The following is a 144,179-nucleotide window of genomic DNA, read 5'->3' as shown; positions in this document are numbered from 1 at the left end:
CTGGTTTGGTTGTATTTACTGATAACACATACACGCTGCTGTGATAAAGCAAGGCGAAGAGGATGAAAACCTTCATTGTAGCGAACACGTTCTTTACGTCTCAGTGCCAGGTTTCTTCACAGTTAAAATCACGTCTCTGTCTCAGCCGCAACAAAGTTACAGCTCAGCACAATTCATGCGATCAGAATATTTATTGGCCTTGAGCACCGGCGTAACTAGTCGATTACTTTTTAGAACAGACATCGAAATGGTTTGTATATTACAACAATGCTCAATTTTACCTTTCAGCTGTTTCCTTGTAGTCACTGATAAGTATCCTCACATAATGTTAGTACAGAATGTTGTGAATTATCTAATTAATACGTATATATATAGGTAATGTATTTGAAAAACATCAAATCACCGATGGTCATCTGCATAATAAATATATATGAGTTATTGTGTCAGTGACCTCTGACAAGACTTCACCCATAGTTTCATATGCCAAGTTGAAATGGGTCAATCAAGTAACTACAACTTAAACTAGCACATTGTTCGTCTCTCACTGTGAAGGTCGGACTTCGAACCCTGTATCTCACTAGAAAGGTTTTATAATGTGTTTTAAGCCTTTAACTATAACACTTGTAACAATTCAAATTATCATCCTTGTACCGAGCGCAAACATTTATTAGAAAGAACAAAAAGTATAACTAACTTATCTCAAGCCATGGATTAAAACCACAACCATTCTTTCGCTACTTATGTGAATAATATTATGGAATTGCACCTAATTTATTATTTGATATAAAACAGTGGACCAACTGCTTACTACTTATATTCAGATTTATTTTGTTCTTCACTAAAGGTAACATGTGATGTAGAGGTCTAATGTACCCTCGATTACTTTATTACTACTTATATTCAGATGTATTTTGTTCTTCACTAAAGGTAACATGTGATGTAGAGGTCTAATGTACCCTCGATTACTTTATTACTACTTATATTCAGATGTATTTTGTTCTTCACTAAAGGTAACATGTGATGTAGAGGTCTAATGTACCCTCGATTACTTTATTACTACTTATATTCAGATGTATTTTGTTCTTCACTAAAGGTAATATGTGATGTAGAGGTCTAATGTACCCTCGATTACTTTATTACTACTTATATTCAGATGTATTTTGTTCTTCACTAAAGGTAACATGTGATGTAGAGGTCTAATGTACCCTCGATTACTTTATTACTACTTATATTCAGATGTATTTTGTTCTTCACTAAAGGTAACATGTGATGTAGAGGTCTAATGTACCCTCGATTACTTTATTACTACTTATATTCAGATGTATTTTGTTCTTCACTAAAGGTAACATGTGATGTAGAGGTCTAATGTACCCTCGATTACTTTATTACTACTTATATTCAGATTTATTTTGTTCTTCACTAAAGGTAACATGTGATGTAGAGGTCTAATGTACCCTCGATTACTTTATTACTACTTATATTCAGATGTATTTTGTTCTTCACTAAAGGTAACATGTGATGTAGAGGTCTAATGTACCCTCGATTACTTTATTACTACTTATATTCAGATGTATTTTGTTCTTCACTAAAGGTAACATGTGATGTAGAGGTCTAATGTACCCTCGATTACTTTATTACTACTTATATTCAGATGTATTTTGTTCTTCACTAAAGGTAACATGTGATGTAGAGGTCTAATGTACCCTCGATTACTTTATTACTACTTATATTCAGATGTATTTTGTTCTTCACTAAAGGTAACATGTGATGTAGAGGTCTAATGTACCCTCGATTACTTTTAAACCTATTTTAAGCTTATCAACAGAACTTCGGTCAGTGAACCGAAGGATTACTATAAAGCTTTTAGGCTTCAAAAAATTCATTAAGTCTGACTTCACAGATCATATTTTCAATTTTATCTTTGGTCAAAAGAACTCTTTTAATATGACCATTACACAGTTGACTTCACAGATCATGCTTTCAACGGTGGACTTAACAGATAACATGATGTGGTTTTGCTATAAGAAAACACACAAACATATTTAGTGAAAAGAAATCTGTAATATAAACATTACACAGTTGACTAATGATCAGTCGTTTATTTAACTAATACTTTTCTTTGTTGTCTTATAAAACAATGACTAAACGAATGAAGATAAACATTTAAAGCAACTCAGAACAAGTTTCTCAAATTTTAGAACATCCTAACAGTAAATAGAACATTTTACTCTAGAATATCACAACTATTTAGACACATAACAGTTTTAGAACATCCTAACAGTAAATAGAACATTTTACTCTAGAATATCACAACTATTTAGACACATAACAATTTTAGAACATCCTAACAGTAAATAGAACATTTTACTCTAGAATATCACAACTATTTAGACACATAACAGTTTTAGAACATCCTAACAGTAAATAGAACATTTTACTCTAAAATATCACAACTATTTAGACACATAACAGTTTTAGAACATCCTAACAGTAAATAGAACATTTTACTCTAGAATATCAGAATTATTTAGACACATAACAGTTTTAGAACATCCTAACAGTAAATAGAACATTTTACTCTAGAATATCAGAACTATTTAGACACATAACAGTTTTAGAACATCCTAACAGTAAATAGAACATTTTACTCTAGAATATCACAACTATTTAGACACATAACAGTTTTAGAACATCCTAACAGTAAATAGAACATTTTACTCTAAAATATCACAACTATTTAGACACATAACAGTTTTAGAACATCCTAACAGTAAATAGAACATTTTACTCTAGAATATCAGAACTATTTAGACACATAACAATTTTAGAACATCCTAACAGTAAATAGAACATTTTACTCTAGAATATCACAACTATTTAGACACATAACAGTTTTAGAACATCCTAACAGTAAATAGAACATTTTACTCTAAAATATCACAACTATTTAGACACATAACAGTTTTAGAACATCCTAACAGTAAATAGAACATTTTACTCTAGAATATCAGAACTATTTAGACACATAACAGTTTTAGAACATCCTAACAGTAAATAAAACATTTTACTCTAGAATATCACAACTATTTAGACACATAACAGTTTTAGAACATCCTAACAGTAAATAGAACATTTTACTCTAGAATATCACAACTATTTAGACACATAACAATTTTAGAACATCCTAAAAGTAAATAGAACATTTTACTCTAGAATATCACAACTATTTAGACACATAACAGTTTTAGAACATCCTAACAGTAAATAGAACATTTTACTCTAAAATATCACAACTATTTAGACACATAACAGTTTTAGAACATCCTAACAGTAAATAGAACATTTTACTCTAGAATATCAGAACTATTTAGACACATAACAGTTTTAGAACATCCTAACAGTAAATAGAACATTTTACTCTAGAATATCACAACTATTTAGACACATAACAGTTTTAGAACATCCTAACAGTAAATAGAACATTTTACTCTAGAATATCACAACTATTTAGACACATAACAATTTTAGAACATCCTAACAGTAAATAGAACATTTTACTCTAGAATATCACAACTATTTAGACACATAACAGTTTTAGAACATCCTAACAGTAAATAGAACATTTTACTCTAAAATATCACAACTATTTAGACACATAACAGTTTTAGAACATCCTAACAGTAAATAGAACATTTTACTCTAGAATATCAGAACTATTTAGACACATAACAGTTTTAGAACATCCTAACAGTAAATAAAACATTTTACTCTAGAATATCACAACTATTTAGACACATAACAGTTTTAGAACATCCTAACAGTAAATAGAACATTTTACTCTAGAATATCACAACTATTTAGACACATAACAATTTTAGAACACCCTAACAGTAAATAGAACATTTTACTCTAGAATATCACAACTATTTAGACACATAACAGTTTTAGAACATCCTAACAGTAAATAGAACATTTTACTGTAAAATATCACAACTATTTAGACACATAACAGTTTTAGAACATCCTAACAGTAAATAGAACATTTTACTCTAGAATATCACAACTATTTAGACACATAACAGTTTTAGAACATCCTAACAGTAAATAGAACATTTTACTCTAGAATATCAGAACTATTTAGACACATAACAGTTTTAGAACATCCTAACAATAAATAGAACATTTTACTCTAGAATATCAGAACTATTTAGACACATAACAGTTTTAGAACATCCTAACAGTAAATAGAACATTTTACTCTAGAATATCAGAACTATTTAGACACATAACAGTTTTAGAACATCCTAACAGTAAATAGAACATTTTACTCTAGAATATCACAACTATTTAGACACATAACAGTTTTAGAACATCCTAACAGTAAATAGAACATTTTACTCTAGAATATCACAACTATTTAGACACATAACAATTTTAGAACATCCTAACAGTAAATAGAACATTTTACTCTAGAATATCACAACTATTTAGACACATAACAGTTTTAGAACATCCTAACAGTAAATAGAACATTTTACTCTAAAATATCACAACTATTTAGACACATAACAGTTTTAGAACATCCTAACAGTAAATAGAACATTTTACTCTAGAATATCAGAACTATTTAGACACATAACAGTTTTAGAACATCCTAACAGTAAATAAAACATTTTACTCTAGAATATCACAACTATTTAGACACATAACAGTTTTAGAACATCCTAACAGTAAATAGAACATTTTACTCTAGAATATCACAACTATTTAGACACATAACAATTTTAGAACACCCTAACAGTAAATAGAACATTTTACTCTAGAATATCACAACTATTTAGACACATAACAGTTTTAGAACATCCTAACAGTAAATAGAACATTTTACTGTAAAATATCACAACTATTTAGACACATAACAGTTTTAGAACATCCTAACAGTAAATAGAACATTTTACTCTAGAATATCACAACTATTTAGACACATAACAGTTTTAGAACATCCTAACAGTAAATAGAACATTTTACTCTAGAATATCAGAACTATTTAGACACATAACAGTTTTAGAACATCCTAACAATAAATAGAACATTTTACTCTAGAATATCAGAACTATTTAGACACATAACAGTTTTAGAACATCCTAACAGTAAATAGAACATTTTACTCTAGAATATCACAACTATTTAGACACATAACAGTTGAACATTTTAAAGCGAAATTTCCTCTAAAACAAAAACAAATTCACATCATGGCACACACATTTAGAACCAACAAAAACAGCTTCTTTGATAGTCATAAAATTTCCTAGGGTTAAGACACCGAGGTCATAAAATTATAAATTTGTTTGTTTTTTTTTTTGCATTTCGCGCAAAGCTACACAAGGGCTATCTTCGCTAGCCGACCCTAATTCAGTAGTGTAAAACTAGAGGCAGCTAGTCATCATCACCCACCGTCAACTCTTGGGTTCCTCTTTTACCAACAAACGATGGGATTGATTGTAACATTATAACGTCCCCACAACTAAAGAGGCGAGCCCATTTGATGTGGATTCGAACACACGACCCTCACATTACGGGTCGAAGGCCTTAACCACCTGGCCATGCCGGACGAAATTATAAGGATATACACATTCAAATTATACAATGAAATACCTTTTATTATGAAACATGTTATAAAACAAGTAAAAGGTATCTTTGAGACAGTCAGCATTTCAGGTGTTTGCCATCATTGAAAGAAAGTAACAATCTCCGACTTAGCAACTTTCCTGTTTATAAAGAACCTTGTTTAAAAGATCCTAGAAACCGGTTCTGCGTGTGATTACCATGAATAAATCAACAGTGGTTTTAAATATACGAGTGAGGTGGAGTTACAGTGAGTGTCTGTGATAATGTTACGTATCGTGATTCATTTCAGACGAATCTCTGTTACGTAATACGTCACGTACTACGATTTCAAACTGATACACAGAATTTTCTTTCATAACACAAATACATTTTAATATATTAACAAAAATATAATTTATAATAACAGTTATTACAAATAGATATTGGCCCGGCATGGTGAGGTGGTTAAGGTACTCGACTCGTAATCCGAGGGTCGCGGGTTTGAATCCCCGTCACACCACACAAGATCGCTCTTTCAACCATGAGGGTGTTACCCACTATTCGTTGGTAAAAGAGTACACCAAGAGTTGGCGGTGGGTGGTGATGACTAGCTGCCTTCCCTCTTGTTTTACACTGCTAAATTAGGAACTGCTAACGTAGATAGCCCTCGTGTAGCTTTGCTCGAAATTCAAACCAAATCAAATAGTTATTAAAATATTTGTTTATATGCAAGAATTCTTTAAACTTACAAACCATATTGAGTCTTCTATCTGGTCTAGAACTGAATATATTGTCGAAGGTTCAGGTCCATGACGAGCAAATTAATTATGAGTTGACATTGTTACATAAGCTAGCTATATTGGTTGGCCTCACGTCACTTATAAACTGACTTTTTACAGACGAAGATATTTAATTTCCTTGTAGAAATACTAATGTATGAAGTTAATTCACTTAAGTTTAGCGGCTTGTAATGTTCAAAATCTATAAACGTTTCTAGTCAAATATCTTTAGTTTTCCAATTAATAAATGTTTGTCACAATTTTAATTTTCGAGACTTATAGTATATTGACTGTAGCTGACCAAAAATATTCTATTCTGTCTCTCGACCCTTTATATACTTAAAGAGAGACTCTCGAATGTTCAACAATGTTCGAAGAAACGCTAGTATTGTCGTAAAACAAATATTGTAGATTCTTACTCTCGAGAATCTTCTACAAATTTTGAGAACAGCCGGGATTTGTACAATACACATCCAACAGGTCACGTGCATCAAATTGAAACAAAAGTAGGTATTAAAAGAAACGTGTGAATCTGTTATCCTCAGAGAAATAAAACTGTATGACACCAATTTTTATCTAAAATGTTATATTTGAATAAACACTGCGAACAGCACATTAAATATAATACATTGTCAAAGAATTACACAACTTCAATAATCATAACAATATATAACACAATCAATACAAATAACCTTATTATAAAAGAATTACATAACAAGTGAAAGTTCTTAAACACATGTTATATTTTTGGCTTAACACAATTAATAATCACTCAAAATAGGTGATCTTTGAAAGCTGGTTTGAAATAGGTTTTAAAGAAGTGACAGGAATATTTTATTGGGTTTTCCAGCCAACTGATATGTGGGACAAATTTTAAAATTTGAGATACATCTTGCTTAATTTCTGGCCAAAATATTGTCTCATCATTTTGTCTTGTGTCTTCATGACTCCTAAATGACCTCCAGTGGGAAGTTCTTGGGCCACTTTCAATATTTCAGGGTAATATGGAACAACAATTTGACAAACAACAGCTCCTCCTCTGAAGCTGGTACACTTGGTGGTCTCCGTTTTCTCATGGTCAAGCCAGTTTTCGAAAAGCAATCACTTGGAATTTTCTCCAATTTGTCCTTTGGGAGTACATAGTTATAAAGTGATGAGATCTGCTTTGGGAGTACATAGTTATAAAGTGATGAGATCTGCGGAACCTTTTCTCGATCATTGATCAGTTTACTTTTATCAAACTGAACTTGACCTGGTGCATTAGATCTCTCACTTTCATTATTGTCATTTACAAGTGAATTGTCAGTAGAACAGTTATTCACAACCTGGTGAATTAGATCTCTCACTTTCATTATTGTCACTTACAAGTGAATTGTCAGTCGAACAGTTATTCACAACCTGGTGAATTAGATCTCTAACTTTCATTATTGTCACTTACAAGTGAATTGTCAGAAGGACAGTTATTCACAACCTGGTGAATTGGATTTCTCACTTTCATTATTGTCACTTACAAAGTGAATTGTCAGTCGAACAGTTATTCACAACCTGGTGAATTAGATCTCTCACTTTCATTATTGTCACTTACAAGTGAATTGTCAGAAGGACAGTTATTCACAACCTGGTGAATTGGTTCTCACTTTCATTATTGTCACTTACAAGTGAATTGTCAGTCGAACAGTTATTCACAACCTGGTGAACTAGATCTCTAACTTTCATTATTGTCACTTACAAGTGAATTGTCAGAAGGACAGTTATTTACAACCTGGTGAATTAGATCTCTAACTTTCATTATTGTCACTTACAAGTGAATTGTCAGAAGGACAGTTATTCACAACCTGGTGAATTGGATTTCTCACTTTCATTATTGTCACTTACAAGTGAATTGTCAGTCGAACAGTTATTCACAACCTGGTGAATTAGATCTCTAACTTTCATTATTGTCACTTACAAGTGAATTGTCAGAAGGACAGTTATTCACAACCTGGTGAATTGGATTTCTCACTTTCATTATTGTCACTTACAAGTGAATTGTCAGTCGAACAGTTATTTACAACCTGGTGAATTAAATCTCTCACTTTCATTATTGTCACTTACAAGTGAATTGTCAGTCGAACAGTTATTCACAACCTGGTGAATTAGATCTCTAACTTTCATTATTGTCACTTACAAGTGAATTGTCAGTAGGACAGTTATTCACAACCTGGTGAATTAGATCTCTAACTTTCATTATTGTCACTTACAAGTGAATTGTCAGTAGGACAGTTATTCACAACCTGGTGAATTAGATCTCTCACTTTCATTATTGTCACTTACAAGTGAATTGTCAGTAGGACAGTTCTTCACAACCTGGTGAATTAGATTTCTCACTTTCATTATTGTCACTTACAAGTGAATTGTCAGTTGAACAGTTATTCACAACCTGGTGAATTAGATCTCTAACTTTCATTATTGTCACTTACAAGTGAATTGTCAGTAGGACAGTTATTTACAACCTGGTGAATTAGATCTCTCACTTTCATTATTGTCATTTACAAGTGAATTGTCAGTAGGACAGTTATTCACAAAATCCCCGTGAGATCCAAAACCTGTCCGAGACAAATCAACAATGTCGCTCTCTGAACTCGAGTCTATTGTTTCTTTTTACCTTAATTTCTTAACCTGAGTTCGAATCACGCACAGGAAAGAAACATGTCTGGATTCTCCTCCAGTACCAATTTATATGCTTTGAGAATAGCTGCTTTAACCTTATCATAACCCATATAATCGTTTGGAGAGAGCACCATAAGTTTCTTATACTTTACCGGTTAAAACACTCTAATGCAATAATTACCATTTTTTGGTGGGCTATTTTATGGTTTAGGCAACTTTCCAAAGATGTTGTAAATATTTAGTAACTTCATTTTCATTGAATGGTTGTACTTTAATATATCGACTGAGTTCAAAGTTGTCATTTTGCCTTGATCGATCAGAGTTAAGTCTAATTTCTTTCAGTCTAGTTTTTTCTTCTATATGGGCTTACTCTTTCTACGATTCGATGCGGACTCGTCCAAGCTCGATTTGCTTGAATTTTAATTAGATTTCTAACTTATCTTTATCACTGAGCTCTGATTGGCTAGTGAAGATATTAGAGTACTCTCCTAATCGGATTTCTAACTTATCTTTATCACTGGACTCTAATTGACCAGTGGAGACATTAAAGCACTCCCCTAATACTTTCTCAGGTGACAAATCATAATCGATTTGTATTTCGGGAATACATTTTAGTTCATTTCTCTCATTGATTTTTTAATTCTATTTCTAAAATTTGACAGTTTCTCGCAATTCACTCTATATTTTGTACGCCAACTACTGTTGATTCTTGCTCTCAAGAATTTTCCATGACCACCAGCCATGACCGGAGAAAGTAGCGGGCTGGTAGCACTGTTGATGAAGCATTGAGGAAAGCAGAACAGACAGTTGGTGAAGTTTCACTGTATTATTCACCAGCAGAACCTTTGCAGTAAAGAACTTGGTTTTCAGGCACTGATGGCATTAGTGACAAAAACCATTAATTTCATCAAATCACGAGGACTCAAGCACCGTCAGTTTCGAAGTCTTCTTGAAGAAATTGATTCAGGCTATGTTGACCTTGTGTATCACTGTGAAGTACGCCGACTGAGTCGAGGGAAGATGCTCAGAAAATTCTGGGAGTTGATTGATGAGGTGGTAGAATTCCTCAGAAGCAAGAACAAAGACACAGAAGTGATTTCCATAACTGATCCAGCATGGCAAGCTGATTTGACCTTTCTGGTCGACATGATACAACACTTGAATTATCTGTATTCGAAGTTGTAAGGCAAAAATCAGCCTGTCTGTCAGCTTGAAAATCACGTATCAGCTTTCAGGACAAAGTTGCAGTTGTTCCGGCAGCAAGCAGCATCAGGTAACTTCGTGCACTTTCCCACTTTTCAGTCACAGCTGTAGAAGAATCAGGACATTGACACACAAGTTTATGTTGGGAAGCTAGATACCTCGATTCAATCCTTCAACTCACGGTTTCATGACTTTGACCAATGCAGATTGTTGATGAAACATTTTGCTGATCCACTAAGTGTGTCAGTGGATGACTTGTCAGCAGAATATCAACTCAAACTTCCTGATCTCCAGGCATCTGATGAACTGCGTGTTGTGTTATTTATCGAGAAAACAGTTTGCTTGACTTCTACAAAACGTTGCTTGATACATTTGCTAATCTGAAAGATAACGCACTTGTCCACACCAGCATGTTTGGAAGCACGTACTGCTGCGAAGAGGCTTTCTCGCATATGAAATTAAAAAAAAACAAAAAACACTCGCAATCAGCTGACTGGTGATCATCTGGAAGCAGTCTTGCATCTTTCAACGTCAAACATCAAGCCAGAGATTTCTAAGCTCGTAGATGACATGCAGCACCATCCATCGCACTGACTTTGTGACAGTTGACGTACCATAACATTTCTTAGAATAATGTGCAAACTCTTTGATGTAATCGTTATATGTGTGTTCTTAAATGTGATGTCCATCTTGTGTGAAACAACTGTGGGACGATTTTAATCTTCACTTTTTTGTGGCCTCCAACAGTTACGAGAAGTCTGTTTTTGGCCCCTGACTCAAAACGTTTGTGCACCATTGGTTCAGACTAAACAATCATACTTAACTTGATTACCAAAGTGCTTCACATATTAGAAGCCAAGTTTTTCACAAAACAAAAAAATAAGTGGGTTAATAGTATGATAATTGTTTATAACAAACACAAGCTCTGGGATCCGTTTTAGTGAAACTGTTTAAATCAAAACACAATCCCTAGGATCCGTCCATGTGAAACTGTTTATACCAAATACAAGCACTAGGTTCTGTTTATGTGAAACTGTTTATACCTTATACCAAACATAAGGTCTGGGATCTGTTTATGTGAAAACTTTTAGCTATCCAATGAAATACATTTTTTCATCAACTATTTATACATAAAATTACTTGTAGGCTTATTAGTTCCTTGGTTACATAAAAGTCACATACACATAAAAAATACAATACCTTCAGTACTACAATTAACTCCATTGTTTATTTCTCCAGTTTCTTACATAAAACATGAGTTATTTCACCCGAGTTGTTTTAGTTAGTTCTTTAAACCAATATTTGGATCCCACCCCTGTATAAATAAATCGGGTACTTGAATTTTAACACATTGGTGGTGAGATATTAATATTTATTCGCTGTTTTTGCAGCCCACCCGTGGCTCAGCGGTATGTCTGCGGACTTACAACGCTGAAAACCAGGTTTTGTTACCCGTGGTGGGCAGAGCACAGAGAGTCCATTGTGTAACTTTGTGCTTAGTTCAAAACAACAACAATTACTCTGTTTTTGCAACTAATAAGTCCAAGATGTACTTCCTTTTCCTTAGTGTTTGTTTTTATTTCGCGCAAAACTATACAAGGGATATCTGCGCTAACCGTCCCTAATTTAGCAGTGTAAAACTGGATGGAAGGCAGCTAATCATCATCACCCACCGTTATCTCTTGGGCTACTCTTTCACTAAAGAGTAGTGGAACTAACAGTTACGTATTAACGTTCCCATGGCTGAAAGTATGCTTGGTATCTCGAGGATTACAACCTCATATGACGAGTCCCTAACACCTGATCATGCCTGTTCCATCACGTAGTGAGCAAATACATTTATACCGAAATACATTGAACTGCTATTTTGGGCCACTTAAATAGTTTTGGAAACATTGTGTATATGTCTGAAACAAGAGAAACAGCTTGTAATAATTATGATATATAGACACTTTCTGAAATCTCTAAATATTAAACATTTAGAAAGGCTTAGCAAAATTCGGGAACTCTGAAACTAAATCATTCAAATAAGCTTATTACAATCCTTGTAAAACCCAAATGGTCAGTATATAGGCGTTAAGGTCCACCAGTAAATAAGTTTTCGGATATATAACTCTAAAACCTAGAGTTCGATTTCCCATAATTATTTTAACGCGCACATAGTCTGTTCTCTAGCTTCGCGCTAAAAAAACACTTGTAGGAAGCAATAAAAAATATAAATAAAGCTGCAATGACAAGTGTGTACTTGCTGGTGGAACAAAGGTTGTTTGATGAGGGTTGTATTGTTGTATATTCTTATTACGTTGTTATCAATGTCCTCATCTCGTGCATTCAATGACATCATTGTTTTGGTTCTGTAATTTAAATTTACAGTATTGTGAACAAAAGTTATTAAATTTTAAACGTGTTACAGACTAGAGCAATAGGTTTTTATATTCATTGGTCAAATAAGTTTAGTTATTCTAACTTTAATGTTTTTAATTACACTGACCTGTTTCTAGCCTGTCTAGGATTGGAATCTGTTGCCAGGTGTCTCTTTACTTACAGGAAAGCAAATCCATAAATAGTTCTTCACGGAATAATCGCGTTTAAGGTTACATAAAGAAAATGGTTTCAGGTAAAACGTAAATTACGTGGCATGTATTAACCCACTCAGAGGAATCATATAATTACGTGAATATAAAGAGACGATAGATAACCTAAGGTCTTCAAGTTAACTATGAAACACCTCCTTATATGTTAGGCTTACTCTTTAACGTTAGAGTGGTAACAAAGACAATAAAACGACTAGCTAAATGTACAGCATTTGTATAACATTATAACTTTATAACATTATAATCTTACTTGTCAGGTATCATTTTTAATTAGTACCCTCTTCTCATGCCATCTATAGGTAATAATTGGAAGTAAATGTCGTTTATTTTATTTTTAAAAACTTGGATACTTAAATATAATGTAGAAAAAAAACAACATATTTCAAAGCGTGCTTTATTCCCAAAATACGTTGTACATGTTTTAGTACTTGTAATGTGCGGCTTGTGGATCGAATAGTCCAAGGTTGGAAACATAATGTCGTTGAACAAGCCCAGTACTCTGAAGATAGTACATGCTGCAGAGTGATTGTCTCTCTCTTCAGTCAGTAGCCCCAGATCAAGAACAGCTGTATGTGAAATCTGGGAGTCTTTTATCCGGTAATTTTGGTAAAATAACTTTTCCTTGAAATAATGACACACAAAATCTTTAAAGACTCGAGTGACAGCTGCACCAACTTTTGTTTCATGAAAACATATTTTATACCGAAGAATTTTGTCAGTACAAAACACAATAATCACAGTTTGACAAAGAAATATTTTCTTATTTTAATCTCTCATTGATTTTTGAATGCACATGTTTTCACAACATCATAAAATTGTATTAATTGTTTGTCGTATTTATACTCCTTAGTACAGAGAACTTTCCACGTGGTACATCTTGTACTTGCAGGGTGAAACTTTATATGCAGCGTTACCTACCGACCAAATATAGAATAAATATAAGAGCCATCTAAAACAAAAATTAGTGTCTGTGCAGGAAAAGCAAGTGCTTTCTCTGTTTAATTTGCCCCCTAGTGACACAGTAGTATTTCTGCGGACTTATACTACTAGAAACCGAGTTTCGATACCTGTGGTGGGTAGAGCACTGATAGCTATTTATGTAGCTGTGTGTTTTATCACAAAACATGCCCGGCATGACCATGTGGTTTAAGGCGTTCGACTCGTAATCCCAGGGTCGCAGGTTCGAATTCCGGTCGCTCCAAACATGCTCGCCCCTTTTAGCCGTGGGGGCGTTATAATGTGACGGTCAATCCCACTATTTGTTGGTAAAAGAGTAACCCAAGAGTTGGCGGTGGGTGGTGATTACTAGTTGCCTTCCCTCTAATCTTACACTGCTAAATTAGAGATGGCTAGCGCGGATAGCCCTCGAGTAACTTTCTGCGAAATTCAATAACAAAAAATTAATCACAAAACAACTACTGTTTAACTTGAAAAATAGAACTCAAAATCATTTACTACACACAAAAAATTAATTTATACTTCGTACTAAAAGTTGTACCTCAATGCTCTTTACTCGATTATCTTTTGTCTGGATAATATTTCTTTAAATAATTTATCCATGTGCTCAGTTCCCCATGTCAGAAGTAACTTTGTACATTTGCAACGATAAAACACGAAGCTCGATTTTCCCGCGACAAACAGAGCGCGTATGTAACCCATTCTGTAGCCTTGCGCTAAAAAACACACAATTACAAAAATTATAGATAACCGAATATGTTCTTTTTCCCATGAACAAAATGTTGTAGATAGTCCTCCATCTTGAGAACTGGAACTTCCTCTGATCTCTCATTAAAAATACACTAGGTTGTCACATACGTCATGGACTGCTTACAATGGATAAATACAGCTCTCCTCTGGCCTTTTTCTGTGGTATCTTTATTCGATCAAGCGACAAAAATCGTGTTTATTCACTAGGTTCTAACCCACTACTTGCCCAGTATTCAGATTATATACTCTTCTTGGTATCAGACTATATACCCTTCTCGGTACCAGACTATATACCCCTCCTGGTGTATCAAACTATATACCCTTCCTGGTGTATCAAACTATATATCCATCCTGGTATCAGACTATATACCCTTTCTGCTACCAGACTTTATACCCATCCTGGTACCAGACTATATACCCATCCTGGTACCAGATTATATACCTATCCTGATGGTAGACTATATACCCTTCCTGGTACCAGATTATATACCCATCCTGATGGTAGACTATATACCCTTCCTGGTACCAGACTTTATACCCATCCTGGTACCAGATTATATACCCATCCTGATGGTAGACTATATACCCTTCCTGGTACCAGATTATATACCCATCCTGATGGTAGACTATATACCCTTCCTGGTACCAGACTATATACCCTTCCTGGTACCAGACTTTATACCATTCCTGGTACCAGACTATATACCCATCCTGGTACCAGACTTTATACCATTCCTGGTACCAAATTATATACCCATCCTGATGGTAGACTTTATACCATTCCTGGTACCAGACTATATACCCTTCCTGGTACCAGACTTTATACCATTCCTGGTACCAGACTATATACCCATCCTGGTACCAGACTTTATACCCTTCCTGGTACCAGATTATATACCCTTCCTGATGGTAGACTATATACCCATCCTGGTACCAGATTATATACCCATCTTGATGGTAGACTATATACCCTTTCTGGTACCAGACTTTATACCATTCCTGGTACCAGACTAGATACCCATACTGGTACCAGACTTTATACCCTTCCTGGTACCAGATTATATACCCTTCCTGATGGTAGACTATATACCCATCCTGATGGTAGACTATATACCCTTCCTGGTACCAGACTTTATACCATTCCTGGTACCAGATTATATACCCATCCTGATGGTAGACTATATATCCTTCCTGGTACCAGACCATATACCCTTCCTGGTACCAGACTTTATACCATTCCTGGTACCAGACTATATACCCATCCTGGTACCAGACTTTATACCCTTCCTGGTACCAGATTATATACCCTTCCTGATGGTAGACTATATACCCTTCCTGGTACCAGACTTTATACCATTCCTGGTACCAGATTATATACCCATCCTGATGGTAGACTATATACCCTTCCTGGTACCAGACTATATACCATTCCTGGTACCAGAATGAACTCCTCCCCCGTTCATTCTCCATAGCGCCTCAGCGGTAAGTTTGAACACAAAACCGGCTTTCAATATTTGTGATAGGCACGACATGAATACCCTGTTGCTTAGGTTTGTACTTAACAACAGGAAAATAAACAAACTATTCCAGTGTCAATTTTTAAATGTTACCCCACTTCCTCTAGTTTTGAGAATTTCATCCTGAATCCAACTGTTTCACTTGGAAATCCCTACAAACCTCCTGTGTTAAAAATGTGAGTAATCAGTATCAGTTGTAAATAATTCTTACTTTTGGTACGTTATATTTTAAACCTGAAATGTACCTTTCATTAAACAACCAGGCCAGAGCCCTACAATGTTAGACCATGTTTAGCTCAAAACTTCTCACAAAAGTAATGCTCAATAACTACTCTTAACCGAATAACGGAATTGACTGTTACTTTTATAATACTACAAATTAAAAATAAAATTCAATGTCTGTTCAGAGGAGGTACATTGAAACTATACTTAGAAGCTTCCACTCCTTAGCCCGATACGTAGACCACTAGACCAATTAATCTTGATGCTTTAATTGAAGGGGTAATTCTAAACCAAATTCTTTTATAGTTGACTCCAAATACGTCGTTAAAAATATTAAATAACAGTTTTAAAAAACGCAACAAATTCCTTCCGTGTTTTTTTTTTTTTTTTTTTGTAATGGCGACGGAGGGTTTGCTGTACTCAAACATTATTCACATTTTAAAGTTACAGAAACCATTAATATCTTGTTATAATTACTGAAGTATGGTACCGAAGCGACCACCAAGTAGTTCTGCAGATAACGAGAGCCAAAAAGTGACTTGAAAAGTAATACTTAAATATAGAGCTCGAAACGCTTGAAGGAAGCGTGACCTGCTGTTGATGTTATATGAAACTTCAGGTTTCCTGCAACAACTCTAAGGAGAAGGTCGCTCATGTCAATACGCCATTAATTTCAAGTAAATTAAGCCACGAGTAAAACAGCGTCTTGGGCGTGGGGGATGGAGAGAATAATTTTCGACTAAATTCTGATAAAGAAAACAACCTAAAACTATGTGTGAGGAATAACGTAATCACAAAGGTGAGAACACAACAGTGAAACTCTTTTCCATCTTCCCCTCAGTGGCACATCGGACTTACAACGCTAGAAAGCTGGTTTTAATACCTCTAAAGAGCAGAGCACTTACAGCTCATTACGTAATTTTTTGCTTAACTTCAAACAAACAAATAAGTCGAGGCAGCTCTAACAGGCCACCAGGGGTTTTATACAGAGAAAAGAGAAAGAAAGACAACCAAAATAATTCAGTGTTTTAGGAAGAAGGAAAAGAAAATTGGTGAATCAGTTACGTATTATTTATTATTATTATTATTATTATTATTATTATTATTATTATTATTATTATTATTATTATTATTATTATTATTTACGTATTATTTATATCACGTATCAGTGTTATTATCATGTTTTAATTCATACTATACGATGTCTTTTGTCATATGGCCTGGCATGGCCAAGCGCGTAAGGCGTGCGACTCGTAATCCGAGGGTCGCGGGTTCGCGCCCGCGTCGCGCTAAACATGCTCGCTCTCCCAGCCGTGGGGGTGTATAATGTGACGGTCAATCCCACTATTCGTTGGTAAAAGAGTAGCCCAAGAGTTGGCGGTGGGTGGTGATGACTAGCTGCCTTCCCTCTAGTCTTACACTGCTAAATTAGGGACGGCTAGCACAGATAGCCCTCGAGTAGCTTTGTGCGAAATTCCCAAACAAACAAACAAACTTTTGTCATACATGGGGCGTTCATTTATAGTGAACACAATTCCACACTACAGCTAATCTCTTGGAATTATCTATCAGAAAATTTACGTGATTCTATGCGTAAATGCACGAACCGCCCTCTAGTCGAATAGCTAAATTTCAAATAAAGTAATAATATTTTATAATGCAAAATAGTAAAATATATTAAAGAGACATACTCAGAAAACATTTATTTTACTGTTCCTGATTATATGAAGATAACAATATAATGAAAAAAATATTTATTTAGTCTACCACAAACAGACCAAATATATTTATTTCGTCTGCCACAAATAGACCAAATTTCTCACAATATTCCGATTGGACGTTAATAATACAATAAACAGTAACGCATATTAAAATACAACTGTCTTTAAAACATAGTTCGTAATGTGTCGATACAGATTACCTATCGGGAAATTTTTAAATAGCTATGAACTTTAAAGCATAAAACAAAATAACGAAATGCAAAACTAATTGAAACTTAATTCAACTGTCGACACCAAACAACGTATGATGTCAAACATAAATATCAAATAACTTGTAAAGCAACCTAACAGAATTTGTTTCAGTGAAAAATTAACATAGCGTATCTCAAGCTATTTTTAAACTTCGCTAGATAGCACTACAACTATTTTTGAGTTTAGTGTTATCCGAGCTAGAATATTAACTTGAACTCTTTTTAGCCACCGCTAGATAGCACTACAACCATTTTGGAGTTTACTGTAATTCTAGTTACGAGAGTAACTTATGCTACTTTTAATCTCCGTTAGATAGCACTAGAACTGTTTTCGAGATTACTGTATTTCTAATGATGAGTTTTACAGACCGGTCTAATTAAGAGGTTATAAGATAATAATTCTCGGTGACACATATGTACTTGTTACATACTAATGATAGTTGTTACCAAGTCATATTTGCCAGGCAACAAGAAATTAGCTAAGCGTAATAATGGCAGCTTCTAATAAGCGAAATTTGCTATCCATGTAGTTTCAGTCATTAATTATAAATCGTGATACAACCACGAGTTCCCCCTCCCCACGTGATAAAAGCAGAGCCTTTTAAAACTTGGCTCACAAACTTCGACTTATGTTTATTCTGGCCGTGTTCTTTTTATTTTGAATAATGTAATATTACTTTCGGATTTTATAAAACTAACACTCCTTGAACTTAAAAATTAAAGCCGAATTCCAAATTCGAAGTGTTCATATGTTACACAAAGGCGATGGTGCTACTATTTGCTCAAGTTCGTGATTACTTTGTCTTTGTAAAAAATGTAGTCTTTTAAAATAAGAAAGTATCCATGTCTGACCCCAGAAGCCATTAAATATGTTTTCTTTAATCATTCTGAGGAATTAAGCTAAACCTAAACTACGTAGGCACTAATTTTTATTATAAAAGTTATCGATTGATTTGGAGTTATGTACAAAGCGACACAAGCGACTATCTGTGTTCCTCCCACCGCGGTTACCGAAACCGGTTTCTAGCGTTATAAGTCTACAGATATGTCGCTGTGCCACTGGAAGACTATTATACGAGAGGATAAAATCAGTAAAGTGGGAAGTTAACTAATACTAAATCCAACTCAACAAAAAGTAAACCACATGTGTATTATTACAAACTTGAATATAACATTGTTGAGTTCTGTAATGTTCCCTGTATAAAGTATCACAATTTTTATATTTTGGTTCTCTATAATTTTATATAAACTTTCCTCGAATGTCTATATTCCAAACTGTACATATTAATGGTACACAGTATTTCCGTAGGAAGAATATCCACCTATAAATGAAATAGTTTTTAACCCTAACTCTTATCATCAACATATATCAAGTCACGTTAATCAGCTGATTAACGACAGTTCTTAAAGATTGACTGAAATAGAAACCCTTATAACCAGAGCGCTTCGAAAGATGGACCTTTATTCTTCAGATTGTCCCTGATGTAAAAAGGTCCACCTTTCGAAAGCGTTCAGGTTATAAGGGTTTTAGTTTATCAAGACTTTCTGGACCTACGTGGTTTTAGCACATCTTAAAGAATGACTTTTATTACAAACATTACAAGAACCTTTTCGGTACTGCACGTGTGAGTGTCATACATTTCGAAAATTTGTTTCCCATCTCTCGGACACACTAATTATACAATATTTCAAAATATAAATATTTCCTAGACACAACCTCGTAAAACTTTTTGTGTGTTTTTAGCCTCATAACTAAACGGACTTGTTTCTGACACATGTCTTACCTCAGGGATTTTTAGACATAACAAATCTTAAGCTATTGATATAGTTTGAAAGTTAAACTTAAGTTGTTTCTCTCACACAAAGCCGAGGTGCCTTCGATTTTGTTTGTTTGTTTTGGAATTTCACACAAAGCTACTCGAGGACTATCTGCGCTAGCCGTCCCTAATTTAGCAGTGTAAGACTAGAGGGAAGGCAGCTAGTCATCACCACCCACCGCCAACTCTTGGGCTACTCTTTTACCAACGAATAGTGGGATTGACCGTCACATTATAACGCCCCCACGGCTGGGAGGGCGAGCATGTTTGGCGCGACAGGGATGCGAACCCGCGACCCTCAGATTACGAGTCGCACGCCTTAACACGCTTGGCCATGTCGGGCCCAGGTGCCTTCGAACTTGATAATCACGATCTACTGTTGTAAAATCTCCTGTTACCTCTGTTTGGCTGTTCCTACAATTTGTTCAAAGGTTTCTTCACGAACCTTTTGTTTTAGTTGTTTCTATCCAGTTCATCTGAATCCCTTTCTTCCGAACTTATTGTGGCTAATAATAATTTATTCCATGTGTTTCAGTAACATTACATCTAACGTTAACTCGCCATTACTCAGAACGAAGCTCCTTTAGAAACGGTAACAAGCAACCTATTACCATTAACCATCTTAACCCTAGCTCTAATGTTGCTGCTATTAATCGTTTCACATGTTCTGGATCAAAGACATCTTTAGCTTCGATTTTTCTTCTTCCATATTGGTACTTCCTGCAAATAAACCGGTTATAACAATGTGCTTTCTGGTAATAAACCAGTTACAACAACGTGCTTCCTGGTAATAAACCGGTTACAACAACGTGCTTCCTGGTAATAAACCAGTTACAACAACGTGCTTCCTGGTAATAAACCGGTTACAACAACGTACTTCCTGGTAATAAACGGGTTACAACAACGCACTTTCTGGTAATGAACCGGTTACAACAACGTACTTCCTGGTAATAAACAGGTTACAACAACGTGCTTCCTGGTAATAAACCAGTTACAACAACGTGCTTCCTGGTAATAAACCGGTTACAACAACGTGCTTCCTGGTAATAAACCGGTTACAACAACGTACTTCCTGGTAATAAACGGGTTACAACAACGCACTTTCTGGTAATGAACCGGTTACAACAACATGCTTCCTGGTAATAAACCGGTTACAACAACGTGCTTCCTGGTAATAAACCAGTTACAACAACGTGCTTCCTGGTAATAAACCGGTTACAACAACGTACTTCCTGGTAATAAACGGGTTACAACAACGCACTTTCTGGTAATGAACCGGTTACAACAACGTACTTCCTGGTAATAAACAGGTTACAACAACGTGCTTCCTGGTAATAAACCAGTTACAACAACGTGCTTCCTGGTAATAAACCGGTTACAACAACGTGCTTCCTGGTAATAAACCGGTTACAACAACGTACTTCCTGGTAATAAACGGGTTACAACAACGCACTTTCTGGTAATGAACCGGTTACAACAACGTACTTCCTGGTAATAAACAGGTTACAACACCATTTTAAAACCACGCTTTTTACTTCTTTCGTGCTCAATTCTCTTGTGCTGGTTTCGTTTCGAGCACAGACGACTTTTTACATAACAAAGGAATCCTGGTGAGGCTCGTGTTAATATAGAAGACGGCTTGTAATGCGCTAGAGATAAGAAAACTGTTATATAAAATAGGTACCGATTAATAATCAACTTATTCCTATTAACAAATAAATATTCAAACATATTAATATCCACCGATATTTTATCGAATGTTTAAAACTTTTGGGTTGATATTTATTTCCTTTATAAGGTTTAGTTTTCCGGTGCCAACCAGTTCCCAGTTAGATTTTTCGTAGTTTAATATATTAACCCTACTAATTATTTTTCATATTTACATATCTTGATGACAAAACTGTTAATTGATGCACGTCCCTTAACCCCAATGCAAGTTAACTTAAAACACGTATAAATTACTTTTATCAGCTATTGTTTGTTACAAGTACACCAGCGTTAAGCTGTACAACATTGTTCTGTTAGCATCAAAAGAAGTGAAACTTGTGGCTATTTATACGAGAGTTAAGTACTGGTCGTAGCACTCTGGCTGTGAGAGTGGGTTTCATAGGAATATAGTAGAATTTCTAAGATAGGATCCATTGATTACACTGGTCAGCACAATGAAGAATCTGTGTTTAACCTTGGTGGAAACTTTATTTTATAACTTATAAAAGATAAGTTCTTACGTAGGTTTCGACATAAAGTTATAAAGTAAGTTTGAATCACATTTTTCTCTTGGGTTTAATATTCTTCATATGTGAGCTTACAACGTTCAAATTCGGAGTACGATTCCAGCGGTAAAAAGAGTTCCGGAGATTCATTATGATATAAAACAAGGATAAAATTATCACAACTTGATTCAATAAAGTTGGTGGTTTTCACAGATCAACCGTATAAATAAATACATTAATAAGATTATCTCACTTGATGATAAAAGAAAGACAATGTTTACCTATTCATGAAAGAATACCGAGTGAATTATTGTTATTAAAAACGGTTGATTATGACGTACATCTCGGTTTCCTTTTTTTACCATATGTTTCATCTACAGGCAGTCAGACACTTTTATAATTATTTCACCCCACCCCTAATCCAACACTAAATCCTAAATATATGATAATTTCATAATATTTCTTCAGAGTTTCCTTAATCTTTATATTACATACGTCCTCGGCTCACCAGAAAGCCTTGAACTTTCAACGTTAAACATTGGTTTCAATACTCGCTCGTGGGTAGTTAACAACAACAACAACAAAACAACACCATTACGCACTCTGGTGAGATTTTTCCGTTTTCCTTTGATTTTTTTCACTCATTACTGGTGGACAATTTTTTTTACTCTTAATTTTTTTTATACTAATCGTGGATGATACACTTTCGTGTCTCCCTTTGATCATTCTCTTGAGGTGGATTCCTATACGTGGTGAGGGGACCTCCCAGGATGGATTCTATATTTTCAGTTTACTTTCTCTAGGATCTGAACATCCACATAAGTGTTTGTCCTGTCTGGTGACCCGTGAGCAGGAGAGGATGCTGGTAGTTAAGGGTTGTCATTGATTGGTCAATTTGTGTCAACAGCACTTTAGCCTTCAAGTCCTGTAGACAGATGGCCTTGAGGTGGCTACCCCAGGGTCAAGTACCAGTGCTGAATATTCTCAAGGGGTGTTGTTTCTGATAGTAGTATTTAGTTAGGTATAGTGCCCATGAAACCCTAGCATGTCTACTATGCTCTGCTTTAGTACTGTAGTGCATCTCTTTGTAGAACTTCAAGGTGTGTGAGGTCAGTGGCCACTAAAGTTTTTCTATTTTTGAAGGATCCTTCAGTAAGTAATCAAAAACAAAAAAAACATTTATAGGAAAACAGTTACGTTTGGACAACATTTAACAGCAGCTGTACCTTGTATTTTTGGACAACATTTAACAGCAGCTGTACCTCGTATTTTGGACAACATTTAACAGCAGCTGTACCTCGTATTTTCATTTTGCATTTTTATCGACAAACTTTTATGACAAATTTCTCTCTTTGTAATTCATAAGCGATTAAAAATCTTGCTGGCTCTCCAGAGTCAGAGAAGACTACATTTTGAAAACATTTTGGTTCAAACATTTCACCAAAACATAGTAGAATCCTCCTGGATTCCAAGACCATTAAGGATATACCTATTGTGATTACTCCCCATGCTACTTTGAATTCCTCCTGAAGAATGATTGCTGAAGGATTTACGAAACATCCTGAATCATAGATCCTCACTAGTTTCTAAAGCCAAGAAGCTTGTGTTTTGTTACATGTCTACGCTTTTAAAGAAGGCATTATGCTGCCAACCAATTTACATTTACCTCGACACTTCCGCCTGCCAACATCAAGGTAGATTATGTAAACTGCAAGGTACAGCCTTGTATTCCTTACTGTCTCAACTGTTTCCAGTGTCAGTGGTTCAGATACTCAAAGACACCTACTCGTAGTTCTGTGATGTGTGTTCGTTGCGGTGGCAAAGGTCATGGAGCCAACGAATGTCAAGTGAATCCTTACTGCACCAGTTGTGATGGTTTCAAACCATCTTACTTTCCATCTTGCTCAAAGTGGGAGGATGGAAAGAAGATACAAAGTACTGAAAACAACATTTCTTATCCTGAAGTTGTTTCATCGCTGTTCTCCATTACACTGACACAGGAAGAACGCAGACAAATCTTTCCGAGAAACATTTCTTCTTGTGACTGCTCGGGTCAATTTTCTTTGGCCCCAAGATGTACAACCATTATTCTAACACGTTTTTAGTCACTATAGTCTCCTTCTTATGATAGATATCTGACCAATGAGCCAGTGAAAATTCTATGAAGATTGAAATAACTCTTTCTAAAAACGAAAGAGTCGTGATTACAAATAGAAAGGTTTTTCATTTAATCCTCCATCACCAAAATTTTGGCCACTTTAATACGGAGTAACTGTCGAGGTTTTCATTATAATTTGGGTAACATTAAGGTCTTGATCAAATTCTATCATTTCACTTGTCTCTTCTTACAGAAAACATTCCTCAAACTGCTGATACTGTCACCTTTAGGCAATCTTTCTTTATGACAGGTTGTGAACTGGACGAGCTCGTGAAAATGTGATTGACCAGTATGTATCCTCCTTTTCTGCAATCTCAATAAGCCCTTGGAGGCTGTAACTGCCCATATATCCGTGGATCATATCATTACTACTTTCTACTCGTCTCCAGGAAAGAGCTACTATCATTCAAACCTTGATGCTCTTATAGGACAGCAGTCTCTCTTTTTCATCTTGGAAGACTTAAGTGGACACAGTCCACTTTAGAGTGGTGCTGATATTGATGACAGGAGTCACCCTGTGGAGCGTATGTTTTCAGATCACAATCTTTCTTTCTTCAACACCAGTTCTTTTACTTATTGTCATGTACCTAGTCAATCTTTTACGGCTATTGATTTATCTGTTTGTTCCCTTCATGTTTTCCATCTCATTTTGTTTTTAAAGGGTTGACAATGATCCACAAGACAGTAATAATTTTTATTATTTTGTGGGAGGTTTGCCGAGATTGATGCCAACTGTCCTGAGTGCCATGGTGGAAAATAAAGAAGGATGACTGTCTCGTCTTCACTATTTTCTCAGAACTATACCTTATTGTCGTTAGTCTTCCATTTATTAACGACTGTGTAGAGGAAGTAACTGACTGTATAGTTCATGGAGGCAGTAAACAATTGTATAGTCCATCAATGTGGCAACTGATTGTAAAGTTCATTTAGACAGTAACTGATTGTATAGTCCATCAATGTGGTAACTGACTGTATAGTTCATGGAGGCAGTAAACAATTGTAAAGTCCATCAATGTGGCAACTGATTGTAAAGTTCATTTAGACAGTAACTGATTGTAAAGTTCATTTAGACAGTAACTGATTGTATAGTCCATCAATGGGGTAACTGATTGTATAGTCCATCAATGGGGTAACTGATTGTATAGTCCATCAATGGGGTAACTGATTGTATAATTCATTGAGATGGTAACAAAGTTTTTAAAGGACTAAATATATACATTAGAAAATAAATATTAATGTTGAATGTTAAATACATATATATATAACGTTATTATACTGCAGATTGTTTGAATTTAACTCATTCTGGATGGGACAGTTTGTTCATAGTCACTTCTAGATTCGAATGTTTTGGTTTTCAATAAACACTTAAAAATATCAACATGGTTAACTCTGCTTTCATCTTCGTCTCTCCTTTCCGAGTTACGACTTTTCACCTAAAAAAACCAAAGAAACATATAGTAACAAAACCTACATTATTACCAAGTAGTTCCACTGAATATTAACCGGAAACATTTACTTAATTGTCTGTTTTCTGCTTTTGTCAAACACAAAATTATAAATAAAGTCGAAATGGATTTTAGCCTTATAACTCAGCAGTTCATTAATTCCTTGTTTGGAGCTTAATAATAGAAAGTAGAATATTTCAATATCTTATTCTTTACGTTTTAATATTAGGGAATCGATTTAAAACATTCAGGATCCGGCATGACCAGGTGGCGCTAATTTAAGAATCCCAGGCTCAAATACCCGTCCCACTAAACATTCTCGTATTTTCAGGCGTAGAGGCGGTATATGTGACGGTCAATCCCACTATTCGTCAAGAAAAGAGTGTCGGTGGGTGGTGATGATTAGATGCTTTCCCTGTAGTTTCACACTTACAAATTAGAGACGGCTATCGCAAACAGCCCTCGTATAGCTATGTGCAAAATTAAAAACAAACCAACAAACTATGACTGAAATTCACATTTTCGTGACGAAAATACATAATGAAACATTTAACCTTTACATTGTTAATGTCAGCGTACACCATAGTGACAGCTATACTAGTAATACATTGTACTGAACAGTTAACTCATTACATTGTTAATGTTAGTGTACACCATATTGACAGCTATACTAGTAATACATTGTACTGAAAAGTTAACCTTTTACATTGTTAATGTTAGTGTACACCATAGTAACAGCTGTACTAGTAATACATTGTACTGAAAAGTTAACCTTTTACATTGTTAATGTTAGTGTACACCATAGTAACAGCTATACTAGTAATACATTGTACTGAAAAGTTAACCTTTTACATTGTTAATGTTAGTGTACACCATAGTAACAGCTATACTAGTAATACATTGTACTGAAAAGTTAACCCTTTACATTGTTAATGTCACCGTACACCATAGTAACAGCTGTACTAGTAATATATTGTACTGAACAGTTAACCCATTACATTGTTAATGTCACCGTACACCATAGTAACAGCTGTACTAGTAATACATTGTACTGAACAGTTAACCCTTTACATTGTTAATGTCACCGTACACCATAGTAACAGCTGTACTAGTAATACATTGTACTGAACAGTTAACCCATTACATTGTTAATGTCACCGTACACCATAGTAACAGCTGTACTAGTAATACATTGTACTGAACAATTAACCCTTTACATTGTTAATGTCAGCGTACACCATAGTAACAGCTATACTAGTAATACATTGTACTGAACAGTTAACCCTTTACATTGTTAATGTCACCGTACACCATAGTAACAGCTGTACTAGTAATACATTGTACTGAACAGTTAACCCATTACATTGTTAATGTCAGCGTACACCATAGTAACAGCTGTACTAGTAATACATTGTACTGAACAATTAACCCTTTACATTGTTAATGTCAGCGTACACCATAGTAACAGCTATACTAGTAATACATTGTACTGAACAGTTAACCCTTTACATTGTTAATGTCACCGTACACCATAGTAACAGCTGTACTAGTAATACATGGTACAAACACACCAACTCTATTTATCTTGAAAATAAGTCAGTACTGATGGCCTTCCCTTCTCGTCGAAATGAATGTCTCATTGTGGTTACACAACGGATATTAACACATTATTTTACTAGAACTATAAACAGAACATATGTAACGGTTGTGAGAACTTTTTAATCTATTACACTTCTCGTGTACTATACATTTACATTGTGTACAGACTTATACAGTCGTGATTAAAAAACCAAAAGAGAAAAAATAGTTCTGAATAATCACGCTAGGATACGGTCGTTTAGCGAATTAACAAACAAAACACGTGAACTGGTCGTTTATCTACACCAGATAATGTTCTTTTTTTTTTAATGTTTATTTCTAATAAACTTTCCATAATTTTTACGAATTCATTACCGATCATTTGTAAGAGAAAGACGTGTGTAGCGTTCCCTGTTATCGTAAAGTCCAATTTATGGTGAATAACTTTAACAGCCAATTGACGAGATGAATTATACCACGTGCATAAAAGTCTAAGGGTTATGTTAAAGTAAATATACAACGACACTTTCTTGTTTGCGAAACAAATTGGAATGTTCTTCCAGCAGATGGCTCTGTTAACTAGTGTGCGTTCCAACTATAAACACTCCCTACGGAGAGAGAACTCAGAAATCCTGGCAGGTTTCGTTTCTTAAGGGAGTGATTAATGAGGGTAGGTATCAGCTTTGATCTAATACAGGGATATAGTATTAAAAAATCTTCTCACTTAATTATCTCATAACGTTACATCAGCATCGGGTCAAGACCTCGCTGGTTATCGTTTCTTTCCGTTTTATTAAGGGTGAAGAAATCACCAGGAGAGAAAACGAAAATAACATGATGGGATGGTTATGAAACTATGAGAAAAGAGTGCGGTCACCAATTTCTTCATTATATCCTTGGGCCAAGTGTGACCTTGTATTAGCATGCTCGGCCTTTGAATCCTGTGGTTCCTGGTTTGCAGCCCGTTGGCTTGTTTCGTGTGGAAGTTATAAACTAACAAATTTTGTATTATATCCTATTATATACACAATAATCAGATGTCTGTTTGCCACACTATGTATACTCTGAACAGTTAATCATAGCGAAACGTTGTACATCAGAATGTTTTTTTTTTCAAAAGTACACTACAGGTAAAGTATTCGTTTTTTTTATTCCTAAAATTTCATACCGGAATCAACAATGATCCATCGGTCTTCATACGTACTGAACGATCAATATGATGAAAACTTATTATGAGTACAAGATGTTTCTTTTTATGGACTTGTTTTGTCGATTGATAGAAAGAACTATTTTGAAGATAAAAGAATAAACGGTAAAACGTAGAGAGAGAGGAACGTGTTTAAATATATATATTTATTGGTGTTCAGTCTATGTATATTTATATTTCATGTTGCTGTTTGGTACACGTATGATTTTATTGTACTGTGTTGAATAAATCAGTTTAACTTCAGCTGAAAATCTCCACTTTTATACTAATAGAAATAACAACTGCCAAAAAGTGCTTATTTCGATACCGAGTTTTTCTTGCGCTCAGTTCAATAATAAGGAACGGCGGTGTCCAGCAAAACTATCACCGAGGCTACTTAGCGAAGCTGAGCGCTCTATTGCACTAGATGCACCCATTGCATAAAAAGGAAAAAACAACAAAATGTTTGCCAGCAATGTATTACAGTCTGTCTCGTCTACTTAAAACAAACGAAATTCAACTTTCCTTACTGAAGTAACACATGGAAAGACAAAAGACGGTTGTAAAGGGCCCACTAGACAATCATATTGGATACATATTCTGCTCCAAGGGATTATATTTACTACACATTTTATATCTACTCATCACTATTTTCAGGAAAATTAATGCTGAATTGTTTCAATAAGCATCTGCTAATTTATTATATTTTAAATTCTGTGTTGCTAGGTAACGTTATCATTTTTATAAATCTGGGACAGTGGGAAGAGAAAGGTACATTTACTGGGTTTATAGCAGCTTGTATCGAGTTTATCCATGGTAAAATGTGGACGAATCAGGCTTCGTGACAATTAGTAACAGTCAGAGAGTACTTTGGTACTACGGACTGTCTTTCTGGTGAATTAGTACGATAAAAAAGCACGCGAGGTACAGTTGATTATTTGATATTCTGTTTTATGCTACCTGAATAAGATATTTTGATAGGCTTATTTTATACTTACACAAGTCAACATTACGATTAAATAACAATGACAACAACAGTAACAAAACTATACACCAGTTACAGCTACGAACGTATGGGAATATCAAACATAACTGGTAACAAAATATTCACCAGACTCAATGATTCACACATATGGTCAAAACACCAGCCAACCAGTCTGAATTATGAATTTCAAATTGATATCATCCAGATCTTCAAATAATGAACTTTTAGTTAAATAAAGTTTATGAACTCTTAACTTTAAATAACAACATAACCTCATTACAATTAAGTCTGTTCCAAAAACTTCTATAATATCATTATATATGTTCTATTCTCTGTTTATCTGATTTTCTCTCAATTTATTTCACATTTTCATTTTGTATTTTAATTACTGTTATAGAATGTATAATATTTCTGTACCTAATATTTTACCATGTATAATATAACTTACTGCAGATGGAGTAGGTATGTTCCGAAACGTTCTAGGATTAAATGTTTGTTACTGAACATGTTTGTCGTCCTATTAGTCGTCTATAAATAGTTGGTAGAATTTCCACATTGTCGAACTTTTAACTGAAACAAAACAGTGGCGAAATACATAAAGAAAAACAGTTTTTAAAACCAACTCGTTTTTGTTTTGTTTCTTTTGTTCTTTGGTCTTAATAAAATACGAGTCAGAAATAAGTCAGTGGGAAATCAGTAAAGTCTGAGTTGGCTGAACAAACTAGCTGGTATGGGTATTAACATTTACTACTGACGTAATCCGAGGATTGCGAGTTCGAATCCTCGTCACACCAAACATACTCTCCCTTTGAACCGTGGAGGCGTTAAAATGTGAAGGTCGATCCCACTATTCGTTGGTTAAAAAGTAGCCAAACGGTTGGCGGTAGGCGGTGATAACTAGCTGCCTTCCCGCTAGTCTTACACTACTAAATTAGGGACGGCTCGCGCAGATAGCCCTCGTGTTGATTTGCGCAAAATTCAAAACGAACCAAATTTACTTATAACGCAGAGAACTATGTTGCTTCGTAAGTAAGTGTTAGTATTCATACCGGCCGTCCTCAGATACATTTTTACTTCAATACATGATTTTTTACATTTTGTTTTATCGCAGATATATATATATTCGTTATATATATATAACGCTGGTACAGTTTACTCAGGAATTAAATTCCAAATGACGAGAAACCAACTTAAAATAAAAATATATCTCAGAATGATTGGTATGGGTATTAACACTTTTACCAATGAATCAGAGAACAACGTTTCGACCTTCTTAGGTCATCTTCAGGTTAACAGGGTATTAAATGATGTTAGTCTTTGACTAACCTTCTTGGGTGAGATACAAATGACTATTTACTTTGAACGTAAGTATCAACGTATTTCTCCTCCTGTAATCACTTCATACAAAGTTCAGTCTTGTAATTTACGTCACAGTGATATACAGAAAGTTAATGAAATAGACTACAACACCTATTTGATAAACCTGGGGTTGCAATGTTATAGAAATAACGTACTTGACGGAGCCGTATTTAGTACTATAAAAATAAACTTGTGAAAGTGAGGGAAGTAGTGTTATGTGCATAACAATATTTATTTCTTCAACAAAATACGTGGGTCCTCGCAGCAGCGTAAACACGTATATGTGTTAAAACTAACGGATATATCACCACGTTTATTTTAACTTGCTCACTCAGGAGTATTGTTCCATCACGAATCAGATGTTTGTCTGGATAACTCAAATTTACAATTGATTTTCTGTATACAGTAGATTTCTGTTAATCAGTTCACTTTATATATATATAACTATATTATACAATTGATTTTCTGTATACAGTAGATTTCTGTTAATCAGTTCACTTTATATATATATAACTATATTATACAATTGATTTTCTGTATACAGTAGATTTCTTTTAATCAGTTCAATTTATATATATATATATATAACTCAAATTTACAATTGATTTTCTGTATACAGTAGATTTCTGTTAATCAGTTCACTTTATATATATATATATAACTCAAATTTACAATTGATTTTCTGTATACAGTAGATTTCTTTTAATCAGTTCACATTATATATATATATATAACTCAAATTTACAATTGATTTTCTGTATACAGTAGATTTCTTTTAATCAGTTCACATTATATATATATATATAACTCAAATTTACAATTGATTTTCTGTATACGGTAGATTTCTGTTAATCAGTTCACTTTATATATATATATATATAACTCAAATTTACAATTGATTTTCTGTATACAGTAGATTTCTGTTAATCAGTTCACATTATATATATATATATAACTCAAATTTACAATTGATTTTCTGTATACAGTAGATTTTTGTTAAACAGTTCACTTTATATATATATATATATATAACTCAAATTTACAATTGATTTTCTGTATACAGTAGATTTCTGTTAATCAGTTCACTTTATATATATATAACTATATTATACAATTGATTTTCTGTATACAGTAGATTTCTGTTAATCAGTTCACTTTATATATATATATATAACTCAAATTTACAATTGATTTTCTGTATACAGTAGATTTCTTTTAATCAGTTCACATTATATATATATATATAACTCAAATTTACAATTGATTTTCTGTATACAGTAGATTTCTTTTAATCAGTTCACATTATATATATATATATAACTCAAATTTACAATTGATTTTCTGTATACAGTAGATTTCTGTTAATCAGTTCACTTTATATATATATAACTATATTATACAATTGATTTTCTGTATACAGTAGATTTCTTTTAATCAGTTCAATTTATATATATATATATATAACTCAAATTTACAATTGATTTTCTGTATACAGTAGATTTCTGTTAATCAGTTCACTTTATATATATATATATATAACTCAAATTTACAATTGATTTTCTGTATACAGTAGATTTCTGTTAATCAGTTCACATTATATATATATATAACTCAAATTTACAATTGATTTTCTGTATACAGTAGATTTTTGTTAATCAGTTCACTTTATATATATATACATCTATTTTTCATAACCCAAAACAAAACTAAATACACTGCACTGTTGAAAACGTTCCCAGCGTACAAGCTACCTTGTTTTTGGTTATAACAATTGGTCATATGTTTGGATTTGCTGTTTCTCTACGAGTGAGTGAGTTTTCATTTAGCCAAGTCACCTGGCGCTATCTGCTGAGTCCACCGAGGAGAATCCAACCCCCTGATTATAGGTTTGGAAATCCGTATACTTACTTGTGTACTAGTGAGGGACGTGTTTGTTAACAATGCCTTTCCTTTTAATTTTGTTTTAATTTAATTTACTTAACTATATCAGTATTATTTTTCTCAAAAAAATATATGCCTGTAATTATAGACACCAGGTAGCGCTAACTGGTAAAAGAACTGAGCTAAAATGTTCTGATATGAAAGTGTAAATGATACTTCATAAAATGCTTCAAAAATAAAACATCTTCTCATAAATACAATTTAATTTAAAACATTTAAGATTTTTTAAAACATAATTTATTCATGAAATCTCAGCACTATTTTTTGAGTTTTATAATATTGATTGAACAATTACTCAGAATTAAAGACACAATATTTCTTTATTATTTATTTTACATCTTTATTATTTATTATAATTATTATTATTACACTTTCGTGAAGAGAAAGTCTCAATGTACGTTTGCGGAAGTACAAAGCTAAAATCTAAGGTTCGATTCCATTTATTACACAGAGACTAGATAGCCCATTGTGGAACCTCGTACTAAAACAATGTAAATATTAACTTTCTTATACTTGTCGTTACGACTCGCGTTTTGAAGTCAAAACGAAACGGAGAAGAAGAGTTGTGAAGAATACAGAATATAACTGTGAGAATGAAAAATCCGTTTCGAATAACTTTACAATTTTGCCAGTTACCATCTTAAGAAACGCAGACCGCGATCAGTGGGAGCTTAGTTATTACTACACATTCCATTTTGTCTGAATTTTTTATTCTTTAGAAACCATTTCATACAAACATTTAGCAGCTCGTGTTTCCCTGACCTTTCTTAATGACATGTTTCATTTAAACGTTATAGATTTATGACCCTATTCAAGTGTGGTATTTAGTGGTCTTCTATCCAGTTTTACACGTATATGTATATGTTGGAAAAAAAATGAATTGTTTGGTCATATATCTTTAAAAATCCAGAAGATGAAAGAACGCATACCTTTTGAGTTATTTAAATATTTATCATATATGTGTTTAAAATTAAAGAGAATAAGTGTGTGTGATTAAACAGAAATTGAATTAATCATGTTTACCCCTCGTGAAGTCAAACATGGCCAATAGATGAATTCCTTACGAATGACGTTGCTGGAGTTACGTCATCTCGTTCACATCATTTGGTCAATGGGTTAGTATGTACGTTAGGGTTAACTAGAAAGCTGGAAAACCTCAAATTGTCACTTTAGAACCTAAAGGGTATCAAAACGTGTGTATAAGTAAAATTAATATTTGTTACTACTTTTGTCACTGAATAATTTCATAGGTTGGTTTGTTGTAAAATCTGAAATTAAAAGCTCAACCTCTCACTTAATCATGTATTGTGGATAGTTAGTGTCTTAGTCCCGTCACAACGAACATGTGCTTGTCTTTCAACCGTGGAACATTATATTGTGATGGTCAATCCCACTATTCGTTCATAAAAGAGTAGCTCAAGAGTTGGCGGTAACACTGCTAGAAACTTGTAGAACACAAGTACACAGAGCTATTAAAAGCAAATTAAAGTTCCAAACCGGTACCATATAACACTGACAATCTGACATCAGCCATGTCCAGACCAAAAAACACCAGAAATCTGACATCAGCCATGTCCAGACCATATAACACCAGAAATCTGACATCAACCATGTCCAGACCAAAAAACACCAGACATCTGACATCAGCCATGTCCAGACCATATAACACCAGAAATCTGACATCAACCATGTCCAGACCAAAAAACACCAGACATCTGACATCAACCATGTCCAGACCAAAAAACACCAGACATCTGACATTAACCATGTCCAGACCATATAACACCAGAAATCTGACATCAACCATGTCCAGACCATATAACAATGAATAAAAATGATAGTTAATTGAAGTGTTTTGTCTTAGAAAGGTTATTTTTTTGCAAAAATGTTACAAAGAAATTATGGACCAGAATAATAAGTATATTGAAAAGGAATTGAGAAAAAATCTTGAAAAGAGAAATTTCTTGAACTTTTTAAAATGTTCTCAATTTTCAAAATGAATAAATACGACATATCGTGTGTGATTTGTGACCAGGTGTACTTTGAATCTGTAGGTGCGATATAAAAGTGACAGTTATTTGGGAGATAATAGCAGCCAATGAATTAACGTCGTGTGCTGTTCATTAACTGCCTTTCCTCTTGTATATCATTTCGGAAAGATCTACCATTGGCTCAGCGGTAAATCTGTAAATTTATAGTGCTAAAAACTGGGTTTCGAACTAATGGTAAGCAGAGCACAGACAGCCCTTGTTTATCTTTTCGCCAAAATTCTAAAAAGGATCGCTTATTTAGGTTAAGCACACAGCTACACAATGGGATATCTATGTTCTGCCCACAATGGGTATCGAAACCCAGTTTCTACAGTTGTGAGTCCGCAGACATATCGCTATGCCACTCGGACGCTCCAAAAAGAGAAATTTACGTGCTTGAACATATAACCTATCTTATCGTTAATGTTTTCAACACTAAGTTTCTTTGTTTTTAAATTTCGCGCAAAGTAATACGAGGTTTATCCATGCCAGCCGTTCCTAATTTAGCAGTGTGAGGCTAGAGAAAAGACAGCTACTCATCACCACCCACCGCCAACATTTAGGCTACTCTTTTACCAACGAATAATGTCACTGAACATTGTATAATAATACTTCCACGACTGAAAGGACGAGCATGTTTAGTGTGACGAGAATCCAATACTAAACTCTTATAAAACTTAGCTTCAAACGCTATTTGTATTTTCAGTGAAACTTTACTGTAGTGTGTAGAACAGAAGTCTGTGTGTGTTTTGTTATAACAAAGCCACATCGGGCTGTCTGCTGAGCTCACCGAGGGGATCAAACCGCTGATTTTAGCGTTGTAGATCCATAGACTTACCGCTGTACCAGCGGAGGCCAAACAGAGAAGTTGAACTTTTTGTGTCTTTCGTAACTATAATAAAGTAATTTAAGTAACACTTTTCTTTTAATAAGTCACCCTCTGGGACTGCGGTCAGTCTTCGGATTTACAACGCTACAGTTAGAGTTTCGATAAAGGGACATTTTCTTTGCGATACACCTTTGAAACAGGTCGTTAGGTCGGGCGTGGCTTAGTGGTTAACGTCTCGAATTACTCAGACGAAGATCTATCGAAATTTCTGTTCCATTATTTGAGGCCGTGGATGTGTTTTAAAAGTAACAAGTCCCGTTATTCGACTAATGTGTCTCATTATTCGGTGGTGGTCGCCTTTGTCTAATTGCTTTATTTAGTCTATCAATGTAGAATTAGTGACGGTTTTACAGAAATGCCCTCCTTTGTAACTGTATGTAAAACAAAGATAGCAATCACACTGCCTTATCAGTACCAAACAGTGTGTCTCAAAGAAAATCATTTTTACCGGGGCCATTGGTGTATAATTCATTTTTTCTCTCATTTTACTTTTCTTGTGTTGTTTCTTTCAGCTTAATTACATCTGGAACAAAGAGAAATTAGGGGTAAGTAATGTTAGGAGTTGGTAAAATTTTACGTCACCATACGGAGACAATCTAATTAGCTCTAATATGTCGTGCACTCAAGCTTCGCGGAAACACGTAATTTAGCTAAAAATTACGTCATTTTGTGATTGATCACCCAGAGACGTTTATCTAATGAAGTTCCTTTAACCACAATTGTTGAACGCATAAGGGAAGTTTCTAATGTAAGCACCAGATGGCTCTAATTTTCTTACTACGAGTAAGAGCAGGAGAAAGCCAATAATTATAATTTTCGGCGAACATGTAAGTTTTAGTTTTGTTTTGCAGCATGTAAGTTTTAGTTTTGTTTTGTAACTGACATATGAAAAGTTAAATGTTGTGGTTTGTATAAAAGTGTTCTTTTCACTTTTAGAAGACACAGGTTTTAATGTATCCAACTCTTCCTAGAGGGAGAGAAAACTGAACATTAACGTGTTATATATTAAACTCTTAACCACAGCTGCCAAGTTCTATGATGATTTCTCTGTATAGACAGAACAGTAGGAATAGTTTTGTCATCTAGCGTCAACCAAATCAAAACAGATCCAGGAAGATTTCTGGATTCCCGTCGTCTTTATATTAACAAGCCGCAAGTATAGATTCGTAGAACTGATAAAGTAAGTACACAAACTAGTCAGACTCGCTGAGCGACTTGGCGACGATTATGTTTCTAAATCATTAACTATCCTAAACTATGTGCGTGTTGAATATCGTAAAGATTGGTCGTTTCTGGTTGCATAGATTCCAAAGTATAAATATATGTTTTCCTTTTTAATTAACCGATTTCCTGTGGTCATTTTCACGCGCCCTTTACCTAAAACGAGTCACCTCAATGGAGCCCTCGAGATGGCAAACTGGGTTAAGTTTCATCTCCAGAAGTAATCATTCTAAACATACCGTAACATAAACATGGGCAAAAAATGTGCTCTGTCTGAAGCAGCAGCACTGTTAACAGTGTTTAATATAGTATAGTATAATTATAAATACATGGAAACTAAAGTTCATATTATCTTACACAACAGCACTGTTAAAAGTGTTTAATATAGTATAGTATAATTATAAATAAATGGAAACTAAAGTTCATATTATCTTACACAACAGCACTGTTTCAAGTTTTGAACAACATCGAGTTTTATTTTTATTTCTGTTTGTACATATTTATCTAGAGCGTGAGAAATCCGTAAAAGTAAGATAACAGAACTGATGTTGTGTAGTACAAATATGTATCAAAACAGTTCTAAATAGATTTTACTTCCTAGCTGAATGATTTCATGGAAAAATGAAAAAGTAATGTGTTTTTATTTTGTGGCCAGTAATTTTTATTTTGCTGAACCTGTGTTAAGACGTATGCCATTTTTTTCATTATGTGTTAAGACATATGTTACCTTCTTTAAAGATTGTTGCGACGCATGCAACTTTTTCATTATGTGCTGAGACGTATGTAACTTTATTCAATGATTGTTAAGACATATCTAACTTTCTTTAGTTATTGTTACACCCATCTCAACACATGTAACTTTCTTCAGTTATTGTTACACCCATCTCAACATATCTAACTTTCTTTAGTTATTGTTACACCCATCTCAACACATGTAACTTTCTTTAGTTATTGTTACACCCATCTCAACACATGTAACTTTCTTTAGTTATTGTTACACCCATCTCAACACATGTAACTTTCTTCAGTTATTGTTACATCCATCTCAACACATCTAACTTTCTTCAGTTATTGTTACACCCATCTCAACACATGTAACTTTCTTTAGTTATTGTTACACCCATCTCAACACATGTAACTTTCTTCAGTTATTGTTACATCCATCTCAACACATCTAACTTTCTTCAGTTATTGTTACACCCATCTCAACACATGTAACTTTCTTTAGTTATTGTTACACCCATCTCAACACATGTAACTTTCTTTAGTTATTGTTACACCCATCTCAACACATGTAACTTTCTTCAGTTATTGCTACACCCATCTCAACACATGTAACTTTCTTTAGTTATTGTTACACCCATCTCAACACATGTAACTTTCTTTAGTTATTGTTACACCCATCTCAACACATGTAACTTTCTTTAGTTATTGTTACACCCATCTCAACACATGTAACTTTCTTTAGTTATTGTTACACCCATCTCAACACACGTAACTTTCTTTAATGATACTTGCTTGACTCACTTCTAGAACAAGAACATCATCTTCCTGAATCGTCAGTTCCTCTGAATGGTCTTAAAGTTAATTCAAATAAAATAATAATAAACAAATAATGTTGCTGTATTAATCCTTACCATAATTCTTGAAATAAAATCACCAATAAATGCAATATAATTAATTAATATATTTCACACCATAACAGTCACTATTCATGAAGTTAGCAGTACAAATAGCCCCGGGGCCAGGCATGGCCAAGCGTGTTAACGCGTGCGACTTGTAATCCGAGGGTCGCGGGTTCGCATCCCTGTCGCGCCAAACATGCTCGCCCTTTCAGCCGTGGGGGCGTTATAATGTAACGGTCAATCCAATTATTCGTTGGTAAAAGAGTAGCCCAAGTGTTGGCGGTGGGTGGTGATGACTAGCTGCCTTCCCTCTAGTCTTACATTGCTAAATTAGGGACAGCTAGCGCAGATAGCCCTAGAGTAGCTTTGCACGAAATTGAAAAACAAACAAACAAATAGCTCCTTGACAACTGTTATGGATATCATAACCTACCTGACATTATGAGTCCTGGATTCGTCGGCTCTGAGTATGACGTATACAGTGTAAATGACGTATTGTTACGTTCGTACGTCTGAGAATTGTATTGTATAGTCCTAGATAAGTATTGACGGTTTACTGGTGGTTTTCTTCAGTCAATTCGATGTAATAGAATCAACTAAAACACATTTTATTTCTGTAGGCAGTAATACCCTACTGAAACTATTGGAAACTTAGTTGTTAGCAGCGTATGGTTATGTTATAGAAATCAATGTTGTTCGCAACCTGTGGATTTGAACGTTCGAAACAATTTACTCTTGCACTGGGAGAGGTAAAATTGAATTAAGTATTCCATTGAATTTACTGTTTCCAAATGTTCAGTTACTTTGAACTAGCTAGGTATTCACATTTAGTAATCGAGATATTACACGTGTAGGTTTGCCACCACAATAAGAGAGGACAGGATAGGGTTTAGTTAATGTTCTTGTGATGATTAGTATGACAAACCAAAAAATGTAAATGTGTAATTATAGATTGAAAGTAACTTTTATTACCGTCTAGGATTATAAATTTTAAATAAATTGTGAATAAAAGTGGGTGAAACAAGAAGAAACAGAGATAATTAGCTGAAATGGTTGATTATAATTACACTTTTAAAAGAAAACAAAACAGAACAATTTAAGTTTAGCATGAAAAACAAAACAAGGACAACTTTCTGGTCCACATAGTTCGTTTGATCTTAAGGAAAAATTTCGTTTTACTCTTGTTCTCATAAGTATGTTTATTTATAATCAGACACGAAAATTAAACAGTTTTCAATATAAATGATCTAAGAACTTGTTTTAAGGATTCCTACAATCAGACTAACAACATTAAGATACATTAGGTATGAGTGTGGTCCAGTCGCTAACTTACTCAGAGGGTTTGAAGTTTGTGTCCCTTTGTTGGTAAAACGTACAACACACGCTCGAGAAGTGTGTGCCATGTAAGAATGCCAATCAAATTACACTTCTTTATCTGACAAGAGAAGCCTAAAATAGTAGAATTTGACCGTTATGTATTTGAATAAAATCTTAACGAAAGAAGCCAATAAACGTTACAATATACAAAGTTAAACTTCCATAAGTTTTATTATTTGTTACAATAAACGTTACAATATACAAAGTAAAACTTCCATAAGTTTTATTATTTGTTACAAAAAACGTTACAATATACAAAGTAATACTTCCATAAGTTTTATTATTTGTTATATTTTAGTTTTGTATTCTTCTCACTGACAGTTTCACAATCCGTTGCTGTTACGTTGAGCTGTCTTTAGTTTGTACAGGTCGGTTATTTGTGTTGTTGTTGACATATGGAATATAATACCTCATAACACAAGTGATTCTGCCTTAAAGTAAGACTGCCTAGTAACGTCAGTCATATAGATAAGATAGTATGGCTCATGCTATATATATATATTAAAAAGTACCAATAAAAATTCGAAACGTTTCTGAATTTAAAGTATTGTTACCAAGTTGAGTGGTTTCAATTCCAAACTTAGAAGAACAAACCTGTTAGGTCTTTAAACAGCTTGCTTAACCCGAAAAGTACTTATCCAAATATAATCACAACCACTAGATTTTCATTTTGATTTTATGTTGTAAAAACCAAATAATGTTCACAGACCCAATAACATGTGTCATCTACTGGAAGCATGCTACTCTCATAAGGTCCACTATTCTCTGTCATCTACTGGAAGCAGGTTAACTGTCATAAGCTCCATTATTCTCAGTCATTTACTGGAAGCAGGTTAACTGTCATAAGCTCCATTATTCTCTGTCATCTATTGGAAGCAGGTTAACTGTCATAAGCTCCACTATTCTGTGTCATCTAGTGGAAGCAGGTTAACTGTCATAAGCTCCATTATTCTCTGTCATCACTGGAAGCAGGTTAATTGTCATAAGCTCCATTATTCTCTGTCATCCACTGGAAGCAGGTTAATTGTCATAAGCTCCATTATTGTCTGTCATGTACTGGAAGCAGGTTAACTGTCATAAGCTTCATTATTCTCTGTCATTTGCATGAATCAGATTGACTGTCATAAGTCCCAATATTCTCTGTTTTCCATCATTATAAGATAGTTACTATTTGATTTTATCCATCCACATTTGTATTGGTCCATCTCTTCTTATTACTCCATTCCTTTTACCAACATTCTCTGTCATCCATTTATTTTAATCCAAATTTGTCGCACTCTGATTTCTTGATGAATAACAACACTGTTTTCTTATTTTTCATCGTTTCTAACACTTGTTTATTGTCTTATGTTCTGTCAATGATATTGTCAGTATGTCTAACACTTGTTCGTTGTCTTATGTTCTGTCCACGATATTGTCAGTATGTCTAACACTTGTTCATTGTCTTATGTTCTGTCCACGACGATAATGTTCAAGTGTACATAAAGTTACAATATACATGACGATAATGTTCAAGTGTACATAAAGTTACAATATACATGACGATAATGTTAAACTGTACATAAAGTTACAATATACATGACGATAATGTTAAACTGTACATAAAGTTACAATATACATGACGATAATGTTAAACTGTACATAAAGTTACAATATACATGACGATAATGTTAAACTGTACGTAAAGTTACAATATACATGACGATAATGTTAAACTGTACGTAAAGTTACAATATACATGACGATAATGTTAAACTGTACATAAAGTTACAATATACATGACGATAATGTTCAAGTGTACATAAAGTTACAATATACATGACGATAATGTTAAACTGTACATAAAGTTACAATATACATGACGATAATGTTAAACTGTACATAAAGTTACAATATACATGACGATAATGTTAAACTGTACATAAAGTTACAATATACGTGACGATAATGTTAAACTGTACATAAAGTTACAATATACGTGACGATAATGTTAAAGTGTACATAAAGTTACAATATACGTGACGATAATGTTAAAGTGTACATAAAGTTACAATATACGTGACGATAATGTTAAAGTGTACATAAAGTTACAATATACGTGACGATAATGTTAAAGTGTACATAAAGTTACAATATACGTGACGATAATGTTAAAGTGTACATAAAGTTACAATATACGTGACGATAATGTTAAAGTGTACATAAAGTTACAATATACATGACGATAATGTTAAAGTGTACATAAAGTTACAATATACGTGACGATAATGTTAAAGTGTACATAAAGTTACAATATACATGACGATAATGTTAAAGTGTACATAAAGTTACAATATACGTGACGATAATGTTAAAGTGTACATAAAGTTACAATATACGTGACGATAATGTTAAAGTGTACATAAAGTTACAATATACGTGACGATAATGTTAAAGTGTACATAAAGTTACAATATACGTGACGATAATGTTAAAGTGTACATAAAGTTACAATATACGTGACGATAATGTTAAAGTGTACATAAAGTTACAATAGACATGACGATAATGTTCAAGTGTACATAAAGTTACAATAGACATATGACGCATACAATAATTGCAATGAGCGAAAAAACACAGGTTAGGAGGAAACAACAACAACCAATATTAACAGTAGAGTATATTGATACAACGTTCAAACAGTAGAGTATATTGACACAACCAATATTAACAGTAGAGTATATTGATACAACCTTCATTCTTGTTTGACGAGTGGATAAAAACATATATTGATGAACATTATAAAAATTAAGTGATATATACATATATATGTATGTATTTTTGTATATAAATGTGTATATATGTATGTTTGTATATGTGTAAGTATGTATATATGTATTTGCATTACCTAACTTCATCCTGTCATATGACTACTTTGAGACAGAATAATTAAATATAGGAAGAGTTTCTGTTCTTCTCTACAGTTTCTGTTCTTCCCTACAGTTTCTGTTTTTCCTTACAGTTTCTGTTCTTCCCTATAGTTTCTGTTCTTCCCTACAGTTTCTGTTTTTCCTTACAGTTTCTGTTCTTCCCTACAGTTTCTGTTCTTCCCTACAGTTTCTGTTCTTTCCTACAGAGCCTGTTCTTCCCTACAGTTTCTGTTTTTCCTTACAGTTTCTATTTTACCCTACATTTTCTGTTCTTCCCTACAGTTTCTGTCCTTCCCTGCAGTTTCTGTTTTTCCCTACAGTTTCTGTCCTTCCTTATAGAATTATTTATAAAAAGCTTATTCCTTTCTTTGGAACAACCTAAGTCGTCATATTGTTTGTATTAACGTTTGTTATTGTTAAATCAGTTTAACAAACATTCTTGAGAAATAAAATATTTAGATTGGTTTTCGGTTCGGTGACACATCAACTAGTTATTTTTATTTCTTGTTTTTCAAAACGTCTGAGCTATTTATCAACTTTGCTGCACAACCGGTTATCTGTGCTGGGTTCATTGCAGGATCGAACCTACAATTTTAGCATTATAAACTCCCAAGTTCAAAACTGAGTAGAGGTTAAAAAGGTAAGCTTTAGGATTGCCATATAACCATGTCAACCTATAAAATATGGTTCCATTTCTGGTTATGTTTATGAGTATACGAGTTACGATGTAACCATCTAGTAAAGAAAAGCCCGTTTCTAACACACGCCACAAATCAGTGTTTATATGACAGTCCTATTGAATTTTTCTGCTGATACTTTTAACGAGAAACTGAGGGTAATACTTTGGAAACTGGTTGCTCTCAAGCTATGGGTCGGAGTTTAACTGCCTATAAAGGAGTGAGGGAGAAGAAAAAAACGAAATCAACACTGACCTCAGAAGCGGAAAACGCATAACTTTGACCATAATGTTTCTTTCTAGTCACGTGCTAAAATGTGACATTCTCTTTTGTATGCTCTAAGAAAAAATATTAATGTGTTTACAGTAAATGCATTTAGCATTATTTTAAATGTCTCGGATAATGTTCAATGAAATCACGAGGCAAACTACAAAGCATTTATCTGACATAATGATAGCGAAAGTTAATAATCAATCAACCAAAACCTTATAATTTAAATGTTTATTCAACGGTCATTAGAATCTATAGAGTAAGTAACAAATATTATATATTTTAAAATACATATCAACTTAAACACAATATTGTTTCCATAAGATACACGTTGAATATGAGGTTTGTTCTTACAGTTTCATAGCATAAGTTTTAAAAAGAACAAAGGAGCTAGAATTCTGAGTTTCAACGGATCGTCCTGTGTTCAGTGTATCTATTGATGTAATATCATTTCACTAGTTCAGTGTATCTATTGATGTGATATCATTTCACTAGTTCAGTGTATCTAATGATGTAATATCATTTCACTAGTTCAGTGTATCTATTGATGTAATATCATTTCACTAGTTCAGTGTATCTATTGATGTGATATCATTTCACTAGTTCAGTGTATCTAATGATGTAATATCATTTCACTAGTTCAGTGTATCTATTGATGTAATATCATTTCACTAGTTCAGTGTATCTATTGATGTAATATCATTTCACTAGTTCAGTGTATCTGTTGATGTAATATCATTTCACTAGTTCAGTGTATCTATTGATGTAATATCATTTCACTAGTTCAGTGTATCTATTGATGTAATATCATTTCACTAGTTCAGTGTATCTAATGATGTAATATCATTTCACTAGTTCAGTGTATCTATTGATGTAATATCATTTCACTAGTTCAGTGTATCTATTGATGTAATATCATTTCACTAGTTCAGTGTATCTGTTGATGTAATATCATTTCACCAGTTCAGTGTATCTATTGATGTCATATCATTTCACTAGTTCAGTGTATCTATTGATGTGATATCATTTCATTAGTTCAGTGTATCTATTGATTTAATATCATTTCATTAGTTCAGTGTATCTATTGATGTAATATCATTTCACTAGTTCACTGTATCTATTGATGTAATATCATTTCACTTGTTCAGTGTATCTATTGATGTAATATCATTTCACCAGTTCAGTGTATCTATTGATTTAAAACACGTGTCTACATGTGATAGTTCTGGTATTGACGTTCTGTGTACTTTCTCTTTACCGTACTACACGGGAAGTGACGTGTTGAATAGTGAGTTTTGGTTCTAACTTGTTTGTTTGTTTGCTCTTAATTTCGCGCATAGCTACACGAGGGCTATGTGCGCTAGCCGTTTCTAATTTAGTGGAGAGAAGGCAGATATTCATCACCACCCACCGCCAACTCTTGCGATATTTTTTTCTCCTTTACCAACGAACAGTTGGATTGACCGTAACTTATAACTTCCCCGTGGCTGATACAATACCAGAGGTAAGAATTAACATATCAATATATATAACTATCACACCGCAACTGATATACAATGCCAGAGGTAAGAATTAACATATATCAATATATATATCAGTTAACCACAACTGATATACAATGCCAGAGGTAAGAATTAACACATATCAATATAAGTAACTGTTAAACCACAACTAATATACAATACGAGACGTAAGAATTAACATATATCATTATATATTACTATTAAACCACAACTAAGATTAATTTATCTTACTTTTCTCTGTTAACATTGTGCGTCTGTGTTATTATGACTGATGCCATTCCATCCCTACTATGATGTTTTTATGTTATTATGTATGACTGATATCAATTCCATCCCTATTATGATGTTTTTATGTTATTATGTATGGCTGATGTCAATTCCATCCCTACTATGATGTTTTTGTGTTATTATGTATGACTGATGTCAATTCCATCCCTATTATAATATATTTGTGTTATTATGTATATAGTGATGTCAATTCCATCCCTACTGTGATGTTTTTGTTATTATGTATGACTGACGTCAATTCCATACCTACTATGATGTTTTTTGTGTTTTTATGTATGACTGATGTCAATTCCGTCCCTACTATGATGTTTTTGTGTTATTATGTATGACTGATGTCAATTCCATCCCTACTATGATGTATTTGTGTTATTATGTATGACTGATGTCAATTCCATCCCTACTGTGATGTTTTTGTGTTATTATGTATGACTGATGTCAATTCCATACCTACTATGATGTTTTTGTTATTATGTATGACTGATGTCAATTCCATCCCTATTATGATGTATTTGTGTTAATTTGTATATACTGATGTCAATTCCATCCCTACTATGATGTTTTTGTGTTATTATGTATGACTGATATCAATTCCATCCCTACTATGATGTCTTTGTGTTATTATGTATGACTGATATCAATTTCATCCCTACTATGATGTCTTTGTGTTAATATGTATGACTGATATCAATTCCATCCCTACTACGATGTTTCTTGTGTTATTATGTATGATTGATGTCAATTCCATCCCTACTATGATATTTTTGTGTTATTATGTATGACTGATATCAATTCGATCCCTACTATGATGTCTCTTTGTTATTATGTATGACTGATGTCAATTCCATCCCTACTATGATGTCTTTGTGTTATTATGTATGACTGATATCAATTCCATCCCTACTATGATGTCTCTTTGTTATTATGTATGACTGATGTCAATTCCATCCCTACTATGATGTCTTTGTGTTATTATGTATGACTGATATCAATTTCATCCCTACTATGATGTCTTTTGTGTTAATATGTATGACTGATATCAATTCCATCCCTACTACGATGTTTCTTGTGTTATTATGTATGATTGATGTCAATTCCATCCCTACTATGATGTTTTTGTGTTATTATGTATGACTGATATCAATTCGATCCCTACTATGATGTCTTTGTGTTATTATGTATGACTGATATCAATTCCATCCCTACTATGATGTCTTTTTGTTATTATGTATGACTGATGTCAATTCCATCCCTACTATGATGTTTTTGTGTTATTATGTATGACTGATGTCAATTCCATCCCTACTATGATGTTTTTGTGTTATTATGTATGACTGATGTCAATTCCATCCCTACTATGATGTTTCTTGTGTTATTATGTATGACTGATGTCAATTCCATCCCTACTGTGGTGTTTCTTGTGTTATTATGTATATACTGATATCAGTTCCATCCCTACTGTAATGTTTTTGAAGGTTTGATGTCATGTCTATTTTCACTTCAGTTCCATCCCTACTGTAATGTTTTTGAAGGTTTGATGTCATGTCTATTTTCACTTCAGTTCCATCCCTACTGTAATGTTTTTGAAGGTTTGATGTCATGTCTATTTTCACTTCAGTTCCATCCCTACTGTAATGTTTTTTGAAGGTTTGATGTCATGTCTATTTTCACTTCAGTTCCATCCCTACTGTAATGTTTTTGAAGGTTTGATGTCATGTCTATTTTCACTTCAGTTCCATCCCTACTGTAATGTTTTGAAGGTTTGATGTCATGTCTATTTTCACTTCCTTATTGGAAGAGGTTTTCTTTACTTGTGCACGCTTTATTTTCATTTATTCTGCGGGTAAAACAAAACAAGTACGGAAGCCATTTTTCTAGGAAATACGTAGCTCATATTGCATGAATGTTTATTGCGAACCGAAGGTCGAAAACATTCCTATTTCGTAAAGCTTTCAAGACAGCACGTGATGTTTACGTGGGGTTCGAGTGTTTCAAGGAGTATAAGGGTGAAGACCGGAATTTGATTGGTTAGCAAAATATGAAAATGTTTCATAAGTGTACCTTGATGTTGTTGTTTTTATATAAAACCAAGGTTAATAAATAATCGAAGCATCAGTCTTCTTTACTTGGTGGTTAGGAACCTTGTCTCAGAATCTGTGAGTTACGGGTTCGAACCTCTGTCCAACCAAATATGCTCGCCCTTTAAGCCATGGTGGCGTTATAATGTAACAGTCAATCCCACTATTCACTTATAAAAGAATAACTCAAGAGTTGGCGGAGGGTGGTGATGACTAATTACCAGCCCTCTAATTTTTCACTGCTAAATTAGGACGGCTAGCGCAGATAATCTTCATGTAGCTTTGTGCGAAATTTAAAAAAAATAAATATTATTTTTCTTGTATTTTTCAATTCAATAACTTCCGAAAAACTATACTAAAGCAAAAGATAGCTTTGAAATGTTGTACGCTAAGAAAGAAAAATGAGTGATTAAGCGAGTGAAGGAGAGGTGAGTTTTCCGTCGTTTAAAGAAGAAACAAAATTATCACTTTGACAGATGAAACTTGTTATGGTTGTTTGTTTATGTCGAGTACATTTCCTTAATACCTGAGGCGACAGGGCAGTGATGTACACGTGGAGACAACGTGCGAGTGACTGGCTCATAAAGACAACGGTATGATCAAGACACGAATAAACACCTCCTGTGTAACACCCACAAGGAATGGAAACCTATAACAGAGCACCCAAGCATTTCGTTAACACGGCTGCAGCACGTGAGAAAACAAAATAATGCCAGCTTTCTGTTACGCCAGACTATTTACTCTTCACGTAAGTAACCACTTTGTAACCAAAACATTTACTGGACACAGACTTGTTTTAGTAACGTTAAGTGTTTGTACCCGGTTTTACATCTGTAGAATAGCGTAATGTACTGAATATAACCACATTACTCTCTTGTGGCTTTTGTTTTATTTGTAGGAAGACCAAATATGTCAAATATAAATTCAGAAACATTGGAATTAATTTAATTACTAAAGATGTTCCTTTAAACAAGAGGGAGTGCTCAATGGCCCTGACTTAATTAAATCTCAAATCGATCAAGAGATGGAGCTATAGGTTAATAGTTTGTAGTTGAAAAAAAAATCAAAACCACTATAAAACTCGCTATGCCACAGCTAAATATATTTGATGCAGAGAAGAATTGTGTAGGTTGTATGTTTCAGTAACTCTTATAGGTTGGTGAATAATTCTGTGTTGATTACAGGTATACACAAGTACAATTTAATTACAATGTCGTTCACTTCAGTACCAGCGACAGAAAATCTTGTCACATTTATAAGACATTTTTTAAATCTAGAAATGCAGCAGCGTCCTCTAATATTTACCAATAAAACTATAAACATTTCTACAGAATTACGTCGTAAGTTAATTTATATTTTCCTTATCACAGAAACAATGCCAGTATGACACCAGAGACAAGTATTCTTACGTTTAACCAATGAACCAACAGAGTTACCGATGCTGCCTGCATTATTACTAAAATATCAGAGTACCTTTGAATGTCTGCTACCAAAGGCCTGTTGTTGTTATCACTGCGTTAACAACCAACCTTCATTTCATTGTTGTCACAGTTATTTTGGCAACTGTTAGCACAGCCTCAGTGTGAGCTGTTATTGTTATCACTGCGTTAACAACCAACCTTCATTTCATTGTTGTCACAGTTATTTTGGCAACTGTTAGCACAGCCTCAGTGTGAGCTGTTGTTGTTATCACTGCGTTAACAACCAACCTTCATTTCATTGTTGTCACAGTTATTTTGGCAACTGTTAGCACAGCCTCAGTGTGAGCTGTTATTGTTATCACTGCGTTAACAACCAACCTTCATTTCATTGTTGTCACAGTTATTTTGGCAACTGTTAGCACAGCCTCAGTGTGAACTGTTATTGTTATCACTGCGTTAACAACCAACCTTCATTTCATTGTTGTCACAGTTATTTTGGCAACTGTTAGCACAGCCTCAGTGTGAGCTGTTGTTGTTATCACTGCGTTAACAACCAACCTTCATTTCATTGTTGTCACAGTTATTTTGGCAACTGTTAGCACAGCCTCAGTGTGAGCTGTTATTGTTATCACTGCGTTAACAACCAACCTTCATTTCATTGTTGTCACAGTTATTTTGGCAACTGTTAGCACAGCCTCAGTGTGAGCGCTTCAGACAACAACTTTCCTAGCCTTGTCAACCCCGAATATCTTCACATTGTTCCAACTGAGTTAACACGGTTATCTTAATTATAAATTTTCCTTAGTCTTTTTGTATATCAATTCATTTGAGCTTACTCTCCACATTTTTACATGACATTTCGACAATATCAACATTGAAATCAAACCTTATGTCCTTACTTTCTTGTTTCTGTCTCTACATCATTGTGACATTGTTAGACAGCCTATAACTACCACACCGACTAATTCTGGTCACACTCTTAAAGTTTCATAAGAATGTATATACATATACCTTGGATTAAACAAATGAAGCAACAGAAAGGTGTTTCACACTCTCCCTGATATATCTCATGCCCGTGTGTTATGTTTTGTATACCGCATTTTGATCGTGCAATCAGAGTAAGAAACAAACAAAAGATATTAATATCCTACCTATGCAACTTGTAATGCCGGTATTTGTAATTAAAGAACTTAAAAAATAAAAAAACTAAATTCAGAAGTTTGATATCCAAAGTATAAAATTTTCAAAACACAAAATAAAATTTCGAAACATTTCCTGTTAAAAGCTTCACAGACTTACGCTGTCAGACACATTGCCCAGTTGAATGAAGTATGAAAATGGACGTAAGTTAGCAGGCCAACTAAAACAGAAAAACAACAAAATGATAATTAAAAGAGCCGGCAGGAGCCAATGGGTCTCGTCAGTGGTCGAGCCCATGATTTCTGCTGCACCTGCCTGAAGTCACGTGCTTATTCAGTGAATGAGATAGAGTGCGTGCAGACAACCACGTGCTTCTCGTGAGAATTTGAGGTCAGTCACTACTTCGCGTCACGTTCGGTAGGGTGACAGTGTGTGATAACCGCTTCTACTTGGCTTTACAACAGTTAGTGAACGGTATGAACTCAGTCTGTCATAAACATTTCACTTACTTCTAAGTATGTTACTTTAGTGCATTTAATTTACGAGAAGACGAGAATTGTGTTCCTTTAATAATCCCAATGTACAGACAGATTAACCGAGGTAAGCTGTATATTTTAATGTAAAGTACTGTATACCATCTGGAGGATTCGTTAATGTCTTCATAAAGCAGACAGGATTAAGACCATTGACAAGAATGAATTATTATACCACATTACGTATTAATTCGTACTGAGCTGTCCTGAGATACAATTTTAATTTGTACTGAATATCTTTTTGCTATACAATGTCGTGTTTTGATAAAATATTTTTATTTTACTTTTTGTATAAAGAGATTGAAGTAAAACAGCACCATGATCTTCACAAAATGGTTGTAGTGTCCAAGAAAGATCCCAAAGTTCGATCACTTACCAAACGTGGCTGGCTCGCGCTTCTGATAAAGAAGAGACCGCTCCTATAAAGCGCTAGAGGTTTTAGGCACATTGATAGATGGTTTGAATTTTGTGATCCTGTTTACTTGAGAAACGTCGTACAGTGTTTTAAACTATTTGATAAAGCCGTCAACTAACCCCTGTTACATTTCATTTCAGAAAGTGTATTTTCAATTCCCGTAAGAAACTGTGATAGTAAACTTTATAATACAGTAAAATCTTGTATTCACAGATTACAATAGCCACTAAAATGGCTCTGACAAACGTTCCTCTTGATCAAACCTTTAGATTTCAACATTTTGATATTAGTTCAACCGATGTTTGTTTGTTTTTTCTTGGCGCCAAACTACACAATGGGCTATCTGCACTCTGTTAACTAATGAAACCCGATTTTAAATTTGTGAACCGATAAATACAAATATGACAATTTTACTTTGTTTTATCACGTGCTTTATTTACGTTAATATAAACGTCAATGATTTCTTGAAATAGGTTTCATCTTCTAAACCATATCTTACTAACAACTACAATCCCTAGTGATTTTGAATTCAAAACCATATTTTACTAACAACTACAATCTCCAGTGATTTTGAATTCAAAACCATATTTTACTAACAACTACAATCCCTAGTGATTTTGAATTCAAAACCATATTTTACTAACAACTACAATCTCCAGTGATTTTGAATTCAAAACCATATTTTACTAACAACTACAATCCCTAGTGATTTTGAATTCAAAACCATATTTTACTAACAACCACAATCCTAGTAATTTTGAATTCAAAACCATATTTTACTAACAACTACAATCCCTAGTGATTTTGAATTCAAAACCATATTTTACTAACAACTACAATCCCTAGTGATTTTGAATTCAAAACCATATTTTACTAACAACTACAATCCCTAGTGTAAATTTTTTGTTCATTTATGTTTTGCCCTACTTTACAAATATCATAAGAATGGCAAACTGTAATGTTTTTCTCAGTTATCAAAAGCCATACCTAGCATTAAAATACAACTTTCAGCTAACATCTATTTTGTGTTTTGTCTACAAGAACATATTACTTAAGGGCAAAAAAAACAACAAACTTCCTCGCACAACACGATTACATCTATCAATCTTGACTATTCACCCATCCTACTACCATTCATTTATTATAACATCTATTGGTTACCATTCAGTTATCTTTTAACGTATTTCTCTCCTTCTCTACCCTTTCATCCAGCTAAATACCTAATTATCAGTGTTTTGGAACATCAGTTAGCAGTGTCATGCCTAATTATCAGTGTCTTGGAACATCAGTTAGCAGTGTCATGCTAGAGAACTTTTTATATTTTAATAAACAAGCTTTACTATTATCAGTGTTTTGGAACATCAGTTAGCAGTGTCATGCCTAATTATCAGTGTTTTGGAACATCAGTTAGCAGTGTCATGCTAGAGAACTTTTTATATTTTAATAAACAAGCTTTACTATTATCAGTGTCTTGAAACATCAGTTAGCAGTGTGATGCCTAATTATCAGTGTTTTGGAACATCAGTTAGCAGTGTCATGCTAGAGGACTTTTTATATTTTAATAAATAAGCTTTACTGTGGACTTGTTTCTTGATAAATGGGACACCTGATATGAGTGAGTTTTCTACACTAGTTCTGGAGGACCTTCTTAGAAAAGTTAAAATGAGGGTCTATCAACCCAGTTTCTAGTACTTTGCCCTTCAATCAGTCCCAAATAACATATTACATTGTTAAAAAAACAGCAAAATTATAGTACTTTGTCCTTCAATCATTGTTAAAGCTTCAAATAACTTATTTTAATTTGAAACAAAACACAACAGAAACAAAGTAACGAGTGGCACACGCACACACACGTTCTCGTTCCAATACCTTATATAGTAACTCTGTTCCATGTCTGTGGTTATTTCAAGTACCCGTTATATTATGGGTTGGGCGTGGTGCAACTCTTTGGTTAAATAATAATATCCTCGTTACCACAAACATTCACTCGACATATTGGAAACGTTGGTACAGTAAGAGTGACTGTTAAATCAGTCATAAACCAGTAGTCCAAAAGTCCATGGTAGTTGATGCCTTCCTTCTAATTTATGAAACACTGTGAGCAGATAGCTTAGCCCGAATACTCTAAACAAACAATGAACATTTATGACCAAAAAATGTTCACGTCATAATTAGAAGCACTTGTAAGTGTTTGTCATCAGTTTCATCAATAGAAACTTGCTGACATCATTATAAATAAGAAGAAAAAACACGTCATTCATAAGCAAAACGGGTCGTAAAAACACACCAGGATATCTTCATGACATTAATAGTAAACCGGTCATTATAACACACCAGGATAACTTCATGACATTAATAGTAAACCGGTCATTATAGCCCACCAGGATAACTTCGTGACATTAATAGTAAACCGGTCATTATAGCCCACCAGGATATCTTCATGACATAAATAGTGAACCGGTCATTATAACACACCAGGATATCTTCATGACATTAATAGTAAACCGGTCATTATAGCCCACCAGGATATCTTCATGACATAAATAGTGAACCGGTCATTATAACACACCAGGATATCTTCATGACATTAATAGTGAACCGGTCATTATAACACACCAGGATATCTTCATGACATTAATAGTAAACCGGTCATTATAGCCCACCAGGATATCTTCATGACATAAATAGTAAACCGGTCATTATAGCCCACCAGGATATCTTCATGACATTAATAGTAAACCGGTCATTATAGCCCACCAGGATATCTTCATGACATAAATAGTAACCGGTCATTATAGCCCACCAGGATATCTTCATGACATAAATAGTAACCGGTCATTATAGCCCACCAGGATATCTTCATGACATTAGTAGTGAATATGGAATACATTTATCTTTTTATAGTGTAAACACAAGTGATGCGTCACCACAGTGTAGGACCATAATTCTCATAGTCTAAACACATTGTGTTGAGTCTCGTATTCACTCAAGACTTCTGTTAGTTTATAATGGAACGTGTATGGCACTCGCGTCTTATTCTTGTATGTAAATATCTTAAAGATCAGATGACATTGTCTTAGACTCAGCTGTTTCTACAAGAGTTCAAAAACATTCATCATAGGTTTCTTAATTATTCGTGAATCATTGGAATTTAGGCTGATATTTTTCATAAATTCTTTATTGTATATTAAACACGTATTAAACTGTTTTGAAAAACGGTCCACTAAAACAACTGTCTCAGAAAACGTATATATATTTTGTACTGTAAACTGGATAGTATTCAATTTAGGCTTAACTGAACCGTCAACTAGGGTTATCAAGGTAAATAGTTACACCATTATAAATATTTATTTATTTGCAAAATTACCAAAGTAAACAGTTACCCCATTGTTAATATATATATGTATATATTTCTATATTTGCATCATAACCAAAAACATTAGTTAAAATGGTTTAAAAGACCAAAACTCACTCCTCCATCGAAGAATTTCCTTGAGTTAATTATTAAAGAAACTGGTTCACTATAGTTGGTGTTATTTTCGCTCATGTGGCGCTGTGGTGTAGATATTTTTTCCTCGTATCCTTAGCTAGGATTTAAGTTTCATAACTTGTTTTCTGTTCCAAGGATTGTTTCTTTGATTAACCCTTAACGTTCATTGTTCTGTTCCCACTCTCACCTTTAGCTGTTGCTTATATCGAACAAACTATTCAGCTAAATATTTTTTACCAAGTAATTCATCTCAAGAGATCATATGTTTAAATTTGTTTCTCTTTGAGGGTTCTTGAAGAAAGACACTATAGATACGACAAGGACAATGTGTTTATCCAGAAGTTTCTTGCTAGTATCATATAAAACATGTCGTTTAGAGTCATATAGTAAGATAGCTTTAATCCGAGTAGTAGTCATTAAAAGAGGTTTATATATAGATACATTTTAGTCTTTTCAACCCACACCCAATCGAAAAATTACGGGTAGAAACATTAATTAGTTTAGTACTTAAATCACGAGGTGTTTACTCAATTTAAAACCATATGTTAATAAACATCAGTTAGTTTATTCTACTAATTTAATGTAAAACCGTACTGTGTCACATATAGCATACGTGGCTGAAGAACAATAAATACAAACTTCGTCTTACTAAAGAGTTACTTAACCCTTAAAGTATAGATGTTGCATAACATTTCCCAGAATTTGTTGGAGTTCTGATGAAATGTGATACGCAGACACACAAATAAATAAGCCGGAAAGTTTAAAAAAAAACCTAGAATATGTTGTGAACACTTTGTTGTTAATGGTGGCTGTTTGTTTGTTGTTAAGCACAAAACTATTCTTTAGATTATCCTTGTTGAGCAAACCACGAGTATCGAAACCTGACTTATTATTATTAAACTTTTAAATTTTTTGGAGGAAAAACAACCAAGCTTTGTAATATTTTGGTCACTGCAAACTTATAATCCATAAATAATTTTTCAAATGTTTTCTCTATGATTGTCATCTTGAGAAAGTATGCTGTCTTTGTTTGATTTGGTTTGTTTTACATTTCGTGCAAAGCTACACGAGGGTTATCTGCGCTAGTCGTCCCTAATTTAGCAATGTAAGAATAAAGGGAAGGTATCTAGTCATCACCACCAACCGCCAACTCTTGGGTTACTCATTTACCAACGAATAGTGGTATTGACTGTCACATTATAACGCTCCGACGGCTGAAGGGGCGAGCATGTTTGGTGTGACGGGGATTCGAACCCGCGGCCATCAGATTAGGAGTCGAGTGCTTTACCCTCCTGGCCATGCCGGACCACTTTCTTTGTTAGAAAGATATTTTTTTCCAACTAACTATATATTAAATAGGTTTGGTGCTATTTTAGACATATTAAATTAAAATACATATAACATCTTGAAACATATAACAGTTCTAATTAAAACTAAAAATGTTACACAATACTTACATGATTTAATGAAAGTAAATAGGTGGCAGTGTATTTAACATTGCATTTAAAAACAAGTTAGCTGCTACATTACATTATAGGGTTGGTCCTAAAACTGCATCAGTCTCGGTTCTTTTGTCACAATATGGATTGTATAAGAAAACAGTGATATTAAGACGTACAGTAGTAAATTAAAAGAACAATGTGATTTCGCTTAATACAATGCAAGCGAATTATTGTAATGGTGGTTTGTTCTAATGAATAATCCAACACACTTATCGATTTGTTAATTTTTCTTTTCTTTTTGCCAGTTATAAAATAATAGAATTAGTCGTTGTGTGGAAACGAAAGTAATGCATAATAGTGAACCAGTTGACATTGTTTGTTTGTTTGGAATTTCGCGCACAACTACAAAAGAGTTATCTGCGTTAGCTGTCCATAATTTAGCTGTGTAAGACTAGAGGGATGGCAGCTAATCATTATCATACACCGCCAACTCTTAGGCTACTATTTTTCCCAAGTGAGATTGACTGAAACACGGCTGAAAGGGCGAGCATGTTTCGTGTGACAGGGATTCCAACTCGCGACCCTCAGGTTGCAGATCCACCAGTTTACATACTCATCAAATCAATCTTAACCATAGATACTGAGTTCTATTTCTCGACATCATTGTTTTAATCCTTAAACAGCAGAAATGTTGTAGATAGCAGCATCAACTGATGATGGCCGCCATTTAAGGGTTAAAATGCATTTGTTTTATTTTATTAATTTATGTATGGTTTACAATACAGAGAGTAGGACTAATCAGAAGATAGAGGAAGAAGTTACTTAAAGGTCCAAGTTTTCAAAGTTCCTGGGCTACTTACTTTCATTGAAAAATAATTATTACACTGTGTCTGTCCGGCCAAGATGCTTTAAAAAAAGTATACTCCGGATGTCTGTCTCAACCTCCCCTCTCTAACATAATTGAAGCGATGTTGTTTTAATAGCTTCCTCGTATTTTTAAGTTAGGAATTTTGCAACATTTTAAAAGCATTGAATTTGGTATAAAATTGTTTACTGAGTAAAATGTAAATGCAAAAGAAACAAAGGCTGTGCAGGGAGTGAGGTCCATGAACGTAAGTTGCCAACTGGCTCTTTGTTGACAAACTGTTGGCCATTGATGACTCGCCGATGGTATAGCTGTATGTCTGCTGACTTACACCGTTACATGCCCGGTTTCGATAACCGAAGTGGGCAGAGCACAGTTAGCCCATTGTGTGGCTTTGTGATTAATTCCAAATAATCAATTATTCAATTGTCATCAATGTTTGTGTTCTTCATGTACATAGCATATTTGTAATATCTTACTCCCCATTAACGCTGAGGGCTTTAAAGCTGAAAGTCTGGCTTAAATACTCGAGGTGGGCTCAGTACAAGTAGCTCAGTGTGAAGCTCTAAAACCAAAGAAAATTCTTTCTTAGCGCCAAGCTATCACATCAGACGAGTGCTAAGGTTATCCGTTAATCTGTTTCTTCGCTAATGTTATACTGTTTAGTTTTTATCCTGTTTATATGTTTATATAGTATTCTTCTAATTGATGATGTTTATATGTTTATATATTATTCTAAGTGATGATGTTTATATGTTTATATAGTATTCTAAGTGATGATGTTTATATGTTTATATAGTATTCTAATTGATGATGTTCTAATATTCGAAACGTTTGACTTTAAATTAATAACACTATGTAACACAAATTTTGTTCCTAGATAGTATGTGTTATTTCTTAATTGCTTATGTTGTAAAAGTAAAGAAAATGGCCATTATTCCCTTCAAACTTTGCTTTTGTGACCTGGATAATGAAATTTAGAAATTAATCTATTTTCTATGTAAAAACGGGCAAATTTGTACATTTTCATTTACATAAGGTCTGAATAAAACAACATATGAATTGAGATATACATGTATTTATACTAAAGTTGAACAAAAATGTTTAGAAGTGAGTAGTTTTTCGAGATTTGCGACTGCAACGTAAATCACTTTCACGTATCAGACCCCAAATATAGTCTCCTATCATGTTTTCGTTATACGCTCCGAGATCACAAAAACAAAGTTTGAAGAGAAAAATAGGTCTTTTCCATTTACTTTAGGCATAAACAATTGGGAAATAACACTTTCTGTCCAGGAACAAGAAAAAGTAAAAATTGTGTTACATGGTGTAATTACACATTTTACACAACTTTTAACATGTGTGAAATAAACTAATAAGACACTCACATCAGAATAATTGGCTAGGTAGTTAGGGGTACTCGATTTGTAATCTGAAGATCGCGGGTTCGAATCCCCGTCACACCAAATAGGCTTATCCTTTTAGTTATGGGGCTTTATAACGTGACGGTCAATCCCGCTATTCCTTGGTAAAAGAGTAGTCCAAGAGTTGGTTGTAGATATGATAACTAGTTGCTTTCCCTCTAGTCTTGCACTGTTAAATTAGAGACGGCTAGAGCAAATAGCCCTCGTGTAGGTTTGCTGGAAATGGGAAAACAAACAAAAAATCATAATAATGATTATATATATATAACCGTTTAATTACACGTATGAAATAGAAAAGACTAGGACAGAGAACTTGCAGATTTACTCTAACATTTTTGTGCTAGAAGGTTTTATCCTTTTAATTAATGAGTAACATATGGTACACAAATGATATATATATGTGTATGTATGTATAGAAAGCTTGGCTCACTGTGCACGTAGTGCTTAGCACTACATACACAGTTTTCGACAGGGTTTTAATGTCCTGGAACATAATCAGTTAAGTGATAAGCCTGTTTAACTTATCGACTGTGTTATGAAGCAGTAGCTGACATTCAAAGTTAAGTGATATGCCTGTTGAACATACCCACTGTGTTATGAAGCAGTAGCTGACATTCAAAGTTAGTGATATGCCTGTTGAACTTACCCACTGTGTTATGAAGCAGTAGCTGACATTCAAAGTTAAGTGATATGCCTGTTGAACTTATCGACAGTGTTATGAAGCAGTAGCTGACATTCAAAGTTAAGTGATATGCCTGTTGAACTTATCGACTGTGTAATAAAGCAGTAGCTGACATTCAAAGTTAAGTGATATGCCTGTTGAACTTATCGACAGTGTTATGAAGCAGTAGCTGACATTCAAAGTTAAGTGATATGCCTGTTGAACTTATCGACTGTGTAATAAAGCAGTAGCTGACATTCAAAGTTAAGTGATATGCCTGTTGAACTTATCGACAGTGTTATGAAGCAGTAGCTGACATTCAAAGTTAAGTGATATGCCTGTTGAACTTATCGACTGTGTAATGAAGCAGTAGCTGACATTCAAAGTTAAGTGATATGCCTGTTGAACTTATCGACTGTGTTATGAAGCAGTAGCTGACATCCAAAGTTAAGTGATAAGCCTGTTGAACATACCCACTGTGTTATGAAGCAGTAGCTGACATTCAAAGTTAAGTTATATGCCTCTTGAACTTATCGACTGTGTTATGAAGCAGTAGCTGACATTCAAAGTTAAGTGATATGCCTGTTGAACTTATCGACTGTGTTATGAAGCAGTAGCTGACATTTAAAGTTAAGTGATATGCCTGTTGAACTTATCGACTGTGTAATGAAGCAGTAGCTGACATTCAAAGTTAAGTGATATGCCTGTTGAACTTATCGACTGTGTTATGAAGCAGTAGCTGACATTTAAAGTTAAGTGATATGCCTGTTGAACTTATCGACTGTGTAATGAAGCAGTAGCTGACATTCAAAGTTAAGTGATATGCCTGTTGAACTTATCGACTGTGTTATGAAGCAAAGCTGACATTTAAAGTTAAGTGATATGCCTGTTGAACATACCCACTGTGTTATGAAGCAGTAGCTGACATTCAAAGTTAAGTGATATGCCTGTTGAACTTATCGACTGTGTTATGAAGCAGTAGCTGACATTAAAAGTTAAGTGATATTCCTGTTGAACTTATCGACTGTGTTATGAAGCAGTAGCTGACATTTAAAGTTAAGTGATATGCCTGTTGAACTTATCGACTGTGTAATGAAGCAGTAGCTGACATTCAAAGTTAAGTGATATGCCTGTTGAACTTATCGACTGTGTTATGAAGCAGTAGCTGACATTTAAAGTTAAGTGATATGCCTGTTGAACTTATCGACTGTGTAATGAAGCAGTAGCTGACATTCAAAGTTAAGTGATATGCCTGTTGAACTTATCGACTGTGTTATGAAGCAATAGCTGACATTTAAAGTTAAGTGATATGCCTGTTGAACTTATCGACTGTGTTATGAAGCAATAGCTGACATTCAAAGTTAAGTTATATGCCTCTTGAACTTATCGACTGTGTTATGAAGCAGTAGCTGACATTCAAAGTTAAGTGATATGCCTGTTGAACTTATCGACTGTGTTATGAAGCAGTAGCTGACATTCAAAGTTAAGTGATATGCCTGTTGAACTTATCGACTGTGTAATGAAGCAGTAGCTGACATTCAAAGTTAAGTGATATGCCTGTTGAACTTATCGACTGTGTAATGAAGCAGTAGCTGACATTCAAAGTTAAGTGATGTGCCTGTTGAACTTATCGACTGTGTTATGAAGCAGTAGCTGACATTCAAAGTTAAGTGATGTGCCTGTTGAACTTATCGACTGTGTAATGAAGCAGTAGCTGACATTCAAAGTTAAGTGATATGCCTGTTGAACTTATCGACTGTGTTATGAAGCAGTAGCTGACATTCAAAGAGAAATTATCTTTTGAAACATCTCAAGATTCTGCATTCCACTCGAGAAGTTAAGACAAACATAAGATATTAAATTTTACATACAGTTTTAAATTAAAATAAAGAGTTCGACAACAGGTGCTACTCTACGCTTGGTGCACTGGCGTAACAGCTGTGTCGGGAGCGTTAACCCTCTCAACTGTTCAGTATTCTTTGTCTAAATGTGGAACGTCAAACTTTTTTATGGGGGTGTTTACTTCATTCAAATATATGAGCTTCCAGAAAACTAGGTTCGACTGAACAGTGTTTAGGATATATGTGTTAAAAATAATAATCCTTTAATGCTATAATCTGTTGTGCAAAAGCATTTTGTAAGTTTGATTTAAATAGAATAAAAAGAGCTTCTGTCTAATATTTTGGTAAAATTGTTTTTATAAATGAGAACTAAGTATTGAAAAGACATAAAACTTTCTTATGTGTTGTAACAAAATATAAAGTTTACCCAAACTGCATAGTCTAGTTGTTAGGATATTCGACTAGCAATCTGAGGGTCGCGGGTTTGAATCTCCTTTCAGTACATGCCTTTTCATCCGTATGGGCGCTATTATGTAATAGGCAATCCCGCTATTCGTTGGTATATAGTAGTCCAAGAGTTGGCGGTGAGTGATATTGACTAGCTGACTTTCCTCTCGTCTTACACTACTAAATTAGATACTTCTAGCAGAGATAGCTCTCGTGTAGCTTTGCGCGAAATTTGGAAACTAACCAACCAACCAAAGCAGCATCAATGTGTCACGTGATTTAGATAAATTATCTCTCTTACACCAGTAATAATTCTTAGCTTAAAACAATACAAAAAACGTGTAATTTCAAATTGGTTTTCTTTCATGAAGACTGTAGGCTATTTTAATGTAGGTTTAATTAGCTCGTGGTATTGGTATATCTACCTTGGTATCACCGACTTTTTGCTTGAAGTATCTCTGATGATAATATTTGAGTATATTTCTAATATTTTGATTTTGTTTGATGCAACATTCGATTTACTTCAAAACCAAAACAAAACTTTTTTTTTTTATATTACGCAGAAATAAATTAATGGAATTAGCTTCAATATTGATGGTATATTTGTTTCAAGTTTATTTGTGGCCGACATATTAAACAACCTATAATAAAAAACAAAACACATGGACCCACTAGTCATTTGATGTACACATAACTCAGAAAAATCAAATGTGTTCATAAGCCCAGTTGAATCTATATAAACATCCACTGATAGTTCTAGGGTGAAACAACTCGTGAAAAGTTTTTTAAAAGTCCAATGTACAGTGTTGTGTCATTGTCTGAAAGAGTTTTGTTACTTTGATATTTTCCTTAATAACAAAAATATAATTTGTGCTATTAATCCATACCAGTTTGTAAATAAAAGGCATTAAAATTACTTTTATTTTACACCATTATTAATGATATGTTCAACGCCCACATTACTATGTATGTCGTACCCTCACTAGCCTAACGAGCAATGGTAACTAATGGAAGGCCTCACGGTTCTGGATAGTGAGTGTGTCAGACATTTTATAAACTAATTTTGCTTTGTTTTCATTCACTAGTTCATATAATTAATATGACTGAACATGCTTATTCTCTTTTTAAGTAACCTTAAATAAAGCGATAGTGACTGAGTGATGCAAATATATGATAAAAGTTTAAACGTTAAAACATTCTTACATCTAAGCCTCGTTTAAAAAAATAAAAAATAAATAAGCCTACGTCCTACAACAAATAGGCCCGGTTGTAATATAGATATATATATTCGTTAGGATTAAACGAATGTGAATTATTAACATACCATTTCTGGTAATAATTACGAAAACACGCGCACATTTTTTTTTTTTAAATTAGAAAAAGAACAGAAACCTTCTGCACGTTAAATGTTCTAATTTTATTCCAGCTCATAGAATTGTTAGGCCATGTAATAAAACTGTGCATTATAATGACTACGGACGATACATGTTTAAGTAGAAATGTTTCAAGCAACACGACGAAATTAATAACTTGACAGCTAAATATTTGTGACAGTTTAAATACCGCAAGCTGGTGAAGCATTACAAACAAATAGGCCTCTAACTGAAGACAGAAATCTGTTAAAATACAGACGTTGTTCTGTTATTGTAGTGTTCTATATTCCTGTCAATGTGACATATTTAATTTTTGCAATGCCTGTAAAGTAAATAAATAATAACAATCTTCCTCGTTTTAGTACAGGTGTTTCCTGTTAAGACTAAAATGTCTCTCAAATAACTGATGTTTGCATTTACTTCCTGTAGGTAATAACAGTAATTTTATTTTAAAAGTAGAACCAACCATACGGAAAGTAGTCTAGGCCTACTAGTTTACGTGTTTTTAATACGTCCGTAAAATTTAGCTGTGGTACGTTTACCTAACGTAGCACGACACCTGTTGTTCATCAGTGTGGTTGAAAGTCATAGGTCATAGTTTAGAAATAATTTTCATATTCAGCACTTGACGTAAAAAGTTAATATTACGATACATATTCAAAACTAACTGTTAGCAGTAGGCTAATTAATATTCATAACTTGAGTGGATGGGAGGTCACTGAAACACTACTCTTGTATTTCAGTCGAGAATCGAGTGTCCTATTGTTTGTTTGTTCTGAATTTCGAGCAAAGCTACACGATGGCTATTTGTACTAGCCGCCCCAAGTTTAGCAATATAAGACTAGAGAGAAGGCAGCTAGTTATCACCACCAATCGCCAACTCTTTGGCTACTCTTTTACTAACGCATAGTGGGATTGATTGTAACTTTATAATGCTTCCATAACTGAAAGACTGAGCATGTTTAGTGTGATGAGGATTCGAATCCGCGAACTTGAGTTTGCGAGTCGCATAACCACTAGACCGTGTGTGTAAGGCCAAAGCCGAGAAAAGTCTGCTCTATTGCTAAAGACCAACTCACAGTTAAACACTAATATTTTGTATTCAATTTATAATGTTTGTTATAATGCAGAACTAGTTTAACTGTTGTTCCTTCCATGTTTGGAATGAAGTTTTTTCATGTGCACCAGTATGAAGGCAATATGCGGATGTGCGCTTCCAGTTTCTTTCTTTTTTAAAGGACGGGGAGTGTTTTTCTACCATCGACCCTATTGGATCATTAGGCCGCTTTGCAACGCTACCAGATGGATAATTGAGTTTTAGGCCTATCAACTGAAAGGGTTGTTACTGAGAATGTGCGCGGCTGAAATAATGAAGTGCGCGGAACTTCATTGGTTGTTGTGCGGCTGCGCAGCTTAAAGGGAACCCTGGTTCATAGGTCATTCGATAATACATCATTTTAAAAGAATCCACGTATTTTTTTTTATGGGGAACAGCCTTGACTTTCGACCTACTGATGGCTAACTCTAAGTTGTTTATAAGTAGAAGAACTAGTTTGTAGTCTGCCTAAAAAAGTGTTTACCCGGCGAAGTAAAATAGTGTGTAAACATACTTTTTTTTTCACGAATTACACAGTTTAATATGTATAAACAAATAAGAAATGCTCTTCTGTCACAAATTGTAGTGAAAAAAAATGGAAAAATCCAATTTCTATAAAGCTTGGTCCTAAAAGTCAAACGAACTTCTAAAAGCTATGTTTTAAATGGATAACTAACCGAACGAATGATACGGATTTGGGGATTGTTTCAGGTTTGTATTTTTTATCTTATGTCGTAAGTGTGAGAGCTCAACAGTGATAGAAGGTCTGCAGTAAAATACGTGAAGGTGACGCCAAACTAAAATGTTGATTAAAGTTGCTATTATTGTACATTCTATATTTATTTCTCTTATAAGTTCCTGGAATTTGTGTCATGGACTGTGATACAAAATGGTGGATAGGGGCGGCCCGCTCTCCTGTTTATAGCAGTACGTTTTAAGCCTGGGGACTTTTGGCAGTTACATGATTAATATTGTTGATACATGAGAATAATTTACGAATACTGACCTTTTATGGGACAATCCCTTGTGATAAATCTGGCACTTAGCTCAAAAATTCACGTTTCGCGCTTTGGAGCCGTGAGTGCGTTATAAGAGTGATGATCACATCCAATTATTGAATTAGTGTAGCCAAACGTTGCCGGTGGCGGCAGATGCGCTTCCTCAAGTGTACAATTTCAAACTTACGAACGTGCAACACGGAAAGCCATTGTGAAGCTGCGCACGAATATCTGAAATAAAACCTTTTTGGTGCACTTGAGCTACAACTTTCTGATGCAATGCGACAACACTCTTGTGTCTGGACGTGTCAACGCAAGTCACAGCTTCAGTAATGCTAAGTCATTTGTTTTCTCTCAAGGCGTCCCGGCATAGTCAGGTGGTTACGATACTCGACTCTCAATTTGAGGGTCGCGGGTTTTATTCCCGTCACACCAAACATACTAGCCCTTATAGCCGTGGGAACGTTATAATGGTACGGTCAATCCCACTATTCATTGGTAAAAGAGTAGCTCAAGAATTGGCGGTCGGTGGTGATGACTAGTTGCCTTACCTCTAGTCTTACACCTCTAATTTAGGAATGGTTAGCGCAGATAGCCCTCGTATAACTTTGCGCAAAATTCAAAACCAAACAAGCAATGATTTCAAGGTTTAAAGTGTTTTTATTTATTCTAAAATTAATTACATATGGTATTGTAGGTGTCGTAACGGTAATACTAATAATCAAAACACTATTATTTTCAGGGAGCTTTAAATGATGTATAAAATCAAGTACTAGAACCAATATTAGTGTGAATATACTTACTTCAGTACGAACTGAAACATTCAGTAATATATACATACTTCAGTACGAACTGAAACATATATACATAATTCAATACGAACTGAAACATTCAGTAATATATACATACTTCAGTACGAACTGAAACATATATACATAATTCAATACGAACTGAAACATTCAGTGATATATACATGTTACTTCAGTACGAACTGAAACATTCAGTAATATATACATGTAACTTCAGTACGAACTGAAACATTCAGTAATATATACATGTAACTTCAGTACGAACTGAAACATTCAGTAATATATACATACTTCAGTACGAACTGAAACATTCAGTAATATATACATGTTACTTCAGTACGAACTGAAACATTCAGTAATATATACATACTTCAGTACGAACTGAAACATTCAGTAATATATACATACTTCAGTACGAACTGAAACATTCAGTGATATATACATGTTACATCAGTACGAACTGAAACATTCAGTAATATATACATGTTACTTCAGTACGAACTGAAACATTCAGTAATATATACATACTTCAGTACGAACTGAAACATTCAGTAATATATACATACTTCAGTACGAATTAAAACATTCAGTAATATGTATCCAAACAACAATGGCAGAGAGATAAAACTATTGATACAGAAGAACAGTTAATAGTGTTATAAAACAGTTAATACAGAGAGATAAAACTATTGATACAGAAAAACAGACAGTAGTGTTATAAAACAGTTAATACAGAGAGATAAATCTATTGATACAGAAGAACAGAAAGTAGTGTTATAAAACAGTTAATACAGAGAGATAAAACTATTGATACAGAAGAACAGACAGTAGTGTTATAAAACAGTTAATACAGAGAGATAAAACTATTGATACAGAAGAACAGACAGTAGTGTTATAAAACAGTTAATACAGAGAGATAAAACTATTGATACAGAAGAACAGACAGTTGTGTTATAAAACAGTTAATACAGAGAGATAAAACTATTGATACAGAAGAACAGACAGTTGTTTTATAAAACAGTTAATACAGAGAGATAAAACTATTGATACAGAAGAACAGACAGTAGTGTTATAAAACAATTAATACAGAGAGATAAAACTATTGATACAGAAGAACAGACAGTAGTGTTATAAAACAGTTAATACAGAGAGATAAAACTATTGATACAGAAGAACAGAAAGTAGTGTTATAAAACAGTTAATACAGAGAGATAAAACTATTGATACAGAAGAACAGACAGTAGTGTTATAAAACAGTTAATACAGAGAGATAAAACTATTGATACAGAAGAACAGACAGTAGTGTTATAAAACAGTTAATACAGAGAGATAAAACTATTGATACAGAAGAACAGACAGTAGTGTTATAAAACAGTTAATACAGAGAGATAAAACTATTGATACAGAAGAACAGACAGTTGTGTTATAAAACAGTTAATACAGAGAGATAAAACTATTGATACAGAAGAACAGACAGTTGTTTTATAAAACAGTTAATATAGAGATAAAACTATTGATACAGAAGAACAGTAATCGTGTTATAAAACAGTTAATACAGAGAGATAAAACTATTGATACAGAAGAACAGACAGTAGTGTTATAAAACAGTTAATACAGAGGGATAAAACTATTGATACAGAAGAACAGACAGTAGTGTTATAAAACAGTTAATACAGAGAGATAAAACTATTGATACAGAAGAACAGAAAGTAGTGTTATAAAACAGTTAATACAGAGAGATAAAACTATTGATACAGAAGAACAGACAGTTGTTTTATAAAACAGTTAATATAGAGAGATAAAACTATTGATACAGAAGAACAGTAATCGTGTTATAAAACAGTTAATACAGAGAGATAAAACTATTGATACAGAAGAACAGACAGTAGTGTTATAAAACAGTTAATACAGAGAGATAAAACTATTGATACAGAAGAACAGAGAGTAGTGTTATAAAACAGTTAATATAGAGAGATAAAACTATTGATACAGAAGAACAGTAATCGTGTTATAAAACAGTTAATACAGAGAGATAAAACTATTGATACAGAAGAACAGACAGTAGTGTTATAAAACAGTTAATACAGAGAGATAAAACTATTGATACAGAAGAACAGTAATCGTGTTATAAAACAGTTAATACAGAGAGATAAAACTATTGATACAGAAGAACAGTAATTCTTGGTGACGAGAAACACTTGAAGTAAAATTGTGGCTGATATGGGTATTAACACTTTTACTGATAAGTAGAGAACCATGTTTCGACCATCTTAGGTCATCTTCAGGTTAACAAAGAGAGAATTTGCAACTGACCGTTGCAAAGTACATCTCTTTGGGACAAGACTATAAACGAGTACGGGATTGTAGGGTGCAGTTAGATGTTAGGTTAGTAATTGATATAGGTATAAAGGTGTTCCTTTATATTTGTTTAATTTTGGTTTTAGTTGCTGTATACGTAGGGCTTCTTTTGTTTTTGCATTTGTTTATATTTGTTTCCCTACTTTATATCTGGGTGTTTTATATGGTTATGTTGTGTTTATTTGATTTGCAGTGTTCAAAAACGTGTGAAGATGTTTTTTTCTTTGAATCTAGTTTCCATTTTTCTGTTTGTTTCTCAAATATAAAAGTTGTGGCAGTTGTTGCATTGTATTTTATAAATTATGTTTGTGTTGTGTTTGTCAGTGTAGTTTTTACATAGTACGGACTTTAGTTTTGTACTTGGTTCTTGAATAAATTTGGTGTTTACTGGAATGTTGTGTTTTGTTATCAGTTTTTTCAAAATGTTGGTTGTTTTTTTGCTGATGTTAGGAACATAAGGTATACAGCAGTGTAAGGTTTTGTAGTTTGTTGTATCTTGGGATTTATTCTTGTTTAATTGTTGTTGGTCTAGATGTGTGCGCATATTTGTTTCACGGTTTTTTGAGAAAATTTGTTATTGTTAATGAAGTGTTGTTTTATTTTGTTGATTTCATCGTTACTTTTATCAGGTGAACATAGTTTTGTGACTGTGTTTATTTGGTTTATTAATATCTTGAGTTTTTGTTTTGTTTTGTATGCTGAGTCCAAGGGAATGTTTAATCCAGTATTGGGGATTTTTCTGTGGATTTCTGTTTTGATTTGTGTATCGGTTCTGATTATCTTGAGGTTAAGAAATGCTATTTAGTTAGTTTTTTCCTATTCACAGATGAAATTAATGTTGGGGTGAATACAGTTGCTGTGGTTGATAATATTAAGTGTTTGTTCTGTGAACCCAACAATTGTATCATCAACATACCTGTACAGGTATAGTAGTGGGTGTAAGGCTGCATTGATCGCTTGAGATTCAGTCTGAAAATGTTTGCTTCAACTGGTAACACGGAACTCCGCATACTTAAGCCATTCATTTGTTAGTAGTTTTGGTCATTAAAAATAAAGTTATTTTGGTGGTAGTAGATTCTATAAGTGTTGCTAATTGGTTGTTGCGGATGTTTATCAATGGATTGAATTCTTGAATATAAAGTTCTAAAGCTGTCTTGCAGGCTTCAGTGGTTGGGACTTCTGTGAAGAGAGAGATCACATCAAAACTGTTCATTAAGACTTGATGATTTAGTTAATTAAGAATAGATTTAAAGTTAAAAGAGTCCTTGAAAAAGGAGCCGGTTGACGTTACGTATTTAGAAAATGTCCATACTGTTAAAAACTACTCTGACAAACACAACACTGACATAATTCATAAAACATAATGCAACTACTTCCACGACTTCTGTGTTGGAGAAACAAAAAAGAAAAATGGAAACTAGATTCAAAGAACACAAAGAAAACACCTTCACACGTTTTTGAACACTGCAAATCAAATAAACACAACATAACCATAGAAAACGCCCAGACACAAATATAAACAAATGCAAAATCAAATAAGCCCTACCTATGCAGCAACTAAAACCAAAATTAAACCAATATAAAGGAACACTTTTAAACTCTTACTAATTAATAAACATCTACCTGCAGCGCCCCCCTCTAAAATCACGTACCTGTTTACAATCTCGTCCCTAAGACACGTGCCCGACGACGGCTAGTTGCAAACTCTCTTTGTTAACCTGAAGATAACCTAAGCAGATCAAAACTTTGTTCTGTACTTTATTGTAGTTAAAATTTTAATACCATACCAGCCGTCTTGAGAACACAGACGAACAGTTAAAAGAGTGCTATTAAACAGTTGGTACAGAGAGATAAAACAGTAAGTGTTCCGAGGTAAAACAATTAGAACGTTAGAACATTTACGTTTATTCTCTTTTTCACTACACACTTTATATTATTCTTGAAATGGATTTCTTCCAACTCTTTGTGTGACTGTAACCGAACAACACAGTAAAAAGCATTGACAAGTTTCTCACCTGTAGACGGAGAACTCGGCTATTGATATCTGAAAATCTACGTACGTGAATAATATTATTAGTTCAATGAAAATCTAAACTAAAATTCAAAAATATTTTAAAACTGAAACAAAGAAAACTCAAATCCACGAAACCAATTTCTCACTTGAACGTATGTAGTGCTATTTTACAGTCCAATCGTAAACGAAGTTGAAACAATAGACCTTTCATTTATTTCTGCGCCTTCAACTTCTTAATTGGAGAATTTTTTCTCCAAAGGATTTTATTGATTTTATTTCGTATTTAAATGCATGATATTATGTTTATATAAAGATAAGCAATTACCAGTTTTGAAAGGTATGTTCTGTCTGTGTTTATGATTCGTGGTTATGAACTTTGATTGCATTTTTATATATGTAACTATGCTAAATCGATACAAGAACGATCGCTTCCCAGTGGCACAACGGTATGTCTGCGGACTTACAGTGCTAAAAACCGGGTTTCGATACCCGTGGTGGACAAAGCAGTGAGAGCCCTTTAATTAGCTTTGTGTTCAGTTACAAACAACAAGAATGACCAACAAACGTCCTTCCAGCTACACTACTCTCTTTAGACATCTCTCCTTACTCGCCACCTGGTGGGTAATAACATTATCGATTGTTTTATAAAATATTGTAATTGTGATCGTATTTCGTATTACTAAATTACGTCACTACTTAATTTGCATGTTAAAATTAAGCAGTATTAACTTCTGAGTGTAATAAATGTAAACTGAAAATAATTAATTTTATGGTTTAAAACTAAAACAAACCCACACACTAGTGGGTTCGAATCCCCGTCACACTAAACATGCTCGAACTTTAATGCGTTGGGGCATTATAAATTGACAGACAAGCCCACTATTCTTTGGTAAAAGAGTAGGCCGAGAGTTGGCGGTGGGTGGGATGATTAGCTGCCTTCCCTCTAGTATTACGCTGCTAAATTAAGGACAGCTAGTGCAGATAGTCGTCCCCCGTTAGTACAGCGATAAGTCTAAGGATTTACAACGCTGAAATGAGGGGTTTGATTCTCCTCAGTGAACTCAACGGATAGCCCGATGTGGTTTTGCCATAAGAAAACACACGCAGATAGTCCTCGTGTAGCATTGCGCGAAAATAAAAAACAACAACAAAAACAATCCTCTTTATCAAAAGTTTGAAGTGGAAGCAATTTCCTGTATTTTAATTAAGAACTTTCCCGAGCTGACTTTGTAATTAACGCAGAGCAAAGTTAGTTATTATGTGTAAATTTAGACAACAACTACTTACTGTAATAATTTAATAAACCGCTTAACAAAACTGCTTCAGAGTAAACAGTCCAGGTGTGAGACGAAACTCCAATTTGACACCAGTGAGTTTGAAGTCAGCCAACTGGTGATAGCGTTAAAAGTTGCCTTTTATAACTTCTTGTAACCGTGAACTGAATTAGAAATATTAGTAATAAATAAATATTTTATGTCAATAAATAAACCTTTACTCTAACATAGTAAATAAACCTGTAGTCTAACGTAGTAAATAAACCTTTATTCTAATAGTAAATAAACTTGTACTCTAATATAGTAAATAAACCTTTACTCTAACATAGTAAATAAACCTTTGCTCTAACATAGTAAATAAACCTTTACTCTAACATAGTAAATAAACCTGTAGTCTAACGTAGTAAATAAACCTTTACTCTAATAGTAAATAAACTTGTACTCTAATATAGTAAATACACCTTTACTCTAACATAGTAAATAAACCTTTACTTTAATATAGTAAATAAACCTTTACTCTAACATAGGAAATAAACCTTTACTCTAACATAGTAAATAAACCTGTAGTCTAACGTAGTAAATAAACCTTTACTCTAATAGTAAATAAACTTGTACTCTAATATAGTAAATACACCTTTACTCTAACATAGTAAATAAACCTTTACTTTAATATAGTAAATAAACCTTTACTCTAACATAGGAAATAAACCTTTACTCTAACATAGGAAATAAACCTTTACTCTAACATGGTAAATAAACCTTTAGTCTAACATAGTAAATAAACCTTTACTCTAACATGGTAAGTAAACCTTTACTCTAACATAGGAAATAAACCTTTACTCTAACATAGTAAATAAACCTTTACTCTAACATAGTAAATAAACCTTTACTCTAATATAGTAAATAAACCTGTACTCTAACATAGTAAATAAACCTTTACTCTAACATGGTAAATAAACCTTTACTCTAACATAGTAAATAAACCTTTTCTCTAACATAGTAAATAAACCTTTTCTTTAACGTAGTAAATAAACTTCTCCTCTAACATAGTAAATAAACCTTTACTCTAACATGGTAAATAAACCTTTAGTCTAACATAGTAAATAAACCTTTACTCTAACATAGGAAATAAACCTTTACTCTAACATAGGAAATAAACCTTTACTCTAACATGGTAAATAAACCTTTAGTCTAACATAGTAAATAAACCTTTACTCTAACATGGTAAATAAACCTTTACTCTAACATAGGAAATAAACCTTTACTCTAACATAGGAAATAAACCTTTACTCTGACATAGAAATAAACCTTTACTCTGACATGGTAAATAAACCTTTACTCTAACATGGTAAATAAACCTTTACTCTAACATAGTAAATAAACCTTTTCTCTAACATAGTAAATAAACCTTTACTCTAACATGGTAAATAAACCTTTACTCTAACATAGTAAATAAACCTTTACTCTAACATAGGAAATAAACCTTTACTCTAACATAGGAAATAAACCTTTACTCTGACATAGGAAATAAACCTTTACTCTGACATGGTAAATAAACCTTTACTCTAACATGGTAAATAAACCTTTACTCTAACATAGTAAATAAACCTTTTCTCTAACATAGTAAATAAACCTTTACTCTAACATGGTAAATAAACCTTTACTCTAACATAGTAAATAAACCTTTACTCTAACATGGATTCTCAGAGAACTTTTCTTCGTTTTCTTGTGTTTTTAGATTGTTTGTAATCCGTGGAAAGAACTAAGTTGGGTTTCTCTCAGTTCGACATATCATGCAGAAAACCAAAAGCATTTTACAGCCTTGGAAGTGGTGTGAGAAGGCTTTGATGGTCCTGGCTGTGTCGTTTGTGTTGGTGATGGTAATGCCTCTACAGTCCAATGCTCGGGCTAACAGTTTGGTTTCTTATAGAGAAGCGTTAGAAAAAACACGTGAGGCCCAACAGACCCTGGCTGCTCATCATTCAAGACCCCACAGACATCGTCTCGGGTAGGTTAACATTCGACGAGTGTTTCAAGTCACCCCCGCTGTTTAGACGACTACGTTCGGGAAGCTGTGAACTTCGGAGTGCAGATCCAGCTGATCGTACGGAAGACAGCGTACACATACAAATAACGCTCCAAAGCTGTTGTCTTTATCATAATAGAACCGCTGTGTATGTTGTCTTTATCATGATAGAACCACTGTGTATGTTGTCTTTATCATGATAGAACCACTGTGTATGTTGTCTTCTGCTCGATCAGGGTGGTTTTCGCACCAAATTTCACACTGTTTTTTCCGCACAGTCACATGAACAGTGAAAGTGACTTTAGAAATACCTGATGTTTCGAAAGTAATCTCGTGTGAAAATTATTTTGAACGGTTACTGTACGAAATACCTAACACCTAGTTCAAAGAAATACCTAACACCTAGTTCAAAGAAATACCTAACACCTAGTTTAAAGAAATACCTAAAGTTTAGTTCAAAGAAATACTTAGCACCTAGTTCAAAGAAATACCTAACACCTAGTTCAAAGAAATAACTAATACCTAGTTCAAAGAAATACCTAACACTTAATTCAAAGAAATACCTAACACCTAGTTCAAAGAAATACCTAACATCTAGTTCAAAGAAATACGTAACACCTAGTTTAAAGAAATACCTAACATCTAGTTCAAAGAAATACCTAACACCTAGTTCAAAGAAATACCTAACATCTAGTTCAAAAAAATACCTAACACCTAGTTCAAAGAAATACTTAACACTTAATTCAAAGAAATGACTAACACCTAGTTCAAAGAAATACCCAACACCTAGTTCAAAGAAATACCTAACATGTAGTTCAAAGAAATACCTTACACCTAGTTTAAAGAAATACCTAATATCTAGTTCAAAGAAGTACCTAACACCTAGTTTAAAGAAATACCTAACACCTAGTTTAAAGAAATACCTAACATCTAGTTCAAAGAATACCTAACATCTAGTTCAAAGAAATACCTAACATCTAGTTCAAAGAAATACCTTACACCTAGTTTAAAGAAATACCTAACATCTAGTTCAAAGAAGTACCTAACATCTAGGTTATTGCTTATGCCTAAAGTAAATGGAAAAGACCTATTTTTCTCTTCAAACTTTGCTTTTGTGATCTGGGAGCGCATAACGAAAACATGATGGGAGACAATATTTGGGGTCTGATACGTGAAAGTGATTTACATTACAGTCGCAAATCTCGAAAAACTACTCACTTCTAAACATTTTTGTATAACTTTAGTATAAATGCATGTAAATCTTGATTCATATGTTGTTTTATACAGATCTTATGTAAATGAAAATGTACAAATTTGCCCGTTTTTACATAGAAAATATGTTAATTTCTAAATTTCGTTATTCAGGTCACAAAAGCAAAGTTTAAAGGGAATAATGGCCATTTTCTGTACTTTTACAACATAAGCAATTAAGAAACAACACATACTATCTAGGAACAAAATCTGTGTTACATAGTGGTATTTGTTCAAGTGTGAGGCCTCGTATCGTTCGGTCGTTAACCAAATCTCATTTTCGTTTCTGTCTGGTTTATTCTTTGTTCATTTGTTTCTACCTGAATCATGCTAGAATATTTACAATGTTACCATATTTCATACTTCATTATGCAGACTTTTGGGCTTGAAATGGCCTCGTGGTTAAAGCGCTCGACTCACACAACTGAGGGATACGGGTTCGCACCCCTGTGACCGAACGTGCTCGTCCTTTCAGCCAAGGGGTTATTATAGTGTGACGGTGGGTGGTGTCGATTAGCTGCCTTCCATCTAGTCTCACACTAGTAACTTTAGGGACGACTAGAACAGATAGACTTCATGTAGGTATTCACGAAATTCAAACCAATCAATCGAGACATTTAGGCTTCACAATAAATAATCTCAAAATTAAGCAGTTTATTTATTCATAAAATCATTCACAAACTTTGTGTTGAATTGGTAAGTTTAATCATTATCCTAGTCAAATAATGTTTATATTTTGGTTTCACTAAATCATCTTAAAATTATCGATGAACTATTTCTCGTACATGGTTCTATAGTCACGTTGTATTAGATTCCATTTGGATTTTATGGCCATCATATCTGTGTAGACAGTATCAAACACTGACCATCATATCTGTGTAGACAGTATAAGACACTGACCATCATATCTGTGCAGACAGTATGAGACACTGATCATCATATCTGTAGACAGTATGAGACACTGACCATCATATCTGTAGACAGTATGAGACACTGATCATCATATCTGTAGACAGTATGAGACACTGATCATAATATCTGTAGACAGTATGAGACACTGACCATCATATCTCTGTAGACAGTATGAGACACTGACCATCATATCTGTAGACAGTATGAGACACTGACCATCATATCTGTAGACAGTATGAGACACTGATCATCAAATCTGTAGACAATATGAGACACAGATCATCATATCTCTGTAGACAGTATGAGACACTGACCATCATATCTGTAGACAGTATGAGACACTGACCATCATATCTGTGTAGACAGTATGAGACACTGATCATCATATCTGTAGACAGTATGAGACACTGATCATAATATCTGTAGACAGTATGAGACACTGACCATCATATCTCTGTAGACAGTATGAGACACTGACCATCATACCTGTAGACAGTATGAGACACTGATCATCAAATCTGTAGACAGTATGAGACACTGACCATCATATCTCTGTAGCCAGTATGATACTCTGACCATCATATCTGTAGACAGTATGAGACACTGATCATCATATCTCTGTAGACAGTATGAGACACTGATCATCATTCTGTAGGCAGTATGAGACACTGATCATCATATCTCTGTAGGCAGTATGATACTCTGACCATCATATCTGTAGACAGTATGAGACACTGATCATCATTCTGTAGGCAGTATGAGACACTAATCATCATATCTCTGTAGACAGTATGAGACACTGATCATCATATCTCTGTAGACAGTATGAGACACTGATCATCAAATCTGTAGACAGTATGAGACACTGATCATCATTCTGTAGGCAGTATGAGACACTGATCATCATATCTCTGTAGACAGTATGAGACACTGACCATCATATCTCTTGACAGTATGAGACACTAATCATCATATCTCTGTAGACAGTATGAGACACTAATCATCATATCTCTGTAGACAGTATGAGACACTGACCATCATATCTGTGTAGACAGTATGCAACACTGAATATCATAACTGTGTAGACAGTATGAGACACTGACCATCATATCTGTGTAGACAGTATGAGACACTGATCATCATATCCGTGTAGACAGTATGAGACACTGACCATCATATCTGTGTAGACAGTATGAGACACTGACCATCATATCTGTGTAGACAGTATGAGACACTGACCATCATATCTGTGTAGACAGTATGCAACACTGAATATCATAACTGTGTAGACAGTATGAGACACTAACCATCATATTTCTGTAGACAGTATGAGACACTGACCATCATATCTCTGTAGACAGTATGATACTCTGACCATCATATCTCTGTAGACAGTGTAAGACACTGACCATCATATCTCTGTAGACAGTATGACACTCTGACCATCATATCTCTGTATACAGTATGAGACACTGACCATCATATCTGTATAGACAGAATGAGACACTGACCATCATATCTGTGTGGACAGTATGAGACACTGACCATTATATCTCTGTAGACAGTATGAAACTCTGACCATCGTATCTGTAGACAGTATGATACTCTGATCATCATATCTGTAGATAGTATGAGACACTGACCATCATATCTGTAGGCAGTGTGAGACGCTGATCATCATATCTGTAGACAGTATGAGACACTGACCATCATATCTGTAGACAGTATGAGACACTGACCATCATATCTCTGTAGTCAGTATGAGAACTGACCATCATATCTGTGTAGACAGTATCAGACACTGACCATCATATCTCTGTAGACAGTATGATACTCTGACCATCATATCTGTAGACAGTATGAGACATTGATCAACATATCTGTAGACAGTATGAGACACTGACCATCATATCTGTAGGCAGTGTGAGACACTGACCATCATATCTGTAGGCAGTATGAGACACTGTCCATCATATCTCTGTAGACAGTATGAGACACTGACCATCATATCTCTGTAAACAGTATGAGACACTGACCATCATATCTCTGTAGACAGTATGAGACACTGGCCATCATATCTGTAGGCAGTGTGAGACACTGATCATCATATCTGTAGACAGTATGAGACACTGACCATCATATCTCTGTAAACAGTATGAGACACTGACCATCATATCTCTGTAGACAGTATGAGACACTGGCCATCATATCTGTAGGCAGTGTGAGACACTGATCATCATATCTGTAGACAGTATGAGACACTGTCCATCATATCTCTGTAGACAGTATGAGACACTGACCATCATATCTCTGTAAACAGTATGAGACACTGACCATCATATCTCTGTAGACAGTATGAGACACTGGCCATCATATCTGTAGGCAGTGTGAGACACTGATCATCATATCTGTAGACAGTATGAGACACTGTCCATCATATCTCTGTAGACAGTATGAGACACTGACCATCATATCTCTGTAAACAGTATGAGACACTGACCATCATATCTCTGTAGACAGTATGAGACACTGGCCATCATATTTGTGTGGACAGTATGAGACACTGACCATTATATCTCTGTAGACAGTATGAGACACTGACCGTCATATCTGTGTAGACAGTATGAGACACTGATCATCATATCTGTAGACAGTATGATACCCTGACCATCATATCTCTGTAGACAGTATGAGACACTGACCGTCATATCTCTGTAGACAGTATGATACCCTGAGCATCATATCTCTGTAGACAGTATGATACCCTGAGCATCATATCTCTGTAGACAGTATGAGACACTGACCATCATATCTCTGTAGACAGTATGATACCCTGACCATCATATCTCTGTAGACAGTATGAGACACTGACCATCATATCTCTGTAGACAGTATGATACCCTGACCATCATATCTCTGTAGACAGTATGAGACACTGACCATCATATCTCTGTAGACAGTATGAGACACTGACCATCATATCTCTGTAGACAGTATGATACCCTGACCATCATATCTCTGTAGACAGTATGAGACACTGACCATCATATCTCTGTAGACAGTATGATACCCTGAGCATCATATCTCTGTAGACAGTATGAGACACCTTTTTACTGTCTTCCATAATACTTTCTTTTTCGCTCTTTCTCGTTTTTAAATTCCGCTTCTTATTTCCACATTTTGTAAATTCTAATGAACGTTAAAAATGTTGAGAAATAAGTGGAAGAGATAACAATTCAGTGTTTAGAAATAAAGAAATCAACTTTATTCTATGTGTGCCGTAGCTTTCCACCTTATCTGAATAAGTTATGTGTAGCACCAGCGAAGCCACCATTAAAAACCTCAGGTAAATCATGAAATATCTTATACTAAGAGTTTGACCATATATGTATATAAGACATGCGCTGGACTTACTGCCCGAAACATCAACGATAATCAATCATCATGAAAAAGGGTTAAAATTAGGGATCGCCTGGGAATTTCACAAAAATTCTGATATAACATATGGGCAGAAACTATCTTTAAAAGCAGTCTTGTTCTAGAAAGGAAACTCAAGACCTTCCATCAGTTCACCCCTTCCTTCTTCATATTATTACTATTAGTGTTTCACAAGCCTACAGAAACAACTTGATATGAATATTTTTATTCAAGCCTAATAAGTTCCTCTACAGGTCATAGAACTATTTTTATGTTGATTCTTGAAAGACGAGGAGAGATTTTATCAGTTTTTCATCGCTACTGGTCAAGTTTCTCTTTAACTTCATCCAAGCACGGAAGTCCGCAGCATAAACGATTAGATATACTGCACCAAAATCTATGCACAGCTGTTAAACAAACTCCTGCGAAGGTTGTAGGGTATTTTAAGGTTGATACTTAAATGTCGAGGTTTATGCCCTCTAAAATTTTTCAACTTATTCTTCCCTTCCAATATAAACTTTTGAAAGTTATCCAAGCTTCGCAGAAATGTTGAAGAATTTTGAACACCGTTATCGTTATATTAGTCAGAAATGCTTCGTTTTATTAAAGTAAACAACGTGTGTATTTATAACAATATCTCTCGCCTTATTATTATCGATTATAGTTTTACAAGTCGCTACAGAAAAGAACGACGACAATTATTTTAGTGAATACAGTGTTGAGCATGTCTTGGGGTACTTTTAAAGTTAATTCACGTGACTCTGCTTTTTCGTCCTAAAGAATTTCACGAAGTCCTTCACTTTCTGCTATGTAAAACAAATCTGGTGTTTTCCTAACGAGCATTGACTGGAAATAATTTGTGCAATTTATAGCGCATTAATTGGAAAATGTCACGTTGAGGATTCATCATTTCTCGAGCTCACTGTTGTACTTCGCCTCCACGTGCTGTCCCTCAGTGGAACAGCAATGAGTCTTCGAATTTACAACGCTAAAATTACGGGTTCAATTACTCTCGGTAGACAAAGCAAATAACCAGATGTATCTTTGCTACAAGAATAACATATACAAACACACTCTACGTGGTGTTCTGTGAGTTTTCTAACAGTAGACGATTACCAGTATAGATTTCTCTAACCTTGTGAGTGGTGGTTTATTGTAGTAATATTGTTACTTCTTTTCGCGTGTTTACACGAACCTTCAGGCACAAAACCTTCGAGCTCAGTAAATAATGGTTGTGTAGGGATAAAAGTTAATTCATCAGGAAATTGTTGAAAAACATTTAATATTCAACTGAATGCATTTCTACATATGTAGCTTATTCTCCATAAATGAACATAAAAACTTAAGAAACAAGATAATTAAAAATTTTAAATTTACAATGGGAATATGGAACGTCAAATAAGTACAGAAAGAAGTTGATTCAAATTACAAAGATTCTATTTTCAAACCTACAACTGAGGACTCTAAAAATAAACAAACTGAGTTGTAAATAGTGTCTTACATTATTTTGTCAATTTACACTATTTCCAGCCTATTATGTTTACTTTTTAGAGTCCCTACTTGTAGGTTTGAAAATATAATCTTTACATTTTAAATAGTTCTGTACTTTTTAAACGATCCCTATTCCCCTTTCTAAACTAACAATTTTTGATTATTTTGTTTTACGTAAAAAAACAAGTAATTTAATTCAATATTTTAGTTTCATATTTTTACACTAGATGTTGTTAAAAGGATGAAAGCATAAATATATTCATTATAATACAATATGAGTCTCAGTGATAGCAAACCCTATAGAATCAAGTCGGTAATTTAAGAGTTAACAGTCTTTGTAACTGTCATAAAACTCATGATTCACACTTAAGATGGGTAAAAATAAATAACTTATATTCTAGTGACAGTTATAAAATACATATTGGGGAATAGTGGTAAGTTTTAGTTCACAATAGAAGTATTTAGTCGTAACTTTATGTGAAAGCATATCTGAGGCCCGGTATAGCCAGGTAGCTGGGACACTCGACTCTTAATCTGAGGGTCGCTGTTTCGAATCTCCGTCACACCAAACATGCTCGCCCTTTCAGCCGTAGGGGCGTTATAATGTGACGGTGAGTCCCACTATTCGTTGGTAAAAGAGTAGCCCAAGTATTGGCGGTGGGTGGTGTTGACTAGCTGCCTTCCCTCTAGTCTTACACTGATAAATTAGGGACGGCTAGCGCAGATAGCCCTTGAGTAGCTTTGCACGAAATTCAAAACAAACCAAACGAAGCATATCTAATTAATAATCATCCACATGCATTGGTTTCTTTTTCAGAATCATGTTTATTACAAAAATGTCGTTATGCTATATTATATCACTTGTAGAATACTACAGAGAGAAATAACTGTAATTAGATGCTCATTTCTTCAGAGAATGTTTTTGGTTATAACTTGGTGAGAATGTATATTTTATGTGTTTATATATACGTCTGATACGGAATAAATTTTTCCAGATTTTTATATTAATTTGAGCTGTACTTAACTTTTACTGCAATCTTTGAAAATATGTTTTTTTTAAAATATAAAAATAAAACATTTGAGGTCCACTTTCTGTTGGTTGGGTTCACGTGAACATTGTTTGTGTGTTTGTTTTGTAACTGTGACAGTCGTTATAAAGTATTATTTTTCCAATGTTGATCTATCGAACAATGAATGATTGTATTTTTAGTGTTAATATACGGCACAAAGACCAAAGTAGAGGAACGTTTGTGTTTAACCAATATCAACACGAACTATTGTTTGTCAACAGTTTTCCCATCAGCGTTACGAGACTGTACAAGTTATTGGTTAGGATTTAGCTAAACATGATTGAATGTCTTTCATATACTGGATCGTATGTCACTTTCTGTAACATTCAGTATTTTCCCTGAATCTTAAACAAACAATCTAATCTCTTTGCTCTGATCTACGTAACCAGAACCCAACTCTGATAACAATCACCGCCTCATTACTTGGTAAAAGGAAACGTTGTCTAACGCACAAAACTAAACATTGCTTAGATTATAATTTTTCTGTTTTAATAATGTTTAACAGAAATGTGTAGAATTCTACTTTTATCTACTGTATATTAGAATATTAGTTGCATCTAGAAAAGTAAATAATTTTCAAAGGTTAATATTGGTAGTAAACAAAAAATCGAACGTTAGTAGAGGTCGCTGTTGATAGTTTCTCTACAGGAGCGAATTATACGGTTTGTAAGATCATAGTTAAAGTGTGACGATGACAAATACATAATTAAAATAATTTTATTTTTAATTATAGATTTAATGAGCTTTTGACTTGATGACTAAATAAAAATACTCTTTGGTACGTAGTCATGCCACTATTACTACTGTTGAGATGAAACATGCTTGATACACATTTCTCAGCTGTGGTACGTAGTCATGCCACTATTACTACTGTTGAGTGTAACATGTTTGATACACATTACTCAGCTTTGGTACGTAGTCATGCCACTATTACTACTGTTGAGTGTAACATGCTTGATACACATTACTCAGCTATGGTACATAGTCATGCCACTATTACTACTGTTGAGATGAAACATGCTTGATACACATTACTCAGCTATGGTACGTAGTCATGCCACTATTACTACTGTTGAGTGTAACATGCTTGATACACATTACTCAGCTATGGTACGTAGTCATGCCACTATTACTACTGTTCAGTGTAACATGCTTTATACACATTACTCAGCTATGGTACGTAGTCATGCCACTATTACTACTGTTGAGTGTAACATGCATGATACACATTACTCAGCTATGGTACGTAGTCATGCCACTATTACTACTGTTGAGTGTAACATGCTTGATACACATTACTCAGCTATGGTACGTAGTCATGCCACTATTACTACTGTTGAGTGTAACATGCTTGATACACATTACTCAGCTATGGTACGTAGTCATGCCACTATTACTACTGTTCAGTGTAACATGCTTTATACACATTACTCAGCTATGGTACGTAGTCATGCCACTATTACTACTGTTGAGTGTAACATGCTTGATACACATTACTCAGCTATGGTACGTAGTCATGCCACTATTACTACTGTTGAGATGAAACATGCTTGATACACATTACTCAGCTATGGTACGTAGTCATGCCACTATTACTACTGTTGAGTGTAACATGCTTGATACACATTACTCAGCTATGGTACGTAGTCATGCCACTATTACTACTGTTGAGATGAAACATGCTTGATACACATTACTCAGCTATGGTACGTAGTCATGCCACTATTACTACTGTTGAGTGTAACATGCTTGATACACATTACTCAGCTATGGTACGTAGTCATGCCACTATTACTACTGTTGAGATGAAACATGCTTGATACACATTACTCAGCTATGGTACGTAGTCATGCCACTATTACTACTGTTGAGTGTAACATGCTTGATACACATTACTCAGCTATGGTACGTAGTCATGCCACTGTTACTACTGTTCAGTGTAACATGCTTTATACACATTACTCAGCTATGGTACGTAGTCATGCCACTATTACTACTGTTGAGATGAAACATGCTTGATACACATTACTCAGCTATGGTACGTAGTCATGCCACTATTACTACTGTTGAGTGTAACATGCTTGATACACATTACTCAGCTATGGTACGTAGTCATGCCACTGTTACTACTGTTCAGTGTAACATGCTTTATACACATTACTCAGCTATGGTACGTAGTCATGCCACTATTACTACTGTTGAGTGTAACATGCATGATACACATTACTCAGCTATGGTACGTAGTCATGCCACTATTACTACTGTTGAGTGTAACATGCTTGATACACATTACTCAGCTATGGTACGTAGTCATGCCACTATTACTACTGTTGAGTGTAACATGCTTGATACACATTACTCAGCTATGGTACGTAGTCATGCCACTATTACTACTGTTGAGATGAAACATGCTTGATACACATTACTCAGCTATGGTGCGTAGTCATGCCACTATTACTACTGTTGAGTGTAACATGCTTGATACACATTACTCAGCTTTGGTACGTAGTCATGCCACTATTACTACTGTTGAGTGTAACATGCTTGATACACATTACTCAGCTATGGTACGTAGTCATGCCACTATTACTACTGTTGAGATGAAACATGCTTGATACACATTACTCAGCTATGGTACGTAGTCATGCCACTATTACTACTGTTGAGTGTAACATGCTTGATACACATTACTCAGCTATGGTACGTAGTCATGCCACTATTACTACTGTTGAGATGAAACATGCTTGATACACATTACTCAGCTATGGTACGTAGTCATGCCACTATTACTACTGTTGAGTGTAACATGCTTGATACACATTACTCAGCTATGGTACGTAGTCATGCCACTATTACTACTGTTGAGATGAAACATGCTTGATACACATTACTCAGCTATGGTGCGTAGTCATGCCACTATTACTACTGTTGAGTGTAACATGCTTGATACACATTACTCAGCTATGGTACGTAGTCATGCCACTGTTACTACTGTTCAGTGTAACATGCTTTATACACATTACTCAGCTATGGTACGTAGTCATGCCACTATTACTACTGTTGAGATGAAACATGCTTGATACACATTACTCAGCTATGGTGCGTAGTCATGCCACTATTACTACTGTTGAGTGTAACATGCTTGATACACATTACTCAGCTATGGTACGTAGTCATGCCACTGTTACTACTGTTCAGTGTAACATGCTTTATACACATTACTCAGCTATGGTACGTAGTCATGCCACTATTACTACTGTTGAGTGTAACATGCATGATACACATTACTCAGCTATGGTACGTAGTCATGCCACTATTACTACTGTTGAGTGTAACATGCTTGATACACATTACTCAGCTATGGTACGTAGTCATGCCACTATTACTACTGTTGAGATGAAACATGCTTGATACACATTACTCAGCTATGGTACGTAGTCATGCCACTATTACTACTGTTGAGATGAAACATGCTTGATACACATTACTCAGCTATGGTACGTAGTCATGCCACTATTACTACTGTTGAGATGAAACATGCTTGATACACATTACTCAGCTATGGTACGTAGTCATGCCACTATTACTACTGTTAAGTGTAACATGCTTGATACACATAACTCAGCTATGGTACGTAGTCATGCCACTATTACTACTGTTGAGTGTAACATGCTTGATACACATTACTCAGCTATGGTACGTAGTCATGCCACTATTACTACTGTTGAGTGTAACATGCTTGATACACATTACTCAGCTATGGTACGTAGTCATGCCACTATTACTATTGTTGAGATGAAACATGCTTGATACACATTACTCAGCTATGGTACGTAGTCATGCCACTATTACTACTGTTGAGTGTAACATGCTTGATACACATTACTCAGCTATGGTACGTAGTCATGCCACTATTACTACTGTTGAGTGTAACATGCTTGATACACATTACTCAGCTTTGGTACGTAGTCATGCCATTATTACTACTGTTAAGTGCAACATGCTTGATACACATAACTCAGCTATGGTACGTAGTCATGCCACTATTAGTACTGTTGAGTGTAACATGCTTGATACACATTACTCAGCTATGGTACGTAGTCATGCCACTGTTACTACTGTTGAGTGTAACATGCTTGATACACATAACTCAGCTATGGTACGTAGTCATGCCACTATTACTACTGTTGAGATGAAACAGTGGTTGAGTGTAACATGCTTGATACACATTACTCAGCTGCTGCACTACGTTTTAAGTCCTTGTCTTTCGCTTTCTTTGAAATACTTTTTCTTATATGTGGGCCCAAAAGATTCATTTATCCCCACTCAAAACTTATAAGGGACCAGGATTCCCTGTTTCCGACTCCGTGAAAAGAAACGAAACATTTTGCAATATATGATCGTTTGTGATTGTTAGGTACGCTTTAAAAATGCTAGTTCATCACATTAAACATTGGTAACACGACTCTGATTTCAATTTAAGTTTCCTGTCATTGTTTAATATTTCTATCTTTTCACACTATATTGAAATACTGCTTTTGTTTTCTTAGACCAAGAACAAACCTTTAGCGTTATAGATGGCAGCTCATTTTATGTCAGAGAACTACTGGTTACGCTTTAAATTATTCTTGTATATTGATACAAGACTTCCACGCAGGCTTGTAAATCTAAAACATAATTACTTATTATCTGATTTATCAAGTCTAATGCCCTATTACCTATTCTTTGATATTAATCATCTGTTAGAAACTATTTTTTCCACCCATATTATCACCGTTTCAAGTCCTGGTTGTATAGTAACAATTTCGCTTTTTAAAAGTCGATTTTTAAATCTGGTATGCCTTCAAGGGAGCCTTAAGTGGTATGTATTTTTTACAGTTGTAATATGTTTGTATGAAACAGTACAAGGCCAACCTCTGAAAATAGGTGAGTTCTCTTCCACTAGGCGGCACTTGTCAATCAGATAAGGAAAGCAGATGAAAAAGTCGAAAGCTTTAATTATGATCACCATAATGAACTATTCACCATATTTCGTTTCTAAGTCTTAATCAAGTTTACAGATTCTATCGTCTCAGTTTTAATGTATGGTTATTTCTTTAAAACCCAAAACTAGAAAGCGGCTCTTGAAAACTCTTAGGAATACGTAAGATGATACATCAGCGGAAAGGAAGAAGGACCCTACATCTGTCTGTCTCTAACTGTCAGTAACGTAAAGAGAACATCTCGTGTTTTACGTGTTATTCAGTTACAGTTTAACTGTTAAAGTGTGGTGTAATTCTTTTACTATTGTCTGATTGAATCGATGAAGAACAAGAAAGGTTTTTAATATGGTTAAAGGTTACTCATCCAATCGGAGTGGAGCAGCTTCTTACCAAACCCAACACAACGTTAATGTCTTAGTTCAGAGGGTTAAAGGTTACTTATCCAATCGGAGTGGAGCAGCTTCTTACCAAACCCAACACAACGTTAATGTCTTAGTTCAGAGGGTTAAAGGTTACTAATTCAATCGGAGTGGAGCAGCTTCTTACCAAACCCAACACAACGTTAATGTCTTAGTTCAGAGGGTTAAAGGTTACTTATCCAATCGGAGTGGAGCAGCTTCTTACCAAACCCAACACAACGTTAATGTCCTAGTTCAGAGGGTTAAAGGTTACTTATCCAATCGAAATGGAGCAGCTTCTTACCAAACCCAACATAACGTTATTGTCTTAGTTCAGAGGGTTAAAGGTTACTTATCCAATCGGAGTGGAGCAGCTTCTTACCAAACCCAACACAACGTTAATGTCTTAGTTCAGAGGGTTAAAGGTTACTTATCCAATCGGAGTGGAGCAGCTTCTTACCAAACCCAACACAACGTTAATGTCTTAGTTCAGAGGGTTAAAGGTTACTAATTCAATCGGAGTGGAGCAGCTTCTTACCAAACCCAACACAACGTTAATGTCTTACTTCAGAGGGTTAAAGGTTACTTATCCAATCGGAGTGGAGCAGCTTCTTACCAAACCCAACACAACGTTAATGTCCTAGTTCAGAGGGTTAAAGGTTACTTATCCAATCGAAATGGAGCAGCTTCTTACCAAACCCAACATAACGTTAATGTCTTAGTTCAGAGGGTTAAAGGTTACTAATTCAATCGGAGTGGAGCAGCTTCTTACCAAACCCAACACAACGTTAATGTCTTAGTTCAGAGGGTTAAAGGTTACTTATCCAATCGGAGTGGAGCAGCTTCTTACCAAACCAAACATAACGTTATTGTCTTAGTTCAGAGGGTTAAAGGTTACTTATCCAATCGGAGTGGAGCAGCTTCTTACCAAACCCAACACAACGTTAATGTCTTAGTTCAGAGGGTTAAAGGTTACTAATTCAATCGGAGTGGAGCAGCTTCTTACCAAACCCAACACAACGTTGATGTCTTAGTTCAGAGGGTTAAAGGTTACTTATCCAATCGGAGTGGAGCAGCTTCTTACCAAACCCAACACAACGTTAATGTCTTAGTTCAGAGGGTTAAAGGTTACTTATCCAATCGGAGAGGAGCAGCTTCTTACCAAACATAACGTTATTGTCTTAGTTCAGAGGGTTAAAGGTTACTTATCCAATCGGAGTGGAGCAGCTTCTTACCAAACACAACGTTAATGTCTTAGTTCAGAGGGTTAAAGGTTACTTATCCAATCGGAGTGGAGAAGCTTCTTAGCAAACCCAACACAACGTTAATGTCTTAGTTCAGAGGGTTAAAGGTTACTTATCCAATCGGAGTGGAGCAGCTTCTTACCAAACCCAACACAACGTTAATGTCTTAGTTCAGAGGGTTAAAGGTTACTTATCCTATCGGAGTGGAGCAGCTTCTTACCAAACACAACACAACGTTAATGTCTTAGTTCAGAGGGTTAAAGGTTACTAATTCAATCGGAGTGGAGCAGCTTCTTACCAACCCCAACACAACGTTATTGTCTTAGTTCAGAGGGTTAAAGGTTACTTATCCAATCGGAGTGGAGCAGCTTCTTACCAAACCCAACACAACGTTAATGTCTTAGTTCAGAGGGTTAAAGGTTACTTATCCAATCGGAGTGGAGCAGCTTCTTACCAAACCCAACACAACGTTAATGTCTTAGTTCAGAGGGTTAAAGGTTACTAATTCAATCGGAGTGGAGCAGCTTCTTACCAAACCCAACACAACGTTAATGTCTTAGTTCAGAGGGTTAAAGGTTACTTATCCAATCGGAGTGGAGCAGCTTCTTACCAAACCCAACACAACGTTAATGTCCTAGTTCAGAGGGTTAAAGGTTACTTATCCAATCGAAATGGAGCAGCTTCTTACCAAACCCAACATAACGTTATTGTCTTAGTTCAGAGGGTTAAAGGTTACTTATCCAATCGGAGTGGAGCAGCTTCTTACCAAACCAAACATAACGTTATTGTCTTAGTTCAGAGGGTTAAAGGTTACTTATCCAATCGGAGTGGAGCAGCTTCTTACCAAACCCAACACAACGTTAATGTCTTAGTTCAGAGGGTTAAAGGTTACTAATTCAATCGGGTGGAGCAGCTTCTTACCAAACCCAACACAACGTTAATGTCTTAGTTCAGAGGGTTAAAGGTTACTTATCCAATCGGAGTGGAGCAGCTTCTTACCAAACCCAACACAACGTTAATGTCTTAGTTCAGAGGGTTAAAGGTTACTTATCCAATCGGAGTGGAGCAGCTTCTTACCAAACATGACGTTATTGTCTTAGTTCAGAGGGTTAAAGGTTACTTATCCAATCGGAGTGGAGCAGCTTCTTACCAAACACAACGTTAATGTCTTAGTTCAGTGGGTTAAAGGTTACTTATCCAATCGGAGTGGAGAAGCTTCTTAGCAAACCCAACACAACGTTAATGTCTTAGTTCAGAGGGTTAAAGGTTACTTATCCAATCGGAGTGGAGCAGCTTCTTACCAAACCCAACACAACGTTAATGTCTTAGTTCAGAGGGTTAAAGGTTACTTATCCAATCGGAGTGGAGCAGCTTCTTACCAAACACAACACAACGTTAATGTCTTAGTTCAGAGGGTTAAAGGTTACTAATTCAATCGGAGTGGAGCAGCTTCTTACCAACCCCAACACAACGTTAATGTCTTAGTTCAGAGGGTTAAAGGTTACTTATCCAATCAGAGTGGAGCAGCTTCTTACCAAACCCAACACAACGTTAATGTCTTAGTTCAGAGGGTTAAAGGTTACTTATCCAATCGGAGTGGAGCAGCTTCTTACCAAACCCAACACAACGTTAATGTCCTAGTTCAGAGGGTTAAAGGTTACTTATCCAATCGAAATGGAGCAGCTTCTTACCAAACCCAACATAACGTTATTGTCTTAGTTCAGAGGGTTAAAGATTACTTATCCAATCGGAGTGGAGCAGCTTCTTACCAAACCAAACATAACGTTATTGTCTTAGTTCAGAGGGTTAAAGGTTACTTATCCAATCGGAGTGGAGCAGCTTCTTACCAAACACAACGTTAATGTCTTAGTTCAGAGGGTTAAAGGTTACTTATCCAATCGGAGTGGAGAAGCTTCTTAGCAAACCCAATATAACGTTAATGTCTTAGTTCAGAGGGTTAAACGTACTTTTGAACAACTTGAATAAGTTAAAATACGGTGACTTAGCAGAGAGGGAAAGAAAGGAAGCTATGAAGAGTACGTTAGTGATATTCATTATAAAGATAACGTAAAACATGTTCGGTGAATCAATTTCAAAAACGATAAATCCCTTGGACTTTCAATAAATTAACCCGTTGATGGCTCAAGGAGATGATATATTACTTTTATTAAATTTGTATATAGTCATCCATTAATTATCAATTAGTTATCTTCCGTTACTTAAGAAGTTATATCAATCACCTAGGTGAATCGGGTTTATATTTCAGTTTCAGTTGTTTCCCAAGCAGATAAGCGGTAAATTTACTGATTTACAATGTTAAAATCCTGGGTTCGATTCACAACGGTGGACAGAATGCAGATAACCCATTGTGTTTGTGTAGCTTTGCACTAAGAGAACAATAATAATCAGATTTTCAGTTAAGAGTTAAACAATAAGTTAAGAAACACTTACTTGTAAAAACAATTTTTAAGACACCAATATTACACTGTGGAACTTTGTATTCCTGAATGTAGGTTACGTGACCATAAATAATTTGTACAAAAAAATGACTCATACATAAGTTTCTTTGTTTTGTTTAGAAAATGAAAACAACCCTAACGGCACACACTTTAGGTTTGAGGAATTAATTGTGGTATTACTACACAGTTCCATCCGTTGAATTAATCAAATACAAGGTAAATGTGCAAACAGCCAAAACAGCAATTTAAGACAGCCTTTTCTTATTGGAAGGCAATTTGCGGGTCACGGGTTTGAATCTCCATCGCACCAAACATGCCCTTTCAATCATAGGGGCGGTATATGTGATGATGAATCCCACTATTCGTCGGTAAAAGAGTAGTGGTGGGTGGTGATGACTAGCTGCCTTCCCTCTAGTTTTATACTGGTAAATTAGGAACGGCTAGCGCAGATAGCCCTCGTGTAGCTCTGCGCGAAATTGAAAACAAACCAAACCTTATTGGACTTCTCATGATTTCACAAAGTCTAAAGTATCCATAGCAATCAAAATCGCTTTAGAACTGTGTATGTGCTTCGATAAGAGTTGATTATTGAACTGTTGAAATGCTTCCTGAGCTGTACTTAGTATGGCCAACAGTGATACTACCTACTTTCGTAGATAACTAACCATGATCTGGTTCGGAAACAAGGATGCTAAATTTTGTGACAGCAACTAGGAAGTTTGAACAGAAACAAAACCAAAAATTCCATCAATTCAGTATAAAGACTAATGTTATGAACAACATATGTTTATAGGAAGAAAACAGTAATTACAATTTACCAGAATTTTAAATATTTTACGACATGTGTTTACATCATGGCTAATTATGAACGTAATTTTCTAAAGTGAATTAACTGTCATAATTATACATGTAAATTTGCTGGAATTTTGGACCCATAAAATTTAGATTTATTTAGTTTCCATTAGGTGGTATTAGTGTAGTTTTGCAGATAACATGATCTCTGGGAAGCTTAACACGGGCATCCGCCATTTTGAACGTCGAGCCCAAAGTCCAGTGTTTTGTAGCTATGGTGAAGATAATGCCAGTTAATACGTTTTGAATCTTGAAAAATATGCCAAAAAATGGCTTAAAATAAGTCGAAATACCTTAAATGGATAATTCTGTTGTTTTTATCCATATATTATTCGACAGGTGGCCTGGGCAACTATTTACGTCGATGACTTGTCTCACCATGATCAGATCCCAGATGCTGTAACAATACCATAGTGATATCCCAAGTCTCTTAACCCATGGCAGTATCAAAGACTATAAAATATTGTATAGGTGTAAATCATTTATTAGCAGCATGGGTATAAGTTAGCAAAGCAAGAGTGATTGTGGCTCATCGTTCCCCGCTTGGACGGCGGTCAGTCTTTGGATTTACAACGCTAAAATCAGGGTACGGTGAACACGACAGATAAACCGATGTGGCTTTGCTTTAAGAAAAAAAAATACAATTGTGAGGATGAATTTTTGTACCTTACAGTTCTTATCTCTTCTCTCATGGTCGCTGTCATCACCATTGAACTTGTCACCAGTATCGAATATCAGAGTATTTATTCACTGTGATGCCACCTATATGAGGCCTGGAATGGTCAGGTGGCTATGGTGCTCGACTCGTAATGTAAGGGTCGGAGATTCGATTCACTCTCATATCACACATGCTCGCCATATCAGCCGTTAGAACGTTATTAATCTACAGTCAATCTCACTATTCGTTGGTAAAAGGGTTGCCCGAGATATGGCCGTGGGTGCTGTTGGTTAACTGCCTTCCTTCAGTACTTAGTAGTAGCCTTTCATCTCTGATTCCATTACAAGTGTAAATTATGTATAGAAACACAGTACGGTAAAGGTAGATAATAAATCTGTAAATTATGTATACAAACACTGCACGGTAAAGAGTAGATAATACATAAATCTGTAAATTATGTATAGAAACACAGTACGGTAAAGAGTAGATAATACATAAATCTGTAAATTATGTATAGAAACACAGTTCGGTAAAGAGTAGATAATACATAAATCTGTAAATTATGTATAGAAACACAGTACGGTAAAGAGTAGATAATACATAAATCTGTAAATTATGTATAGAAACACTGTACGGTAAAGGTAGATAATAAATCTGTAAATTATGTATAGAAACACTGTACGGTAAAGAGTAGATAATACATAAATCTGTAAATTATGTATAGAAACACTGCACGGTAAAGAGTAGATAATACATAAATCTGTAAATTATGTATAGAAACACAGTACGGTAAAGAGTAGATAATACATAAATCTGTAAATTATGTATAGAAACACAGTACGGTAAAGGATAGATTATACATAAATCTGTAAATTACGTATAGAAACACAGTACGGTAAAGGATAGATTATACATAAATCTGTAAATTACGTATAGAAACACTGTACGGTAAAGGATAGATTATGCATAAATCTGTAAATTACGTATAGAAACACAGTACGGTAAAGAGTAGATAATACATAAATCTGTAAATTACGTATAGAAACACTGTACGGTAAAGAGTAGATAATAAATCTGTAAATTATGTATAGAAACACTGCACGGTAAAGGTAGATAATACATAAATCTGTAAATTACGTATAGAAACACTGTACGGTAAAGAGTAGATTATTCATAAATCTCTAAATTCTAATTTTACAGCTTAGTTTAAGTGAGTTTATTTTCTGAAGTTGTAACGGAACGTGCTTCACCTAACAGCACAAACAGGTACTATAACTGTAAAATTACCCTCTTTATCAGTGGATTGAAAGCAGATGTTAATTGGCACTACTCTTAAGCTCAATAGTAAATATAATCTCAACTCCCAGTGGACTTACTTTTTATTCTGTGTATATTTGAATTACTATGAAATATTAAAAGTTCCCCGCTGGAACAGCGGTAGGTCTACGGATTTACATCGTTAAAATCAGGGGTTCGATTCCCCGCGGTGGAGTCAGCAGATAGTCAGTTGTGACTTTGCTGTAAGAAACACACGCGTATGTAATATTAAGTAATTGATTAATATGTGAGTACTTGCGCGTGCTGCATGATCACAAATACGGCACATTTCAAAATTTAACGATACCAATCAGAATTGGATCTACCATGACGTCGTGGTTGGTTTGATATGCTTTGTCATTTTTAAGACGGAAGTTTGGAAGTCACGCCAAATGAAAGTAATCTTTTAGAAGAGTTTGCATTCATGCAATGAATTGAAATCACTGTGAGAAGAAAATATAAACAAATCTGGTTTTATTCAAACGTCGTGTCCTTACAGTAATTTTATTTTAAACGTTGTTACTTCCATATTTCCGGTAAACTGTGCATCTCACCCTTATGAAACTGTTGGTCTCAATGGTGTTTTGTGTAGTCGTATGTGCTGAGCCAACAATCTTAGAAAATCACTCAAAGAACAGATCGTGTCACAGTTGAATGTCAGTGTTGACCAGGAAGACAACAAACGGGCGTAAAGTAAGGAAGACAAATTTTTATTGTCCCTAAAAATATTTAGTTACAATCTCGTGAACACATATAGCAAGGTGGCATTTTCCCACAATATTTCTTAAAATCAATTTCTTTTTTTTTTTCCTAAACACCTAACAGTGGTAATGTTCAAACGCAATGCTGTCTTTTTGACTTATTATGGTGTAAAAGTGCAGTAAACCACAGCATCGAGATTGTAAGTATGAAAAGGCTACGTGCCGTCTTACACGTTCTTACAGTTATTGTAATTTTTTGTAGGCTAATACCATGACGAGTGTTTCTTCCGCTAATTTAGATAAAAGACCCGGGTATTCGAGTCACATGGCGGGTTGCTGACGTGATTCTATGGAGGACCGGGAGAAACCAGTTTCTCAGTTCTCGAGACAATGACGTATTTTGAATAGCATAATGACAACTTCTGGATGTCACGACAAAGCGGATGTTTCACATGTGACAAAGTGTTGTTTTTCCTTTCGAAGGAACTCTGATTAGATTGACAAGTAGTTGTTTTAATATACATTAACCATACTTGTATTTAAGCTAGCAAGTATGAAGATCATTCAAATATGTATATTTAATCCTTAAAAGAAAATATTTTTTTCCTTTCTATACTATTGCACGCGATATCCTTGGGTAACACGGAATTAACACGTGTATTTCAACCCCAACTCAAAGCAATGTGAAGTTTATTATTTTAGGACAATTTTACATATGATTTGATAATATAATAGTTGGTAGACTCCGGGTTTGTTAATTACTTCTGTTTATATATCTATCCTAGTGTGGGAAACAAGAGGACATAGCCCCGTACTCTTTTACTTCTGTTTATATATCTATCGTAGTGTAGGAAACAAGAGGACATAGCCCCGTACTCTTTTCCTCTGTTTATATATCTATCGTAGTGTGGGAAACAAGAGGACATAGCCCCGTACTCTTTTACTTCTGTTTATATATCTATCGTAGTGTGGGAAACAAGAGGACATAGCCCCGTACTCTTTTACTTCTGTTTATATATCTATCGTAGTGTAGGAAACAAGAGGACATAGCCCCGTACTCTTTTACTTCTGTTTATATATCTATCGTAGTGTGGGAAACAAGAGGACATAGCCCCGTACTCTTTTACTTCTGTTTATATATCTATCGTAGTGTGGGAAACAAGAGGACATAGCCCGTACTCTTTTACTTCTGTTTATATATCTATCGTAGTGTGGGAAACAAGAGGACATAGCCCGTACTCTTTTACTTCTGTTTATATATCTATCGTAGTGTAGGAAACAAGAGGACATAGCCCCGTACTCTTTTACTTCTGTTTATATATCTATCGTAGTGTGGGAAACAAGAGGACATAGCCCCGTACTCTTTTACTTCTGTTTATATATCTATCGTAGTGTGGGAAACAAGAGGACATAGCCCCGTACTCTTTTACTTCTGTTTATATATCTATCGTAGTGTGGGAAACAAGAGGACATAGCCCCGTACTCTTTTACTTCTGTTTATATATCTATCGTAGTGTAGGAAACAAGAGGACATAGCCCGTACTCTTTTACTTCTGTTTATATATCTATCGTAGTGTGGGAAACAAGAGGACATAGCCCCGTACTCTTTTACTTCTGTTTATATATCTATCGTAGTGTAGGAAACAAGAGGACATAGCCCCGTACTCTTTTACTTCTGTTTATATATCTATCGTAGTGTAGGAAACAAGAGGACATAGCCCCGTACTCTTCAATCTCTCTCTGTAAATATGCATCAAAATTAGGAAACTTACTGTCGGGAAAAACAGAAGAACAAATAAAATTGAACCCAAACTAAACAGTTTCCAATGCCGTAAGACTCATATTTCCTCGCTTCGTTCGGTTTAATAAACAACTTATAATACCAAACAAAGAAATTAATGTACACTACACTGTCATATTTACCTGACTCTATGCATGTGTGCGTTAACGTCAATAATTAGTAACTTAATTTTTTCTATGTATTTATCATATAAAAATAAAATTAATACACTCAAATATTGCTTTTCACTCAGATTAGTCACTATAAAGATACAATGATCAGACAGGTTAGTCACTATAAAGATACAATGATCAGACAGGTTATTCACTATAAATATACAATGATCAGACAGGTTAGTCACTATAAAGATACAATGATCAGACAGGTTAGTCACTATAAAGATACAATGATCAGACAGATTAGTCACTATAAAGCTACAATGATCAGACAGGTTAGTCACTATAAAGCTACAATGATCAGACAGGTTAGTCACTGTAAAGATACAATGATCAGACAGGTTAGTCACTATAAAGAACAAGGGCTAGCTGTTGATACAATGATCAGACAGGTTAGTCACTATAAAGAACAAGGGCTAGCTGTTGATACAATGATCAGACAAGTTAGTCACTGTAAAGATACAATGATCAGACAGGTTAGTCACTATAAAGAACAAGGGCTAGCTGTTGATAACACCACAATGTGTTCCATGAGTTGATTCGGCCGTAATAAATATCTTTGATTTATATTTACAAGTAGAAAAATTATAGCTTTCTTTTTACATCTGTCGTCAGGACTAGCATTCTTATCCATCAATATCTCCACAATTGTAGCATAAGTTCAGCATATGGGTGTGTGTGAAAAGGCAATGCAACTGACCTGGATCTATCATTTATTGATGTATTTCTTTATTAACTCGGTATTAGGCCTACCGATGTATTACTGACGAATGATGTTAGGTCGGGTCACTGTTTACTACGTCACATGTTTTCAAGTAATCTCAGCAACAAAATAAGTTTAAAATGTGGCTCAGAGAATGTGTAGAAATTTGTTCCGAAGGACAAACAGATCGAGTATCGAAAAGTGCGTGTGAAAAACATAAAAATAAAACAGTACTCGTAGTTAATGTTATATAGAAATAAAAATAGCCAGAATTCTACCGTCGTAAAGAAAACAAAACTGATTCATCATTTTTAACTTAGGTTGTTAGTTTCAGGAAATCTACACTAATAATGTTTGTTTGTTTATGGAAACAGATTCATCAGTCTGTTTATAAATCATAAACTGAAATCTCTCTTCTTCAGTAGGTCTTGTTTTTATTGTTTTTTTCTAAAATTCTGGAAATAACGACAAATGTAACAAAAGGAGGAACATTACTATAGCCTACCACAGGTGGTAAAATACGTGTTAAGCTTCGCATTTATACGTGACTGTAATCAATTAGTATAACCTACCACAGGTGGTAAAATACGTGTTAAGCTTCAAACTTATACGTGACTGTAATCTATTAGTATAACCTACCACAGGTGGTAAAATACGTGTTAAGCTTCGCATTTATACGTGACTGTAATCTATTAGTATAACCTACCACAGGTGGTAAAATACGTGTTAAGCTTCGCATTTATACGTGACTGTAATCTATTAGTATAACCTACCACAGGTGGTAAAATACGTGTTAAGCTTCGCACTTATACGTGACTGTAATCTATTAGTATAACCTACCACAGGTGGTAAAATACGTGTTAAGCTTCGCATTTATACGTGACTGTAATCTATTAGTATAACCTACCACAGGTGGTAAAATACGTGTTAAGCTTCAAACTTATACATGACTGTAATCTATTAGTATAAACTACCACAGGTGGTAAAATACGTGTTAAGCTTCAAACTTATACGTGACTGTAATCTATTAGTATAAACTACCACAAGTGGTAAAATACGTGTTAAGCTTCAAACTTATACGTGACTGTAATCTATTAGTATAAACTACCACAGGTGGTAAAATACATGTTAAGCTTCAAACTTGTACGTGACTGTAATCTATTAGTATAAACTACCACAGGCGGTAAAATACGTGTTAAGCTTCGCATTTAAACGTGACTGTAATCAATTAGTATAACCTACCACAGGTGGTAAAATACGTGTTAAGCTTCAAACTTATACGTGACTGCAATCTATTAGTATAACCTACCACAGGTGGTAAAATACGTGTTAAGCTTCGCACTTATACGTGACTGTAATCTATTAGTATAACCTACCACAGGTGGTAAAATACGTGTTAAGCTTCAAACTTATACGTGACTGTAATCTATTAGTATAACCTACCACAGGTGGTAAAATACGTGTTAAGCTTCAAACTTATACGTGACTGTAATCTATTAGTATAAACTACCACAGGTGGTAAAATACGTGTTAAGCTTCAAACTTATACGTGACTGTAATCTATTAGTATAAACTACCACAGGCGGTAAAATTCGTGTTAAGCTTCGCATTTATACGTGACTGTAATCTATTAGTATAACCTACCACAGGTGGTAAAATACGTGTTAAGCTTCAAACTTATACGTGACTGTAATCTATCAGTATAACCTACCACAGGTGGTAAAATACGTGTTAAGCTTCGCATTTATACGTGACTGTAATCTATTAGTATAACCTACCACAGGTGGTAAAATACGTGTTAAGCTTCAAACTTATACGTGACTGTAATCTATTAGTATAACCTACCACAGGTGGTAAAATACGTGTTAAGCTTCGCATTTATACGTGACTGTAATCTATTAGTATAACCTACCACAGGTGGTAAAATACGTGTTAAGCTTCAAACTTATACGTGACTGTAATCTATTAGTATAAACTACCACAAGTGGTAAAATACGTGTTAAGCTTCAAATTTATACGTGACTGTAATCTATTAGTATAAACTACCACAGGTGGTAAAATACGTGTTAAGCTTCAAACTTATACGTAACTGTAATCTATTAGTATAAACTACCACAGGTGGTAAAATACGTGTTAAGCTTCAAACTTATACGTGACTGTAATCTATTAGTATAAACTACCACAGGTGGTAAAATACGTGTTAAGCTTCAAACTTATACGTGACTGTAATCTATTAGTATAAACTACCACAGGCGGTAAAATACGTGTTAAGCTTCGCATTTATGCGTGACTGTAATCTATTAGTATAACCTACCACAGGTGGTAAAATACGTGTTAAGCTTCAAACTTATACGTGACTGTAATCTATTAGTATAACCTACCACAGGTGGTAAAATACGTGTTAAGCTTCAAACTTATACGTGACTGTAATCTATTAGTATAAACTACCACAGGTGGTAAAATACGTGTTAAGCTTCAAACTTATACGTGACTGTAATCTATTAGTATAAGCTACCACAGGCGGTAAAATACGTGTTAAGCTTCGCATTTATACGTGACTGTAATCTATTAGTATAACCTACCACAGGTGGTAAAATACGTGTTAAGCTTCAAACTTATACGTGACTGTAATCTATTAGTATAACCTACCACAGGTGGTAAAATACGTGTTAAGCTTCGCATTTATACGTGACTGTAATCTATTAGTATAACCTACCACAGGTGGTAAAATACGTGTTAAGCTTCGCACTTATACATGACTGTAATCTATTAGTATAACCTACCACAGGTGGTAAAATACGTGTTAAGCTTCGCATTTATACGTGACTGTAATCTATTAGTATAACCTACCACAGGTGGTAAAATACGTGTTAAGCTTCGCATTTATACGTGACTGTAATCTATTAGTATAAACTACCACAGGTGGTAAAATACGTGTTAAGCTTCAAACTTATACGTGACTGTAATCTATTAGTATAAACTACCACAGGTGGTAAAATACGTGTTAAGCTTCGCACTTATACGTGACTGTAATCTATTAGTATAACCTACCACAGGTGGTAAAATACGTGTTAAGCTTCAAACTTATACGTGACTGTAATCTATTAGTATAAACTACCACAGGTGGTAAAATACGTGTTAAGCTTCAAACTTATACGTGACTGTAATCTATTAGTATAACCTACCACAGGTGGTAAAATACGTGTTAAGCTTGAAACTTATACGTGACTGTAATCTATTAGTATAACCTACCACAGGTGGTAAAATACGTGTTAAGCTTCGCATTTATACGTGACTGTAATCTGTTAGTATAACCTACCACAGGTGGTAAAATACGTGTTAAGTTTCAAACTTATACGTGACTGTAATCTATTAGTATAACCTACCACAGGTGGTAAAATACGTTTTAAGCTTCGCACTTATACGTGACTGTAATCTATTAGTATAACCTACCACAGGTGGTAAAATACGTGTTAATCTTCGCATTTATACGTGACTGTAATCTATTAGTAAAATAGATACCACAGGTGTTAAAATACGTAAAATACTGTGAATCCAATGGTTAATGTTCGTATTCCGTATTATAATAATGATAAGAACAAAAAATTATTGTCGATTGACTGGACAAAAGAAATATATTAAATTCAGCGATATAAACTGATACTATGTGAAAACAGTTGTGTAAAAAAAGATGGCTGTCGTTTCAATAGTGTGAAAGTCACTCATTTACTAGGATAAATAGTTCTTTCATAATACGTGTAATCTGATGTTGGTGTGTCTAGTTTTATCAGAGTTCTACGTGACAGATTCTAATCACACTTTGTGAAATAGAAGCTATTGTTATCGTATTATTTGTGGTTAATTCAAATGTTTGTAATTTGTTAAAACCAGCCCCACTAAGTCATGCTCACCTTCTGAAGTGCAGGTCTGAACAAATCAACATGGCTAAAACTTGTAGAAAACCTCGGTAAATTTATTGTCATAATAATAATCCTTGACAAATTTATTGTCATAATAATAATATAAAACATTCACAATTTTATTTTCATTATACTAATATAAATCCTTAATAATTTTATTGTCCTTATAATAATATAAAGCCTTGACAAATTTATGTCATAATAATGATATAAAACATTCACAATTTTATTTTCATTATAATAATATAAATCCTTGATAATTTTATTTTCATTATAATAATATAAATCCTTGATAATTTTATTGTCCTTTTAATAATATAAAGCCTTGATAAATTTATTGTGATAATAATAATATAAAACATTCACAATTTTATTTTCATTATAATAATATAAATCCTTGACATTTTACTGTTACTTTTATAACACTTTGGAATTTTATTGCTCTCAAGGTCTGGATGTTTTTATTCTAATGATAATTTATAATATTCGTCCTGATTTTGCTTTCAATAATCATATAACATTTGAACAAAAGTCACACTTTATTTGTGTACCGTACGTCAAAGTTTCAAATGTGCACTTTCTTTGTAGTGTATCATTGTTTTTGCAATAGTTTCTCGAAAGAGGTGTTTGCAGATTGCACAGTTCGTGTCTTCAATGAACTGAATCTTTCGTCACTTGTTCGAGTGAACCGAACTTCGTAGGTAACCGGTTTATAAACACCTAGAAAAATTAGTCTTGGAGTACACGAAACAAGGAGTTTGACCGCAATTTATTAAGAGTTGAGTGCTGTGATTGGTCAGTAAGTACTGGTAGAATAGGATATCTTATTATGGAAACAAATTTTTTATTAGTCCTAATAAATTCATCACGATTTTAGAATTCTATAACCTCTTAATTAGTCCATGATAACCTACTATCAGTAGAATTGAGTTCGACGAACGATAGATTTATTTACTGAGTTGTAAACATTTTAACGGATTTTAAGTCCAGTAAGCCACTCAAAGATTGCACTCAATGAGTATATACTGAACAATATTTAAATAAAATATTTAATTGAAATCATAATGTACGTTACGAGATTTATCAATGAGCATAAAATGGTTTTGCTTTCACAAACCATTCAAATTTGTACCAATTTTTATCACTCAATCGTCTGCTGCTCTTGCAGCCATGTTTCCTAGTAACGTGGTGAAACAGACGTTCTGAACATGTTCGTCACGTCTGACGTCGTACAGCCCAGGAGAGCAGTGAAACCTTCTCCGTTGTAATCACAATTAATAAAAGTTCCAACAAAGAAATAATGAAGGAACAGCGCTTTTTAGGAAATTGTCTCCACCCCAGCGTATTTTTATTTAACTTATCATTTATCCATCTCTCATTTTATCCCTGGGGCTCACGTGTACATAACGAAATATGTTGTGTCATTTGTAATCGTTAGTGCGGTTCATTTTAACAAAATTTAAGTAATGGCATTTATCGCTGTCAAATAAGAGGACAACGTGTAATTATCTTCATGGAAACCTAAAAGAGGGCGCTGACATATTATCAAAAAACTCAGGAACACCTATAATGTAATGGAGATAAATATATCTTGTTAAAGAGTCGCATGTAATCCACTGTAAAAAAAACAACAACAACAGAAAACTTGTTCTTTCTTCGGGTTAAACATTGTTTCTTTGCTTATATTATTTTTCTGAGTAGCTCACTTGAACTGTGTTAAACTTAAACCTTTTCTAAACTGTGAGTGTTTTAGCTTCTTGGTGATTTTGTTTGTTATTAGCTGTACATGTGAGTCATATGCACGTACATTCCTATCTTTGTTTAAGCTGATATAACAAAGACATCTTCGAAACAATGAAGCAGAGTAAAGGGTTTATTTTTTATTTTATTTTTAAGAAACAAACAGTTTGGGAAAATGTTGATTCATCCATATATACACAAATATATGTAGAGTGGGGGAGGGTAGAAGGAAACCACATTATTTGGAAGGAATTCACCGTCGTATTTACCCCACAATAAAACATTATTGTGAAAAGTTATTAGTGACGGTCACAGTTTGTAGAAGAAATAACAATGAGGCTAAGGATGATCACTGTTGTACTTATCCCTAAACATAGTTTGAGGATGTAGTAAAGAGAGAACGAGGCTTAGCGGAATCACTGTTGTACTTATCCCTAAACATAACAGTTGGAGGATGGATTAATGAGATGAGCTATACTTGCTCTGAATATGATGGATTCTTTCTTAGACACGATGTATATGTGACTGTAGACCACTGCAGCCCGATGAGTTTATTTTCACGTAATACGCTCGTTTAAATCACGAAACAGCTCTTTACGTTTGGAATTACTTTTAATATAACCGAAAAAACCCTATAAGCGCCATTTCTGATTTAACAAAATGCAATCCTGTTCACGTAGTTTGGTTTTAAGACTTCACTTCATTCTTAACGGAAGTTTAAATATTTCTAAACATATGTCGCCACGTTATTTATATGATTATATTTTATCTTGTATATGATAACGTAATACATTACGTGTGTCTAGTACCTTAAATTTCTTTCCTGGTTTTTTGTATGCTTGTAACTAAAATCACGAAACATTAAAGCTTCGGATATTTTACATTAAGGATTAAGAAAAAAACGCTTTGCGTCTAAAACTCCGCGTGTTATAAGACAATTCAAAGTTTGTTGTATACCTAAAAGGGTTAAGACAATTCAAAGTTTGTTGTATACCTAAAAGGGTTAAGACAATTCAAAGTTTGTTGTATACCTAAAAGGGTTAAGACAATTCAAAGTTTGTTGTATACCTAAAAGGGTTAAGACAATTCAAAGTTTGTTGTATACCTAAAAGGGTTAACAGCGGGGACGAAGTTTTATTTTTCGTGCTTATTTCCTCTTTCAAGATCAAGACTACCTTTCTTTTTACATATCACTTGGCCAGGTGGGTTAAGGCATTCAACTCGTAATCTGAGGGTCGCGGGTTCGAATCTCCGTCGCACCAAACATGCTCGCCCTTTCAGCCGTGGGGGCGTTGTAATGGTGCGATCAATCCCACTATTCGTTGGTAAAAGTGTAGCCCAAGCGTTAGCGGTAAGTGATGATGACTAGCTGATAAATTAGGTATGGCCAGCACAGATAGTCCTCATGCAACTTTTCGTGAAATTAAAAAAAACAAACAAATTTATCACTTAATTTATGACTTACTCTAAATCATAGAAACTATAGTGATCTTTAATTAGACAATTCATTTATTTCCGTCGGTATCTTGTTGACTCCTAACTGACTTGTTTTTTCAACAGTGAAGTGATTATAAAACAACGCAACTGAATCGGGTTTCAGAAGGTACTTATTTCAGTCCATAAAAGGCTGGTGAAGTTTTAAAATTAAAGAAGGTGATGTTATTTTGATCTCTTTGTGTTACAAATTGGCAACAAATAGTTATTAAATTAATAGGACAACTGTGAAAACACATTAAGCAAAACCAGTTCCTTATGAAACTGACATCTGATTGAAAACGTGGGTTACAGTTGTTTCATGACTCTTTAAGAAAGGTGTGTGTTTTTACCAGCCAGTATATAATGAGAAAAACGTAAATAAAAATGTTTACTTTGTTTTCAACAGTTCTTTACCAGCCAGTATATAATGAGAAAAACGTAAATAAAAATGTTTACTTTGTTTTCAACAGTTCTTTACCAACCAGTATATAATGAGAAAAACGTAAATAAAAATGTTTACTTTGTTTTCAACAGTTCTTTACCAACCAGTATATAATGAGAAAAACGTAAATAAAAATGTTTACTTTGTTTTCAACAGTTCTTTACCAGCCAGTATATAATGAGAAAAACGTAAATAAAAATGTTTACTTTGTTTTCAACAGTTCTTTACCAGCCAGTATATAATGAGAAAAACGTAAATAAAAATGTTTACTTTGTTTTCAACAGTTCTTTACCAACCAGTATATAATGAGAAAAACGTAAATAAAATGTTTACTTTGTTTTCAACAGTTCTTTACCAGCCAGTATATAATGAGAAAACGTAAATAAAAATGTTTACTTTGTTTTCAACAGTTCTTTACCAACCAGTATATAATGAGAAAAACGTAAATAAAAATGTTTACTTTGTTTTCAACAGTTCTTTACCAACCAGTATATAATGAGAAAAACGTAAATAAAAATGTTTACTTTGTTTTCAACAGTTCTTTACCAGCCAGTATATAATGAGAAAACGTAAATAAAATGTTTACTTTGTTTTCAACAGTTCTTTACCAGCCAGTATATAATGAGAAAACGTAAATAAAATGTTTACTTTGTTTTCAACAGTTCTTTACCAGCCAGTATATAATGAGAAAAACGTAAATAAAATGTTTACTTTGTTTTCAACAGTTCTTTACCAGCCAGTGTATAATGAGAAAACGTAAATAAAATGTTTACTTTGTTTTCAACAGTTCTTTACCAGCCAGTATATAATGAGAAAAACGTAAATAAAATGTTTACTTTGTTTTCAACAGTTCTTTACCAACCAGTATATAATGAGAAAAACGTAAATAAAAATGTTTACTTTGTTTTCAACAGTTCTTTACCAACCAGTATATAATGAGAAAAACGTAAATAAAATGTTTACTTTGTTTTCAACAGTTCTTTACCAACCAGTATATAATGAGAAAACGTAAATAAAATGTTTACTTTGTTTTCAACAGTTCTTTACCAGCTAGTGTATAATGAGAAAACGTAAATAAAATGTTTACTTTGTTTTCAACAGTTCTTTACCAGCCAGTGTATAATGAGAAAAACGTAAATAAAAATGTTTACTTTGTTTTCAACAGTTTTTTACCAACCAGTATATAATGAGAAAAACGTAAATAAAAATGTTTACTTTGTTTTGAACAGTTCTTTACCAGCCAGTATATAATGAGAAAAACGTAAATAAAAATGTTTACTTTGTTTTCAACAGTTCTTTACCAACCAGTATATAATGAGAAAAACGTAAATAAAATGTTTACTTTGTTTTCAACAGTTCTTTACCAGCCAGTATATAATGAGAAAACGTAAATAAAATGTTTACTTTGTTTTCAACAGTTCTTTACCAACCAGTATATAATGAGAAAAACGTAAATAAAAATGTTTACTTTGTTTTCAACAGTTCTTTACCAACCAGTATATAATGAGAAAAACGTAAATAAAAATGTTTACTTTGTTTTGAACAGTTCTTTACCAACCAGTATATAATGAGAAAAACGTAAATAAAATGTTTACTTTGTTTTGAACAGTTCTTTACCAACCAGTATATAATGAGAAAAACGTAAATAAAATGTTTACTTTGTTTTCAACAGTTCTTTACCAGCCAGTGTATAATGAGAAAAACGTAAATAAAATGTTTACTTTGTTTTCAACAGTTTTTACCAACCAGTATATAATGAGAAAAACGTAAATAAAATGTTTACTTTGTTTTGAACAGTTCTTTACCAGCCAGTATATAATGAGAAAACGTAAATAAAATGTTTACTTTGTTTTCAACAGTTCTTTACCAACCAGTATATAATGAGAAAAACGTAAATAAAAATGTTTACTTTGTTTTCAACAGTTCTTTACCAACCAGTATATAATGAGAAAAACGTAAATAAAAATGTTTACTTTGTTTTCAACAGTTCTTTACCAACCAGTATATAATGAGAAAAACGTAAATAAAAATGTTTACTTTGTTTTCAACAGTTCTTTACCAACCAGTATATAATGAGAAAAACGTAAATAAAATGTTTACTTTGTTTTCAACAGTTCTTTACCAACCAGTATATAATGAGAAAAACGTAAATAAAAATGTTTACTTTGTTTTCAACAGTTCTTTACCAGCCAGTATATAATGAGAAAGAGATATGAATAAATGTTGACTGTCTGTTCAGTAGTGTTAACTGTCTGTTTAGTAGTGTTGACTGTCTACTTAATAGTGTTGACTGTCTATTTAATAGTGTTAACAGTCTTTTTAGTAGTGTTAACTGTCTACTTAATAGTGTTGACTGTCTACTTAATAGCGTTGACTGTCTATTTAATAGTGTTGACTGTCTGTTAAGTAGTGTTAACTGTCTTTTTAGTAGTGTTAACTGTCTACTTAATAGTGTTGATTGTCTATTTAATAGCGTTGACTGTCTACTTAATAGTGTTGACTGTCTATTTAATAATGTTGTTTGTTTATTTAATATTGTTGAATGTCTCTTTAGTAGTGTTGACGGTCTATTTAATAGTGTTTACTGTCTGTTTAGTAGTGTTGACCGACATATAACTAGAAATGTTGACTACATAGCGAACAGTTCTTTACCTAAGATTTTTAAGTAAGGAACTACATCTTCTCTTTGGGAGATTTTTGTATTAAAATATTTATTTTCATGTAATTCTTACTCAACATTCTATTTTGAGCTTATTCATTACGAAAATTTAATTGTATTAACACTTTTTTTTAGGCGACACGTGTGTGCCCGTAACAGTGTGGTCAACACTCCGTTAAAACAGCGCGAATCCTATAATAAGCCTACTTACAAAAGTTACAGACGTGCCTGTGAAGACAACTCTGACAAAATATGTACGTCGTATCGGTAAGTTACAGGAGTGTTTGTAAGGGCAACCATTACAATATATGTGTGTTATATCGGTAAGTTACAGGTGTGTTTGTGAGGACAACCATTACAAAATATGTACATCATATCGGTAAGTTATAGTTGTGTTTGTGAAGACAACCCTTACAAGGCACACACATCATATCGGTAAGTTACAGGTGTGTTTGTGAAGACAACCCTTACAAGGTACATACATCATATCGGTAAGTTACAGGTGTGTTTGTGAAGACAACCCTTACAAGGTACATACATCATATCGGTAAGTTACAGGTGTGTTTGTGAAGACAACCCTTACAAGGTACAAACATCATATCGGTAAGTTACAGGTGTGTTTGTGAAGACAATTCTTACAAGGTACATACATCATATCGGTAAGTTATAGGTGTGTTTGTGAAGACAACCCTTACGAGGTACATACATCATATCGGTAAGTTACAGGTGTGTTTGTGAAGACAACCCTTACGAGGTACATACATCATATCGGTAAGTTACAGGTGTGTTTGTGAAGACAACCCTTACAAGGTACACACATCATATCGGTAAGTTATAGTTGTGTTTGTGAAGTCAACCATTACAAGGTACACACATTGTATCGGTAATTTACATGTGTGTTTGCGAAGACAACTATACATACATTGTATCAATAAGTTACAGTTGTACCCATGAAGCTACATGAAATAGTGACCTAAGATGTTATCGGTTAGCTACTGACCTAGCTATAAGAACAAGTCTGAATAAACCATGACAACAACAATCTGATAATAAATACATTTAGTAATTAAAAATATAATACTTAACGTATTGTTGCTATGACAAACTGCCAGATGGCAGAAATAATTGTGAACAATTCTTAATACCAGCAACTTCAAGATAAGAATGTACGTATTTAATGTTAGAATTATCTGACCTGATATTAATACCAGCAACTTCAAGATAAGAATGTACGTATTTAATGTTAGAATTATCTGACCTGATGTTAATACCAGCAACTTCAAGATAAGAATGTACGTATTTAATGTATGAATTTTCTGACCTGATGTTAATACCAGCATCTTCAAGATAAGAATGTACGTATTTAATGTATGAATTATCTGACCTGATGTTAATACCAGCATCTTCAAGATAAGAATGTACGTATTTAATGTATGAATTATCTGACCTGATACGCATCCATGAACATGATTCGAAGCCAATGATAAAACAACAAATTCTCGTTTCATTTGTAGACTTGAATGACCAGTTTACACTCCTACGTTTTGTAACTTTCACAAGATTTGCATTGTGTCACTAATTAAATTGAAAAACTATAGAGAGAAATATTTTTTGTTAAAAATAGTATTCTAATGAAGGGATTTTAACATGTTAAAATACATCTAATAAATAGAATATTTTACTTACAACCTGGTAGTTATTATGTCAGAATTCGTACTTTTAATCACTGGAACTTAAATATTGTGATCTTTTCGTCTAATAAACAGAATATTTTACTTACAACCTAGCTAGAATTATGCCGTTCATTAATAGACCTTAACTATTGTTTCCTTATTATTTAATAAACACAAAAGTTGGTTTAAAATGGTGAAAAGTCATGCCATTTATTACTGCTCTAAGTAATGTTTTCAGTTACAGAACAAAATATATTTAAACGGTTTTGTTGAAACCGTGAGAATGGAAAAGGAACTAAATTTATCTCATTAAATATGAGTTTCACACTATCTCTGTGTGATACATTTGTCAGGGTTTCACTATCTCTGTGTAATACATTTGTCAGTGTTTCACTATCTCTGTGTGATACATTTGTCAGGGTTTAACTATCTCTGTTTGTTACATTTGTCAGGGTTTCACTATCTCTGTGTAATACATTTGTCAGTGCTTCACTATCTCTGTGTGATACATTTGTCATGGTTTCACTATCTCTGTGTGATACATTTGTCAGGGTTTCACTATCTCTGTGTGATACATTTGTCAGGGTTTCACTATCTCTGTGTGATACATTTGTCAGGGTTTCACTATCTTTGTGTGATACATTTGTCAGGGTTTCACTATCTCTGTGTAATACAATTGTCAGTGTTTCACTATCTCTGTGTGATACATTTGTCAGGGTTTCACTATCTCTGTTTGTTACAGTTGTCAGGGTTTCACTATCTCTGTGTAATACATTTGTCAGGGTTTCACTATCTCTGTGTAATACAATTGTCAGGGTTTCACTATCTCTGTTTGTTACATTTGTCAGGGTTTCACTATCTTTGTGTGATACATTTGACAGAGTTTCACTATCTCTGTGTAATACATTTGTCAGTGTTTCACTATCTCTGTGTGATACATTTGTCAGGGTTTCACTAGCTCTGTTTGTTACATTTGTCAGGGTTTCACTATCTCTGTGTAATACAATTGTCAGTGTTTCACTATCTCTGTGTGATACATTTTTCAGTTTTTCACTATCTCTGTTTGTTACATTTGTCATGGTTTCACTATCTTTGTGTGATACAGTTGTCAGGGTTTCACTATCTCTGTGTGATACATTTGTCAGGGTTTCACTATCTCTGTGTGATACATTTGTCAGGGTTTCACTAGCTCTGTTTGTTACATTTGTCAGGGTTTCACTATCTCTGTGTGATACATTTTTCAGTTTTTCACTATCTCTGTTTGTTACATTTGTCATGGTTTCACTATCTTTGTGTGATACAGTTGTCAGGGTTTCACTATCTCTGTGTGATACATTTGTCAGGGTTTCACTATCTCTGTGTGATACATTTGTCAGGGTTTCACTATCTTTGTATGATACATTTGTCAGGGTTTCACTATCTCTGTGTAATACAATTGTCAGTGTTTCACTATCTCTGTGTGATACATTTGTCAGGGTTTCACTATCTCTGTTTGTTACAGTTGTCAGGGTTTCACTATCTCTGTGTAATACATTTGTCAGGGTTTCACTATCTCTGTGTGATACATTTGTCAGTTTTTCACTATCTCTGTTTGTTACATTTGTCATGGTTTCACTATCTCTGTGTGATACATTTGTCAGGATTTCACTATCTCTGTGTGATACATTTGTCAGGGTTTCACTATCTCTGTGTGATACATTTGTCAGGGTTTCACTATCTTTGTGTGATACATTTGTCAGGGTTTCACTATCTCTGTGTGATACATTTGTCAGAGTTTCATTATCTCTGTTTGTTACAGTTGTCAGGGTTTCACTATCTCTGTGTAATACATTTGTCAGGGTTTCACTATCTCTGTGTGATACATTTGTCAGTTTTTCACTATCTCTGTTTGTTACATTTGTCATGGTTTCACTATCTCTGTGTGATACATTTGTCAGGATTTCACTATCTCTGTGTGATACATTTGTCAGGGTTTCACTATCTCTGTGTGATACATTTGTCAGGGTTTCACTATCTTTGTGTGATACATTTGTCAGGGTTTCACTATCTCTGTGTGATACATTTGTCAGTTTTTCACTATCTCTGTTTGTTACATTTGCCAGGGTTTCACTATCTCTGTTTGTTACATTTGTCAGGGTTTCACTATCTCTGTGTGATACATTTGTCAGGGTTTCACTATCTTTGTGTGATACATTTGTCAGGGTTTCACTATCTCTGTGTGATACATTTGTCAGAGTTTCACTATCTCTGTGTAATACAATTGTCAGTGTTTCACTATCTCTGTGTGATACATTTGTCAGGGTTTCACTATCTCTGTGTGATACATTTGTCAGTTTTTCACTATCTCTGTGTGATACATTTGTTAGGGTTTCACTATCTCTGTGTGATACATTTGTCAGAGTTTCACTATCTCTGTTTGTTACAGTTGTCAGTGTTTCACTATCTCTGTGTGATACATTTGTCAGGGTTTCACTATCTCTGTTTGTTACAGTTGTCAGGGTTTCACTATCTCTGTGTAATACAATTGTCAGTGTTTCACTATCTCTGTGTGATACATTTGTCAGGGTTTCACTATCTCTGTTTGTTACAGTTGTCAGGGTTTCACTATCTCTGTATGATACATTTGTCAGGGTTTCACTATCTCTGTGTAATACAATTGTCAGTGTTTCACTATCTCTGTTTGTTACATTTGTCAGGGTTTCACTATCTCTGTGTGATACATTTGTTAGGGTTTCACTATCTCTGTGTGATACATTTGTCAAAGTTTTACTATCTCTGTGTTATACATTTGTCAGGGTTTCACTATCTTTGTGTGATATATTTGTCAGTGTTTCACTATCTCTGTGTGATACATTTGTCAGGGTTTCACTATCTCTGTGTGATACATTTGTCAGGGTTTCACTATCTCTGTGTGATACATTTGTCAGTTTTTCACTATCTCTGTTTGTTACATTTGTCAAAGTTTTACTATCTCTGTGTTATACATTTGTCAGGGTTTCACTATCTCTGTGTGATACATTTGTCAGGGTTTCATTATCTCTGTGTGATACATTTGTCAGTTTTTCACTATCTCTGTTTGTTACATTTGTCAGGGTTTCACTATCTCTGTTTGTTACATTTGTCAGGGTTTCACTATCTCTGTGTGATACATTTGTCAGGGTTTCACTATCTCTGTGTGATACATTTGTCAGGGTTTCACTATCTCTGTTTGTTACATTTGTCAGGGTTTCACTATCTCTGTGTAATACATTTGTCAGGGTTTCACTATCTCTGTGTAATACAATTGTCAGGGTTTCACTATCTCTGTTTGTTACATTTGTCAGGGTTTCACTATCTTTGTGTGATACATTTGACAGAGTTTCACTATCTCTGTGTAATACATTTGTCAGTGTTTCACTATCTCTGTGTGATACATTTGTCAGGGTTTCACTAGCTCTGTTTGTTACATTTGTCAGGGTTTCACTATCTCTGTGTAATACATTTGTCAGGGTTTCACTATCTCTGTGTGATACATTTTTCAGTTTTTCACTATCTCTGTTTGTTACATTTGTCATGGTTTCACTATCTTTGTGTGATACAGTTGTCAGGGTTTCACTATCTCTGTGTGATACATTTGTCAGGGTTTCACTATCTCTGTGTGATACATTTGTCAGGGTTTCACTATCTTTGTATGATACATTTGTCAGGGTTTCACTATCTCTGTGTAATACAATTGTCGGTGTTTCACTATCTCTGTGTGATACATTTGTCAGGGTTTCACTATCTCTGTTTGTTACAGTTGTCAGGGTTTCACTATCTCTGTGTAATACATTTGTCAGGGTTTCACTATCTCTGTGTGATACATTTGTCAGTTTTCACTATCTCTGTTTGTTACATTTGTCATGGTTTCACTATCTCTGTGTGATACATTTGTCAGGTTTCACTATCTCTGTGTGATACATTTGTCAGGGTTTCACTATCTCTGTGTGATACATTTGTCAGGGTTTCACTATCTTTGTGTGATACATTTGTCAGGGTTTCACTATCTCTGTGTGATACATTTGTCAGAGTTTCATTATCTCTGTTTGTTACAGTTGTCAGGGTTTCACTATCTCTGTGTAATACATTTGTCAGGGTTTCACTATCTCTGTGTGATACATTTGTCAGTTTTTCACTATCTCTGTTTGTTACATTTGTCATGGTTTCACTATCTCTGTGTGATACATTTGTCAGGATTTCACTATCTCTGTGTGATACATTTGTCAGGGTTTCACTATCTCTGTGTGATACATTTGTCAGGGTTTCACTATCTTTGTGTGATACATTTGTCAGGGTTTCACTATCTCTGTGTGATACATTTGTCAGTTTTTCACTATCTCTGTTTGTTACATTTGCCAGGGTTTCACTATCTCTGTTTGTTACATTTGTCAGGGTTTCACTATCTCTGTGTGATACATTTGTCAGGGTTTCACTATCTTTGTGTGATACATTTGTCAGGGTTTCACTATCTCTGTGTGATACATTTGTCAGAGTTTCACTATCTCTGTGTAATACAATTGTCAGTGTTTCACTATCTCTGTGTGATACATTTGTCAGGGTTTCACTATCTCTGTGTGATACATTTGTCAGTTTTTCACTATCTCTGTTTGTTACATTTGTCAGGGTTTCACTATCTCTGTGTGATACATTTGTTAGGGTTTCACTATCTCTGTGTGATACATTTGTCAGAGTTTCACTATCTCTGTGTAATACAATTGTCAGTGTTTCACTATCTCTGTGTGATACATTTGTCAGGGTTTCACTATCTCTGTTTGTTACAGTTGTCAGGGTTTCACTATCTCTGTGTAATACAATTGTCAGTGTTTCACTATCTCTGTGTGATACATTTGTCAGGGTTTCACTATCTCTGTTTGTTACAGTTGTCAGGGTTTCACTATCTCTGTATAATACATTTGTCAGGGTTTCACTATCTCTGTGTAATACAATTGTCAGTGTTTCACTATCTCTGTTTGTTACATTTGTCAGGGTTTCACTATCTCTGTGTGATACATTTGTTAGGGTTTCACTATCTCTGTGTGATACATTTGTCAAAGTTTTACTATCTCTGTGTTATACATTTGTCAGGGTTTCACTATCTTTGTGTGATATATTTGTCAGTGTTTCACTATCTCTGTGTGATACATTTGTCAGGGTTTCACTATCTCTGTGTGATACATTTGTCAGAGTTTCACTATCTCTGTGTGATACATTTGTCAGTTTTTCACTATCTCTGTTTGTTACATTTGTCAAAGTTTTACTATCTCTGTGTTATACATTTGTCAGGGTTTCACTATCTCTGTGTGATACATTTGTCAGGGTTTCATTATCTCTGTGTGATACATTTGTCAGTTTTTCACTATCTCTGTTTGTTACATTTGTCAGGGTTTCACTATCTCTGTTTGTTACATTTGTCAGGGTTTCACTATCTCTGTGTGATACATTTGTCAGGGTTTCACTATCTCTGTGTGATACATTTGTCAGGGTTTCACTATCTCTGTTTGTTACATTTGTCAGGGTTTCACTATCTCTGTGTGATACATTTGTTAGGGTTTCACTATCTCTGTGTGATGCATTTGTCAGGGTTTCACTATCTCTGTGTGATATATTTGTCAGTGTTTCACTATCTTTGTGTGATACATTTGTCAGGGTTTCACTATCTCTGTGTGATACATTTGTCACAGTTTTACTATCTCTTTGTGATACATTTGTCATGGTTTCACTATCTCTGTGTGATACATTTGTTAGGGTTTCACTATCTCTGTGTGATACATTTGTCAGGGTTTCACTATCTCTGTGTGATACATTTGTCAGGGTTTCATTATCTTTGTGTGATACATTTGTCAGTGTTTCACTATCTCTGTGTGATACATTTGTCAGGGTTTCATTATCTCTGTGTGATACATTTGTTAGGGTTTCACTATCTCTGTTTGTTACATTTGTCAGGGTTTCACTATCTCTGTGTGATACATTTGTCAGGGTTTCATTATCTCTGTGTGATACATTTGTTAGGGTTTCACTATCTCTGTTTGTTACATTTGTCAGGGTTTCACTATCTCTGTGTGGTACATTTGTCAGGGTTTCACTATCTCTGTGTGATACATTTGTCAGGGTTTCACTATCTCTGTTTGTTACATTTGTCAGGGTTTCACTATCTCTGTGTGGTACATTTGTCAGGGTTTCACTATCTCTGTGTGATGCATTTGTTAAGTAGGCTATTCAGTGGTTAAAAGTCTTGTGTTAACTTTGATATAATCAGGAAATAGAGTGCAGATATAACGTGTTATTAAATATAGCTTGCATTTAAGAAGAGCAGTAATGGATAACAAATGTTCCTATATGAACAAACGTCTTAATTGGCCCAAACGTACTGTAAATATGTCTCGTGATTTTACCAAGCAAATAGTGGATCATAACTTTAGTCAGGTGCTTAATTATAAAATCTGAGTGTATATATAGAAGGACTCTAATAATCATTACGACGTGTAGACTATCGCGTGCAGTACAATCCCGTGAAGTTGTAAAGAAACATTACGTCACAACTATATAAATGTATGTATGTGTGTGTGAAATACGAGTCTTCGCTTTGTGCTCACAACATGTTCAACTCTTCGCAACTGATTAGGTTTCAGTGACTTTTACTTGCCTGACACCTGTTATGCATAAACAAAACTAGATCAGAATTTAAAGCTGTATATTAGTTGTAGAGAAGAAGAAATGTCATGTATTTGTTCGGAAATAGAACTAATTGATAACACGCTAGGTTTACTGAACGTTGTTGTTATATTTGTTTTTTCAGTTAGTTGTTTGTTTCGTGGTTTCCAGTGAAACTCTAAACAATTGACTATATGTTCACTCCGATAATCGAACCATGGATTTTAGTGTTATAAGTCAGTAAACTTATCCATGACCTACCACGGACCACACTTGGTAATAAACCAGATTTATATTAGAACACTATAATAGTTGATTTCCTACCACAGAATGGGCCCTGGCATGGCCAGGTGGTTAGGGCCCTCGACTCGTAATCTGAGTGTAGCGGGTTCGAATCCCCGTCACATCAAACACATTCGCCCTTTCAGCCGTGGGAGAGTTATAATGTAACGATCAATCCCGCTATTCGTTGGTAAAAGAGTAACCCAACAGTTGGCGGTGGGTGGTGATTACTTGCTGCCTTCCCTCTAGTCTTACACTGCTAAATTAGGTACAGCGAATGCAAATAGCTGTTGTGTAGTTTTACGCGAAATTAAAAAAAAAATATTCTCAGAATGTTACAGGATATGCACTGAGCGTACACCATAACAACTGTTACAGTAGATATACACATACAGAGAACAGTTGGTTGATTATTTACTTTTAGAAAATATTCTTTGTTAGGAAATTGTTTTTTCTAACCCGAAGACTTTGTGATACAGTGATTTTAACTCTGCCTCACAGTAACTTGGAAACATTGTTCAATGTGGGAGAGTAGCTGAGTCACTCACTAATTTATTAAGTGTCCCCCAGTGGCATAGCGGTATGTCTGCGGACTTAAAACGCTAAAAACCAGGTTTCGATACCCGTGGTGAGCAGAGCAGAGATAACCCATGTGTAGCTTTGTGCTTAATTCAAAACAACTTTATTAATTTTGATATATATGTACATATACACTTGTTGATGTTATAAACACGTAACAAACACATATAATTTAAGGGTAACAAGAGACTTATCTATCACCTTAAATAACATAAACATTACAAAACCTTGCATTTTACGCCAGCCATATCTTGTTATTATTATTATTGTGCAGAGTTTATTTTAAATAACAAAGTAGTGAAGGCTAGTGAATGCATTCTAAAAATTACATCATAGATTACTGGAACTTTGTTTCAACACTATTTTAAATCACTTTTCCTTTTTATAATTTTGATCTTATTAATAAGTTAATTAAAATATGCAAGAATTATGGAGAAACTGATGTGAAATTTCTAATTTAGGACGTAATTAATAATATAAATATTATAAGGTTACCAGCTTGAAATATGGATTTAAATATTCATTCTGCAATCATTGTTATTTCAGTGTAAATGTCAGAGTATTTGTTTCAAGTTTGCTATAGTTTACAAACCGACATATCACACTGTCTACAGGTCTAGGGCTCAGCATGGCCAGGTGGTTAAGGCACTCGACTCGTAATCCGAGGATCGCGGGTTTGAATACCCGTCACACCAACCATGCTCACCCTTTCAGCCTTGGAGGCGTTATAATGTAATAATCAATCCCACATTCATTGGTAAAAGAATATCCCAAGAGTCGGCGGTGGGTGGTGATGACTAACTGCCTTCCCTCTAGCCTTGCACTGCTAAATTAGGGATGGCTAACGCAGATAGCTGTTGTGTAGCTTTGTGCGAAATTTAAAACAAACAAACTACATGTATAGACTTTTTTTAGTATAACTGTTTTTATTTCAGTATAATTTATGAAACTGCATATCGTACTGTTTACAAGTCTGTTCCTCGCACTGAAACAACGTACGAATGTTGTCCAGGATGGACTCGGAGAAGCCCTGCTGCACACGGATGTATGGAAGGTAAAATATATTTAATTATATCATCGAAATGTTATAATCATTGTGGTTCTGTCTTTGGAACAAATATCACTGAGTTTTAAAAATAGAAACTGGAATTTAAAACTGCATAATATGGTTCAGCTACGTTTAGGAGTTCTTCTGGATACAGGAAGTAAAAACAAAAACTCAGGACTGCTAAGGCCTAGGAAGCAATTAACCACAGTGAAAGACGATAGGTAAACTTTAGTACTGCAGGGGTTTTATAAAAATATTCACTCCAGCGTGCTCATAAAAACATGATGGGATTATGGACAAGCACCTCGTTAAATATTCAGTACGCAGTGCCTGAAACCTAAATAAAATATTTTCTAGTTATTTACTTTAACGTTTTTTGTTGTTTTTTTTCCAGTAGGGACCCTTGTGGGTCAATGCTAAGAAACACCCTTGCTTATGATGTTCTTATAGAACATGATTTTCCAAGAAACCTGTACGTGATGAACGTCTTGTAATTGGAACCAAACATTTCCTGTTTTGTGTGTGTGATAAATAAATATAATTAATAAAACTTGAAATAATTATAAATAGACAAAGTAATCATACTAACGTCGTGCTGTTTGTAAATAGACAAAGTAATCATACTAACGTCGTGCTGTTTGTAAATAGACAAAGTAATCATACTAACGTCGTGCTGTTTGTAAATAGACAAAGTAATCACACTAACGTCGTGCTGTTTGTAAATAGACAAAGTAATCATACTAACGTCGTGCTGTTTGTAAATAGACAAAGTAATCATACTAACGTCGTGCTGTTTGTAAATAGACAAAGTAATCATACTAACGTCGTGCTGTTTGTAAATAGACAAAGTAATCATACTAACGTCGTGCTGTTTCTTTGACCCATGAGAGTCTCTAACTTACCCACTGCGTGTTCCATCTGTGTTTATTTTTTTAAATAGTTTGTTATCTTCTTGAAAACGGATGATTTAGTGACTACAAGTTAATGTTTCAACATAAAGCAACATCAGTAAGTCAGTATAGAAGAGATTAGTTGTGAAAATACGGTTAAATGTACTGGGCAAAACTAGACGACGCTCTGCAAGTGGCCGGGTGTAGCTTCATGGTTAACCTGCTACGAATACATCCACAGTTCGTATGTCGTTAATGAAGAAAAATAATGTCCCTAGACATTGAGACGGGAGTAACTAAGAGTTGGAGTGGTGAAGAGGGGGTTGTCTGCCCTTAGATTTACCAGTTCAGAATTCCTGATGGTTATTTGCAGTTGTCTGTTTGTGCTAGTACCTTTTATTACCGAGAAGTCGTATTGAATTTTCTGTGTAGCATATTAACACCTAACAGAAATATTAAATGTTTCGTAAGGAAAAACTCCTAACCGGTTACACTTTTAACACTTTTTTTTTTTTAATTAGCAATTTGTTCACCTTCTTGTAAAAATGGAGGAACCTGTTCGAGGCCAAACCAGTGCTCTTGTCTGCCTGGCTGGACCGGGCGAACCTGTGAAAAAGGTAACTGAAGCTTAATTGGAGGGTTGTTAATTTATATATTGCAAAAATAACTTCATTCATCAAGAAAAACGAAACATTTTCAAGATCACATATATACACTGTGGTATCTTGTCACATAATTTATTACATATATACACTGTGGTATCTTGTCACATAATTTATTACATATATAGACTATGGTATCTTGTCACATAATTTATTACATATATAGACTATGGTATCTTGTCACATAATTTATTACATATATAGACTATGGTATCTTGTCACATAATTTATTACATATATAGACTATGGTATCTTGTCACATAATTTATTACATATATAGACTATGGTATCTTGTCACATAATTTATTACATATATAGACTATGGTATCTTGTCACATAATTTATTCAAACCGTAAAGATGTTTTAAATTCTTAAACAAATGTTCAATACGCTCACATTAACGATACTTTCATTTAATGGGCTGGATATGGCCTTGTGAGGCTGCGGATTGCAAGATCTGGCGTTCAAAATATGACTGTTTTGAATTTGCTCTGAAATTCCAGCCACATATGCGTTATAAAATTGACGGTTGATCTATTTAATCGGTTTAAGAAGATGGAAAAACTTTGGTAGTGCTCCAGCCTGGCTACTTTTCACCAGTTCAGTTGTTACAAATTAGAAACAGTTATATTTGCATTGTAGAGGTCTCTGACGAACTGATAGTTTAGCCCCCTTACGCATGAAGTGTCTGTGGATTCACAACGAGAAATACAATTTCCAGGTCTTTTAAAACAAACTTCATGACATCTCAGACTCTTCCAGTAATTAAGTACTAAATTGATGAAGTCCATCTCTCATGTATTTCAAGCATAGGACATTGCTTATCTACGTTATGTGCTTTTTACAAGCATACGCTTGTGTTAACTGAAAAACAACAACAACACGAAATCCACGTCCAAACAAATGCATTCACACGGCCTGGTGGTTAGAGCGCGCGACTCTTAATCTGAGGGTCACTGGTACGAATACCCGTCATAAGAAACATGCTCGCCCTCTCAGTCGTGGGATCGTTATAATGTGATGGGCAATCCCACTATTCAATGGTAAAAAAAAAAAGCCTAAGAGTTGGCGGTGGGTGGTGATGACTAGCTGCCTTCCCTCTAGTCTCACACCGCTAAATTAGAGACAAGTAGCGCAGATAACCCTCGTGTAACTTTCGCGAAATTCCCAAACAAACAAACATTTACATTATTTTTTCTCATTGTATTTTTTTCTTGTCACTAGTAATCACACGTGCAATATTTAAATTACAGAAAACTTAAAGAATATAGACACACATCTGAGTAGAGAACAGAATCAAGGTGGCTATAATGTATTACGTCAGCACTTTGAGTTTGAAAGTTTTATAAGTATGTGCGTATTATAAAAGCAAGAAATCAACAAAGCTGTCATGATACACTTATTATAAAACAATATTTAAAATTCATGAATATTATGGGAGCATTTTTTTTAGTTTGTTTATTGGTTTTCCTCGTGTGTTAACATCTACTGATAATTAGGTTTTTGTGATTTAACTAAAATACATTACATAAATATTTGATGCTTATGATGATATTTAGGTATAATAAAAGTTGAGTCGTGTTGATTTAAAGTCTCTGTTTTCACTATGGTATATTATAGTGCATCGTAATATTTATAGACCTTTGAGGTATCTTTAAAAATAAATCCTGCATATTTCTCGACACATTAGTCATTAAAAACGGCGAAATGTGTTTGTGTGTGAGGTTTAATTGTTTTATGTTTGTATAGCTTTTGGATTCCTTCTCTGTTTTCCTATAGTTGAGAATAAATGTTTGAAACACAACGGGAACTGTGAACACAAGTGTGTTAACACTCCAGGCAGTTACAGCTGCGAGTGTCACGACGGATTTATCCTACAGAAGGACGGAAAATCCTGCAAAAGTAACGTCTCTTTGTTTCCTGTAAAGACATCATTCGAAGGCTTTGTGAAATACCACTCATAACTTAGTGTACAATCCTACATAAAACGTGACAAGAAGTCAAAATTGGTATTTTCATCTAACACACGAACGTTACATCGAAGACGTTCTCAAAGTAATCTGAAAATGTGAAAAAAATCGCAGTAATAACCATACTAGTGTTACCGTTGTTACAGACAGTTACATTTATTAATATATTTTGTAAACTGTACCGTTGTTACAGACAGTTACATTTATTAATATATTTTGTAAACTGTACCGTTGTTACAGACAGTTACATTTATTAATATATTTTGTAAACTGTACCGTTGTTACAGACAGTTACATTTATTTACATATTTTGTAAACTGTACCGTTGTTACAGACAGTTACTTTTATTAACATCTTTTGTAAACTGTATCGTTGTTACAGACAGTTAAATTTATTAACTACTTCACTATATTAAATGAAACCTACAATACATCACTATATTAAATGAAACCACACCACATAACTATATTAAATGAAACCCACACCACATCACTACATTAAATGAAACTCACACTACATCACTATATTAAATGAAACCCAGACTACATCACTATATTAAATGAAACCCACACTACTTCACTATATTAAATGAAACCCACACTACATCACTATATTAAATGAAACCCACACTACATCACTATATTAAATGAAACCCACACTACATCACTATATTAAATGAAACCTACACTACATCACTAAATTAAATGAAACCCACACTACATCACTATTTTTAAATGAAACCCAGACTACATCACTATATTAAATGAAACCCACACTACATCACTAAATTAAATGAAACCCACACTACATCACTATTTTAAATGAAACCCACACCACATCACTATTTTAAATGAAACTCACACTACATCACTATATTAAATGAAACTCACACTACATCACTATATTAAATGAAACCCACACTGCATCACTATATTAAATGAAACCCACACTACATCACTATTTTAAATGAAACCCACACCACATCACTATTTTAAATGAAACCCACACCACATCACTATTTTAAATGAAACCCACACTACATCACTATTTTAAATACATCTTATTTTTCTAAGCTATTTATGTGCCACAAAACTTACTATTCCATGGTTTTGTTATTATGTAAATATGGACTCCACTGGTAGTAAATTGTGTAAGAAAACAGTTGATAATTCAAGGATTTAGCCAGCTGGAATTAAGTAAATAAATTGTACTAATATTGAATTATTTTTAAAAAGTTCATTCTTCATTCAAAACTATTATAAAGAATACGTTTTCAATTTTTTCCTCAATATTTCGTTTCAATATGAATTTCTCTGAAACCTCTCAGGATATATTTTTGTGTATTTAGTGAATCTTCACACGGTGCCTGAATATCAGAAGTTTGTGCAAGACTACCAGGAACTGAACCAGAGGATTGTCGTATTAGAAAAGGTAATTTTATTTATGATGACTTGGGAACATTACAGAAAGATAACCTTCTATACAATATCCTGGAAAAGTAAAGTCTTTGTTTTTAATTTTCTTCAGATGAATTCATATGTGTAGTAAGTTTCAAGTACCAAGTTTTATTTGATTTGTTAGAAAAAGATATAACATAAAATAGTTTCTGATTTTATTTTCAGTAGACTCGCATACATTTTAATAGAAATATAACCATGATTCTCGAAATATCTTTCCTTGCTAGCAGGCCCTCAGCTAATACAGCGATAAGTCTATGGATTTATAACGCTCAAATCAGGGGCTAGATTCCCCTCGATGGATACAGCAGATAGCCCAATATGACTTTGCTACAAGAAAATACACATGCCTTACTAGATGTACTACAAGAGGAGAGTTTCTGTTAATAAATGTTCCATTTGTTTTTAAACTCATCAGCTTTACCTTGTTTAGCTTTAAGTGATGTATTCAAATAAATTTGCCACTGTTACATCTTCTAAACTCTGTAGGCGTAAAATTCAGTCTCTGTTCCTTTTCATTTATACCATTATATACTTGTTTATTTTGAAAGAAATTAGCAAGTTTATATCTTCTGGATCTTGGACTAGTCTGACTGAAATCTGATTAAAGTTTCTTTCAAACAAGATTTCAGATTTTTCAAATTTGTTCAGCTTCTACTCATGTTATTTTTTACAGTAGTTTGGTTTAGAATGTCATTATTCCTGACTTAGAATGTCATTATTCCGTTTTCATCTGTCGGTTTGTTACAGAAAAATAAATGTTAAAAGTTGCATGTTTCTTGTGCTTATAAAGTTCGTCATAGTTTATTGAAATGAACAGAAATTAAAGTCCGTATTAAGTTTTATGTGAGGATATTAAAGTCTGTGTTCAGGTTTATGGGAGGAAATTAAAGTCCGTATTCAGTTTTATGTGAGGAAATTAAAGTCTGTGTTCAAATTTATGTGAGGAAATTAAAGTCTGTGTTCAGTTTTATGTGAGGAAATTAAAGTCTGTGTTCAGGTTTATGGGAGAAATTTAAAGTCTGTGTTCAGTTTTATGTGAGGAAATTAAAGTCTGTGTTCAGGTTTGAACATGTTGTTGCAGCAACACATTAAATTTTAAATTATAAGTATAGTATGCTATTTCGAGAGTACACTCATTCCATCATCAAATTATTTACTGCGTGACAGAAAGGAACATTTTTCCCCAGTGCAGTCCTCGCGTTTGTTTTGAGGAAGTCAAGCCTTTGTCGTGTGTATGCATAATAACCGCTTTGACTTCTTTCTTCTGCATTTTTCATATCTTCATTGGCCAAATAACTTGACACGTTCTTGTAAAAGTTCTTTTAAAGATAAAACAAATAGTTCATAATAACGAAGCACACCGAAATGTCCATACTTTGATAAAAGAAATTGCTGGGATGTTTCATTAACAGGATAATACCAGAGACATTCCAAACGTTGTGTTTCACATATTATTAACAGAACAAGGCTAGAGACATTCCAAACGTTGTGTTCTAACATATTATTAACAGGATCACCATAGAGACGCTCCAAACGTTGTGTTCTGACGTATCATTAACAGAACCAAGCTAGAGACACTCCAAACGTTGTGTTCTAACATATTATTAACAAGATCAGTATAGAGACGCTCCAAACGTTGTGTTCTGACATATTATTAACAGAACCAAGCTAAAGATACTTCAAACGTTGAAGTCTGACGTATCATTAAAAGAACCAGGTTAGAAACGCTCCAAATGTTGTGCTCTGACGTATCATTAACAGGATCAGGCTAGAGACGCTCCAAACGTTATGTTCTGACATATTATTAACAGAATCAGGTTAGAGACGCTCCAAAACGTTGTGCTCTGACGTATCATTAACAAGATTAGGCTAGAGACGCTCCAAATGTTCTGCTCTGACGTATCATTAACAGAACCAAACTGGAGACACTCCAAACGTTGTGCTTTGACGTATCATTAACAGAACCAGGCTAGAGACACTCCAAACGTTGTGTTCCGAGATATGATTAACAGAATCAAGCTAGGGACACCCCAAACGTTGTGTTCTGACGTATCATTAACAGGATTAGGCTAGAGACGCTTCGAACATTGTGTTTTGACATATCATAAACAGAATCAGGCTAGAGATGCTTCAAAACGTTGTGCTTTGACGTATCATTAATAAAATCAGGCTACAGACGCTCCAATTGTTGTGTTTTGACATATCATTAACAGGATCACGCTAGAGACGCTCCAAATGTTGTGCTCTAACGTATCATTAACAGGATTAGGCTAGAGACGCTCCAAACGTTGTGCTCTGACGTATCATTAGCAGAATCAAACTAGAGACGCTCGAAATGTTGTGCTCTGACGTATCATTAACAGCATCAGGCTAGATATGCTCCAAATGTTGTTCTCTGACGTATCATTAACAGGATCAGGCTGGAGACGCTCCAAATATTGTGTTTTGACATATCATAAACAGAACCAGGCTAGAGATGCTCCGAATGTTGTACTTTGATGTATCATTAAGAGAACCAGGCTAGAGACACTCCAAACGTTGTGTTCCGAGATATGATTAACAGAACCAAGCTAGGGACACCCCAAACGTTGTGTTCTGACATATATTTAACAGGACCAGGCTAGAGACACTCCAAACGTTGTTTTCTGATATATTATTAACAGAATCAGGCTAGAGACGCTCCGAACGTAGTGCTTCAATGTATCATTAGCAGGATCAGGCTAGAGACCCTCCAAATGTTCCTCGTGCAAAATAAGTAAATTCCGGATGATATTTAATACCTTCGACAACAGCGATAGAAGTAAAGAGCAGAATAAACACATATAAACACATATAAACTGAGTTGTATAACACAATTAAAATTTAATATTAACATGGATGAAAAATAACACAAACACATTTGTACATGAAAGTCATGCTAAAAGAATAAAATAAAAATATATCATTCAGAGTTTCGTACACATGAAAAACAAAGCGATGGTTTATTATACTAATTAAAACAATTTTAACAGTAAGGGTATTTGTTGCTTACTTACATAAGAGTGGTCTTCACCAACTGCAGATTGAAGGCCTACAAAGTCCGGGGTAATGTGTAACTGATGTGTGTTTGTTGTTCTTTTTCGTGTTATTGAAGGAAGATCTGTGGGTATTTATTGACTAATCTTTAAATGGTTCTTACAGTTACAACAAGTGTTGGTAGGCGGCTCTTGTACAAAAAGAAAACAGGCCAAGGGATAAGTCAGTGTGAGTTGAACCTGGGGGTAGAGGTTGTTTGTTTATTAATAATACAAGTTGTTTTCTTACCAAGCTAGATATTTTCTCTCATAATCTGTAAACGTTGATAGCTTACGAATGATAGAAATACTTTGATACTCCACAAATAATAGAAAGAATTTGATAACTCGGGATTTGTTGAACGACTTTGATAATACACAAATGATAGAAATACTTTGATACTCCACAAATAATAGAAAGAATTTGATAGCTCGGGAATTGTTGAACGACTTTAATAATACACAAATGATAGAAATACTTTGATTCTCCACAAATAATGGAAAGAATTTGATAGCTCGGGAATTGTTGAACGACTTTGATAATACACAAATGATAGAAATACTTTGATACTCCACAAATAATAGAAAGAATTTGATAGCTCGGGAATTGTTGAACGACTTTAATAATACACAAATGATAGAAATACTTTGATTCTCCACAAATAATGGAAAGAATTTGATAGCTCGGGAATTGTTGAACGACTTTGATAATACACAAATGATAGAAATACTTTGATACTCCACAAATAATAGAAAGAATTTGATAACTCGGGAATTGTTGAACGACTTTGATAATACACAAATGATAGAAATACTTTGATACTCCACAAATAATGGAAAGAATTTGATAGCTCGGGAATTGTTGAACGACTTTGATAATACACAAATGATAGAAATACTTTGATACTCCACAAATAATAGAAAGAATTTGATAGCTCGGGAATTGTTGAACGACTTTAATAATACACAAATGATAGAAATACTTTGATACTCCACAAATAATGGAAAGAATTTGATAGCTCGGGAATTGTTGAACGACTTTGATAATACACAAATGATAGAAATACTTTGATACTCCACAAATAATGGAAAGAATTTGATAGCTCGGGAATTGTTGAACGACTTTGATAATACACAAATGATAGAAATACTTTGATACTCCACAAATAATAGAAAGAATTTGATAGCTCGGGAATTGTTGAACGACTTTAATAATACACAAATGATAGAAATACTTTGATTCTCCACAAATAATGGAAAGAATTTGATAGCTCGGGAATTGTTGAACGACTTTGATAATACACAAATGATAGAAATACTTTGATACTCCACAAATAATAGAAAGAATTTGATAACTCGGGAATTGTTGAACGACTTTGATAATACACAAATGATAGAAATACTTTGATACTCCACAAATAATGGAAAGAATTTGATAGCTCGGGAATTGTTGAACGACTTTGATAATACACAAATGATAGAAATACTTTGATACTCCACAAATAATAGAAAGAATTTGATAGCTCGGGAATTGTTGAACGACTTTAATAATACACAAATGATAGAAATACTTTGATTCTCCACAAATAATGGAAAGAATTTGATAGCTCGGGAATTGTTGAACGACTTTGATAATACACAAATGATAGAAATACTTTGATACTCCACAAATAATGGAAAGAATTTGATAGCTCGGGAATTGTTGAACGACTTTGATAATACACAAATGATAGAAATACTTTGATACTCCACAAATAATAGAAAGAATTTGATAACTCGGGAATTGTTGAACGACTTTGATAATACACAAATGATAGAAATACTTTGATACTCCACAAATAATAGAAAGAATTTGATAGCTCGGGAATTGTTGAACGACTTTAATAATACACAAATGATAGAAATACTTTGATTCTCCACAAATAATGGAAAGAATTTGATAGCTCGGGAATTGTTGAACGACTTTGATAATACACAAATGATAGAAATACTTTGATACTCCACAAATAATGGAAAGAATTTGATAGCTCGGGAATTGTTGAACGACTTTGATAATACACAAATGATAGAAATACTTTGATACTCCACAAATAATAGAAAGAATTTGATAACTCGGGAATTGTTGAACGACTTTGATAATACACAAATGATAGAAAGACAATAACAGGAAAATTGAGGACTGCTTGGAATTTCTTAAGATTTTAGAATCAGTTGGTCAAAAAGAACCAGAAACTTTGTCAGATGGTAATTTGGTTTCAAACATTTGTGCATCAGAATAATATCTCCATGTGGAAGGATTTAAACAAGTAATATGATCAAACTCCGAGAACAGCACATTTATACACTCGTGCTTTTAAAAAAAGTCGTAGTATTACGTTGTGTTTTAAACATTACCTCTTAACCTCTTCATTAACAAGTCGTAGTATTACGTTGTGTTTTAAATATTACCTCTTAACCTCTTCATTAACAAGTCGTAGTATTACGTTGTGTTTTAAATATTACCTCTTAACCTCTTCATTAACAAGTCGTAGTATTACGTTGTGTTTTAAATATTACCTCTTAACCTCTTCATTAACAAGTCGTAGTATTACGTTGTGTTTTAAACATTACCTCTTAACCTCTTCATTAACAAGTCGTAGTATTACGTTGTGTTTTAAACATTACCTCTTAACCTCTTCATTAACAAGTCGTAGTATTACGTTGTGTTTTAAACATTACCTCTTAACCTCTTCATTAACAAGTCGTAGTATTACGTTGTGTTTTAAACATTACCTCTTAACCTCTTCATTAACAAGTCGTAGTATTACGTTGTGTTTTAAACATTACCTCTTAACCTCTTCATTAACAAGTCGTAGTATTACGTTGTGTTTTAAACATTACCTCTTAACCTCTTCATTAACAAGTCGTAGTATTACGTTGTGTTTTAAACATTACCTCTTACCCTCTTAATTTCTTTTAACCGTTGTGTTTCAGAGAACAGAATTATAGTTCCTCATGTCATATATTTTTTTACCATTGTGTTTCAGAGAAGAGAATTGTAATTCTTCATGTCGTAGATTTTTGTCATAATAAATTTTTGTTATGTTGTGTTTTCTATCATATATTTTAAACAACCCGTTAAACTCAAGCATTGTAAATTTAACGTTACAGATATATCTTTAAACTTTTAACTTTAAAACAAAATTTAAAAATATGTGATACCATAATGCAAGGTTAATCTTTATCGATTTGAAACAAATAGAAACTAAATAAAAACTCAAGTTTTGTCTACTAGTAGTGTGGAAACTATACATTCTCGAGCTTTTCAAGTTTTGATAGAGTCATGTTGACTATATTTGTGCACTAAATATGTAAAAATAAGTCAGTAAAGTATCGTAACATGATCTACAGGTTCTGAAGTCTGGTGTGTTCGTAATAGAAAAGGACAAATAAACTTTAGTGAGTTCTTGTCAACTTATTAAGTGAATGTTTGATATTGTATAAAATATTTACATTTGTATCGGCCATACTAATTAGACTTGATTTTAGTTTAATATGCTATCAAATGTTATTATAAGGAAAATAACAGAGATCATTACATTTACGTATGAAATGTTATTATAAGGAAAATAACAAAGATCATTACATTTACGTATGAAATGTTATTATAAGGAAAATAACAAAGATCATTACATTTACGTATGAAATGTTATTATAAGGAAAATAACAAAGATCATTACATTTACGTATGAAATGTTATAACAAAGATCATTACAGTTACTCATTAATAACGAACAGTAATAATTAGATTTCCTCTTAGTTTGAGTAGGGACCCACCCTTCATTTTTTAGTTCACTAGTCAAACTATGGTAGGTCCTGTTCTTTATTTATTACTACCACCCTTACGCAGCGTTGCTCGGGATATCACCTAAACAGATACCTAATCATTATAAAGGATAAGAATTTCACATTTCATGTAACAACGTTGAGTATGCTGATTTTTGCAAAGAAACAGACAAACATTTGCTTTATATATTAGATTTTAATGTTTGAGTAACATTTCCAAGCCTGGCAGTACTTTTTCAGCTGCGGCAAAATGGCTCTCAACTTCTTTTTGTTGTCTTCTTTCTCAAGTGCAAACTTTTTAACTCACTCATAGCTCCCTCATTCCTTGGCCGATTACAATATTGGACTTAGAATGTCAAACTCTTTAAGTTGCTCTATTTCACCATGCCTATGTCTTATACATTAGTTTACTTTAATACTGTCTGAAAGAATTTCAAGTACCGCGGCTACTGAGGGTTCCCTCTTGTTTTATTTCGGTCATGCTTCACACTATTTTATTTGGTATTTGTCAAACTCTAGGACTTCGCCTTCTGTTTAGGTGTGTCAGTTTTATTATCACGTGTCAAACTCTAGGACTATAACTTCTGTTTAGGTGTGTCAATTTTATTATGACGTGTCAATCCCTAGGCACTTTCATTTTCTTCAGACGAGTCAATTTATGAGATTTATGTATAATTTCCCTGTTTCAATAAGCTAATCTTTTTTGTTATCATTTGTCGACTTCTATGAGTTCCAAGTTATTTCAATAATTAATATTTTTCATGTTTTAAACTAAGGCATTTCTTGTTTGGAAATTTCAGTTAATTTTGTTGGTTTCATTCTAGATTATACTGCTCACCATCACTTCAGTTTAAGCTGTTTTTCATAGTATTTTACGTGATTTAACGTTTTGTGTAATACATTTCACGACAAGTAATGACCAATGGAAAGATTCAAACACATGTAACAATAATAAAAATAAAATAATCCACTAGATCCATATTGTAACGTATTGTAATTTATTTCGAACGAATCTGCGTTGTTGTTTTTCAATCAAGCACACAGGGCTATCTGTGCACTGTCCACCACGGGTATCGAATCCTGGTGTTTAGCGTTGTATGCCACTGGCGCACAACGAGTTTCTGATTTATTATATCACGTATTTTACATGTTACTATTTAAAATAACTGGAAATTTGATTGAATTCAGTAGTTAATTAAATGTTAATATTTTTCAATAAAGTTTCCTTTTGGACACAAATGTATTTTAATATACAAAATTAAAAACAATGGTTTGTATACAAATGTTTACAGACAATACTGGGTCTTATATCCGGTCTAGAACTGTATACTTTATTATATATATATATATACAAAAAGAAAAACAATGGTTTGTATACAAATGTTTACAGACAATACTGGGTCTTATATCCGGTCTAGAACTGTATACTTTATTATATATATATATATACAAAAAGAAAAACAATGGTTTGTATACAAATGTTTACAGACAATACTGGGTCTTATATCCGGTCTAGAACTGTATACTTTATTATATATATATATATACAAAAAGAAAAACAATGGTTTGTATACAAATGTTTACAGACAATACTGGATCTTATATCCGGTCTAGAACTGTATACTTTATTATATATATATATATATACAAAAAGAAAAACAATGGTTTGTATACAAATGTTTACAGACAATACTTGGTCTTATATCCGGTCTAGAACTGTATACTTTATTATATATATATATATATACAAAAAGAAAAACAATGGTTTGTATACAAATGTTTACAAACAATACTGGGTCTTATATCCGGTCTAGAAATGTATACTTTATTAACGATCCAAGTCCACGACGAGTACATTAATTGTGAGTTGATATTATAACAAACCTTGGTAAAGCTACCTAGCTTGGCTCGGTAGCTGAGTTGATATTGTCACACACCTTGTTTAAGCTACCTAGCTTGGCTCGGTAGCTGAGTTGATATTGTCACATATTTTGTTAAAGCTACCTAGTTTGACTCGGTAGCTGGCTTTCATAACAAGCTGGCTTTTCTCAGTGATGATATTTAATGTCTTCGTAGAAACACTAACGTCTGAAATAATTCACTGAAGGTTTTTATTGTTCTACTTCTGTAAATCCTTGGTCTAGCTCTGTAGTTTTCTGGTTAATAGGCGTTTATCATAATTATAACTTCCGAGGATTATAGCACAGTTACGTTAACTGTCCAGTAATAATCATCTATTACTGTCTCTCGACTAAATGCTATTATATGAAACATGCCAGTTTCTCGAAGTTTCAACAATGTTCTAGTGCATTTTAGTAAAACAAATGTTGTTGATTGTTACTCTCAAGAATCATTTACAAAATTAAAGAACAGGCGTGACATACGGAATGCACAGCCAACAATACACTGCTGGCCAAAATCTTAAGATCAATGAACATAAAGAAATAATATGCATTTTGCGTTCTTAGACTCAACCACTTATTTGAATAGAGCTTCGAAAGATGAAAATAAGGAAAGGGAAAATAAAAATAAAAAACTTTTTTAGCATGTAATAGGGAAAACGTCAACACTATGAAATTAGCATAAATACTAGCTGGTCAAAAGTTTAGGACCATATCAACGAGAAGTCCTAAACAGGGTAGGAAATGCCCAACAAGAGATCTCAGTAGTGACTTGCACGGCCGTTATTGCGAATAATTTCAAACATTCGCTTTGGCATGGTCGATAGACGCGTTTGCACAAGGCTGGCTGGAATGTTATTCCAAGTGGTGAAGATGGCTTCACGAAGATCATGCAGTGTTTGGAATTGATGTCCATTTCTATAGAGTTCCCTTGCCATCCAACCCCAAAATTTTCAGTGGGTTTCAGTTCGGGCGAACACGCTGGATGGTCCAAAAGAATCACGTTATTCGTCATGAAAAGTCCTTTGTCCTGCGGGCACTATGGATTGCAGCATTGTCCTGCTAAAAGATCCAGTCATTTACACATAAGCGAGGGCCTTCAGTGAATAAGGATGCTCTCAACATGCCAATGTAGCCAGCTTCTGTTTCACGCCACTGTATAACCTGAAGCTCGATTGTTCCCTAGAATGGGACATCTTCATCGTGCCAGTGTCGTCGAAAGCCATCTGGACCATCCAGGTTAATTTTTTTCTCATCAGAGAACAAAACCTTCTTCACTTTTCTACGTCCCATGTTTGAAACTTCTCAGCAAAGTTTAACCGAGCTATTTCGTGGTGTGGAAGGAGGCGGTGCCTTTAAAGACGTTTACGATTTTTAAAGCCTTTTTCTCGTAGATTCCGTCTTATTGTTCTTGAGTTGCATTCTGCATTTGTAAGGATCTTAATCTGGTTCGACGATCTGCTGGTGTCTTGCCGGACAACCCGTCAAATCCTTCTGCTCAACGCCGGCGAAATTTTCTTTAGCTGACCACTTAGAATTCTCGTTCCATATCCCTCAGTGTCTTTTAAGAAATTTGCAACGGCAGTTTTACTACACCCAATCTCACCATCGATGACACGCTGAGAGAGACATTTCTTGCAGCTCGACAAATCTGCCACGTTCAAACTCTGTCAACTTTTTAGCTTCTGCCATGTAACATAAGAAATTTCAGTGGGAGATGTTGATAACGCTAATACTTGAACACAAATGACTAAATTTTGTTACGTGTTTAGCGATTAACGCTTTGTTTCAGTATTGTCTTAAACTTTTGACCAGTTAGTATTTAACCTAATTTCATAGTGTTTACATTTTCTCTATCAAATGCTAATTCTTTTTTAATTTTTATTTTCCTTTTCTTATTTTCATCTTTCAAAGCTCTACTCAAATAAGTGGTTGAGTCTAACAATGCAAAATGCATATTTTTTCTTTATGTTCATTGGCCTTAACATTTTGGCCAGCAGTGTATATGTTACATGCGAGAAAGTAAACTATACTGAAACAACCATAGGTATTAAAATAAACGTATAACAGTAAATTTGTTACACTATTCAGATAATCTGTGGAAGGGATGAAACCTGAAGAGACCTAAACATTTCGAATAGACTTCTAACTCGCGATAGTAGGCTAAATTATTACATTTCTCATTGTTTTATTACACTGAACATCCGTAGTAAACCTAGATAATATCTATGAACAGATACTTAAAATGAATCATTGTTCTTAAAATGTCTTGTTAGCTTTGAATATAAGATATGAAATGAAACCCAACATTACAATACAATACAAAAACATAATAATGAAACTTAACATCACAATATAATACAATAAAATAATAATGAAACCCAACATCACAATATAATACAATAACATAATAATAAAACCCAACGTCACAATGTAATACAATAAAATAATAATGAAACCCAACATCACAATATAATACAATAAAATAATAATGAAACCCAACATCACAATATAATACAATAAAATAATAATGAAACCCAACATCACAATATAATACAATAAAATATTCACAGACAGGAGTAATTTAAGATCTCAGATAATATTTTGTTGCTAATTTTGTCGACATCCAATAGAATTGAAAATATAAACATGATGAGAGTAATGTTTATGTAGTTTAATAACATTGTAATGTTGGCTTTCAAAAACTATGATAAATACATGTCATTACTGACACTTATAAAGTAAAACATCGTAATAGTGGCTCTCACAAACAAAAACAAGGTAATATTGAGATTCCAAAACTTGAAATACAAACTGTTAATATTGGCTCTTATAACCTAAAGTAAAACGCGGTATAATTTGTCCATAAAAGACCTAGAGTAAACACATGATTGTTTTCTTTATCGGTGTGATGCTAATGTTGTGTTTAACTGAATGTATTTTTATCTGTGTGATACTAATGTTGTGTTTAACTGAATGTATTTTTATCAGTGTGATGCTAATGTTGTATTTTTATCTGTGTGATGCTAATGTTGTGTTTAACTGAATGTATTTTTATCTGTGTGATGCTAATGTTGTGTTTAACTGAATGTATTTTTATCTGTGTGATGCTAATGTTGTGTTTAACTGAATGTATTTTTATCTGTGTGATACTAATGTTGTGTTTAACTGAATGTATTTTTATCAGTGTGATGCTAATGTTGTGTTTAACTGAATGTATTTTTATCTGTGTGATACTAATGTTGTGTTTAACTGAATGTATTTTTATCAGTGTGATGCTAATGTTGTGTTTAATTTAATGTTTTCTTTATCGATGTGATAATTTTTTGATATATATATTTTGTTTCATTTTCTAGATGCAAGCGCAACACAATCTGACAGACCTGGAACATCGCGTGCAGAAGATCGCTGAAGCAGTGTCGAGCATGACCGAGAAAAGTACTGAAACGCCAAGTTATTCTTCAGCCCTGGAGGGCAACACCAAAGAGTACACGTATCCCTTCTACGGTTCCCCCTTGGAGAGAGTTCACTCACTGAGTGAACAAATTTCGATGCTCGAGGAACGGCTCGCGGATTGTACGTATAAATACTGTATTATTTTTGTTTTTATCTTTTGTTCCAACGGTTCACTATTTATCTATCTGCTTAGAAGACCAAACAATCATATAAAAGTCGTGGTACATCTAATATAAAAATTCATGTTTCGAGTAATTGATAAAAATATAAATAGTTATTTGGTTAACATATCACCGACTTAAAGTCGATGTCGCATTAAAAACAAAATCTAAATTAATTAATCTTGTGACATTAAATACTGATGACTATGTAAATATCTATCGTTTAGTTTACTGTTTTTATTAACATCGCATTACTTGGCAATCATTACCATGTTTATGAACGATTACAGGTACTTGTAGCGAGCCACAACGACGAAGACCAAACTTTTGACAAGTTTAAAAATAAAATTGAAAAGTAAGCGTCCTCTACAGGAATACAAGAGAGAATACTAGAAGATATGAAGAATATATCTTGCCCGTGTTGGTTTTTCGGTCCGTTTTTATTCTGGTTAAACAAATACAATTGTTTCTAATTTTCTTAAATAATAATATAACATTATTACTGTTCTCAATTAACAAGATGTGAAGCGGCGAGTTTGTGCTTGAGAAGCAATTAGTTACTTTAGGGTTAATAGTGACCAACAGTCAGGAACAGTGGCATTTAAATAACAAACGTATTCGCTAAAGATACCATGAAATGCTTGATGTGAAAAGTTAATGATCTTACGAAGTGTCCCTCTCGAAATGTCAAGGAGACGGAATGTGAAGTGAATATGACAAAATTGAACTCAAGAAGAGGTCATATGACAGACGTCACTTTTAGTGTTAACACACCTTTTGGTCAATAACGTAAGTTATAATAAACTGCTATCAAGTTGTGTGTACATTTTTATGACTCACAGCCAGTAACTCGTTATAAAGCTTTGAGATTAATAATAATTACTCATCATCTTGTTAACATTTTTAATTACTTTTTACTCATCGTCTTGTGTATCATGTCTTGTCACGACGTTTCTTAGAACTTAAATTATTTGAGTCCCAAAAGCTGAACTTTCTTATCCTGAAGTTTGAAACATCTTTCCCGCCGTCATCATAAACAGACGTTAATTGTGGAACTATGATCTTCCATGTCATTAAAATATTTTGAAGTTTGAACTTAAGTTTATCGATATCCGATCACTCCATGCGTTTGGCAGTAATTTTGGTGATTAGATTCAAATATTTTGTATAAAAACTAGTTATCGTAAAAATACCTTTCAGTTTTATTTCATCTATTTCTAAAGTAATATAGATGTTTTTTTCTATTATTTCAAGATTTTGTTTATTATTAATACGACGTTCATGGATAAACGTTAAATATTTTTCATGGAACTCTTAATTTAAAAACGTTATCTTTTATGGATAAAATACTGATTTTGGAAACTTTCAAAGATTATTTTTTTATCATGGTAGTCAAGTAACAATTTGAAGTTTATTATTATTATTATGAGGCAACAGTCGGAAGTTCATCATTGTTATCAGGTAACAGTTGGAAGTTCATTATTGTTATCAGGTAACAGTTGGAAGTACATCATTGTTATCAGGTAACAGTTGGAAATACATCATTGTTATCAGGTAACAGTTGTATGTCCGTCATTGTTATCAGGTAACAGTTGGAAGTTCATCATTGTTTACAGGTAACAGTTGGAAGTTCATCATTGTTGTCAGGTAACAGTTGGAAGTTCATCATTGTTATCAGGTAACAGTTGGAAGTACATCATTGTTATCAGGTAACAGTTGAAAGTACATCATTGTTATCAGCTAACAGTTGTATGTCCATCATTGTTATCAGGTAACAGTTGGAAGTACATCATTGTTATTTTGTCATTTCAATAAAAAATAAGAATTTCGCGAAACAGGCTCGTCATACGAACAATCTTATTTTCTACATCTTACTTGGACGGTACCGTGTGGTAATGTTTGTTCATTACTTTGTATTTTGTGACTGCTCCATATATAATCATGGAACTTTTGGTAATGACGAATATAATATGTCACATATTTTTTATTTGTTTAATTTTATGAACATAACTTGATTCACTGTAATGATTGAGTTTCGTGATGTTATTTACGTTCTGTGTGTAGTGGTTTAGCTATTTAGTTTATAAATGTTTATTGCATGACAGTTTAAAGTAGTTTACACTTTAAGTTACTGAGAGCAGGTGAGTAGACACATAAGTCCAGGAAACGTCTTGTTTTTATTTCAAGATGTTCTCTGTTGTTATTTGACATTTTGAGAACAGATGAAATTATCCCAAGTACATTAAAAAAACATGATAATTTAATGTGACACAGGATCATAATACGTAAATACGAACTCTGATATTTATGTCGTTGAAGTTCACTGATTTCACTTGTTTTCAGAACATACCAGTTAAACTGGAAGATGAGAAATAAAGGCTTTTCTGAAACTCCATTTAACCATGTAACATAAGAATATAAAACTTGTTGTTGAAACGGCGAAGCGTTGGAAAGAATAACCCTATTTGTTGTGGGTAAAATACAACATAAACTACAATGGTTTATAGTTTTGTTTCCTTGCAGACGCTCAGATGTGTTTATATATATTATGATTATGGATTAATATGTGTAGTCTAATTAGAATATTCATAGCAGCCGTTATACCGAAAGTTAGCTTAGAAGTTAGTTATTCATAGCAGCTAAAAGTGTGATGAGAAAATATTTTCCCAAGTATAAAGTCGTGATTTTGAATATAATAAAGTTGTTTTCCAATATGAAGTGTGTTCACTTTCAAAATTATTCTATTTAAGTATTTCTAGTTTTCCTACGTTTAGAACTGGCGTGAAATAGCAGTAACATGAACTAGACTAGAACATGAAGTTATGTGTTTATGTACACGGTACAAATAACAATGGATGGATTACTTATTTTCCTACGTTTAGAACTGGCGTGAAATAGCAGTAACATGAGCTAGACTAGAACATGAAGTTATGTGTTTATGCACACGGTACAAATAACAATGGATGGATTACTTAGTCTTTCTTATTATGAGTATCATAACTCAAGTTCAGGAAGATCACAGTCAATTTAACTGTTTCAAGTTATTTCCTGGATGGATCATAAAGATATCGGAAACAACACTGTTTATGTACAAGTTCGTAAACAGAAAAGTAGTTAACTTTAAGAAGCGACATCTGGGATTTCGATTATGATATATTATATAAAATAGAGGTTTATTCGTCGTTGCTGGTATATTTATTTATATATAAGTATCACACACTAATAAACAGTATTTGGAATTGCATTCGTTCAATTGACATAATTTTCAATCATTTTTTTCTTCCTTGAGAGAAGTTTCGGGAATTTTTCTTTGTAAGGTTTTAAATTTTGCTCTATTCCCTCTATGTATTCTCCTCGTATATCCTACTATACCAGCACTTAAACAAAATCACCTTGAAATGCATTTGATGTCACAGTTCTGAGAAAGAAAAGTTAAATGTTTTATGAGAACTATTCACTTTGAATGCTTGTGATTACTACACGTCCTAAAAGTTGAATTAGCCGTAGCGTAAAATATTATGTGTGTATGTTTTCTTTCAGCAAAGCCACATCGGGCTACCTGCTGAGCCCACCGAGGGGAATCGGACCCCAAGTTTTAGCGTTGTAAATCTGTAGACATACCGCTGTACGAGCGGAGGGCGTAAAATATTAAATGACATGTTTAAAGGAACTGTTCGTCATATAAAGCTACGAAAAAATTACACATAACTTATCAAAGGCATGGCCAACCGTGTTAAGATGAAATCCAAGGGTTGCGAGTTCTAATCCAACATGCTCGCCCTTTCAGCCGTGGGGGCGTTATAATGTGACAATCAATTCCACTATTCGTTGGTAAAAGAGTAATCCAAGAGTTGGCGGTGGGTGGTGATGACTAGCTGCCTTTCCTCTAGTCTTACATTGCTAAATTAGGGACGGCTAGTGCAGATAGCCCTCGAGCAGCTTTGCGCGAAATTCAAAATAAAGAAACAATAACTTATCAAAAACATGTGAACAAATTAAAGTTGATAAACAGAAGATATATAATTATATATGAATCTTTCATTTCCTGTTCTTTTCTTGTATATAATCACTGATTGTTATTGCCTCATGTTACTAAAAACTTGCCCCTATCTAGTACAGCTGTAAGTCTACAGATTTACAACGCTAAAATCAGGGGGTTTGATTCCCTTCGGTGGCAGATAGCCTGATGTGGCTTTGCTATAAAACACACAAACACACTAAAAACATCTCGTGTTTTTTTGTTTGTTTTCAAAGGAGCATTACTGCGTTATGGTATCGCATAGTGTGCGGAGCGTTCTAGATCTGTGTCAGTTTATAAATACGTGTACAAAACGCAGTTCGAGTTGATTAGAAAAAGTCACACAGTTGGATAGAGAGAAAAGATAAATAAAGATTTATAGTGTCAAGTTGCAAAGTGAATTATCACTGATTGTATTGTAATAACAGAGCAGAAGAGAATGATTCGTCTAATCAAATTATATCCTAAAAAAATTGAAACAGTTTGTGTGGACTCGACAAAAAAAAGACAATTTTTAATAATCAATAACATAACGAACATTTTTATATACGTTTGACTTGTTTTAATATGTAATTTTAAACAAGTAAACTGTGTGCTGTTTGTTTATTGTTGAAATTTATCGCCAACAAGTCACAGATACCTACTGTAAAAAATAAAGCCCATACATATGCAAAACCTGAAAATCACTAATCTAATGGAATACGTGCTAAATATATAGTAAAGCTCTGAATTTCAAAGCTGGCGAGTCAGTTTCATATCCATACGTCATAAGAGTAGCAGTCAATCCATTAACTAGGTGGCGCATGGTAAGTTGTTGCTGACTGCTTTGGATCATTGATTTAAAATTTAGGAGACGGTGGCAGGTGGGCTCAGTCGCTCTTACATAATTACAAATCTCGTGTTCCTAACAATATATTTACACCTTTCACAACTGTTGGAGTCCGCACACTGAGATCTTTAATGTTTTAGTCTGTTACAACATTCAGCCCCCAGTGGCTCAACGATATGTCTGCGGACTTACAACGCTAAAAACCGGGTTTCGATACCCGTGGTAGGTAGAGCACAGATAGCCCATTGTGTAGCTTTGTGCTTAATTCAAAACAACAACAAGTTACAACATTCATTTGTACATAACTAACGACAAATAGAGTGACATTAACCAGGTTCTGTGCAACATACACAAGTATCAAAAATTAGGATATCGTTTATACTATCAGTGACATATTGTGTGTATTTTTCTCTGTGTTTCAGGCGCTATTACAGTTAAAACATTTTAATTATTATTTCATTTAGTGCCACCATGTGGCGCTATAGTTTCTGTGTGTTTGAACTAATGACACGTTAAGATTATCACAGATACTCTGTCGTGGCATGGTTAAGAACAACCTCTACCTTAACCTTCTGTCAGATTGGACTTTAAAATTTCTCTATTTGTAACTTTATTCGTAGTCAATTAATCGCTACAGATTTGATTTTATTCTAAATTGGTAACCAAACACGGGGTACACAGCGTTTTTATACTTAGAATGCTATAAACCGGGTTTCGATACCAGTGGTGGGCAGAGCTCAGATAGCTTTGTGCTTTAATTCAAACAAACAAACAATAGTTGAAAAAACAGTTCTGTTAGCTTTTCCATAAACATACGTGTCTGCTTCCCAACATCATAACGTAAACAACTAAAGCATTTAACTCACGACGTTCCATCCGTCTGGATCTCTCACAAAGAGATATAACTCATAAACAGATTTTTTAACAAAACAAACAAACTTCGAACTATCAGTCACTGGGTACCTGAGAAATATAAAATTATATCATCGATATGATTTACTTAAAACATTTAACGTTTCTTTTTATTAATACAGTGGACGACACTTTTCTCAACTACTCTAAAGGTCAGATATCTTTCATGTACAAAACATATAGAATTGTAAAAAAAACATGGTTTTCCATAGTGTTTACAAAGAAACTCCAGTTTTTGTTTAATCTATGTCAATATCTATTGAATAACATACTTTATTTTTTTCAGGATTAGGTTTGTTTTTTGTTTGCTTTTTGAATTTCGCGCAAAGCTACACTAGGGCTATCTGCCCTAGCTGTCCCTAATTTAGCAATGTGAGACTAGAGGGAAGGCAGATAGTCATCAACACTCACCGCCAACTGTTGGGATACTCTTTTACAAACTAATAGTGGGATTGACTATTACTTTATGACACCCCCAAGGCTGAAAGGGTGAGCCTGATTGGAGTGACAGGGATTCGAACCCGCGGATTACGAGTCGAGTCCCTTAAACACTTGGCCATGTCAGGTCCTTCAGGATCAGGACTACATGTTAAATGATTACAGCAATCTCTTTGAAGAGCACAAGAGAACAGTCAGTAATGTCGAGAAAACCAACTTGTAGAGAAAAATATATATGTAAAAACGGCTGGTTTGGGTTGAGAAACGAGCCGTTTTTACATATATAAGAGAGAACAGTGTTAACAATCTACACTAAAGATAAGTAATATTGATCTGAAGTTTGAATCAATCTAGAAACTAAAATAAAATTCTTAAAACATTTTTACGCAAACATCTCTATTCAAGACTCCAGACGATAAGATTAGTTAATGTAGAAACCAGCTTTCAGAGAATAACCCGTTTGTCATCGTTTCGATACGACTGAGATTTGTTTTACTCAAATCTTTTTCTCTCGAAAAACAAGAACCGAAATCTTTCATCTGTAACGATTTAATTTGCTGAAGTTATAATTACTTCTTGACTGAAGGATACAGTAATGGGAAAATTGGCTGCTCTTGGCTGAAGTGTTTTCAAATTTCCCTTAAGCCAATCTACATGTGATTATATTTTTTTCCTTTTGTTTTCAAGTTCCCATGTATGTCTTATTTGTAGTATTTATAGTACAATGTTTTCAAATTATTTATTTCTGTGATAACTTAGATATGTTGTGATTGTGAACATTGCGTGATAATTTAAGGAGGACTCTATACGATGGTTGATTTCTTTGTGGAAAAATAACTGCTGGCTAGTAAAATGGCGTTATCGAGTGCGGCAGAAAAGGTTGTTCGTGCAGTTTCCATAGACGCGTTTCATCTCGGTTTAACGCCCCTCTTTCGAGTTTGGATATGGCCACATAACCTCAAACCCAGGTGATCGTTCAAATAGCATTTGAGTAATTGGCTTAACTCAATATTATTGATAGGGGTGGGAGCTCTATCAAACCTAGATGAATGGGCGGAAAAAGAAATAACAGACCGAACGTTATAACGTGTTTCGTTTAATTATTAAATGACAAATAAAGTAGGGGAAACCCAAAGTACAGCAAGAATTATAGAAGAAATGAGAAAAAGAATATACCCAAGACATAAAGGAAAGTGTTCAGAAGAATAAATAGATAACAAAATAAAACTATGAATATAGAGATTAGATGCAAAAAGAAAGTTTTAGTGGAAATATAAAAGGGATAAATAATGAAACCAAATAAATAATGAAACCAAATAAAATCGGATAAGTGAAAATGGTTCAATTATACTATAGTTTAAATCTATAATTTAGTTTAAATGTGTGATTTCATTAACCAATGTAACTTATAACCATAGTGTGATTTTATTAACCAATGTAACTTATAACCTGAGTGTGATTTCATTAACCAATGTAACTTATAACCTGAGTGTGATTTCATTAACCAACCTAACTTTTAACCTGAGTGTGATTTTATTAACCAATGTAACTTATAACCAGAGTTATAAGTTCAATTACTTACTCCTGTTGACATAAAGTTCAATTACTCCTGTTGACATAAAGTTCAATTACTCCTGTTGACATAAAGTTGTTGACTATGGAGTGAAAAATAGAATGTAAACCGTTACCATTAATGTTTCCATCTGTATCCAAAGTGAGCACTGAAATCTCCTACCTCTGGATATAGAGGAAGTTTGTCTTTACAAACTAGACAGAAAAATCCAATCTTCGATATGCTATGCCATGTAACTTAACTTTCATGCATTTCTGATGCGGATATGTATGACTAGCTTTCAATGAGTCATTTGGATGCTTTGTAGCTTACAATTGTGGCCATTGTATTGAGAGCTGTCACATCAAAATGCAGTTGTCATCCCAGTCCTGTGGTCATCATATGACATGCAGTCAATAGACTGTAAGAATGAAATATTCCGGGTACGAGAGTATATTCTGTTGGAAGGATGTGACATCATAGAATAGTAAGCGCTTCTTACGATAAGTGTTGGCATCCCCTAAATACGCTGATATTACATTATCCTATCATAATGTGAGACATATGAAGCCTATTTTATACATGTTAGTGAGAAATTCATGTTTTGTACTACTTGAATGTGTAACCAGAGTGTCATTTCCATCTTAGCGTGACATTAAAGTGTCTTGTTCAATGTCAGTGTGACATCAAGGTGTCTCGTCACAGTTTGACTTGACATCAAAATATCTTTCTCACTTAAGTGTGACAACAAAGTGTCTTTTCCCATCCTAGTGTCACATCAAGGTGTCTTCTTAACCCACATGAATGTGACATCAAGGTGTCTTGTCCCAGGTGAGTGTGACATCAGAGATTTTTCTAAACGAGATGATTATATTTATTTAAAAGCAATAAACCGGTATTGTTACAAGGTATTAAAAGATATTTACGCCTACTTTCCAGCTTTAGTTTGTAAAGTAAACTGGATATAAATTTTTCTTACTAGTGTTTTAAGAAATGCTTTCTTCTGCGGGCAGTAGATTTCTCATTTTGTTTTAATTTTAAGTTTTTTTGTAATTTTGTAAACAATATGCATATAGATATATAGAGTAAAAATTATCTGCTTAGGTTTGCGAAAATAATTTTATAGCATCAGATATTGTTATTAGATAGCGTTAGAACCTTAATTTAGAAATATTTGTTTGCTATAAAGCACAAAGCTACAGAGTAAACTATTTAAAGTGCTCTCTGCGGGTCGACAGTTGTAAGTTCTCAGATATGTAGCGCAAAAAAGTTTAAGACATTGAAAGTGTGACACAAACTGGAAAAGCTGGGGAAGAACTGCTCTTGAACTCTAGAAGAATGAAACAAATGATCGTGACAATTTCAATAATACAGAATACCAGATTAAGTTGATACTTCTATCATAACTCTAACATCAAGTGGCGTTTCTTGAGTTATATCCATTTCCTAGTTGGACCCATGACCTTACAACTTCATCCCATAAAACCCTTCTACGATCAATGACTGTCGATTAATTAATTACAAGAAAAAGTGTGAAAAGACACTAAGAGTTGGTTGTTGAAAGGTAAAAGTATCCCTACGCCACTACTTCCTTCGCTAACTTTCCGTAAAAAGTCAATCTGACCATCACACAGTGCAAACCATGTTTCAGTTATACACATAGTGAGTTATTAATAGTTTTCTAATAGTAGGACAAATAGGAATTTAGGT

At 34.1% G+C, this 144,179-nt stretch overlaps 2 protein-coding genes across 9 annotated transcripts in view; one reads left to right on the top strand and one right to left on the bottom strand.

The window, feature by feature from the left end:
• LOC143236738 (uncharacterized) overlaps window positions 1-165 on the bottom strand; it is a 24,568-nt gene extending 24,403 nt beyond the window's left edge. For both annotated transcript variants that reach the window (XR_013019734.1, XM_076475216.1), the window contains exon 1: window positions 1-165. This exon is cut by the window's left edge and continues 309 nt beyond it. The gene's annotated coding sequence lies outside the window, so the exon portion shown is untranslated.
• A 36,391-nt stretch (window positions 166-36,556) lies between these two features.
• On the top strand, window positions 36,557-137,438 carry LOC143245338 (epidermal growth factor-like protein 7). Of its 7 annotated transcripts, XR_013025577.1 has the most exons (10): window positions 50,754-50,977; window positions 73,156-73,425; window positions 107,227-107,358; window positions 117,230-117,348; window positions 118,754-118,849; window positions 120,674-120,796; window positions 122,213-122,295; window positions 134,460-134,679; window positions 135,011-136,398; window positions 136,492-137,438. XR_013025577.1 is itself a non-coding variant. In XM_076491578.1 (9 exons), the coding sequence occupies exons 2-9, from the start codon at window positions 73,211-73,213 to the stop codon at window positions 135,049-135,051; spliced, it is 1,029 nt and encodes a 342-aa protein (XP_076347693.1). In that variant the 5' UTR covers window positions 36,557-36,678; window positions 73,156-73,210; the 3' UTR covers window positions 135,052-137,438. The 7 variants fall into 7 exon arrangements, 6 of the variants coding, with proteins under 6 accessions (XP_076347693.1, XP_076347692.1, XP_076347690.1 ...); XM_076491578.1 differs by lacking the exon at window positions 50,754-50,977 and adding an exon at window positions 36,557-36,678 and having other exon boundaries at window positions 135,011-137,438; XM_076491577.1 differs by lacking the exon at window positions 50,754-50,977 and adding an exon at window positions 45,283-45,434 and having other exon boundaries at window positions 135,011-137,438.
• The last annotated feature ends 6,741 nt before the right edge of the window (window positions 137,439-144,179 follow it).

The sequence above is a fragment of the Tachypleus tridentatus genome, chromosome 2 (assembly GCF_004210375.1).
Source record: "Tachypleus tridentatus isolate NWPU-2018 chromosome 2, ASM421037v1, whole genome shotgun sequence".
NCBI classification, from domain to species: Eukaryota; Metazoa; Arthropoda; class Merostomata; order Xiphosura; family Limulidae; genus Tachypleus; species Tachypleus tridentatus.
Note: the sequence above shows the minus strand (reverse complement) of the source record. Positions and strands in the feature narration are given on the sequence as shown.

Coding starts and splice junctions, on each gene's coding strand:
- LOC143245338 (XM_076491578.1), top strand. CDS start 73,211: ATGCAGAAAACCAAAAGCATTTTACAGCCTTGGAAGTGGTGTGAGAAG. Junction 117,349..118,753: donor TGCACACGGATGTATGGAAG/GTAAAATATATT, acceptor TTTTTTAATTAG/CAATTTGTTCACCTTCTTGT. Junction 118,850..120,673: donor CGGGCGAACCTGTGAAAAAG/GTAACTGAAGCT, acceptor GTTTTCCTATAG/TTGAGAATAAATGTTTGAAA.